The 144,179-nt window shown below is 44.2% G+C and overlaps 1 protein-coding gene and 2 gene segments (V, D, J or C); all 3 read left to right on the top strand.

The window, feature by feature from the left end:
• The first annotated feature begins 21,390 nt into the window (after nt 1-21,390).
• Nucleotides 21,391-22,160, top strand: LOC111151886. The segment is given in 2 exon segments: nt 21,391-21,722; nt 21,853-22,160. Coding segments are annotated over 2 exon segments (357 nt in total).
• Nucleotides 22,161-46,818: 24,658 nt separating this feature from the next.
• On the top strand, nt 46,819-130,541 carry LOC111151950. The segment is given in 8 exon segments: nt 46,819-46,849; nt 47,181-47,475; nt 62,187-62,206; nt 124,272-124,312; nt 128,825-129,214; nt 129,754-129,771; nt 129,921-130,027; nt 130,307-130,541. Coding segments are annotated over 8 exon segments (923 nt in total).
• On the top strand, nt 114,468-117,999 carry LOC111151952 (anionic trypsin). The gene is made up of 5 exons (XM_022510193.1): nt 114,468-114,516; nt 115,549-115,708; nt 116,756-117,009; nt 117,352-117,488; nt 117,787-117,999. The coding sequence occupies exons 1-5, from the start codon at nt 114,477-114,479 to the stop codon at nt 117,937-117,939; spliced, it is 744 nt and encodes a 247-aa protein (XP_022365901.1). The 5' UTR covers nt 114,468-114,476; the 3' UTR covers nt 117,940-117,999.
• Nucleotides 130,542-144,179: the final 13,638 nt, after the last annotated feature.

Below are 144,179 nucleotides of genomic sequence, written 5' to 3'. Positions count from 1 at the left end.
TCAATGAGAGAAAAATTTATGAGGGAAACAGGTGCTTCTGGTAATTCTCCATCTCTGGGTCTTCACTTGATAACCCTGACAGGTAAGCCCTAAGTTTTTGAGACTCAGCCCAAATATATCTGAGCACATGGGTATACTGTTCCCACCTCTCTGGTCACAGGTTTTCTCATTTTGCTCCTTCATACCAAGTAGCAGGACATTCTGCAATCCTCAAGCCCTTCCTAGCTCACCACTCAGACAAGGGAAGGAAGTGTATTTATAACTAATGTTGCTCCATTTAAAAGAAGAAGAAAGAGGAGGGGGAGGAGGAGGAGAAGAAGGAGAAGAAGAAAAACGAGGAGGAGGAGGAAAAGAAGAAGAAGGAGGAGGGGGAGGTGAAGAGGGAGAAGGATAAGGAAGAAGAAGAAAAGAAGAAGGAGAAGGAGAACAATGAGGAGGAGAAGAAGAAGAATGGGGAGGAGGAGCTGAGGAAGGAGGAGGAGGAGGAGAAGGAGAAGGAAGGAAGATGCTAACCACTGAATTCAGTTGTAAGTTAAGCTGGAAGGTCTTTTTAAGATTCCGGAAGGTCTGTTCTATTTTGTATTTATTGCTATTGTATCCACTCTGGTATTTTCAGGAATTAGAGAGTTTTCCAGCTTCCCCAGATAAAATTCAAGATACTACATTGATGAAAGAGATGTACAAGAAGTCCCATGATGAAGACCTTGGTGCATAAAGCACTGTGGAGATTGGGGCAAGCAAGGAGGAAACTAAGCTTTGACCTTTAGATGGAATAAAAGCTTCCACCTTCATCTGCACTCAGGGTACCTTCATCCCTTTACCTTTGAGTGAGTCACTCGGTTCCATGTACTTCCAGGATAATGCTGTAGCAATTTCCCTAGCCTCTGTCCTGTCTAAGCTCGTGTGACAGAAAGGATGAAGAGCCCGGTGAAAGAAAAGTATCCAGAGAGAAGAATGATTCCAGAAAATACAAAGAGATTATAATGTTATAGTTCACATGCGAGTTGTGTTTGATACATCCCAGTGGAAACATCCAGCAGAATTAGAAGGTAGTGGGAAATGTAGAGATTGGTCAATCCCATTGCTTGCCCCCTGGAACAGAGTGTGAAGACACTTGGACGGACGTGTACACAGTCTACAGATATGACAAATAACCTTCTAGATAGGGTATAGTTTATAACACTTGGTTTCTAAGTCTGTGGCCATTTGTGAAAACGGTCTTGTCACAACAGGAGCTGCTTCCTGGGGACAAAGGGATGCCACCCTCCTCTGCTCATGTTCACAAGGACCCTGACTTGACTTGGTGAACCTCCCATTCCTGTCCTGACCCTTCCCTGGGCACCAGCCTCCTGCACTGAGTTGCTTTCTGTCTTCTGAGAGGATGATTGAGTCCTTAGAACACTAAGATCTCTCTGCATTTTATCTTTCCAATGATTGTTCCATTCTTCAACTTTTTTTTTTTTCCATTTTCAAATTCTGTCTCCTCACAGACCTTGTAGAAGGTGGAGTCACTCAGTTTCTCATACATAAGATCACAGAAAAAAACAGGCTGTGGCTTTGTGGTGTGATCCTATTTCTGTCCACAGAATCCTTTACTAGTACGGACAGATCTCGGACAGGGCTTGGAGCTTCTGATTCCGTTTGAGAACGAGGCCACATTATATATTCACAGCTGCCCCAGAACCGATCTTCTGCAGAGAGGCCCAAAGGAGCAGACTCTACTCTCAAGGTCTAGCCTGCTGAGCTGGGATTCGGTTTTGTATTTCTGTGCCAGCAACTAGCCTAGTCACAATATCACAGAGGCACCTCATTTCTGCACACAAAACATTATGATTCTCCTTTCTATTCAGCTCACAGAACCTCTAAATGGAGGCCTTACCTTGTCCCTCATCATGCGAAGGCTAAAAGTGGGTTTGCAGAGATAAGCTATGATTCATATAAAGGGGAGCCAAGGGTTATATCTTGAAACATGAGGACCAAAAATGTTATTTGAAAATAATTATGACTCAGGGTTTAGAAGCACTTTTTGGTGATAATTCAAGGATCCCACACCGGCAGTGACTAGTCACACACTCAGGTCCCAGGGGCCAGCGGTGGCTGTTCCCCTGTAAAATATGCAATCACAATACATGTACAAAAATTTTTAATAATACAGACAGTGGTTCTTCAAGAGTAGCTAACAGCAGGCTCTCCCTCTGTGGTTCTTAACTCTGTCTAAATGATTCAATTGCTCTCCAGCTTCTCCTCTGCTTGTAGGAAGTTTTCTGCGTCAAAGTCTCAACACCATATGTGCTTGGGGAACATTTTTTCTGTTCTCCTGATGTTGTTAATGATGATGGTGATGATAATTTCAGCTGTTTTATTCAGCCCTTTTCTGACTTCAAAAGAATACACACCATGGATATCCTGGCATCCGGTCCCAAATCTTAGCTCAAAATGAATTCTTTCTCCAGAGCGATCTAACTCTTCAGAGTAAGGCACACAGTTCAGCACTGCACCCCAGGCTTAAGCCCGAGTTCAGAGTCTTTGAGGGCATCTCCAGCAGGCTGCCTTAGCACATCAGAATAGCTCCCCTGGGCATTAAATATTCCTCAGTAAGTACTTCCGAAACAACCAGTTGCCCCTGATCCACTTATGCCCTCCGATTAACTCTCCAATTAATACCCTTTGTGTTGAGATCTGTATCCTTCACTATAAATTCTGTCAGATTCTCTAAGATAATACTGGCCACTATTCTGAACCATTGGTTAGAACCATTTAGAAAGCAGCCTACCAAGATTTTCCTGAAAACACTGTCACTGCCCCTCAGCCTCTGTGGCTTTACTTCTTTCCTTATCCAACCAAGAGGCAAGTCATAATTTATGTCCACGTCTATTTATCTGGTGCATAGCTTCTCAACCGCTCTGCCAATATCTTCATCCAGTCTGTCTGACAACCTTAGTCATTGATGAATGCAACTACCCACCATCTCTGTGCCAGAATTTTTACTTGGTTCTTTTTCCAATCTGCTGATATATATATCTCCAGGAAACGAACATACCATGTTATATTAGTTTCCGGTGTACAATGCAGTGATTCAACAATTCTACACATTATTCAGTGCCCATCATGATACATGTACTCTTCATCCCTGTCACTTGTTTGCCCCTCCCCTACCCACCTCCCTTCTGGTGACCACCAGTTTGTTCTCTATATTCGAGACTCTGTTTTTTTTTTTTTGTCTCTTTTTCTTGGTTCATTTACTATATTTTATATTACTCTTAGCCTAATAACATTTTCCAAGATTGTCTTTTATCTCTTCATAGAGAGAAATACAGTTGTTTCAGAGTCTGTCTGAACATTTTCATATCTGACATCTTTGTGGGGCTATTTTTGTCCATCTTTTTCTGCTCCTTCTCAGTCATGATCTTCATATTTTCATGGTGTTTGTATTTTTCCTTATGAAACTGATCGTCTTCAGCTTTGTGCCAGACACTAGATTTGTAGGAATAAATTTTTGCTAGGATGGATCGATCTTCCTCCAGAGAGAATTTCATTTTGCTTCTGCCAAATATATGGGGTATAAACAAGCTTGGGCTACCTGAATCAGAATTCAAGGCTTGAGGTGGCCTGGAGCAGATTTATCTCTAGCTCATCTTTACTTTGAATCTGCTAATTCATGTACATTTGGTACATTCTGGACTTCAGTTTTGTCCCCCTGGAGGTGAGTCAGCCTCATGATCTCTGAATTAGGGTAGGCAAATGTCCCCAAAGGCAAAGATGTCCTTTCCAGGCACTCAGTTTCTCCAAGATTCCAACCTTGTGTCTCCCACTATGTTTTGGGGGCATTAATTGAGGTTTTTGATGTTGTTATTTTTACCCAACTATTTGGGGAACAACAGAAGGATTGATTTGAGTGCTCTTATTTTTAATTCCAAGGACTGAGGTCAAGGAATTTTGTTTGGAATTTTAAATCAAAATTCATTAATGGTAGATTTTTAGTCTATAATTTCTTTGTATTTAACTTAAATGGCATAGAGATGTTATGCTTAAACTTTAATTTCAACTAGAGAAATTTTTTTAAATGTAAAGGGTATTTATAATCAAATTGAGATATTTGGTTTTTGTCATTTTATTACTGCAGTATTTATTATTGGATTATTATTGGAGTACTTTTATGTTCTTTTTTACTTTTATCCCATAACCTCTGGCATGTCATTGGACCATGTGGCAGGATGAGAAATAGATTAAGAAGTGAATATTTAGGCTTGAGCAGGAAGCACAGAATGGACTTAGAATTCATTTAACTGCTGCACTGTTGTGACACATTTGAGCTGGTTTTTCATGAGTACACCCAAGGAGCAGTGCTTGGAATTGGGAGAATAACTAACAAGTGACTCCATCTTCTCCTCTTAAACCCAGTCTCCTGAGACATCATTTTATTCCACATTTCCTATTTTGGGAGACTTCCCTAAAGTCATACTGCTGTTCTTTTCTTTCTTAAGGTTTTATTTATTTATTTGTGAGAGAGAGAGAGAGTGAGAACAAGTAGAGGGGCTGGACAGAAGGAGAGGGAGAAGCAGGGCTTGATCCCAGGACCCAGGGATCATGACCTGGGCTGAAGGCAGACACTTAACAAACTGAGCCACCCAGGTGGCCCAGTAATACTCCTGTTCTAATCTTTCGATTCCTTATCAGATTTTCTCTCAGGGAAGGGAAATAAATGATCTCATTTGACTTCTTCATCTTTCTCTAGTCTCTCTTCCTCCTTGTTCCTTCCTCCTGATACCTAGAGAAGAGATCAATTCCTTGGTGTTTTCTCAACACACACTAAGATTCGTGGAGAACTTTCTTTTTCATTCAAGGTAGCCTGCAATTTGGAGGAGAGAGAAAATGGGTTAAATTTTGACTCAGTATAGTGTCAGCCAACCTATTGGGATTCCCATCTGAACCCCATTATTTACCAATATCAAAAAGGACATTATCATGTCCACCTGTCTAGCTCCAATGTCTGACTCTCTATTCCATCTTAGGCCACAACGAGATAATATTAGCTGTTGACCCTCTAATATTAACCAATCATACACCCATACACTTTGGACTCAATGAAACTAAGCACAGCTCCCCTTCTGTCTGGACAAGAGAGCACATTAGTGCTGTTTCTTCCCATTGGCCACTAAGAGGCACTGTGGCCTCACTGTCTATCTAGAGTCCAGAGGGACTGAACAAGCAACTTGGAAGGAGAGGGTTTAAGGGTTAAACCCTGGGGTTGGGTTTAGATTCAGGGAGCTGTAGCTGCCTTGAATGATGGCTGAGAATGAAGGAATTAAAGACCAAGACTTCTTCCTCTATTTTGTGGAGACGTTTTTGCTCTGAACCAGATTCTGAATGGCAGGTATGTTCGTAGTGGTTTGCTGAAGGTGTGGGAGCTCACAGAGCTGGAGCTGGTGAGGCTTGCACGTTCTGAGCTAGGGAAAGCTGAGTGTCAGAGAAATCTTATCCAGCCTGACCCAAACCAGTCCCAGCCAGCCCAGCTGCTCTGTGGTTCCACAGAGGGTAAAGCAAGGAGACCTGCAGATGTTACTTTGGACCACATCAGAGTGACTCTGGTCCCAGGCAGCTGGCAATCACAGGGACACCACCCATAAATCTACTTTCCAAGCAGGGACTGGGGTGGACCAGAACAACAGAATTTCTCCCCAAAGTCTTCTGTTCTCACCAGGAAGATGCCACAATGTACTTTTGCTTTGCCATTTGCTCCAGACTCCCATGTGCCCCCAGAAGCGAAGATGTCTGGGGACAAGAGATAAGAAGGTTTGGGGGCACCTGGGTGGCTCAGTCCGTTAAGTGTCTGCCTTTGGCTTAGGTCATGATCCCAGGGTCCTGGGATCGAGCCCACATTGGGCTCCCTGCTTAGCAGGGAAGTCTGCTTCTCCCTCTGCCTCTACCCCTCCCCACTTCTGTTCTCTCTTGCTCACTTTCTCTCTTTCAAATAAATAAATAAACACAATCTTTAAAAGAGAGAGAGAGAAAGAAGGTTTTGCTTGGACTTCCTTCGTCCTGACTTCAAGTTCTTTTTATGTGACTGTGTCTCTCTCCCACAACCTTAGCTTGTATCCAGCTACTGCCTCTTCTGCCTGAGTCCCCTGGATACTGTAATTTATTCAATGCTTATTGCTGCTCTAACAAATTACCACACGTTTTGTGACTTAGAAGAATTCAGATCTATTATCCTACAGTTTTGAAAGTCAGAAGTCCAAAATGAATCTACTTGGGTTAAAACCAAGGTGTTAGCAGGGTTCTAGAGGCTCTAGGGACACTGTGTCCCTAGTGTCTTCCAAGTCCGTGATGACTGGTCAAGTCCATTCTCAGGCTGTATCACTCTGACTCTGACTCTTCTTCCTCCTTCTTCCACATATTGGGACCCTTTTGATTACACTGTCCCCGCGTGAAAATTTCAGTATGCATTCTCTATATTAAGCTCCACTGATCAGCAGCCTTAATTCCATTTGGAACTTTCATTCCCCCTTGTTATGTAATGTAACACACCCACAATTCCAGGGATGAGACATGGACATCTTTGGGGGGCCATCATTCTGTCTCCCACACCTAAGTACAAGGAAGTAGTAAGTAACCTTACCTAAGTAACAAGGTAACCTAAGGTAAGTAACCTTACCTAGTAACAATGTTACCTAAGTAACAAGGAAGGAGCAAACAACGATATTTTTAGAAATAGAATAATGCCCAGAGATTTACACTCTGGACCCACTAGAAACCAATAGACCCCACAAGGGAAGCAGGTACCTCAGGTAGCATAATCCAGTCTGAAAAATATCTGCTCTTTAAAATTAGCATGTGGGGGCACCTGGGTGGCTCAGTCAGTTAAGTGGCTACCTTCGACTCAGGTCATGAACCTGGGGTCCTGGGATCAAGCCCCACATCGGGATCCTTGTTCTGTGGGGAGCTTGCTTCTCTCTCTCCCTCTGCCTCCTGCTGCTCTCTCTATCTCTCACTATCTCTCTCTCTCTCTGTGTCAAATAAATAAATAAATCTTAAAAAATTAAATAAAATTAAACTAGCATGTGTCGGGGTACCTGGGTGGCTCAGTCAGTTAAGTATCTGCCTTCAGCTCAGGTCATGATCCCAGGGTCTTATAATTGAGCCCCAAGTCTGGCTCCCTGCTCAGAAGGCAGTCTGTTTCTCCCTCTCCCTCTGCCCCTCCCTGCTCATGCTTGCTTGCTCTCTCTCTCTCTCTCTCGTGCTCTCTCTCTCAAATAAATAAATGAAATATTTTTAAAAAATTAAAAAATAATGAAATTAACATGTGGTCCTCAGGTTCAGAGGACTCAGCAGTGTCTCTATACTAACCACAAAATATGGACTTGAGCTGGTCCTTCTTCTTGATTAACTTAATTGACCAACCCAAAAAATAGGTTTCTCTCTGCTCTCCATAACCTCTACCATGAGTGGAAGTGCATTTCTGGCATCAGACCCCTTTTAGAGGGAAAGACTCAGTGTTACTGATTTAAAAACAACGAGCTTTTCTAAGAGTAAGAATAATATTTAAATCAGCTCGAGAATTTTATGTGCCAATCTTCAAGAATGAGAAAATCCCCCACTTACTTCATGTTGAGGATAGAGAAGTGTAGGAGATTCTGTCATATGGGCTTTGAGAATTTAATAAAGCTCAGAGATAAGTAAACTCTGAGAGGTTTGTCACTGCAAATAAGGGTTTTCTAATTTAATCAGTTCTCAGGGCGTCAGTTCAGCCCCTGGAGCCCTAACAGTTCTGTTGGTATTCTTGTTTTCCCTGGAGAGCTCAGAGCTCCTAACTAACCGATGGATGGTTTTGACCATGTGTATAGGACCAGGAGCATTTAGCCACCAGTGAGGGGAGTATGAGAGCTTGTAGAGAAGCTAGCTTGCAGGGAGACATGAAGTTATCTATAAATACTTGGGAATTTAGGTTCAAATGGGATAGTTGGCTGGCTCTGGTTGTGTAAATTTGAATCTCAGGGCAATTGTAATTGGGTTTAGTTGTGCCTGATTCATCTCTCAGAGATGCAGCCACCTCCCAGAGAGCTCCTGAGTTGAGGTTGGTGGCTTATTTAGTGATGTCACTGACAGACACATCTCCTGGAGATAGGGTGTCCCTGAACTCACAACTCTGCTCATGCTCACAAGGGCCCTGGTCTGGGCTGTTCCACATCTGCCTTCACCCTGCGATGGGCACCCCGGCCCTCTGTCTCTTAGGGGTCCTTTGTCTCCTATGGGTAGGTGAGTCCCCAGAATTTGTAGCTTTCTCATTCTGGGTTTCCCTGTTGTGACTCCAATATTTTTCTTATTGTCCCCACCTTCTGTCCCCTCCACAGAGTTTACAGATGCTGGAGTCATCCAGACACCCAGGCACAAGGTGACAAAGATGGGACAAGAAGTAACCCTGAAATGCCAGCCTATTTCTGGTCATGAAGGCCTTTACTGGTACAGTCAGACCTCAGTGCAGGGACCGAAGCTGCTGATCTACTTCAACAATCAATCTCCTATAGATGACTCGGGGATGCCCAAGGAACGGTTCTCAGCAGAGATGTCTAAAAAAATCATTATCCACCCTGAAGATCAAGCCCACAGAACCCCAGGACTCAGCCACATACCTGTGTGCCGGCAGTGTAGACACAGAGCTGCATAGTCACCCTCTCCCTGTACAGAAACCCTCAAGCTTCCCGTTCTCTCTCAAACCCCCAGTTGTCCTGAGTAAAAGTCTTTCCTGCTCCTTCACCAAGAGAAATGAGTGGGTTTGGGGGCCTGACAAGGACAGAAAATGATAAGGTATCAACATAGAAAATCAACATAGAAAATTTCCTCATAGAGGAAATAACTTCGGAAATGGATTTCAGGGTTTCCTCTCAAGCTGTGAGCTCAGAACTCATCACGGGTCAGATACACTTTAATGACCTGCCCTGTAGGTTTTCCTGCCTTCTGCATTTGCTACCGCCACCTGTATGGTAGGTGCTCCTGATAACCAATGTCTTCAGACTCCTCTGTCCTCTTCATTCTCTTCTAACACTAGGGGTTAACAGAATTTCCCCACCCACCACACATTTTCCTGATTATAACAGAAGGCTCTTCACTGTGATTGTGGGCATCCCTTTCTAATAGTAATGTAACTTGACATTTATGGGGGGCCTTTTCATTACATTGAAAGAACATCTCAGATACAGGTAAAGCAAACAGTTTAGTCCATGAGCTACAAGCTACCACTTCACTTCTGGAATCTTGCGGTTTAGCAGTCTCTGTCCTGCCTGAGGACAGACAGCAGAGGCCAGGGGCAGCCGAAGCTGTGTGACACTCAGTGCTGATGGGTCCTCTTCAGCTGCCTACTCTAGGACAATAAATACAGGCTCCACACTGAATATCTACACATGTGCAGACCTATACACACTTACTTTGCCCTCCTTCTTCCTGATCCTATGTCATGAACCTGTGTTTTTCTTCTGATTTGTTCTAGACACTTCCATTCCATTCTACAATCCATTCTGAACGGTCATAATTACTCTCTTCTATGGTCTTATTTAAGGTACTGATCCCTTCTCAGTGCTTATTGGAGCATCTCTGGCAACTGGTGCAGAGATGCCTGAATTCTGACTGCCCAAGGAGATTCAGGTTCAATGAGTTCTGCCATACCACCAAATTATTATAATTATCCCACTTTTTGCCATTCTGGGGTCCTGACTTTCAAGAGGGAAATGGCGAAAAATCAGATTCAGTTTCTGTTCTGCTTACACTGGGGCAGAACCTGATTCCATGTCTGATTTCAGTGTGTTCTTTGTCTTTCTGGCTCTTCCCTGCTGTTTCCAGACCCTTTTCCTTGCCTGATCTAAAACCTGGCTTCTTGACACATATGATGTCAGAATATGACCCTTCAGTGTTGCACTTATTTCTTCCTTTCCCTGCACTTCTCCCCACCACAAATCCTGCCATCAGTCTTGGTGATGTAATCATCACATAGACAGTTTATACATTTATTAAATATGTCACCATGGCACAATTACTTCATCTCTCATCTTTTCAATTTTCTCATCTCTAAGGAGGGAATAATCATTACAAGTGCCTCATGGTACTTTTTTAGAGATAAATTAATCCATGGAAAGTACATAAAAGCTTTTAACACATAGCCGTGCATTTTGACTCAGGTTGTGGGTAAAACCCATACACAAACAAAAGTGTAAAAGCAAAAGCAGGAGATAGATTTGCTGACCCCAAAATTATGCTCATATATCACAGAGGGAAAGAACCAAAAGGGGGTGGTAAAGAGGAGCTTAACTTTATTTTCCATAATTTGTCTCTATTTAAATAATCTAAAAGTAAGTGTCCAAATGTTGCAATGTGTTCAATGTCAGTGATCAGAGCTATATCTCATTAGGAGTTGAACAGACCATGGTCTCTGTGGTTCCTGCTTATGTATCAAATCTTATGAACTGTTGAGTATTTCTGAGTCATACCCAAGTGTGGTCATTTGATTTTACTGAGACTAATTCACCACCTATCCTTGGTTATTCATGGATACATAATTACAAATTTAACAATAGTCCTTTCTGAAAAGTGTAATGCAGAGATCTACTTGGCTTCATGTGTAGAAAGGACATGTCTTTTTAATCTTCCATGTAGATTATTTGAATTATGTATCTACAACATCCAACAGATTTATTTGTGTTTAGGAATAGACCTCTTCCCATCCCTATGCCTCAATTAAAGTGCAGAATATGTATTTTGGATGATACGACTGTAGGCGTGGGCTCTCCGTTATACAGAGAGCTATAAAATGGCAGCTACTCCTGTCTGGATATTTTTTGAAATCCTGGTTGATGACAGCCTTCCTATTTACTGTTAAGAGATTAAAAAATACAAGGTCAAATCTAATACTGAGTCTTTCAGACAGTGAGAACATACCTATTGAAAAAGTCTCATTATGTGGCTTGTCATGGGAGAATTTATATTTCTAAGACTCTTCTTGAAAGTCAGAAAGTGTGAACTATCAGTAATTGGTGAACTCCCAGACAGAAATAATTTATTGTATGTGATAGCAAGCATAAACTGGCCAGACCCTCTCTCTTGAAGAAAAAGTAATTAGGAGGACTCTCAGGGAAAAATAAGTTAGATCATGTATACACAAAGACCCAAAATCAATCAACATAATTATTACAAAAGCTGAGAGGACAAATGAAAGAGCTCTTGTGGCTGGAACAAAGTGTCACAGTGAGTTTCTTGGGCTAAAAGCATGGATGAAACATTTCATGCTGCCCTTCCTCTTTGCCATCATGATAGGAACAAAGGAAAACTATTTATAGTGGAAAGTTCTTATATGGTTTTTACTATATATTCAGCATCCTGTTAGAAGTCAAAAACATTCAATTAGTACTCCATTCTACAGACAGGGAAATTGAAGAAGAAATGTATGTAATTTTCCAAAAGTCATATAGCCAAGAAATGATGGAAATGGGATTCAAACACAAGAAATTTGGGACCAGATTCTTTTTAACCATTTACAAACTACTGCAAACAAAATTAAAAATACAGATTTACTCAATTGGAGGAAAAAGGAGATTTCCTTGGGAGAAGTGCTAAAATCTTAGGAGACTTTGTGTTCTCATGTGAAAGGAAAAAGGTAACCTGAGGTCCAGGAAAGACAGATTTAAAGGGAGGAGGAAAAGCATTGGGTTCAGTTGCTTTCAGAGGAGTTATTAGAGAAGAGAGAAGTTTCCTTGATACAAAGGCAGATCAGGTAACTGGGTCCCAAGAAGTCTAAAAAAGGAAACCATGCAGGATCTTAGAGGACTCATTCCATTGGAATGCCTCCTCAAAGGTGAGAGTGGCTTTCAGAACCATACCTATAAGCATGGCTATGTATAATCTAGACAGTTTTGACTGAGGAATTCCTAAAAAGATCCATTGAAAACACTCAAACTATTCTGAGTATCAGCTATAGTCTGTGCCTTGAAAGAGCATGCCTATTACAGATACAATATATAAATATATTTATAAAATTATGAATCTTAGTGGGTGCCTGGGTGGCTCAGTGGGTTAAGCCTCTGCCTTTGGCTCAGGTCATGATCCCAGGGTCCTGGGATCAAGCCCCACATTGGGCTCTCTTCTCAGCAGGGAGCTTGCTCCCTCCTTTCTCTCTGCCTTCCTCTCTGCCTGCTTGTGATCTGTCTGTCAAATAAATAAATAAAATCTTTAAAAAAATTGTGAATCGTAGAAACAGCTTAGGGAAAATGGGGCATATTATAGGGGAAGCAGGCAAAACAATGAGAATACCTTGTAGATGGGATTACTCAGCAGAGGAAATCAAAGATATGCAATATTTGCTTTAATAGTGCTTTTCTGAGAAGACCCAGATGTCATTAATGTCACATCTCTCACTAGGGAGGATGGTAGAGATAACATCGAGACTATATTAGAAGGATTAATGACTTGGATCAGGATGCAAACATAAAATTTAAAAATTTAGTTCCAGTGATTATTACTAACATCCCTGTGTTTGAGAAGGAACAGGATGAATTTCAACTTTTGGAAATTCAACCTAATCTTTCTTAAAGGATTAAGCAAGAGCAAAGGGAAATAAAATGATTACATTGCATCATTCTTATAGAACTAAAAAGCTATAGTAGGAACAAATATGATTCAAAACCTGCAGCATTCCATATTTGAGCAGAGAGAGTCAGTTGATGAAAAAAAGAAATGGAATTGGACTTTCTTGGGCCCTTACTAAAAATTTTATAAAGAGAGTAATACACATTTAGATTCAGGGCATCTCTGGGTGTTGGCATTTGATTATTGGTAGTTCATTATGACGTCATTTCATTGTGGCACTGGTCCTCGATTTTGTCATCGTGGGAAATATGGCAGGACAGATTGGGGAGGGAAAGGAAGATAGCTATTCTCAGTTTTTCAGCCGGTGTGGACTTGGAGTTAACTACTATACTGTTCTGAATCATTTCATATCTTCTGAGACCCTGCTTAATTGCACAGCTGTGGTTCTGGGGGTGTCCGAAGGAGCAGTAATGATTTTGGAGGTGGTGCCTCCTGGAGGGAGCAGAACTGTCCTCACAGATGGTCATCTCCTGCTGCTCACATATGAAATGCTTGCATACAGCACTATTCACCGCTCTGTCTCATGAGGGCCGGTCTCCAGAGCAGTGTCCCCAGCCACCTCCCCTCCCCTGGCAGGAGACCAGAGTGAGCTGATGGTGACTTTTGAAAGGAAGGAACCAAACAGGCTCTGATCACACCCTCGAGCTTGCATCTTTGTGTTTGTCTTCCTGTGGGGAAGACGCTTTCTGTTCTCCTGCCTTGAAACTGCAGTAAAATCAGTACGCAGAGTCCCGTCAGTAGGGAAGTCAGAGGGGTTGGCCATTCCATTCAGAGGAATGTTAGGCAGCCCCCGGAGCTGCCCCGTGAAGCCCCACCTTTACCAGCACCAAAGCTGCCATTTAGATTCCTGCTTCTCTGACTCCAATCTCTCTCTCTCTCTCAACTGTTTTCAGTCTTAGCAACAGGGGTGATCATTTGTGAACCCCTAAAACACTAACATCTGCAGCTCCCCTTTGCACCTGTACCCGTATAACACAGTATAGGGCAATTTGGGTCTTGACAAATAAAGGCTCATTTCCCTTTCTGGCTCCTGTCCCACTGGCCACCAGGAGACACTGTGGTTCCATTACCATCCAGCAGCTCTGGGGAGGAGCTGGGAGAGCCACCTGGCCATGGGCCTTAGTGAGAAGCTCTGGCGTGGTGGCTGAGTCATGATCCTGATGTGCAGACACAGGGTAAGTGCTGGAGAGAGAAGGGAAGCACCCAAGACTTCTATTCTTGTGCCAATAGGCTAAGCCCCAGAGGGAACAGGGAACTGCAGGCAAGCCTAGAATGGTTGCCAGGAAAAGGGGCCACATGTACATAACACAGTAGCACCATCAGTCTGAACTAGAATAATTTTTGTGTGTGTGTTTTTGGAAAAACAGACACGTGGAGAAGCGAACAAGCGCACATGAATCCCATCCCCTCCATCCCCCAGCCTAAGTCCCATGAACACACAGAAGCATGTGTTTAGGTGGGTCAAAGATGGACTGCAGAGATCATGGCCAGATTTCTATGGCGTGGACCCCCAGCCTGCACGGGGAGAGGAGGGCGGGGTGGGGCACGTTTCTGTGACAACGTAATAGTGGAAGCCCCTTCCCGGTAGAAATGCCTTGATAGAAAAGAGGATCTTGGTGTTCTCCAAGTTAATATAGATCATTGAGCCAACTTTCTGCTAAGTTGCTGAGAAGATTTGGGAAATGAGCCCCCAAGGCCATCTGTCTATGCTCTGCGAGCACCTCTGAGCAAGCGCAGGAGTTTGGGGACCAGGAGCTGCCTGGATCAAACTGTGTGTCCGGATAGAAGCAAAACAAACTAGCTACCGAGCCCAGAACATCAGAGAAGCTGTTGGAATTCCAACCTGGTCCCAACCTACTGCAGGAGAAGGGGTTGGGCAGGGGGATAAGGCCGAGCCCTGAGGACACCCAGACTATGTTCTAAGTCAGAGCAGCTCTGAACCTTCAGAAGTCCATAAATACATTAACATCACCAGGGCCTACAGTGACTTTAAGTCTGACTTCTGTCTCCACTAAAGATCAGGGCACCGAGGAAGGGGTTAGCCCACTTACTTTCTGAACTCGTTATGTGTTCGAAGCTTGTCTGTCTTAGGATCTTGTGTATTGTATCCTAGAGGCGATAGAGCCTGGGCAGGGTACAAAAATCCATATTGGAACACTATGCCCTGATTTCAGGGTGCTTTCCATGTATCTGTGTTAATATTGTGTCTCCTAGCTCTGTATGCCCCTCTGCCTTCTTCATCCACGGGTTGTGGGATGCTGCCTTGAAACAGATAAACACAGGACCAGGGAGTAAGCACTGCTGATTAGCTACTGTTAAGAAAGTGTTACTCTCAGGCTCCTGGGTGGCTCAGTCAGTTGAGTGGCTGCCTTCAGCTCAGGTCACGATCCTAGGGACTTGGGATGGTGTCCCACATTGGGCTCCCTGCTCAGCGGGGAGTCTTGCTTCTCCCTCTCCTCTCGGTAGTGCTCTCTGTTTCTATCTCTCTCTCAAATTAGTAAATAAAATCTTAAAAAAAAAAAGAAAATGTTACTATCATAACTTCCAAGTGGCTAATCATACCTTTCTCTCACCTTGAGAGACTCCCTGTTAGGGAAGCTGGAGGAGTATATAGGTCTATACTAACAGCAGAAACCTGGAGCTCATGTGTTCCATCTTCTCTATGGACAAAAATCTCATTACTATTCATACCCCAAGAACCAGGGGATTTTCCAGATTTCCAGCAAGAGTTTGTGGATATTAGTTACCTTAGTAGAGGGAGAAAGTTAGGTTTTAATCACTGAAGAAATTTTTAAAGGTAAGCTAGGCATGAGAAGATTAGGATTAACTGGAGAGTACTTCACTGTGGATCTTCAAGGAGAGCTAAACCTCTCATTAATCATACACAATCCGTACCAGTGCCTGAAGGATTAATGTCATATTGATTGAGCTCACCATAGAGAAGTAAAATTCCCTACGTATAGAAATGCAGCTACAGGAAGCGCGCTGTGCTGTGGGCTAGGGGGAATCACACAGCACAAGGGCGTTGGTCTCTAGCCTTCACTAGGAATAACATCATCACAATCCTGTCTCTTCCCAGGGCTTCCATTTAGGTCCCTTCCCAGCACAGTGGCCAAGTCAAAATACTTCTGAAAGGAATCTGAGGCAAAGCCCTAATTAAGCAATGAATTATTTTGATTTTGTGTCTGGGAGGTAGAGATTGCCTGTGAGAGGAATAATGAAAGTCTTGAGATTTGAAAAGTAATTTATTGATGTCAGAATTTGTGGTGCTGTTGACACACCCAAGTGGAAATGTCCAGCAGGCAGTGGACATGGGATTCATCAAGAAGGCAGAAAGCTGGAGGCTCAGGGTTGTGACAGGTACAATTGAGGAAGGTGCTTTGAATGAGGCAAACACATCCTATAGCAGTTATGATCTAATCCAGTCAATCTTCTGTGGAGAATTAATGCTCACTTTTGGAAGGAGGTCCCATGAGCAGGGACACAGGGCAATACCACTGTTGGGCCACTCTCCACCTTGTGGAACCGAGAGGAACTAGGATGCCCCGCCCCTCTGTTCATGCCCCCAAGGGCCTCATCCTAGTGAAGCCTCTTCTTGGCCACCCTGCCATGGCCACCAGGCTCCTCTGCTGTGTGGCCCTTTGTCTCCTGGGAAGAGGTGAGTGCCCAAAAATAAACAATCAGCATTTTTAGATATTTCCAGTTATAAGTCCATTAATTTTCTTCATTCTGTCCCCACATTCTGTCCCTTTCCACAGAGTTTACAGATGCTGGAGTCATCCAGACACCCAGGCACAAGGTGACAAAGATGGGACAAGAAGTAACCCTGAAATGCCAACCTATTTCTGGTCATACAGCCCTTTACTGGTACAGTCAGACCTCGGTGCAGGGACTGAAGCTGCTGATCTATTTCAACAATCAAGCTCCTATAGATGACTCGGGGATGTCCAAGGAACAGTTCTCAGCAGAGATGCCTGACCAATCATTATCCACCCTGAAGATCAAGCCCACAGAACCCCAGGACTCAGCCACATACCTGTGTGCCAGCAGTGTAGACACAGAGCTGCATAGTCACCCCCTCCCTGTACAGAAACCCTCAAGCTTCCCGTTCTCCCTCTAGCCCCCAGCTGTCCTCAGCAGTCTTTCGAAGGTTCTCCCCTGTCAGTACAAGGATATGAGTCTAGTGTTCTCCATGTCTCTGGGGAAGGCTAGAACAGATACTTCCCAAGTATCACAGTAGAAAACTTTTGGTAGGAAGACAATAGGGGGTTGGCTCTGGAGTTCTTCACAAATTCTCACAGAGGGTGACTGAGTCCAAGACTGATGGTAAAAGTCACCCACTGGGCTTTCAAGTGATTAAGTGAACCCCAAACTGTGCTGTCACAAAGCCTTACATAGCCTGGGTTCTCCTGAGTTAGTGATCAGTGCTCCCTCCCACCTTTGCTTTCATCAGAATAGTTACAGGGGCGTGATTGTCTCCCCAGACCCACCCAGCCCTTACCATTTCTTCCAAACCTCCCTGTTCCCAGTTTTCCACAACAGTCTTCCTTAATTGTAGCACAATTATTTTCCACACTCCCATTTTTTTTTTAGCTTTTCATTTAAAAATCACTATAGTTTCACAGGAAATTGCACAGCAGAACAAAGGAGCCCAGTCACCCATCATCTGGTTTCCACCCATGGTCACATCTTACATAATCATACTCAAGATATCAAGACCATGAAGTTGACATTGGCCATGAGTGCAGAAGCAGTTCTACATCATTTCTGTCACACATATAGGTTCACACAGTCACCACCACAGTCAAGATGCAGAGCTGTTGCAAGAACCCCAAATCTCCCATTATAATGTCACACACACGCGCATGCAGAATTTGTGGTGCAATCACACACATCACCCCTAACCTCTGGGAACCACTGATCTACTCTCTATATCTATAATGTTGTCATTTTGAGACTGTTTCCTATAGTAGGTGACCTCTTGAGATGGGCTTTTTTTCCTCACCATATTGCCCTTAAAATTCAGCCAAGATGCTGCATTTATCCAGAGTTCATTTCTTTTATTGCCGAGTTGTGTTTCACCGCATGGATGTACCAGAGTTTGTTTAGCCGTTCACCTCCGACAGGACATTTTTGTTGTTTCTAGTTTTTGACTATGACAAATAAAGCTTGTATATATAAGCATTTGTGCTCAGGGTTCTGGGTGGACATACGTTCCCATTTCTCTGGGATACATTTATGCCCAGGAGTGAGACTATTGGGTTACCTGGTGAGTGTGTTTTTTACCTTTGAAAGACACAACCAGGTAATTTTCCAGAGTGGCCGTACCATTTGACACTCCAAGAGATTGTTTATTTGTTTGTTTATGGGAGAGAACACACGCGCACACACACGTGAGGGGGCAGAGGGAGAGAAAGAAACAGATTCCCTGCAGAGCAGGGAGCCCGACATGATGCTGGATCCCAGGACCCCGAGATCATGACCTGAGCTGAAGGCAGAAACCCCAAGATTCATTTTTTAATACTAGTAATTTCAATTTCCATGTAACATTCCACTTTATCATTTCCATATCACCACATGCAAAGAACTAAAAGGATAGAAAAAGCGAACATGGTAGACCCAAATACTCTTTTCTTTGGATGAGTCTGTACTCTTCTCTTCAGAGATATTTGAATTCTTTCTGTCCTTATCACCTGGGGTCTGCCTCTTTAATCTACTCATCACCGTTTGCTGCTGCCTGATGCACGTCAGCCATTCAGAAAGCTATGAATCCACTGCCAGGTGCCCGGTTCATGAAAAACAGAGTTCCCAAATGATGTCTCCCCCGAGGTACTTTGTTCAACCAGTTCTAAATGTACACCCTGACTTCTCTGGGTATGTCCTTGTTGGATCCAGGACCACAAATTCTTCCCTGGATTTTGTCAGAAATTCATAGACATAACCTCGCAATTCATCCTGGTTGTGGTAATTCTCAAATTCTGCAGTTTTCTTTTTCACAGCTATTTCAACGGCAACCCACGTACATACATGTAAGATTGTAATACAGTCAGCAATGCTCCAGTGGCATTTGGCTCTAAGAGGTCTGTGTTCTAAGTTTCACTGGAAATTCAAGATCATGTGACTATTGTTCTATAACCCGAAATCTATGTCATAATCCTAGATTTGCTGTTCCCAGATCCTGACTTCCCAGTGGAAGTGGAATGGTAAGGAATTGAGTTCCTCTTACTGGCATTAATTAGTGGTATTTTTTGTTTCTGTGAGTGACCCTCATAGGCACTGGTGTCCCTTTTACTTTTCATTATTGCTTCTCAAGCATTTCTCATCTCTCCTACCTTAAAACCCCCAACATCTTGGATGGCATGCAAAATGGCCTAGATGATGACTGGGCTTCTCAGTCTGTTCATTTGCTCACTTCAATGATCATTTCCCCCAATGCATCTCAGATACATCCACTCTTTATATTCTAGACCTGTAATCACAAATAGTTTGAACCACCTCCCAAATCACTCTCTCAAACGTCATACTCTCTCCCACAACCTCCTCTCCTTCCATCCCTGGTACTACCCAGCAGCAACTCTTCAACCCCATTAGAAACTATAATACTTTATATTTGACTTTTCCTCTTCTCCTTCTACTGTATTAGTACTTTTCGTATCTGGGCATGGGGGAAAAGGATGGTGTCTACTCTCTGCCTCTTTGAGTGGCACAGAGAATCTATAATGTTTCTGACTCACATCAAGAAGCATTACAATCATAAACTATGTCTTGAGGTCCTTAAGGCCATCTCAACTAGGAGGCCTGTCAACTTTTCTTTTATTAAAAGAGTTGGTGTTTTTTATTGCTTGTTAGTTTCAACCATCAATCACATAGCTAAGGTTTTTGTTTGTTTGTTTTTTTAAGTAGGCTCCACGTTGGGTGAGTTCAGTGCAGGGCTTGAGCTCATGACTCTGAGATCAAGAACTGAGCTGGGATCAAAAGTCGGATGCTTAACCCACTGAGATACCCAGGTGCCCCCAATTGTAGTTAAATTCTTGATGACTAAAAAAAGCACCAAAAAAAAAAAAAAGAGTATGTTCCAGAATGTCTAGAATGTATGATCTGATCTCATTGATGTATAGAGTGCTTCATTTCACAGGCATGAAAAAGTTAAAAGAAAACCAAATATGTTTGTTTGTTTTGTAGAGATGATCAGGAAAAACTGTCAAGGGGAACATGATTTGTATGGTATATAAAGTGATTTAAGAAAAATTAGATTAGTAGGGGCTCCTGGGTGGCTCAGTTGGTTTAGCATCCAACTCTTGACTTTGGCTCAGCTCATGATCTCAAGATCATGAGATCGAGCCCCTGCAAGGGGCTCCCCATTTAGTGGGGAATCTACTTGGGATTATCTCTCTCCCTCTCTCTCTGTCCTTCCCCCAACTCATGCATGCTCTCGCTTTCTCTCAAATAAAAAAATTAATCTTTAAAAAAAAAAGAAAAAATTAAATCAGTAAAATTCCTTATTTAATTTTATATACACTTGCATATATTTGTACAAAGGAAAGAGGAAGTTGTAAAATGTACCTCTGATTATTTCGGATGAAGCTACAGAGGAAGAACAGGAAGAAGATAGTTACCCTTGTCTTTGTCCATTTTTCTTTCTAAATTTGAAATACCACTCACCTACTACACAAAATATAGGTAATTTACAAAGAAAAAGAAATTCACCAGTTAGAAGAAAAAAAGAGAATTTATAGGCCGAGCAAGGAAGAGCCAAAGCTATGGGAACCTACCAGGTTTCAGTCCAATCTAGGCCTCACAGTTGAGGCTGGCTTTTAGTGCCCATATGATAGAGATGACACAGGACCTATAATGACATCTCCTGCATTCATCCTGAAGCTTCCAAATGGTCACAAGCTTTATAGACCAAAAGCTATTATAACACAAAGACCCTGAAATCTGGCTAGAAAAGTGAGTGTTTGGTCAGGACTTTAAGTGCTAGATAAAACGGAAAAGTTAACAGAGAAAAACTGAAATTCTAGACTATGTCTTATAAGTTTGGAACAAACTTATTAACTTTGGAACAAAATATTACCCTTCCTGTGTGGTGGAAACCGTATGTTCAGAAACTGACAAAAAGGTCTATAACCACTGAAACTCTTGGGGACCCAACAGGAAGAAATTCATATGGTCCTGGGAGTGGACTTCTGCTTCCACCCAAGATGGATTAACATGAGTCGATTTAACCTCCTACTTGAAACAGCTAAAACAAACATAATATATGAAACAACAGTTTTCAAAACATTATGAATCGAGCAAGAAGGTATGGCGATCCCTAAGAGATGGGAAAGGACTGGGATGAGCACTATGGCCATCTACCTTGCTACCTGGAGTAGGGCCACGGTGGGTCCCAGGAGGGGAAACACAGGTGGAGCCTGGTGAGCACCCTGAGTTCAGAGTCTGAGTTGAAAATACAGGGACTGAAGGAGAGATGCTTCTAGATGCTTTTCTATTGGCCACAAGGAGGCATTATGGTGTCACTGATAGCAGAGAGTGGTAGAGAATGTCCTTGATACTCTGAAGTGTGGGTATAAATAGAGGAATTGCAGGGCTTGATTTCTGTATTAAGGTGGGAATCGTTTGCAGCCATAAGTCATCCATCTCTGATGCCAACAGCAAGACACAAAGACATTCTCTCAATAGGTTTATAAATAATAGTTTAGCAAAAGCTCTTCCTGTGTTGAGGAACATTTAACCTCCCTTACAGGGTGTAAGAAATGAGGAACGAAAGGCCAAGATGAGCATGGGGTAGATATAGGAAGAGAGGCAACATGAGGCAGCACCACCTCTGCTCCACACGTGATCTGGCCAAGCCTGGGTTCTGCTGCCAAGCCAGAAGCTGTATGTAAGATCACAACAAGGAGTGACCCTTGCCTTGGTGAAGCCAACAGCAGTCATCGCAGGCAGATCTACCTGTCAGGGACCGGAGACTCTGCACCCCCATCTCTCCACCCAGAGATCAGAGTCTGGAGCAGACAGAAGCTCCATTCCTGTTGGTCCTGCCATGGCTCCCGGGCTGCTCTACTGTGTGGCCTTTTGTCTCCTTGGAGCAGGTGAGTCCTGGTCAGAAAAGAAGTCTTTTGACTAGAGCTATCTTGTCCTCAGTTTTGTACCTTTCTTTCATAGCAGCAATAGCAATCTCCTTCTTCACTCTGTCTCTACATTTTCTTTCTCCCTCTGCAGGTCCCATGGGTGCCATGGTCATCCAGAGCTCAAGATACCAGGTTACGAGGGTGGGGAAACCAGTGAATCTGAGCTGTTCTCAGAATATGAATCATGACAGCATGTATTGGTACCAACAGAAGCTGAACCAAGGCCCAAAGCTGCTCCTCTACTTCTATGATACAGACCTTAACAAAGAAGCAGACACCTCTGATAACTTCCAGGCCAGCTGGGCCAACACTTCTTTCTGTTCTCTCAACATCCTCTCGCCAGGCTTGGGGGACTCAGGAGTGTATCTCTGTGCCAGCAGTAAAGACACAGAGCTGTAGTGTTACCTCTCCCCTGTTCATAAACCTCTCTGTTTCCCGGATCCAAGATCCTCCTCTAGATCAACCCACCTGCCCATCCTACAACAACAGTAGGAAGTGGGTTTATGGCAGTCATCCCTTCGTTTGTAGAGAAGCTGGGCAGAAACCTACGAAAACCACTGACAGTTAGGCCAAGAGTAGAAAAGTGGTTACACTCACCCGGCGTTCAGTTTGTGGTATTTCCCCAGGATCACCTTAGCCACTCATTCTGTTCTCTTTAGTACAAAATAGGAACTTTTTAAAGACTGTTTTGTGGGATGCCTGGGTGGCTCAGTAGCCTCTGCCTTGATCTCAGGGTCCTGGGATCGAGCCCCGCATTGGGCTCTCTGCTCAGGGGGAGCCTGCTTCTCTCTCTCTCTCTCTCTGCCTGCCTCTCTGCCTACTTATGATCTCTGTCTGTCAAATAAATAAATAAAGTCTTTAAAAAAAATAAAAACTGTTTTGTTTTTTAAGCATAAGAGACTCAATCTCACAAAACAAACTAAGGTTTGCCGGGGGGAGGGGGCTAGGGATAGAGTGGTGGGGTTATGGACCCCATGGGAGGGCATGTGCTATGGTGAGTGTTGTGAAGTGTATAAACCTGGTGATTCACAGACCTGCACCGTTGGGGCTAATAATACATTATATGTTTATAACAAAATAAAAAATTATAAAAAAAATAAAGATCAAGTGATATGATCAATGGAAAAAGAACGGTTTTGTTTTTTAATATAAGTTGGAGACCTGGAACTATGAAAAAGGGCAGACCTGCCCAGACAAGAGGTGGCCCCACTCTCATGAATCCTTGCCCTAAGGGGAGGAAAGTGCCCTCAGAGACCCTGCTGTAGTCTCCTGGTTTTCTGGTCAAGTAGGGAAAATTCGAACTGCTACAAATTTATGCCAGACATGAAGCTGAATGAACTGCCTGGCACATGTGTTATTCACAGTGTATTTAACTATGGTGCATGATATAAATTTGCTTATGAAGCATTTAAGTGGCAGGTATTTAAGTGGGGTGCTTTACTACTGGGTATTTACCCCAAAGATACAAATGTAGTGAAAAGAAGGGCCATCTGTACCCCAACGTTCATAGCAGCAATGGCCACAGTCACCAAACTGTGGAAAGAACCAAGATGCTCTTCAATGGATGGATGGATAAAGAAGATATGGTCCATATATACGATGGAATATTACGCAGCCATCAGAAAGGATGAATACCCAACTTTTGTATCAATATGGATGGGACTGGAGGAGATTATGCTGAGTGAAATAAGTCAAGCAGAGAAAGTCAATTATCATATGATTTCACTTACTTGTGGAGCATAGGGAATAACATGGAGGACATCAGGAGAAGGAAGGGAAAAGTGAATTGGGGGAAATCGGAGGGGGAGATGAACCATGAAATACTACGGACTCCAGGAAACAAACTGAGGGTTTTTGAGGGGAGGGAGTGGGGGGATGGGTGAGCCTGGTGGTGGGTATCAAGGAGGGCACGTATTGCATGGAGCACTGGATATGGTGCATAAAAATGAATCTTGGAACACTGAAAAAATTAAATAAAAATTTTAAAATAGATCAAAAAATAGATGCGGTGCTCTAAAAGAAATATTAAAATGACTAGATTTTGCCCTACATTTTTAATATTATTAAAAAATATCAAGTACCGCAGCTTGTTTGAAATAAAAGGGGTTTCTGGAATGTATTAGAACAGCTTTCTGAAAGCCAGTATGTGTCTTATGGCCTTTAAGAGACTGAAATACTTACTTTTTTTGACAGGCAGAGATCACAAGTAGGCAGAGAGGCAGGCAGAGAGAGAGAGAGAGAGGAGGAGGAAGAAGCAGGCTCCCTGCTGAGCAGAGACCCCCCCCCCAATGTGGGGCTCAATCCCAGGACCCTGGGATTATGATCTGAGTTGAAGGCAGAGGCTTTAACCCACTGAGCCACCCAGATGCCTTGAGACTGAAATACTTATGATGGCTGATTGAATAAATACATATATCATCATTTCAGAAAACAAAAAGCAGAGCTGTGGGATGCTTTCTTCAGAGGTTGGAACTGTGTCCTCATCTTAATTCTGAAGAACACACAGATATTCCGACTAGGCAGTGGCTCGCCACATCGCCTCGTATGGTCATCAACAGCATCATATGCTTCCAACTCTTTAATCAAGAGGCCAAGAAGTACTACCCAAGATCTGATTTGGTAACTAAGTAAAATTCAGAGAAGCTAAACGCTGTCATCTGAGCCACCCACCATCACTACAGCCATCTGTTTTCCTTTCTTTCGCTCACTGTATGTCCACACCTCTTTCCTTACAAACAGTGAAGGCTGTGTCTCTATGCTTCTGCCTATGTTTCAGAATCTTCTGTCAAAGGAGATGTTGGGGCTAATGTCTCAGGGCCCCTTCCCTCATTTGTGATTCCATGACAAGATTTAGGAAATTGATGTATCTTGAGCTAAATGGCAAAAGAATTCAACCAGGGGGCAGATTAGACATTCTTTAGGTGATGTGAACACTTGACATCCTCTTGAAGAAAGGGGGGAAAGAAGTGAAGAGCAAAGATTCAGCTCATTCCGGACCAGATAAAGCATGAGGCCCAGGGCTGCAGATGCAGATGCTCTGGGCTCCTTGTGACCAGATTGATTCTTACCGCCCAGATGAGGGAGGAGGATGTGGAAGGCGGTGGATTTGCTGTAGCCAAGCAGAGCAGTAGAGAACTGTCTCGTTCTCTAGTAGGTATGGTCCCTAAAAGTGTGAGAACACACCTAGGGAAGGAGGAAATTAAAATCTTAGGAGAGGGGATGCCTGGGTGTCTCAGTCGGTTAAGCGGCTGCCTTCGGCTCAGGTCATGATCTCAGGGTCCTGGGATCAAGTCCCACATCAGGCTCCTTGCTCTGCAGGGAGCCTGCTTCTCCCTCTGCCTCTACCTGCCACTCTGCCTGCCTGTACTCTCTCTATATCTCTGACAAATAAATAAATAAAATCTTAAAAAAAAATGAAATCTTAGGAGAATCTGAGAGAAAAAGCTACAAAACACACACAAAACCACAGTGTTGGATGTTCTGGGAGTTTGAAGAGAGTTGGGGAGCAAGAGTGAGTGATATCTGTATTGTATTGTATTGTATTGCATTGTTTTTATTTTACTTATATTTTATTGTGGCCAGAACACTTAGCATGAGATCTACCCTCTTAAAATTTTCCATCATATAGTATATACATATAATGGCATGTTATTTAGTCTTGAAAGAGAAGGAAATCCTGCAATACATGATGACATGAATGACCTTGAGGACATTCTGCTGAGTGACCTAAGCCAGTCACAAGAAGACAGGTGCTGCACGATTCCACTTACATGGTAAGGAGTGGCTTCCTTCTGGATGATGTCTCATCCCAGCTGCAGCCTCTCCTGATCTCTCCCATTTATGCTCAGGGCTTTCATTTCCCAGCAGCCAAAAGAGAACGTCTTGTAAGAATAGAACCTCCGTGAAGGTCCAGGGCCATCAGATGGATTTATAGACACCAATTATTTTCTTGGAACTGACAGTTACTTCAGTAGAACTTACTATAGACTGTGACCTCTATGGAGGACCCAAACCGACCTAAGAAAGAACCATTACTTCAGACCCTCCAAGAAGTAGATGCCAAGCCTGGGTCAATCATGCAGGGCATTTAGCTGAGAAAATGGGGAGAAAGCTGAAGGAAGCTGGGAGACCATCATGCCATGATGCAGATCTGACATCTGTGAGGAGAGAGGGAAGGAAGAGGGAGAAAAGGAAGAAAAAGGGAGGAGGGAGGCTATGTAGGAAGAAAAGTAGGTCGTGGGCTGCAGTACAATTCCAAGCGAATCTCAGCAAGAGTGGCAGGTCCTTAGGTCAAAGCAGAGCTATGCGGCTCCCTGTCCCTGAGGCCTGCCTCTCCCCACGGGCAGAACCTCTGCACCATGGCTCCAGATATGGGGGTGGGGACACTGGCCCACTTCTCTTGCAATGAGACCCCTGTTCTCTGAGGGTCCCTGGGTGGGGAGGTAAGCCCTAGGCTTTTTGACTTATGGCTCCCAGTGTGGAACCTCCATGCTATAAGCAAAGCAGAATGAGAAAGATCGGGGATTGCAGTCTTGGCCTGCTGTTTCTGGAATGGGGGTCCACCCCATGTGTGAGCACTGGTGGAGAAAGGGAGCTCAGACCCCTGGGCTGCACTTGCTAGGAGTAGAGTTTCTACATCACGGAGCTTGTGGGGTTGAAACGAGCTGGTAGTCTGTGCCAGGAGAAACTGAGGGAACCCTGTGTCCTCAGCCACACCCACAAAGACTAGAGCTTCCACCACACTGAGTTTGGGGGTAGGAGGAGTGCAGGAGGCAGGGAGACACGGCTCAAATGCCCCAAAGTCTCACTGCTGTGACTGAGAATTAGATTTTCTTAAATAAGTGGTTCCTCATTTGCTGTATATTTTGGGAATAACCTTCAAAGACTTTCAGTGGTGGCTCCTAAGTGTCCAGCAGTTTGGTTTCTATCTCTGGGAAGACGGTACCCTAATCTCCTTGTGTGGCCTTTCCAGAAGTGCCTCTCACCCCAGTAAAACTGTACACAAACAGGGGCCAGCCCTGAGCTGTCATTTATCACCTCTTGCTCTGGTGTGATGTTGTCCCACTGAGAAAGCATGGCTACTCTGGTGAATCTTTTCAGTTTCATCCTATACAGACACTGATTCCTCCTCAGACAAAAATTCACTATGGTCCCTCTGAACATAAGCAGATTCTACCTCTCCGGTAGTCTTCCTCACTGATTCCCGCCACTGTGTTCCCTCAAAATCATAACCTCTGTCTCCTCGACTAGGAAAATGTGTCCTGCTCTGTGTCTCCCCCTCACCGTGACTGGACACGGACCCATTTTTTTCTTGCTTTAGAATAATCACAGACACTAATGACTGCGTATGATTGTTTCCTATATTCTACTTGTTTGTTCTGTTTTTTACTTGTATAGAGCAACAAACACAGCAAAGACTGTTGGTTTCTGTGAAGTGATCACGTCACAGAGTAGCTGGTTCTGGGGGGGAAGGGGTGTGAAAAGCTTCAGAGAAAGCTTCCTGCCTCTTTTCTTTCCCTAACACCATCATGTGCCCAGTATTCATTTGCTCCTTGGTCCTTTGGCTCTTGAATGCAGGTAAGCCCCCGTTCTGAACTTGTCAGCCCCCAGCTCTAAGCCTTTCCTTCCTGTCACCAGACTCCATCAGGGACTAAGCCTCCAACTTCCGTCTGCTTTCTTCCCAGGTGCCCTCCATGCAAAAGTCACCCAGACTCCAGGACACCTGGTCAAAGGAAAAGGACAGAAAGCAAAAATGCATTGTGTCCCAATAAAAGGACACAGTTTTGTTTACTGGTATCAGCAGATCCCAGCAAAAGAGTTCAAGTTCTTGATTTCTTTCCAAAAAGATGCCATCTTTGATAAAACAGGAATGCCCGAGAAGAGATTTTCAGCTGCGTGTCCCCAAAACGCATCCTGTAGCCTAGAGATCGAGCCTACAGAGCTGCAAGATTTAGCCGTGTATTTCTGTGCCAGCAGTGAATCCACAGAGTGAAGTATTAGCTAATCTTAATACACAAACTTTGTGGGTCTGGCTCAGGAAGCAGCTGTCATACTAGATTGGAAGGAAATAATAGAAACTAAATAGAGCTAGCTTAAGCCAAATGGGAATTTATTGCAAGGTTATATGTATGTCCCATAGAACCCCCAAAACAAGAACACAGGAATTTCTCAGGAGCGAAGTAGAATAAAGTCCTGGAACCATGACAGGACTGATTTGATGGCTCTTACTTCTTTTTCCACCTTGTTGGTCCCATTGTTCTCCCCATTATTATAAATTGTCTTTCCCAGTTTTTAGGTCCCCCAGCAAATGGAAGTCACAGATTCCAATGTCTGTCCCCACCGCCATGTTGCAAAGGACCAACTTGACTTTCTCTCATGTAAGGTCACAAATCCAGAAAACAGAGAATAATTTGATCCTGTTTTACTCAAGAGCATGTTCTTGGAAAATTCAGCTTTAGCCAAGGGGTTTGGATTATTTCAAAGAACACAGCAGCTGGAGGCCTGTCACTTTGACCTTACGGATCACTGATTTTGAAGACAGGAATCTTCTAGATAGGGGCCAGTGCACCTAGTACCAGTATACCTAGTAGGTATCCATTACAGGGGAGGAGTACCAGATACAGAGAACATAGGGAAAAAAGAAGGAATTAGAAAGGGGATCAAGATCCCTAGTTTTTAGAATAATGTCAGATCAAGTGAAGACTCTGGTTAATTTCTTTTCAAGGAGTTAAATCCAGATAATACAAAAAGCATGTTAATTTTCAGTGTGATAACTTCACACCCTACTAAGTCAGTAATTAGTTTCTATGGAGCTAAGGAAACAGACAGATTAATGTGCCCTCGGTGGAAAAATACCTGATGTGCAGACAATTGAAAACTGATGTGCAGACAATTGAAAAATCCTCTGGTATGTGATCCAAATTATAATGACGGACAAGGCATTCGACATCAACAGAAGGGAAAGAGGTACTCCTGCATTAACTCTACCTGGGGAAGTCACTGCAATTACATAGAACAGACACAGAATTCAAACTACCTCTGTTAAGATTTAATGATCCATCCTGTTTATAAAACTGTTCATTTCAGGATGCCTGGATGGCTCAGTCAGTTGAATATCTGATTCTTGATTTCGGCTCAGGTCATGATCTCAGGGTTGTGGGATTGAGCCCCACATTGGGCACCACACTCAGCGGGGAGTCTGCTTAGGATTCTCTCTTCCTCTGTCCCTCCCCCTTGTCTCTCTCTCTATGGGATGAATAAATAAATCTTTAAAAAAATACTTAAAAAAAAAAAAACCTGTTCATTTCTACACCACCCACCACTCAGCTTTAGACAAGTTTATATATTCTCTCTAGTCACTTCTGTTCTTATCTCAATATAAGTGGAACCTGGTTGTCTTACCCCCACAAGTCCAAATTTACTTCATTTCTCGGGCAAAATTTCATTCTGACCTCTTGAAACATAAGCTCTCACTTTCCTGGTCTACCTCATGTTATGGCTATTTATTTCAGCTTCCTTTTCCAGCACTCAAAAGTGAGTCTTCTCGAGTGTCCATTTCTGTTCCTTTCCAAGTAACAATGCACAGTTAGTGACCCATACTTTCACTTTCATTTCAGAGGAATTTATTCCTCTGGGTGCCATCTTCAGCTTTTTTGTGGAATATTTCCATTCTTACAAAACTATTCTCCTGAATCTTAAAATTTTAAACTTGCTGGACCAAAGGCTGTTCCTTTCTCCTCCTACTTGACCTCTTTGAAGCATTTCATAGTACTGACTTTACCCCAAAGCCTGGAAACTTCTCTTTCCTTAGCTTCACTTACCTCATTTTCAATTAGGTTTCTTATTTCCCATCTATTCTCTTTTGCAAATGTAGCTTCCAGAACTTAAATCTATCCACCAGTTACTCTCATTCCTAGAAAAATTTTTCTTGTTCCTTAAATTTTAATTATCTAATGTAACGCATTAAGTGGTCTTCTCTTTTGTTAGTTTGGTCTATTAAAAATCTCCATTGAAACTGTTGTCTGAAATAACTTCCTTCCTCAGTATCACTTAAGGGACAAATTAAACAGATTCTAGGACAGGAACAGAATTTCAGAGTCAGAATTTCTGGAAGTGGATTATAGGAACACATCTACTTTTACCAAGCCTCTGGTGGGGCTTGCTCATGGTGAAGTTTGAGAACTACTGCCAATCTTTCTAAGATGGGTAAAACAGCCCTCCAGCACACTCTACCATCTTCTTCTTGCCCCTGTTATTCTCACTCTTTTCCTCTTTTCCACCTTCTCTTGTGTCTTCCTTAAAACTTCACTTTTCCTGAGAGTGCTCAAGTGTGTTTGGAACCTGTTTACATCATCCATGTAACAAAATAAACAGGAGGTCACACATTTGGACCAAGGCTCCCCCTTTCCTGTGGAAGGTGCCTTGAGATGGTGGGTATTCCCAGGGACTGTGGCTTCACAGCTAGATTCCACCTTGTGGAGCCAAATAAACCCAAAACATCCATTCCTCTCTGCTGCTGTGCATCAATAACCATTGCTGGAGAGCTTCGTCCTGCTAGTGATCTTGCCTTGGACACTCGGTTCCTCTGCTGGGTGACTCTCTTTCACCCTGGGGGGTAAGCGAGCTTAGGAGTGCTTGGGAATTTGTGTTGATGCTTTCCTAGGTGCATTTTCTATGGCTTCTTTCTTCTCCCACAGGACACACAGACTCTCTAGTCAGCCAGATCCAGATCCCCAGCCACAGGATCACCAATATGGGACAGAGGAGGATTCTGAGATGCGATCCAATTTCCAATCACATATTGGCTTACTGGTGCCCACAGAATCTTGAGGTAGGAAATGGAGTTTCTGATTTTCTTCCAAAATGAAAACACAGCAGCTGAGTTGGGATCCCCAAGGAACGGCTCTCAGCTGAAAGACCTAATGGAACGTCTTCCACCCTAAAACCCATCCGGCGGAGATGGGGGACTCAGCTGTGATCTCTGTGATGGTGGCTTTGGCAAGGTGCGATTGAGCCAGTTCCTTCCAGGGCAAAAACTCACTGGCTCCTCTCCTCTCCCCTGAGCTCTAGGGAGATGTTTGAAAAGGCCATTTCCCAGTCTTCTGCCTCAGAAGAAACAAAGAAGTAGGTTGATTGTGTGGTTCCAGCTGCAAGTGGGAGAGGGCAAGACTATAAATTAGCTCTTAAATTATAGGGTGGTCATGCTTTGGGACCTGGGCTTCTGAAACTCTAAAAAAATGCAGAATTAGGTAGTCAGTAGATTCCAAGTTTAGAAATAAGCCACCCCCGCAAAAAAAGGTTTTGACTACAGAGACCTGATATCTGATATTGGTATTACCTTACCAAAAATCTAAGAAATCTTACTGATTTTCCCTCAAACATGACTCCTCTGGAGACTCTTTCCCTCCACAGAGGCCAATGACTCCCTTATTTGTGGAACAATAGAATGTTGACCACTACAGGTTTATTATAATCCATTATTATAGTCCACAAGACTGACCGTCTCTCAAGGTCAGTGATTTAATGGAAATAACTTTGAGGGAACAGCAATCACAACCCTCTTGAGGGGTAAGAAGCAGAAGAAACACTGATTAGTATTCCCCACTCAGAGACTCTTTCAGGAAATTCAAGTCTCAAATCCAGGGGAGCATTGAGTTTGACTCTATGATTTCCCAAATTTTATGGTTCTCTTCTCTCTTGAGATCTTGGATCCACAGAGAGTGGAATTGGAGTCAGGATACCTGCTTCCTAATCTAAACTCTGGCTTTTTTTTTTTTTTTTTTTTTTTTTTTTTAGCTGCAGGATGTTGGAAAGAGCCCTCACCCCTCTATGACTCAGAATTCTCCTCTTTAAAATTAGAAACTTGCACAACTTGCTCTCCAAGATTTGACATGAGGATGACTCAGGATATATCTCCATGTTTCCCACACATGGGACCACTAGGGACTGCTGTGGAAGATATATTGCTACCATCTGGCAATTATTGAGCAAACTGGCAACGTTTGATAACACACAACCAGGAAAGATCCGGTTGGAAGCGGCAGTCTGGATCAGGCACAATACTGTGTGCCTCAGCATTGACACAGACTGGAAATTCGGTCATGGCAAAGAAAATGGTATCTATTTGCCGCCATCTCCCCCACTGTTATCAGATGTCAGTAAAGGAGTGCGTCAGAGAGTCGACCATGTAGAGCGGTCAGATGCTCTGGTTTACCTTGGCAGCCCTGGTTCAGAGCCGTTATCCTGGGAAAATTATTAATAGCACACTCTTTCGCATATTAAAGGTTCCCAGTTCAGACAGTAAGCTAAGAAAGCCATTGTAGATTATGACACAAACTATAGCATCTCTCTGTTAAAAGTAAATCGCTTATTAATATTGTACTGAATTTGGTTAAAGGAAATTTTATTTAGACATTTGTTAAAATGATAAGGCAGACTTCACTTGAAAGAAACGCAGCAGTGGAGTGCTGCCTTAGGGAGAGAGAGCGGGCTCAACTCCAGCTCCAAACAGGAAAAATGAGAGTTTATAGCCAAGAAGCAGGGAGGGGGAGGGGAAGTGGATGGACAGTTACCCAGAGGAGATAGCAGGGCACGGGAGGTTTCTGGGTATACTGAGCTAGAAGGACTCTCGCTGAAGGCACACCAGGATGCTCAGACATCACCTGGGGGACAGTCTCTGGAGACAAAAATTTGATCCTATATCAAGGGTACTCATATACTGAGGGTAGGAAATTCTGACTAACCACCTCAGCAAGACTCTTGCTTGAACACTTGAGGATTGCCCAAGAATGGGACCTAACTGAAAAAGAGGAGAATGGGCTCTTGAGATACAGAATGGACAAAATTTTAACACTTACTTGTTGTGAGAGGTGAGGGAGATGAAAGGCATGAAGATTAGGTTTCAAGAATAGCAAGATGGTCAACAAATCTAGGAATAAAAATGAAAAAGAACCTTTAATAAAAGGTCATTTTGAAGTTGAAGAACACTTGAGACACCCACTTGGATATTCTTATTACTAAAAGAAACTCCCTTTCTCTTCTTTCCATGGCCAATAGCCTTTCCCACTGCCACCCCACACTCCAAGGCTCACACACATGTGCTTGTGCAAACACATGCATACACCCGCTAAGATGTCCAAGGAGAGGCACACACCTGCTTTTCCTCCCCTCACTCCTCCCCAGCAGAGGGCACTACTGGATCTAAAAAGCAGTCTAATCTATTTTATTTTCACTAACAATTTTGTTTTAATACTGCCTCCACTTACCTGGATCTTGTTATATATAACAAGAATACTCTTCTAGAGAAGTAAAAACTAATCCATATTTCCACTTTTACTACTAAGGGGCAGATAATTGCCAATTAGAGTTTCTCAGGGAGACAATGCATCAAAATAATTAAATATCTAGGCATAAATTGAACAAAAGAAATGAAAAAGTTGTACACGGAAAGTGAAAAACATTGCTTGAAAGAAATTAAAGACATAAATAAATGGAAAGATATCCCATGATCATAGATTGAAAGATTTAATACTTCTGAGATGGCAAAACTCCCCAAATTGATCTACAGAATCAATTAGATCTCTGTCAAATTTCAAGATTCCAGCTATCTCTCCTCCCCTAGAAATGGACAAGTCTTCTTTTTAAAAAGAAGAAAAATGTTAGACAAGTCATATTTTCCCATCTCAAAACTTACTATGAAAGTATAGAAATCAAGACTGTGTTTGTTGTATTGGAAGAGAATACACAAATAGATCAATGGAACAGAATTAAGAGTTTTCAAATAAACCCATACTTTTTTTGGGAATTGATTTTTGACAAGAGAGCCAGACCATTAAATTGAGAAAGAATAGACTTTTTTACCAATGGTGCTGAGAAAACTGGATATTCATGTGTGGAAGAATGAATTTGCAGGACTTCCTCATACCATATACAAAAATTAACTCAACATTGATCAAAGACCTAAATATAAGAGCTAAAAATACAATATTCTTAGAAGAAAACATAGGTGTAGATCTTTAAGACCATGGAATAGACAATGATTTCTTAAATATGCCACCAAAACAGACAACCAAGATCAATTGGACTTCTTCAAACTTAAAAAATATTTGAACTTCAAAGGACACTCTCAAGAGAGGCAAAGATACCCCTCAAAATAAGATAAATATTTGCAAATCATATAACCTCTCAAGGGACTTGCATTTAGAATATATATAGAAAACCTTGAAAATTCTCTGTATATTTTGGATACAAGTCCCTTATTCGGGTATTATTCATAATCTCCAAGAAAGGGAAAGAATTCAAATGTTCCTCAACTGATTGGTGAATTAACAAGGTCTGGTATATTCATACAATGGAATATTATTCAGTCATAAAAGGAAAAGAAGTTCTGATACATGCTGTAACATAGATGAACCTTAAGAAAACATGCTAAGTGAAAGAAGCCAGGCACAAAAGGGCACATAGTATGTGATTCCATTTATATAAAAATCCAGAATAGGCAAACCTCAGGGACAAAAAGTAGAGTAACGGTTGCCAAAGGCTGCAGAGAGGAGTGGATGCAGAGTGACTTCTAATTGGTACAGAGTTTCTTTTGGGATGATTACAATGTTCTATAACTATATAGTATTGTTATTTACAGAAGTTTATAAATACTAAAACCCACTGAATTGTACACTTTGAAATGGTGAATTTTATGGTATGTGAGTTATTATCTTAACTTCAAAAAAGATCTGGAAATTTAAAAAGATTCAAATACTGTAGCTTGAATTTCAGAAAAATAGAGCCTATTTTCATATGATACCATTGTGAATAAGGAAATGGGTAGTATAATTTGTATAATGTATCAACTTTATTGATGAACTTGACAATCTTCTAAAAATATAAAACATTTTATAAACTTCTCAGTAAATGCACTCTTTAAGTGGCCTGCGTAGTTAATGATGATGATGTATGTAATAATATACAGGAGTCTCAAAATACAGTGTTGGAAATAAGACACAAGCAAATGCATACTATTCTGTTCCATTTATATGAGGATCTACAAAATGCAAGCAACTCTTTATTGACAGAAAGCAGATCGGTAGGGATGGGATAGGTGTGGGAAGTGCTGGGAGGGAAGTCTTACAACTGGACAGAAAGAAACTTTTTGGGGTGATGGATACATTCACTATCTCGACTATGGTAATGCCTCCGTGTTTGCATACATACATCAAAACTTTTTAAATGTGTGCAGTTTGTTTCTATGTCAGTTATACCTCAATAAATCTGTTTTTATATTGGGATGTAATTGACATGCAACACTTAAGCTTAAGATGTGAATTATTTTGATTTGATACATCTGTATATCACAACATGATCACCACTGTTGTATTACTTAACACTTCTATCACGTAACCATTATTTCTTTCTGTGGTATGAAAACCATTAAGATCTAGTGACTTAGCCTACTTTGAAGTTTATAATGCTAATAAATAGTGGAAAGGAAATCCAAAAGGTGTGATGAAGTGTCTAAGTGAATAACTTACTTGGTGGGAGACAGACAAGTGAAACAAAATATTTTCTATTCTGCTTATCTCCTAAATTTACTCAGTATTTCCCAAATTAATTTTTAGTATTGATCTGTTTGTAGCTTAGACAATTTTTACCCTGCTGAGAAGTGTTTCCTCAGTTGAAGGATGGGGACATGTGACAGGGGCTTTAAATTAGAAAGGATGAGGGGAATGGTGGGGCTTTGTTCTAAGGCTTCAGCACTGGGATGACTCTTTAGCCTTTGTGTGCTCAAAGTGGAGGGAAGATACCTATAGTTTTGTGAGAAGAGCCACATTTGAAGGTCTGAAAATGGAAGTTGGACCAGGTAAGTTCCAGGTAGCAAGGGCAATTATGTACATTATAGGAATCGTCCCACTGCCTTTTGAATTGCCAGCTTAGAGTGTCGGCACTAGCAGCATGGACCAGATCCTCACCGTCAATCTTCAGGACATCTGCATCTTAACTCCTGCCGTTCAAGCACACAATTCATTGCTTGCCCCTGTTGACAGTCATCACGATAGCTGATCAGTAGCTAAGACCAGAGGGAAAAGGTTTGGCTTGGAACATGGAGTAATAAGCAGGAGAGATAAAAGGAACAGTAAGGCACCAGCTCCTTGTCTAACCCCTTCTACTGGGTTTGAGGCCAGAGAGAGGGAAGACTGGTAACCTGAGCTGATGGAACCATTCACAAACTCCTTGGTGAGATTCTACACGTAAATAGAGTTTGCTTTGGGTAAAGTAACAAGGATACCTCAGCGATGAGGAGGAGACATCTCATTCCCCGCACCTGTGCAAACTCCAGCACAGCCCTAGCAGCCTGAGGATTCGTGTGTCTAACAGCATCCAGGCAGAGTCCCTGTGGGCTGGGTGTGGGGGCTCGGTGATAGGCACCTTCATCAGCAGCATTGGTGAACAGCTGGAGTATCTCCAAGAGAAATAACAGATGATTCTAAGTGGTGATGGCAGCTTCAAGTGTACATTCTGGGAGCCTGCTAAACACTTGCCAAAATAATAAAGACCCTTTCAGACAGACTTTGGGATCCTGCTATTGATAAGAAAAGGCCAGGAGCACCTGCGTGGCTCAGTGGCTTAAGCCTCTGTCTTTGGTTCAGGTCATGATCTCAGGGTGCTGGGATGGAATCCCGCATCGGGCTCTCTGCTCAGGGGGAGCCTGCTTCTCCCTCTCTCTGCCTGCCTCTCTGCCTCCTTGTGATCTCTCTCTTTCTCTCTCTCTGTCAAATAAATAAATAAAATCTTTTAAGAGAGAGAGAGAGAGAGAGAGGCCATGAGCCACTGTTATTTGGACACTAAAAATTAACGTGATCTTTTTTATTAATCAAAGGCTGGAGTATCTCGGTATTCAGATTACATCTCCCAGGGACTCTGTAAATTCTAATATGGTGAGACTGTGTCTTACTCCCCCTTGTATCTTCCTTTCACTATGCCTAGAGCAAAGGAGGCTTTCACAAAATTTTTATTCAACACTACAGGTTAGGAAAGAAAGACAGAGAATGGAAGGAAGGAAGAGCCCTCCAATACAGGTATCCCATCCATGATTAAAGAGAACAGTGCAGGGGCACCAGGGTGACTCAGTTGGTTAAGCATCTGACTCTTGATATCAACTCAGGTCATGACCTCAGGGTCATGGATGAGGCCCTGCATCAGGCTCTGCGTCGAGCATGGAACCTGCTTGGGATTCTCTCTCTCCTCCTTCCTCTCCCTCTGCCCCTTCCCCAGTCACTTGTGCAGGCATGCATGAACTGTCTCACTCTCTCTCTCTCTCTCTCAATCTCTAAAAGAAACGAAAAAATAAAATAGTGCAGACAGATAAATAAACATTGAGGGTGCAAGATAAGAAGAAGAGTTTGCAGTTTTTCTAATGGCTTTTTAAAAATTATTATTCAAAAAATAATAATAATTATTTTTCTTTGAATTACTTAGATCAAAAATTCAGGTAGAATAACAAAAGGTAAAAAAAGTGAGTTATAAGCCATAAAATAAGTTTCCCTCAAGATGCTTGAATCCATTGCTTAGCTGAGGAGGAGGAAGGAAGAAGGAAACAGAATCAAATCATTCCCTGTCTCTAATTTTTTCACTAGCAACCCTGGTTTCCACTTCCCTATTTCTCATTGTATGTACCTAGACATCACACCTGGTCACTGCCTCTATTCAGCAACAGAAAATGGGAAGATAATCTGAGCCAATGTAAGGAAAATAAAAGAACAAAAGATGAGAAGAAGTAGAGAAGGGAGTGGGAAAAATTAATATTTCAGAAAGCCAGGACACATCATGAAGGTTATTTGTTGCTCCGCAGGGCTGCACAGCACTGTCCCTGTGGTAATATATATGGGACCAGAATATGTTTACAGGAAAGAAAAAAAGATGTGCATTCGACGGATGTATGAGATGAGGCCTAGAGACAAGAGCACCCCCTGGAAATGTGACCTCACAGGAAGACCCGCCTCATAGGAGACGGCTTTGAGGTCTAGCTCCCTGAGCTACTGCCATGAGCACCCCTCCTGGGCCCTGCCTCTGGGTCCTCTTCATGCCCTCCCTGCCATGGGCACCAGAATCCTCTGCTGGGTGGTCCTCTGGCTCCTGGGAGCAGGTGAGTTCTGGGCTAACAGATCATTATCACTGGGCTTTGTCTGTGTCCTAGAGCTGACAGTCTCAGGACCGGGACCTTCAGGTTGCCCAGTGATTTTCTGAAAGGCATTGACCCTTAAATGAGAATGAATAATTACATCATGGAGTGAAAGCAAAATTCATGTAAATTTTTACATGAACATGAATTTACATGGATTTTTACATGAAAAGATATTTGAGCTCACCTTGGTGACTGCATCGTAAGGCACTCCTTCCCTCTGCCATTATGACTCTGTCTCACATAATCTCTTCTCCTCTGAGGTCCCGTGAATGCTGGCGTCACCCAGAACCCGAGACACTTGGTGATAAGGACGGGACAAGAAGCAACACTGAAATGCCGCCCTGAGAAAGGACATGATTATTTTTACTGGTATCAGCAGCCTCAGGGGGAAAGCCTGAAATTCATGGTTTACCTCCAGAATAAAAATACCATAGATGACTCAGGAATGTCAAAAGAACGCTTTTCTACTGATTTTTCCAAAGACGGACAGAGCATCTTCAAGATCCAGCCAGCAGAGTTGGGAGACTCTGCAGTGTACTTCTGTGCCAGCTCCTTATCCACATCAACACAGAGTCCCATCCTCCCAATGCACAAACGTCCTCCAGGCTCCACCTCAGAAACAGCATGGGCTGGGGGACGGGAGGGGGCATGTTTGACTAGCGAACAAATTAGCTAGAAAGCATTTGCAGGGTGAGCATGGAAATAAGGGAGGGCTGTAGAGTTTCATGGAACATCCCAGCCCACACTCAGGAGCTCAGACTGTCACCAGAAAAAGGTAAAGTGTTTTAAAACAGGACATCATTCGTCAGGTTAAATAATTATTGAGGAGAATTCTCTTTGTTTCACTTATTTCAAGTTCTCTATTACTACTTTCTCTTTTTTTTAAACTATTTTATTTTATTTTTATTTTTTAATTTTTTTTATAAACATATAAAGTATTATTAGCCACAGGGGTACAGGTCTGTGAATTGCCAGGTTTACACACTTCACAGCACTCACCATAGCACATACCCTCCCCAATGTCCACAACCCCACCACCCTCTCCCTACCCCCCTCCCCCTGGACCCTCCTCAGTTTGTTTTGTGACATTAAGAGTCTCTGATGGTTTGTCTCCCTCCTGATTCCATCTTGTTTCATTTTCTATTACTACTTTCAATGTAGAATGTCATTTAATCATTTACGATGATCAAGCAAAGAAAATATTTTCTTCATTTTTGACATGAGCAAAAGCAAATATGGTTCCAGGAGTTCACTTTCCTTTCTCAAACTCAGAGAGAGAGAGAAAGAGAATACAAACCCAGGTTTGCCTGGCTCAAATACTTGTGTTTTTTATACCAAGCTGCACTGCCTCTTATTCTTTCTGGAATAATCCTGGCTTTGTCCCTTACCCCATGCTTCTGCAGGCAAGTATGGATGCCAGGATGAAGAGCCCTGCTATAGGATCCCTGGAGGTGGTAGAAATGAGTTGGATAGATTTATCTGGAATTTAGGAGAAAGATGTGATCCCAAAATATATTTAATTAGAAACATATCACCTGGGGGCACCTGGGTGGCTCAATCAGTTAAGCATCCAACTCTTGATCTCAGCTCAGGGCTTGATCTCAGGGTCATGAGTTCAAGCCCCGCATACCACTACACTCTGTGTGTGAAGTTTACTTAGAAAGAAAGAAAAGAAACATATTGCGTGCCCAGGTGGCTCAGTGGTTTAAGCCTCTGCCTTCTGCTCAGATCATGATCTCAGGGTCCTGGGATGGAGCCCCACATCAGGCTCTCTGCTCAGCAGGGAGCCTGCTTCCTCCTCTCTCTCTGCCTGTCTCTCTGCCTACTTGTGATCTCTCTCTCTCTCTCTCTCAAAAAAATAAATAAATAAATAAATAAAATCTTTAAGAAAAAAAAAGAAACATATCACTTTAACTTTTTGTTTCTCAGTGAATTTTTTTTTTAATTCTCATCACTCAACAAACATTGGGAACCTACAGAAAAGTGTTACCCCTCACCAGGATGGAGTATAAACCATGTCATTGCACTGTGTTTCCTGTTTCTGCCTTTCAATTTTCTGAAATTATTCCACATACTCTGGTTCCTCCCTTCCCTGGTAGGATGGAGGACGATAATGGCTGGGAGCCAGCAGGGAAGTGGGGAGACACCCCTGAGCAGGACTGCAGGAAGCTTCGAGAGCACACCCCAGGTGAAGCACCAGGCACATAACGTAAAGTGTAGTCTTCCAAAAGTACAGCTTCTGAGGGAGGGAAAAAAAGCCAAAAGAAAAGAAAAAGTTTCTTTGGCAATATGGTAATGACGGGAAAAAAGAAGAAAAAGTTTCTAAGAGGACTTGGAGTTTTCCTGCAAAACAAAAAAAGAGTCACCAACTGAGGGGACTTTCCCTACCCCCACCATGAACGCCAACCAACCCATGGTACCAAACCAACCAACCCAACCCGGGCCTTGCCAGAACAGGGGGAAAGGATGCCATTAAGCTGGGCAGTGTGTGAAACACCCCAACATCATAAAAATGAACAAGAGGAAAGTAAAATCCATAGAATAGAGCAAATCCCACAGACATGCCTTTCACAGACTTCCTCCCACCAAAATGATCATGAGTCAGAAGAAAATGTAAGTCTATACTCCAAAGGGAATTAAATACACTCAAGCAAGCAGATAGCGATAGGAAAACCCATCTGTAACTATAAGTTAAGAGACAAATGAAGGGAAAAGTTGATTAAACTCTGTGAAGAAATGAAAGAAAAAGACAAAATTATCTAAGAAATGGAGAATAACTGAAAAGATACCCAAGTTAGAATAAACTCAAATGGAAAATTAGTAAGGGAGTTGAAGAAAGTCATGGGGATGTGAAAGTGAATGAAAATGACAGAGAGAAGCCAAACCAGTAGGGGAGAAGGGGTTCAGTGAAAGTCAGAGCTTGGCATGCACGCAGGATGAATGAGAGTGGGGAGCTATGTACCCCAGCGATGGGATTAAAGATGGATTCTAGGTTCTTGTATGACCTGTGTCTACAGGCGGTCCCAGAGTAATGGAACCATACAGTAACTGAGAAGGTCGAAGCAGTGGCCAATCAGAGAGAGACTCTTGCCTGAAACTGCCCATCCACTCAGCCCGGGGGAGGCAGTTTGGAAAGGGAGGCCCAAGAGTGTCCAAGTGCTTCAGCTCTCCTGTCCGTCTCCTCATCCCCAAAGTTACGGAGCCGTCTGGGATACTGCTGGGATCCTTTCCAACTATCCATTCCATCCTTTGGACAAGTTCTGCCTATTAAGCCAGGGGATCCCCAGAGCTAAGTTTCTTTTCTTATTTGTCTTCCAGAAAGTGCTTAGAGCTGCAAGGAGCCCCCTTACCATTATGGGTAATCAGGTGATTTGCTGTGTGGCTCTTTGTCTCCTCAGAGCAGGTGAGTCCTGGAGTTGGGGAGCAAATTCCTGTCCAAAGGGTGCAAAGCTCCAGATCTAAGCCTTGCCCCCATGACATAAGCAGTCAGCACCTTCCCAGGCTGTTTTTCTAGACCCTCTCTTTCTTCTATAGGCACAACAGATGGTGGAATCACTCAGACTCCAAAATACTTGTTCAGAGAAGAAGGACGAGAGGTGACTCTGAAATGTGAACAGGATTTTAATCATGACTGTATGTACTGGTACCGACAGGACCCAGGGCAAGGGCTGAGACTGATCTACTACTCACTGCTAAAAGATGATGTTCAGAGAGGAGACATACCTGAAGGCTACATTGCCTCTCGGGGGAAGAAGACAATCTTCTCTCTCGCTGTGATGTCGACACGAAAGAACCACACAGCTCTATATCTCTATGCCAGTAGTAGAGACACAGTGAAGCACAGCCACATCCCCTCCATGCAGAAATGTGTCTTGAGCCCTGCTTCCCCATGAGGTGGCAGGGTTTTGCTGTGTTCAGGGCCCCGATCTGCCTGCTTTCCTCCACCTCAACCAGACCCCCGAAGCAGCGGCTGCCATCAACGTGCTTTGTGGAATGACACAACACCTTGGCGATCCACTACGCTGGTTTTAAGAATTACATCTATATCTATAACTATCTACATCAGAGAGAGGGAGAGCCAGAGAGAGAGGAAGAAGGAGGAGGAGAAAGAAGGGTTGGAGGAGGGGGAGGGAGGGAGTGAAGGAAGAGGAGGGGGTGTAGGAGGAAAGAGAACAGACAAAGGAAAATACTAATTTTACATCCTAGCTCTTCTTACCAAATACTGGAAAACCAAAATGAACAAAAAATGGTCCTTTTCTTCAGAATAATAAAAGCCAAGGAGGAAGAAAAATGTGTAGAAGACAAATATGGTGATCGGGTTTCCTATTAATGTGTGCTTTGATGAGAGATGTTAATGGGCCATAGGAAATAACGTGGCTGGTTCTGTCTGGTGGCATCAGGAGAGGCTTCAAAGAGAAGGCAAAAGCATGAGATGAAACTCAAATAATGCATGAGATTTCACCAGGTGGACAAGCAGTGATACAGCTTAAGGAACTGGCAGGAAGGAGTGATGAGATAAAATCAGGAATGAAGACGGTCACCTCTATCCCCGGAATATGGCGACAGGAGACAATTTGGAAGAATGAGTGGAGCGAGATTATTGAATTCAATTGAGTTTCTGGTTCTAGTGGACCTTCCTTGGATATCTGCATTGAAATACCTAGTAGGGGAGTGCCTGGCTGGCTCAGTCAGAAGAGTGTGGGACTCTTGATCTTGGGTCATGAGTTCAATCCCCGTGCTGGGTGTAGAGATTACTAAAACTAAATAAATAAAAACCGAAAGAAAAGAAAAGGAACACTCAGTAGGATTGCTCGGTGCTTAAGAGGGAGAGTTGGGCTTGAGAGAAACATTTGCATGATTAATCAGCAGACAAGGGATCAGTATTATTTTACAAATGCTCATTTTCCTGTATGGTTTCTCCCTCTGTGGTCTGACACCTATCTATCAAATTAAGGCAAGTGGTGTTAATTCTTGGGATTTCATTTGTTTGAAAATATGTATTTGCAGAAATGAATGACTGTCTATATTATTCAGACTATCTCTCCCACTGCATACACATAAAAATGCTGAATTAAATATATTCTTAAATATTCTTGGAAGCATTTAAGAACCTCAGCCTATTCTCCTGTATGACCCTGTGTTTCCCAGGACAAGCAATTCTTGGGAAAATATGGGGAGTCCCCAACCATTACATATAAGCCCAGGCTTCCTGCATTTTATTTGGATTCCTTTCCAAATTGTTAGCTTTGGATTTCTTCTCCCATGTATTGCATGGAAGCTTGACTCACACAGAGACCAAAGGACTGAGTAACAGAAATGAGCAAGAGACACTAATCTACAGCCCTGAAATATGGTATGATGAGCACTAGCCCTCACTGCCACCAATGTCATCTGACAATAGTAAAGAACCCATTAGGAATGGGATGGATCTAAGATGCTTTACTTTGTCCAGACCATGTTTATTGATACCTACAGATCAAATGTTTCCTAAGCCAGCCAATAGTCATGGGCCAGTGGGAGACACAGCCCCAAGAGTTTTCTGCTCCCTGGGTACAAGCCATATTCCAGAGGTGATGGGATGGGGTGAGGCTATCTGCCCAGGGAGAGAGAGGAAATTAAGGAAGCACAGTAAGAGACAGACAATTTCATTTTTCTTTATTATCTTGGACATAAATGGAAGGGATACAGATTTCCTCCTTTCGGTTGATGAATTTAAAAACAAAGAAAATGGACTTTACATGATTTTTTAAACATCCATTATAAAAATATTGAGTCATTTACTTTTTCAGAGTGGCCTTAATATTAGGAAGGACTTTTTAGCTGTGAAATTCATAATAACCTCCACTCTCATGACCAAGTTATAAAAAGTAATTGTATGAAATGAAAGTACAAAAAGTCAAAATATCACCAAATCTTCCCTTAGCAAGCTTTGAGGAGCCATTCTAGCTATTAATGAGGAAAAGCAATTTATAGAAAAATATTGTCAAAGAGCTATAATATTTCTTGGCTACAGTAAAAATAATTTCTGAACTCAAAATTACACTGGAAGCAATCAGTAGTAAATTAGACAAGTCAGAAAACCAAGTTGCTAATCGTATGCAAGCTCAGGGAATATTCCAGGATTCTGAGGAAATAGAAAAAGATGTGTGAGAAAAATAATCTCAAAACAACTTTATTCATGATGGCCTCAAAAGGGAAAATGCCAAATGTCCATCAACAATGCAATAGACAAATAGCATTATATTTATATAATAGAATAAAATATAGCAAAAAATCAAATATTATTTGCAAAATTATGGGTGAATCCCATAGACGTGTTGTTGAATAGAGAAGCCAGACACAAGGGGACATACTGTTTGAAGTTAGAGCAGTGGCTGCATGTGCAGGCATTTTTAATTTACTTGGAGGGAGTAGGAGAGAGGTTTCTGGCGTTCTGATAATGTCCTCTGTCTTGATCTGGGTGTTGGTTACCTGCCTAAGTGCATTCATTTGTGAAAATTCGCTCAGCTGTACGCTTAAGATTTGTGTGGTCTATTATGTGTATTTTATATTTCCCTTTAAAAGCTTAGAAAAACAACTACCACCACCACCATCCCAAAATACAATGACTAAAAATAAAAATGTATTCTCTCTCATGGTTCTGTGGGTTGAATGGGCAGTTAGTAGGCATTTCCTGCTTGGGGTCTCTCATGTAATGACAGATAGGTAGTCGCCAAACCTGGAGATATCTGAAGGTTCAACTGGGCTGGACATCCAAGGTGACTTCTTTATACATGTATCTGATGCCTCACCTGGGATGACCAGCACATCTGCAGACCAGCCCCGCATGTCCTTCTCCACATAAACCTTCCATGTGGTTAGGTGGGTTTCCTCGCAGCATGGTGGCCTCAGAGTAGTTCAAATTATTACATACTGGCTGGCTTCCCCAAGAGTGAGCATTCAAGAGACCCAGCTGGAATGTGCAAGGCCACGTATGAAAATCATACAGTGCCCCTTCCATCACATTCAAGTCAGCCCCGATCCTTGTAGGACTGTGAATGCTAGGAAGTATGGTGGTTCATCCGGGTGCCATCTCTGAGGAGTAGCTACCATTATATAATAAATTGGTGCTACTGATCTCATCCCTCACCTCCTTAGACCAATGATGACTTCAGAGCAGAATGACACCTGCTTCATGTGCAAAATTTTTCTTGAGACCAATTCTAATCGAGAGCTATACCACAAAGAAAGTTCTAAGAAATGTAATTCTTCCTTAGTTAAGTTGACAATGAATATGAAACACTGTAGGTGGATATATAATATGTGTGTGTGTGTGTGTGTGTATACATAAAATGGCTGGTTGTCCACAGAAAAAGTAGAAAGATTTTCTTCTGATCCAGGAACTGCCAGACACTTCATCCCATATACGTCATCATGTTGTGGAGAAGTGATATGTTGCAGGCACATTCACCTACTCTTGGCAGAGGAAAAATAGAGTTGTGGTGGGAAGTGACCTTGTCATAACGTGGTCTTCCCCCACCATGAAAAAAATACAGTCACAGGAACATATCAGATGCCCTTGGATACACATATCTGTATTGTGCATATGGTAATATTTAGTACACAATATTATATTTGCTATGATAAAAATCTATGTCACTATAGTACAAACATAATTTGATGGATCAGGTCCAATCTCACCTTGCTCCGTTACTCACTCCAGACATAAAGAACTAAATACGAATGAAGCACAACAGGGAGGTTGTTATAAAAATGAAGTATAATGCTTTGGAGAAAACTCTTCAGCCTCTTTGAAACTGCTATACATTTCTGAGCGTGAGCCATTTAAATAAATATTCCAGCATGTTCAAAGCTAAATAATCCCCCAAATCTCCTAGAACCTATTGCCACTGGCCAGTACTTGGCTTATGACCTGTATCTTAATGAAAGAGCTCCTAGCTTCCACAGTGACTCACGCAGAGATATACAGACTATGATAAATAGCTATGCTTAGTATTAAGTCCATCAAGATGAGGGAGACTGGCATGAGATAGTCGCGAAATACATATTTCATTTAGAAGATGAGACATCGTCTTTATCAGTATGAAGACACATTGAACTTAGAGCCTAGGATTTCTTAGGTTCACATGCTCCCAACTCATAACTTGTCTCTTACTCTGATACATGTTACAGAAGTAAAGGACTGGCTATAATTCCATTGGCTACACAAATATATAACCTTTTTCTTGAATAAAGCTAAGAAACTTGTTTAAATCATTTCAATGATCTGAGTCTTAGTGCATGTTCTATAGGGTTAAGAGTAGAATTAGAGTTATCATGCTTAGCGAAATAAGTCAATCGGAGAAAGACAACTATCATATGATTTCCCTGATAAGAGGGAGAGGAGATGCAACATGGGGGGTTAAGGGGTTAGGAGAAGAGTAAATGAAACAAGATGGGATTGGGAGGGAGACAAACCATAAGTGACTCTTAATCTCACAAAACAAACTGAGGGTTGATGGGGGGAGGGGGGTTGGTGGGGGGGGTTATGGACATTGGGGAGGGTATGTGCTATGGTGAGTGCTGTGAAGTGTGTAAACCTGGCGATTCACAGACCTGTACCCCTGGGGATAAAAACATATTATATGTTTATAAAAAATAAAATTTAAAAAAATAAAAAAAAAAAGTAGAATTAGAACCTCTGAGGCCCTTTTCTGTCCTGCATCCGTGGCTCTTTGATAAACAGTGATGATTCCGCACCACTGGCCAAAAAAATCACCACCAGGGGGCGGTCGGGAGCACTGTCAGGATTACGCAAGCGGTGGTCCGTCCTCCCAGCCGCGGAGAAGGGCAGAAGGAAGAGCGGGATCCTGAGCGAGGCGCGGTAGGAGGCCAACACCTGACATGCTGCTGCTCCTGCTGCTCCTGGGGCCCAGTATGAACCGTGTTATCTGAGGAGTTGGGGCGTGTGTGTGTGCATTGGCTTGCGTGGAGTGGGGGCCGGAGACTGTGGATTTTTTTGTGCTGCCCACAATGAGGAGGGACGTGCTCGCTCCCTGGAGGTCCAAAGGGTAGGGTGAGGCGTCCCCAGTCAGGGCAGATGCGGGGTTACGGCCGGAGGGTATCTAGCAGGCAGATTTCACGGAGGAGCAGGGATCCCTGGGAGCTGGGCGGAAGGCAAGGGCGTGTGGCTGTGAGTTGGCCTCCCGGGGTGGCGTCCGAGGGTCCTCTGGCCTCGGTCACCGTCTTGACCTCTGTTTTGGCAGGCTCCGGGCTGGGTGCTCGGGTCTCCCAGGATCCAAGCACCGCGATCTGCAAGAGCGGCGCCTCCGTGCAGATCGAGTGCCGAGCCGTGGACTTGCAGGCCCAGACCGTGTTTTGGTACCGTCAGCTCCCGAAGCAGGGCCTCACGCTGATGGCGACTTCAAACCTGGGCTCCAGCACCACGCACGAGCCAGATTTCCCGAGGCCAAGTTTCCTATTAGCCATCCAAACCTCACATTTTTCTCTCTGACGGTGACGAGTGCGAGTCCTGCGGACAGCAGCCTCTACCTCTGCGGGGCCTAGTGGCACAGCGCTGGGCCCGGATCGGAGACCCAGACAAGAACCTGGAAACAGCCCCCTCGGCCCCACCTTACCCAACCCTTGGAGCCCCGTGGAGGGAGGTGTGGGGAGGGAAAAACCACAGACTGAGACATCTGTGTGTGTGTGTGAGAAAGAGAGAGAAAGAGAACACCTGAATACAGAGTGTGGAAGAGGTAGAGTGTTTGAAAACCAGCAAGATGGGAATGGAGGGGGCCCTAAGAAGTGGCAAATTGACATGAAAATATCATGATAAATGATAAATTCTAGTTTTTTTTTCCTGACTGCCCAACACACACACATAGGTCATGGGGAGAATTCCACAGGTTCCTAAGAAGTCATGTCCTTTAAGTCCCCCATATGCTTGGATATGCCCATTCTGCGTGTCATTTCTTACTTCACACGGGAGAGATCTGCAAAGGCTGTGAGTCCGCTGGAACTGTAATTCAGTGTTGCACAAACGTAATTTTCAGGACTAGCTTACAGGAGTCTCAACCCAGTTGCCATGGTACTTACCCTAACTCAGGCAGCCATGGTGAGTGTTGGCTTGGTGCCGTCACAACCTCCTACCCTGCAGAAGTTTTTCCATTCTAGAATATGGAAAGCCATCTGACTACTTCGGACTGACCAACAGTCAATTTAAAATACTCTCTAAAATCTGAGTGCCTCGACTCTCTGGTACTGTTTTTCAAAATCAATTAAGTTTCTTTTGTTTTCTCTAACAACAATGGATTCTGGCTAATTTAGGTGACTCTTGATCAAATATTCCCTTGAGAATTTGAAGCCCCTGATATTATGTATTTAATGATTATCCTCCTTTTAAGAAAAGGTATAAGAGAGGCGCCTAGGTGGCTCAGCGGGTTAAAGCGTCTGCCTTCGGCTCGGGTCATGATCCCACGAGCCCCGCATTGGGCTCTCTGCTCCGCGGGGAGCCTGCTCTACCTCTCTCTCTGCCTGCCTCTCTGCCTACTTTTGATCTCTGTCTGTCAAATAAATAAATAAAAATCTTTTTAAAAAATAATAATAATAAAAGAGAAGATATAAGAAAAAACATTGAGTATTATTCCTAAATACCTTATATCAAGATCCGTGTGTCCTTTTAACCAGAGATGTTATTTTCTCCTTATAACAAAATATAGGTCAAAAAATGTTTTACAAGATCCTTTGAAAGATCTCAATCCAAATTATTTTTTGAGGGAATGATTTGTAGTCCCATGAAAGAACAGAGTCATAAAATAAAACCACTTCAAATAACTAATGACATTATGATTAGATGCCATCTTTGTCATTTTTCCTTGCTCCAGAAATGTTCATGAAAACAATCAAAGTAACATCTACCTTTGAAGCAGATACTTGATTGTGAGTAAACCCTCTGGGTTCACTATCCTCAAAGAGGTGGAGGCAGAGATGGCTCAGGCTTTTGAAATATTCCCTCTTACAAGCAGAGGGCTGAAGCCAGGAGAAGCTCCAAGTGAACGTTACTATGTCTTCGGTAGAAGCTGAAAGGTCAGTAGAAAATCTCTTAGGCAGTTTTAAGTTTCTTAGTGGCATAAAACTTCCAATTCACTGTTTAAAAGGAAAGCAAACATTTTATTCTGATGTAGTCCCACTTGTTTATTTTCGTTTTTGTTATCAGTGCTTTATTGTTTCAGGTCTTTTTAAGTTTAAGTTTTGATTAATTCTAAGTTGAGTTTCATGAATGGCACAAGATGGCGTCCATTTTCATTCATTTGCATGTGGCTCTCCAGTTTTCCCAACACCATTTATTGGAGAGACTGGCCTTTCCCCTTGAGGCACCCTTCTGGAAGGTCAGTTAACCATGTATACCTGGGTTTATTTCTGGGTTCTCTATTCTGTTCCACTGGTCTATATGTCTGTTTTTATGCTGGTACCATACTCTTTAATTATTGTAGCTTTGTATGGAATTGGAGAAAGTATTTGCAAACCACATACCTGATAAGATGTTAATATCTAAGAATATGTAAGAAACTCGCACAACTCAATACCAAGTAGAAATAATAACCTAATTTAAAAATTACCAAAGGATTTGAATAAACATTTCATGGAAAGAAGACATGTAAATGGACAACAGTTATATGGAAATGTGCTTGAGACCACGCATCATCAGGAAATGCAAATCAAAACCAAAATAAGCTATCACTTCACAAGACTATTAGTAAAGAAACAAAAGATATATATTGGGGAGGATGCAAAGAAATCGGAACCCTTGTACCCAATGGGTGGTGTAGCTGCTATGGAAAACAATATGGAGGTTCCACAAAAAAATTTAAAAAAAAATAGAACTACCACCCAGCAATCCCACTTCTGGGTATATGTCTAAAAGAATTGAAACCGGGATCTTGAAGAGATATCTGCACTCCCCTGTTTGTTGCAGTATTATTCATAACAGCAAAAATATGGAAGCAACTCAAATGAACATCAGTAGGTAAATGAATAAAGAAAATGTGGTCTATACATATAATAGGACACTATTATAGGAAATCTTGCCATTTGCAACAACATGGATGAAGCCGGAAAACATGCTAAGTGAAATAAGCCAGTCAGAGAGACACAAATTAAACATGATCCCAGTTCCATGAAGTAGCCAAAGGAGTCAAAGTCATAGAAGCAGAAAGTAAAATGGTGAGTGCCAAGGTCTATGAGAAGAAGGAAATAGGGACTTGGACTGATATAAGGTTCAGTTATGCAAGATAAAGACTTGCTTGAGATCTGCCAAACATCAGAGTGGTAAAACGTGGTAGCCACAGTTAACAATACTGTACTGTGCACTTCAGATTTTGTTAAGAAGATAGGTCTCATGGGGCATCTGGGTGGCTTAGTGGGTTAAAGCCTCTGCCTTCGGCTCAGGTCATGATCCTGGGGTCCTGGGATCGAGTCCTGCATCGGGCTCTCTGCTCAGCAGGGAGCCTGCTTCCCTTCCTCTCTCTCTGGCTGCCTCTGCCTACCTGTGATCTCTGTCAAATAAATAAATAAAATCTTTAAAAAGAAAAAAAAAGAAGAAGATAGGTCTCATGTTAAGTGTCCCTGCCACAAAACCAAAACCAAAAACAAAAACAAAAAACAAAATGAAGGGACAGAAGAAAATTTTTGGAGGCGAGAAGTATGTCTATTAGTTTGACTGTGGTGTTGGTTTCATGGGTGTGTGCCTGTCCCCAAACTCATTAAACTCTATAACTCATTAAACTCTATACATCAAATATGTGCAGATTTCATCCATCAGTTGTATCTCAATAAAGCTGTTAAAAAATAAATAAAAAGAAAGTAAATCTGATACAGGAGGAAAAGGCCTCTAAAACATTATCTTGCATGTTAAAGGGAATTGGTTGCCTGGATGCCAGATGAGCTCAGAGGGAAGAGAAAAGAGACAACTGACCAGTTTAATGAGAACAGAAACCTTAGCCCTGTGTTCCTAAGCAACGGGAGCTCATACATCTTCTTTCTGAAAGATAGGCAAAAAAAAAAAAAAAAAAAAAAAAGCCTCAGCAACCACTACCTTTGGTCTCTAGGTCTCTGTTAAAGTTTCAAAGTCACGGGGGAAAATGGTCTCTGCCCTTGTATCCATCAGGCTACATGGATAGCCTGATGTAGTTCCACTTGTAGGGTATTGTGTGGGCCGGGTATGGTGTGGAGGCAGCTGCCTCTGTCTATGACACAGGGAGACCTAACAGAGAGCAGGTTCTTAGAGGAAGTCATGTTTAAGATGGCATCTTAAAGACGAACTGGAGTTAATTATGTGGGACTGGCAATAATGAACCAACAGGCATGGCCCAAAGATCCAGTGCAACATTTCTCAGGCAGGAAAGAAATTGGTGTGTTTAATGAAAGGGGTAGTTAATAAGGTGGCATGAGCAAAGAGGGAAGAAACTGGCGAGTACAAGGTGAGACCAGAGAGAACCGAAAAGTCAAGACATTCAGCATAACTGGAAGAATGAAAGAGCATATGATCCCTCAATGGGACATAGCAAGAGAAGAGCAGAGAATCTAGGAGAGAAATTTGAGAAGCACACTTGAACTTGAGAAGGCAAATTATACTGACACACCATCCAACAATATTAGGTTAATAACTGAGCAAATGTGTAACAAATACTAGTAGCAATTCTATGTGATGTGGAGTCACATACCACACTGAGAGCTGATTGTTTTCCCATCTGGCTCTGATACAAGGTGCCTGGCTACTCCTTCACAATGTGGGACTGGCAACCCCCACTCACCTCCAAGGCAGGGGATGGCAGTTATCAGAGGGCAGCTGGTGAATTTGCCCCTTTAACCATTAGGAGGTGATGTGGGTCTTTCTATAAAACACCTCTGGTGCAAAAGAGCAAGCGTAGACCCTCCTTGTTCTGGGAGGTGGTTACATACCCTGTGAGCTATTTAGCTGCTGGCTGGGAGAATGACTTGCAGATATCTCGGAATGCTGATAGACCCTTGAAATAGTGGGATCCAATAGTATTTACCACATACCCAGTTCCTATAGTTGTCCAAAGCACACATAATTGGTAAGTAAGCGAATAAATGCCATCATCATTTCTGTTCAATGTTGTGCTGAATCTCCAGCCAATGGAATAAGAAAAATAGAGTGAGAATGAGAAAGGAAGAGGAAAAGGTGGTTATCGACAGATGACGAGTTTAATGGAAGACTCAGAGGCAATCGATTGGGTGGCTCAGTTGGTTAAGTGTCTGACTCTCGATTTTTTTTTAATTTTCTTTTATTTTTTTATAAACATATAATGTATCATTAGCCCCAGGGGTACAGGTCTGTGAATCGCCAGGTTTACACACTTCACAGCACTCACCATGACTCTTGATTTTGACTCAGGTCATGATCTCATGGTCATAAGATCAAGTCCAGCATCAGGCTCCACACCCAGTGTGGAATCTGTTTAAGATTCTCTCTCTACCACCCCCTCACCCCACTCTCTCTCTTTGTCTCTCAAAGAAAAAAAGAAAGACCTAAAGGAATCTAAAGAATCATTGTATTAGTAATAATAAAATCTAATAAGTTTTCAGTTTTCTGAATTCAAAATAAGTATAAAAAATCAGTTTTTTCCACCTACTAGTGACAGTTAAAAGCTATATTTTTTTTAAGAGAGACCATTTATAAATAGTAATATAAGATGTAAAACAGTAGAGAACAAATCTATTAATAGCAACACCTTGGGGCACCTGGGTGGCTCAGTGGGTTAAAGCCTCTGCCTTCGGCTCAGGTAATGATCCCAGGGTCCTGGGATTGAGCCCACATCAGGCTCTCTGCTCTGCGGGGAGCCTGCTTCCCCCCCCCCCTGCCTGCCTCTCTGCCTACTTGTGATCTCTGTCTGTCAAATAAATAAATAAAATCTTTAAAAAAAATAGCAACACCTTAATACATTTTTTTTAAATTTTAAAAGTAGACAATGTAAAAATCTGAAATAAGTGGAGATACATACCATGAAAATGAATAAGTAAACCCAAAAGTAAGAGTATTCCTGTTTCTGCAATATCATCTGTGTATTCAATGCAGCACTAATTAAAATTGGCCTACAAATCATGCAATTATTTTATAACTTAAGGTAATAGAAAAGGCATAAATAAAGAGACAAATGGAAAATAATACTAACATTAAAAATAACCCCATGCATATAAGGTGCTTAATATATGACAGTGCATAAGGGAATGACGGAATATACAGTACGTTATTGCGCTCTAAGTGGTTATCCATAGAAGGAAAGGTGAATTGAAACCCTTCCTCACAGCATAAACAAAAATAAATTCTGCATGGATTAAACACTTCAAAGAAAAATTCTAAATGTTCATCGTTTTGGTAAATAACATGGGAGTGTATCTTTGTGAAATTATGCTATGGGGGCATATTTTATAAAAAATTTAAAAATGCATACCCAAGGGTGCCTGGGTGGCTCAGTGGGTTAAAGTTTCTGTCTTCGGCTCAGGTCATGATCTCAGGGTCCTGGATGGAGCCCTGCATCGGGCTCTCTGCTCAGCAGGGAGCTTGCTTCCCTGTCTCTCTCTCTGCCTGCCTCTCTGCCTACTTGTGATCTCTCTTTGTCAAATAAATAAATAAAAATATTTTTAAAAAATGCATATCCAAAATAAAAGAACAATGAACTCCACTAAATTCACAAATTCAACAACAAAAAGAAATCACAAAGAGACGAAAACACAAGCCACAGATTAAAGAGATATTAATGACACATGTTACTGACAAAAGGTTTGGTTTCTAGAATACACAAAGAACTGTTACAAATAAATAATAATTAGTCAAGCAAAAAGAAATATGGGCAAAGGACCATTTGTAGAAAACACTAGTAGACTCACAACATGAAAATTATGTTCACCCTCCTTAGCAATCAGAAAAATTCAAACCAAAACTGCAGTGAGATACATTTTAACCTGACAAAATTAAATGAATACTAACTATTCTTTGGGTCTTAGAGGTGGAGCATTTGAAAACACTCATGAAGTGCTGATGGGACAATTTATTTGGCTGAACTAATCTAGAAAGCATCTTGCCACATTATATAAAGTTGATATGGAGATCCTTAGGCTCAAACTTCTCAATCCCAGGTATAGAGGAAATCTTGCCCCTAGATATGCAGAAAATGTACAAGAAGGCAGTACCGTTTGTAGTAGCATTAAAAACCTAGGGGAAAAACACTGGCTCAAGAATGGATAAGCTTTAGTGAATAAATAGAATGAAAGGCTACATAGTAGTGAAAATGAATTATCTAAAGTCATATGCTTCAACATGAATTAATATCACAGACATAATGTTGCATGAAAAAAAAGAACGTTTCACAGAAAAAAAATGAACAAAACGATCCCCTTTAGATAAATTTCAAAGACATACAACATTAAATAACCTATGATTCATAGATTATACTTACGTACTACAACTATAATAAAAAGCTGGGGAATAAAAATAAAAACCTCAGGACAATTGATACTTGGAAAATGACATCTGAAAGAATAACACAGAGGCTTAAACTCTCCGTCATAACCCATCTCCTCAGCTGATTGCTTGGGGCAACAGTAGTCATTCTCTTGTTTCCCCAAATGCATTGTGCCTTTGTCATAAATAGTGAATTGTATAGTTCAGCAGTTTTTAAAATAAAGCAACTGCTCTGAGATTTTTTAAGTGTGGCAAAATGATGATTGATAAACACCAAGCCGTATGATTCGTGGCCTGAGATGGAAGGGAGAAGGGGAGAAGGCAGACTGATAAGTGAAAAAGCCAAGAGATGAATAAGGAAGTGTAAGTGACTTTATAAAAGACAGCAAAAGAGCAGCATCTGGGAAGAAGAAAACAAGAGCAGGTTGAAACTCCTGGTGGTTTACACCAACTCTCCCCGCCCTCCCACATTCTATGAAATGTTTTCTTCTCACACGCATAGTGACTATGAAAGCAATGTCAAGTGATCACGTCATGAGGAGGTTGCTGATGGGGACTGGGGAGCCTGACAGAAAAGGCCACTTGCCACCGCTTTTTCTCCTCCGGGCCAAGCATGTTCTTCAGACTTCTCTGCTGTATGGCCCTTTTTTCCTGGGGAGCAGGTAAGCTTTTGCTATGAACTTGCTGGATGCCAGTTTCACCACCGTCTCCTGTGACTGCATTATCAGGCTGCCTCCTGGACTTTTTCTCCAGTTTCTGTCTCTTCCCTTCACAGGCTCCCTGGACCCTAAGGTCACCCAGACTCCTGGACACCTGGTCAAAGGGAAAGGATAGAAAGCAAAGATGGATTGCGCCCCTATAAAAGGACATAGTTATGTTTTTTGGTATCATCGAAAGCTGGAAGAAGAGTTCAAGTTTTTGGTTTACTTACAGAATGATGATATTGTTGATAAAATAGAAGGGTTCGATAATCAATTTTCAGCTAAATGCCCCAAGGACTCACCCTGCACCCTGGAAATCAAGTCCACTGAACCAGGGGACTCAGCTCTGTATATGTGTGCCAGTAGCAAAGCCACAGTGCTGAATGTTAGATTTTCTTAGAACACAAACGCATCATGGATGAAGCTCAGGAAATACGTGGTGTGTTAGGGAGGTGGGAACTAACAGAATTGCAGTGCAGAGGAGCATAAACCAGAAAAGGGAGAATTTGTAGACAGCAACTTCAGGTGAGCAGAAAGGGATGTTTAAAACAGCTGATGGGGAAAGAAATCCAAGAAAGGGGAAGGAAGGTGTAAAGGAGGCTCAGGTTCCCCACTTTGCAAGATATCTAGCAAAGGAAAGAAGGAGAGATTGACCCAGGGTGTCTTTGTTCCCCATGAATCTGATGGATGTGTAACAATCTTTATGAAAATATGTAATGCTATGCTTTCACCTGGCAAAGCTGTACTTTTGGGAGTAAGGATAATGGGCAGGTCACCTGTTTTTCATGCAGACCCTGACCATCTGGGACAGCACATTTCTTTGAACCAGACCCAGAGACTTCCTAGGGTTTTGTGACTGCTTCTCATAGCTTCCCCTGCCCTAGAAACTTGGTGGGAAATTCAGCAACCCCCTCCCTCCAGAATACTACAGTCATGCAACTTTTAAAAGCAACTTTATTGGTACATAACATACAAGTTGATGGAAATAAGCCAAGAGTTAAGAATAACGAAAGGGAGTGTTTTCCCTGCAGCACATGAATTGAAATGGAGATAGGGCGTTGCAGCCTGCTGGTCTGGTGGGAGAACTCTTCTTGCTCCTCCCCTGGCCATTTCCTCTGGCTCTTGGTCCTGCAACCTAGGGTCATCCTTTGTCCTCATCCTCCTACCCGATCAGTTCAGTGTTCTTAGCTTTCAGTATCCAGATCAGCAATCTCTTTCTTTTGAATGGATTGTTTAGACTGCTTACTTTTAAGATAATTAAAATAACTAAATAATACTTAGTTATGATTAAATACATTTAATATGTAATATAGAATAATATTTAATATAATTAAATAACATAATTGAATAATATTTAGGCAAAAATGTCATGTTTGCTCTTGTTTCCTCTTTCTTCTCTTTACCATATTTCCTCTTTCCCCATCTGGGTAAATGTTTTTACTATTATCCTTTTTGTGCTTGTTTTGAAAATATATAAATCATCCCAGATGAAGAAATACCTCATTAGAGGCAGAATGGAAGAATACGGAATCTTTTGCAATATGGGAAAAGACGTTTAACAGTATAAACTTTTTCATTGTTTACTCCTTTGAGCTATCTCTGAAACAGGACACTGCTAAAAAATGCATGCACTGAGGATCTTGAATCCACTAGAATGGTCTAAATTCTGTCAACCAGAAGAGTGTATGTATATTACCATCCACTGGGATCTGAAGTGTCTCAGAATTCAAAACTCTTGCTATTGTAAGAGGTTATTTTTTAAGGTATGTGCTGTGTAGATCTTTTTGCTATTCCATTTTGGAGATGTTATTTCTGATTGCATGGTTTCTAACATTAAGTCTCACTCTTTCACACAAGAAAGTATATCTCCATCATGTTGCATCCCTGTCATTTTCTATTCCAATAATGCCCTCAAGATCACATATACACTGAGGGGCCTGGGAGGCTCAGTTGGTTAAGCATCAGACTCATGATCTTAGCTCAAGTCTTGATGTCAGGGTTGTGAGTTCAAGCTCTATGTTGGGCTCCATGCTGAGTATGGAGCCTATTTTAAAAAAAGAAGAAGAAAAAGATGTAAAAGAATCACATATACATCATGGTAATAAAGAGGAGGAGGAGGAAGGTAACTGATTTGAAGACAGCACATGGAAAGGAAGATTATAGAAATTGTATCACATTCACAGGAGTAGAATACAATATAGTACGTACCTACCTGTTATGGTCAAATTTAGGTCTGTAGATCAGTCTAAAGAAGGGGATTATGTCTTTCTTTCTTCCTTTCTCTCTTTTTTTTCTGTATTTCTTTTTTTTTTTTTTTAAATCAGAACACTTTTGACAAATCTGAGATTGCACATGTGGGCCAACTATTTCTGGGAATATATGAACTTCCTCCTACTTCCTTCCATGGATTCCAGCATAAAACATATTCTCTTTTATTTATTTATTTTTAAGATTTTTTTTTTATTTCTTTGACAAAGAGAGAGATCACAAGTAGGCAGAGAGGCAGGCGGGGTTGTGGGGGTGGTGGGAAGCAGGCTCCCCGCTGAGCAGAGAGCCCGATGTGGGGCTCAATCCCAGGACCCTGAGATCATGACCTGAGCTGAAGGCAGAGGCTTAACCCACTGAGCCACCCAGGCGCCCCGCATATTCTCTTTTAAAACAGTCGTTCTAACTTGTGACCCATGGACCTCCAAGGGGTGCATAGATAGAATTCAGGGAATCTGAATTTGAATGGGAAAAATATATCTTTATTTTCACTAATCTCTAACTAAAATATGTTCCTTAGTTCACAAGAGATACAGTGAATAAACCACAGCAGTATTAGCAGTACCTGTGACAAAGACAATTATAGGGTAGAAATCACAAATATGTGCATATATGACAGTTGATATGAAAGTCATAGGTATTTTCATGCCTCATTACATAGAATAGATATTTTCACTGTCATCACTACTCTGAATTCATGGTAGTTTTCAAAATCACTGGGATATATTTTATTTAATGAATTTTAAAGATTTCATATGTTACTATATTATACGTTAATATATCATAATATATATGATAATATATCATAAGTTTCTTTTGGAATATTTTGATAACTGCATTTCAAAATATTGTTTTCCTCTGTAATACAATGTATTCCATTTCATGGGTTTAAAACATCTTCTGAGAAAGTGTTCTTAGGGTACACTAGATCGCCGAAGGGGTCCATGTACCAAAAAGGTTAGGAGCCTTTGTGTGAGGAATATAATCCTTTGCAGATGTGATTGAGAAGCTGAAGCCTACACCCAGCCATTGGAAGCAACCTGCTGGCGAGCATTCTTCCTCTGAGTTCTGCTTATAGTTTTGTACATTGTGATGGTCCTAATTCTAAATCATTACATCATTGGCCTTCCCCTTCTCTCCCTTTCCCTCTCTCTCCTCTCCCTCCCTTTCTCTGACTCACACATGCATGCACGTGCGTGCGCGCGCACACACACACACACACACATCTTTCTCCCAAGAGGGGCAGCAATAGTTTCTAAGCCACCACATTCAAACCAAAAGTTTCATCATCAAAGTGTCTTTTATTACAGATGACCTAAGAACATAAAAATAAAGCAAACATTTATCTATCAAAATAACAGCATTTTTTAAAATCCAAAACTCAAGAAGAAACTGTGCTATGCAATGAATTTACACTCATTGGATAAATTTCAACTCAATATGGGAAAATTACATGTTAGTTAGCTAGCACAATTCTGTGTCAGTAAAGATCTGATTTTCTTTGACATATTAACTCCATAAATGCCAAGGATTAGAATACCAGGTCCAGAAAATAATAATAGCAAACAGAAATATGGTACTTACTCTGTGTGAACAACAGTTCTAAATTCCTTTTTCATATAAAGTTCACAACTTTTGAAGTAGATACTCATACCCATTTTACCAATGAGAAAGTCAAGTCAAAGAGAAGTTAAGAGACTTGCCCACATTTAGGTAGCTGCTACATGTCAGGACCAGGGCTCAAGCCCAGACTTTAATCCACCGCCACGGGGGGAGGGCGGACTTAGGACCCTTTGCTGTTGCTGAAATCACTCGAGGAGGCCCTGCTCCCTCTGTACTATATCATTTATAATAAACACGGAAGATTGAGAATTGACTCTATTTTATAACAACAAAACATATGAACATGTTCCTGTATTCGAAACAGTATTGGTAGGAACAGAGCAATTGATGGAAAGAAATAGACTCTGAAAATTGTAGGCAATTCTTTTCCTCACTCTCATCACAGCAAGTGCCCAAGCTACAGAGCATACTGAGTGTGACTCTGACCAGGAAACGGGGAATCTGGTCTTCTCACCGTGGGGAACTTGTCCAATTAGAAGGGATATAAAGAGTTGTGTACATAGGAGAGAAGACAGGTGACATGATCTCTCCGAGGCTTAGTATCCCCACCTGCAAAATGAGCTGTGACAGTCATCTTATAGCTGCGACAACGTCCACAGACTGAGGCAGGGGGAGCCCTACATCCTATTCCCTTCCCTTGGCCTGTCTCAGAGTCTGTGTCTAGACCTTCACAAAAGCTCTGTCTCTGCCATGAGCAGCTGGGCCCTCTGCTATGTGGCTCTTTGTCTCCTGGGAACAGGTGAGTCCAACACCCAGTCAGTAAATTCCTGTCCTGGGTGTGCAGACCCTCACTCTGATAACTTCTTACAACAGCATTGGGCTGCCTTCTGGATGTTATCCCCAGCCTTTTTATCCTTTCCCCCTCCGGACCCACGCACGCTGAAATCTACCAGATGCCCGCATTCCTGCTCACTAGGGCTGGTCAGGCCGTGACTCTAGAGTGTAAACAGAACTTGAAGTACAATGCCGTGTACTGGTATGGGCAGGACCCACGGCAAAGTCTGAGGCTGATTTACTACTTAACTGTTGAGAAAGACGTTCAGAGAGGAGACATAACTGAAGGCTACAATGTTTCCTGAGAGGAGAAGGGGCAGTTTCCTCTCACTATGAACTTGGCCCACACCAACCAGACAGGCGTGTACCTCTGTTCTGGTAGCGCTCCACAGTGGAGCACAGCCACTCACCACCTGCACACAAACCCACTCTAGTCCTTCGACCCCCGCCCCCACTCCTCTGTTCTCATCTTTTTTAAATGCACCTCTGGTAAGTACCCTTCCCTGCACTCTTCGGATTCTTTTTTTTTTTTAAGATTTTATTTATTTATTTGTCAGAAAGAGAGAGAGAGAAAGCACACAAGCAGGCAGAGAGGCAGGCAGAGACAGAGAGAGAGGCAGGATCCCCGCTGAGCAAGGATCCCGATGTGGGATTCGATCCCAGAACCCTGGGATCATGACCTGAGCCGAAGGCAGCAGCTTAACCCACTGAGCCACCCAGGCGTCCCCACTCTTCGGATTCTTAATAAAGCACTAGGAGAGCAGACCTAGGGAATACACTGTGCTACTTGCGTTTCCATTCTTTTAATCCTTTTATATTTATCTGTATCTTTTTTTTTAAGATGTTACTGTGTCCTGTCGCCTTTCCTAATGCAAAGTATATAAAACTGAATAGAAACATATCCTTTCTCCAAGAAGCTAACAGTCTAGTAAGAGAGTCATTAGAAGAGAGTAGGATAGAATAGGAGGGGGAGCTCCGGGGTCAGGAGATCTGGAGAAAAAAACATGAGATTTCAAAGACTCTGGAGTTATTTGTTCAAGTGCTCATTTTATTGGTGTGTTATCAAATTATTGCATATATATTTGATATCAGTGTTTTAATGTGGAGAAAACCACCTCATTGAATAATTGGATGAGGAAGGAGAAACCTATGGAGAGATACACACTAAGCTGTTGAAATGACTTCCCTGGAATGGGGGTGGGAGGAAGGAAGAAGAAAGTAAGCAAAAATAGATCACCAAAAAAGAAGCGTACTACTTAAAATAAAGGTTGATTGGAAAATCAGAAAAGAAAAGGAGAGGCTAACTAGTTAAACCATACCAGAATTGCCAAGAAGGTGAAATATTCCGTAAAGCAGTGGCTAGCCTGAGAATCATAAAAACAACCATAACAAAAAGGATCTGTATTATTTGAAAAGATAATTAGATAATCATCCAAAGCAATGCCCAGTCCTGAGTTAGAAACTGAATCCATGTTAAAGGATCTTTTTCAAACAGCTGCTAAACTTGGAATAAAAACTGGGTAGTATAAAATGAAAAATGCAATGATAGGAAAAGACATGAAAATTGTATTAAGTTAGTAAGTTATAAAACAGCATTTTACAGAATGAGATAGTTTTCATCAAAGAAGATGTGTCTATGTACACATATACACAGAGAGGGTGAAAGGAGAGGTCTGGAAAGAATGCCACCGAGGTGTTAACAGGCCTCATCTTTGGCAGTCATGCGGTATTTTATCTTTTATTGCACAACTTCCTAAAAAATAAGTATTGTTTCTGTTGGTAAAACTAGATAGAAAATGTTTTTAAAATGAATATTTCTAAATAAATAAAATACAAAGTATCTGTATTTACTGAGCTGGGATAAAAACTTTCTTTCTGATGCCAGAGGTGTTTTTGGAAAGTGAAGCAGTTACATGATGATTATGAGTCTGCAAAGTGATCACATCACAGTTGCTGATGGGGATCTGGGGAAGCCTCATCCTTTTGCTGTTTTGATGCCACCATGGGCGCAGGGCTCCTCTGCTCTGTAGTCCTTTGTCTCCTGAGAGCCAGTGAGTTCTGAGCACAAAAGTGATTAAGTTTTAGCATGTAGGTGAGGTTCAGTGGGTTTGAGTCTGGAGCCGATGGCCAAGAAAGATTTCTTGAGACATTTTTGGTGCAAAATGGTGGTTTATTAAAGCACGGGGACTGGGGCACCGGGGTGGCTCAGTGGGTTAAAGCCTCTGCCTTCGGCTCAGGTCATGATCTCAGGGTCCTGGGATAGAGCCCCGCATCTGGCTCTCTGCTCAGCAGGGAGCCTGCTTCTCTCTCTCTCTCTCTGCCTACTTGTGATCTCTGTCTGTCAAATAAATAAATAAAATCTTAAAAAAAAAAAAAAAAACACGGGGACAGGACCCCTGAGCAGTAAAGAGCTGCTGTCTGAGGTCGTGAGGGGTGGCAGGTAATGTACGATGGGGTTGGGGGAGGTAAAGAAAAAGGGAGGTTTCGATAGAACTTTCTATGATAAAGAGGTCCTACAAGATACCTGAGGCCTTGTGGCCTTGCCACTGTCAGGTTAAGGTTGTTTTTCCCCTCTTGCAAGGTATTTAACAGAAGATGGGAGATTCCTGGAAGAATGTCACACAAGTCCCATCCTGGAGTGGGGGGAGAGGGAAGGTTGCAGGATGTCCGCTTTTGCTTGTTCCTCAGCCAGCCTTCTGTTCCTTCATCAAAAGAAAAATCCTGTTTGAGGTTTGTCCACTCCCAGTCCCAAGCTCTTCTGTTATCAGGGTTCCTCCTGGGCTTTACCAACAGCTTCTGTGTCCTCTTATAGGTTCTACTGATGCCAAAGTCACGCAGACTCCAGGACATCTGGTCAAAGGCAAAGGCCGGAAGGCAAGGATGGATGGCATCCCGGAAAAGGGACATACTTTTGTTTACTGGTATCAAGACCCAGAAAAAAGAGTGGCAGTTTTTTATTTATTTTCAGAACGATCAAGTTCTTGATCAAATCAACTCACTCAAGGAGCGATTCTCAGCTAAATGGCCCCCAAACTCACCCTGCAGTCTGGAAATTCAGTCCTCTGAACCAGAAGACTTGGCGTTAACTTCTGTGCCAGTTGCTAATCCACGGCGCTGAAGAGGGGGTTCCTCTTGGTGGACCCAACGCAGACAGCAGGGGGTGTGTTCCGTTGGAACGAAGTGCAAGTTAACTGGAGGTAGCTTAAGTTACGGTGGATTGAACACCAGGCTACAGGCTGTTCAGCCCCCATGAAGGAGTGAAACACCACTTCTCCAGGGTATGGAATGACTACCTCTCCAGTTTTCATTTTATTCTTATTTTGTCCACTTTTGTGTTTTTCTCTCCCAGTGTTTTTTTTCTTCCTCTTTTCTTCCAGTCCTCATGGTGATGGCAAGACAGTAACTAAAGGTCACGGATTCAGCTGCCATAATTTCACCACACTGATAAGGACCAGCTCAGCTCTTTCTAAACCTGGGGTTAAATCCAAGAGAAATAGTAGCCTCTTCATGACCCAGCCATGAGCCTTTTCCTAGAGAATTCAACCCTTACCATGTATGTCTGCACATAGGTATTTCAAATCATATAATTTTACTTTATCATGCATGCAATTCCTTCTAGATTTTCCCACGTAGCTCAAGTGAGTGAAATGCTTCATTTTTCGGTATGTGTCTATAGTCTGTCATTTCTAAGTGACACACAGTGCTCCATGTCTGGTTCTCCAGAAATAAACCCAATTTTCCTCCAATTTCATACCAGCTCTGAGTATGCTTGTACATATCCCTTTCTGGACCTGTATAATGATTTTATAGGATTGTACGCCCAGAATCATGACTGCTGAGACATGGAGTACCATTTGTATATGTTCTTTTACGTATCTAGATACCACCAGTGGGCTCCTCAGAATTGCTGTATGAGTCTCAAATCTCACTTAAAAGTGCATAAAGCGGGGCGCCTGGGTGGCTCAGTGGGTTAAGCCACTGCCTTCGGCTCAGGTCATGATCCCAGGTCCTGGGTTCAAGCCTCTCATCGGGCTTTCTGCTCAGCAGGGAGCCTTCTTCCTCCTCTCTCTCTGCCTGCCTCTCTGCCTGCTTGTGATTTCTCTCTGTCAAATAAATAAATAAAATCTTTAAAAAAAAAAAAAGTGCATAAAGCTTCTCACGTCCCCTTAACCTCTTATGGTGTCAATCCAGTTTCCAGATTGTTGCCAGTCTAGAAGTGTAAAGAGATTCCAATCTCTACCATGCCATTTCTCCTAGATCACCATCAGTGTTTACCCTAATGATGCAGATGACAATTTAAGAAAAATAAATAAAATAAAAATAAAATAAAATAAAATAAAAATAAATAAAACCAATGATTTAATAGGAGGAGAGAGAGTTTACTTTATACTCCTATACTATCTATCTATAGATATCTATCTATCTATCTATCTATACTATACTATCAGCGGCAACAATCTAGAAAGCTGGAAAATGGTTTCTCCTTCCCTCCCTCTACCATTTGCATTTTTTTTTTTCTGATTGCTAAGGTTTAAGTATTTCTTCATTAGATGTTGGTCCTGGATTTCTGTTCTCAAAATGGTCTATTTGTATCCTTAGGCCATTTCTCTAGTAAGAGTTCTGCATTCTTCTCAATGATTTGTAAGAATTTCTAATATATACTACTAGAGATCCATCCCTTTTTTATTTTAGAATAAAATTGAAATACCACCTTCGTATATGGTGCATCCCCACCCCAAACTTCAAAGAACCAGTAGATATGGAGAGAAACAAGTGGTCTCTTCTGGACAGGTGCCTGTTACATCCATTACATGAATGACATCTCTATTTTCTCAGTCCTGGTCCCCTGGACGTCCAGAGTGCTGTCCTCTGCATTATTACTCGTATCCTTATGTATCGCAGAAACATTTCCAACCACTGCTATGCCCCCAGACTACTTATCACCCATCAACCACCTCCTTTCATCCAGAAATGCTGAGAAAATTTTTCACTCCATTCAACTGTGCTTTTGATCCCTGGAGTAAACCAAATTAATTTTCTCCCTCTTTTTTTCTTTTTGTTTTTCCTAACTGGATTCTGCTGGCTGGTTACAGGATGGAGCAGTAAAAATCCACACATTTTTCTTGAAGACTTACTGTTTGCCCTCTTATTTTCTATTTTAGGCCAAATGCCATCTAGCAAATCACCGATTTAATTCAGCTCTTGATATGACAGCTGATTCATATTAATTCTACCATTTTAATTCACTGAGACATAAAAGGATTGGAAAATTTTTCATTGCATTACATGGCATTTTAGTCTCTGGGGAAAAAGAAAAGAGTAAAAAGAGAGCCATGAAAAACATATTTCAAGGAATGTGTGTAGTTATGGCAAATAGATTTTTTTTACAAAAAAATATGAGAATGCTACATGCTATGTAGGGAGAGATTATTCATTGGACAAATTAAAACAAATTCCTGAGGAATAATTTGGGGAAACAAATTTTAAAAGATACTCAGAAAACTATCAATACTTACTATAAAGATGGAGATGCTAACTTAAGAAAAGAATCAAACCAATAATTTAACAGGGAATGAGAAGATATGAGTAGAAAAAAATTCATGTAAATTTGGAAAAAAATAATACTTGTGAAAAAGTGTTTAAGAACAGTTAAAAAATGAATTATGTTATCCAGTTTGATAAAGAGCCCTGTCAGAAGGTTACTCTTTTTTTTTTTTTTTTAAAGATTTTGTTTATTTATTTGTCAGAGAGAGAGAGAGAGCAAGCACAGGCAGACAGAGTGGCAGGCAGAGGCAGAGGGAGAAGCAGGCTCCCTGCCGAGCAAAGAGCCCGATGCGGGACTCGATCCCAGGACGCTGGGATCATGACCCGAGCCGAAGGCAGCTGCTCAACCAACTGAGCCACCCAGGCGTCCCGAGAAGGTTACTCTTATAAACTACTTATGATAGTGTCAGCTTGACAATGAGGATTAGAACCTTAAAAGTCCAATAAAGATCATCATAATTATATAATTATAATAAGCATAATAGGAATTTGGAGGCACCTGGGTGGCTCAGTCGGTTAAGCGTCTGCCTTTGTCTCAGGTCATGAACTGGGGGTCCTGAGATCAAGCCCCAAATCGGGCTCCCTGCTCAGGAAGTCTGCTGCTTCATCTACCCTTCACCCTGCTTGTGCTCTCTCCCCGCTCTCTCTCTCAAATAAATAAAATCTTTTTTAAAAAATAACAGGCATTTGGCTTCAAGTCAAATGGAAGTTGTTATCGTATTTGCCTACATGTATAAGCCATTGTTAAGTCTGATAGAAGTTTTTAAGGCAGCAGTTCTCAGGCATTAGACAGCAGGCAGTAGAGGGTTGAGGAAAGGGGCTTCACGTTTGCTCCAGGTCCCTTCCTTAGAACTGCTTCTGGACTGTAGCAAGGGAGTCTTGCACAGAGCAAGTAGCTTTGATGCGGCAGGAAGAGAGCAGAGGTCAGGGCTGTGCAAGTGGCTGCTGTTTGTAGGGGAAGTTTCTGGAGAGAAGGAAACTGTGCAGAAAATTGCTCCCAATATGGCACGGGGGTCAAACACTGAACAGCAGACACATACAGAGCCTCCTGAAGACTGACAGCAGGAATGGGCATTCTGGTGGCCACACAGTCCTGAAGAACATATGAATCCTGACCAGCCAGAGTGGAGAGAGGTTGCTGAAACCCCTGGGAAAATACACTTGGCACCCCAAGGCAGGGGTGGGGGGAGGGGGGATCACACCTCAGTCCTAGAATTAGAGCCACTCTACAAGTGCCCTACCAAAATTCCACAAGCTTCCAAGGGATCTGGCTGATCAACCAGTAAGTTAACTGTCTTTTAGAGAAAACTATCACAGCATTCTATAAATAAAAGCAGGAAGAAAGAAAGAAAGAAAGAAAGAAGAAAAGAAAGAAAAAGGAAGGAAGGGAGGGATGGATTCACAAAGGGAAATTTAAAAAAATATATTAAAAATGGAAAGATTTATCATGTTTATGGATTGGAAATTTCAAGGCATTAAGATAGCAGTTTTCTTGACAAATAATGTTGGAATAAATAGAAAATCATGTGAAAAGAAACATATTTTACTGATTACCTCATACTGTAAACAAAAGTCAATTTGAGATGGGTCATAGACCTAAGTATAAAAGCTATAATTACAACTCTTCTAGAAGAAAACAGGAAAACATCTTTGTGAGTTCTTCTTATGACACAGAAAGCACTAACCAGTACTAGAACTCTTGTGTGCCTGAGGACATGCATTACACAGATCAATGACTCACAAATGAGATGACAGCTTTGTGTTGCTGGGATCGCATCCATGAACACACAGCACACAGGCAAAACCAGGGTTTGGGGGGAGACTGGGCAGTCTGTGTTCTGCCTGTGGTGGGGGATGCATCAGAGGAATGGGTTGTAAACAAGATTTGGGAAAAATAAAATAAGACAAAATCAGAGAGGGAGACAAACCATAAGAGACTTCCCTCCAGGAAATAAACTGAGGATTGGTGGAGGGGAGGGGGGGTAGGAAGATGGGGTAACTGAGTGATGGGCATTAAGGACGACATGTGATGTAATGAGCAATGAGTTCTTATATGCAACTTACGGATCACTAAACTCTACCTCTGAAACTAATAATACACTATATGGCAATCTATTGAATTTAAGTAAAATAAAATTTAAAAAGAAGATTTGAGTGATAAGGCACAAGCCATCCCAGAGGAGGGGGAATACTGGTCCATGCCATCAAGGACCCTCTGGGTTGTCCAGAATTGGAGTGTCTCTCTCAATTCCATGCCCATCCAACTATGTGTCTCCTCCGTTGCTTCCTCGGATAATGGTCGCTCAGTCCTCCTTCGGTGTAGATTCTGCTCCCAGGATGATGTATGCTTCTCCTGCCCTTGCTGTGCACCTACAGACTTATACGGTAGGACTCCACTGGACCTCGGCAGAGGACACCCCTGATAATAGTTCATATTCACCTCCCAACTCTCTCTTCCACTCCAGTCACTGGGTATAGCAGGGGGCAGCAAAACAGCATGTTTGCGTTAAGAACTGCAAATGAAGGACAAACTCAGATGGCAATCTACCTTATAATTATCCTGTTTGTATTAATTAAGCCCCTGAATAAGCAGTTTACTGGGGGAAAAAAAAATCCCAATTTCTACTGGTGGGATTAATGAACGATTCTGTCCAAAAGAGAGAAGGGAGAGTTACACTGGAATGTCATACAGAAGGTATACACTGGCTGTGAAATGTGCCAAAATAAAGCAATGAGTGTGCAAAATAACACGAGGGGGAGAGAGAGAGAGAGAAAAAGGGAGAGAAATAGTGCGGAATGAACAAGAGAGGCCATGAGTTGGTAATTATTGGAGCCAGGTCATGTGGGGACGTGGAGGCTCATTATATTACTACATCTACTTTATATATGCTGTAAATTTTCCCAATCAAAAGAAAAACTCTTAAAAAGAAGACTTTCCCAAAGAGATCTATGGCTGGATTGATTAGTGTAGGATATTCAAGGATGAGGAAGAGGCAGGACAAGCACAGACCTGGAGAGCAAAGTGGACAGATTTATGATACCAATGTTTCATACTATCTTTGTGGTTGTCCTGTATTTGTCCTTTGTTACATTGAAATACTGAAGACTTTTCCTCCTAAAATCAACAACAATTTATGTTATACTAAAATCACCTCTTTAATGAACAAGTTCCGATTCATTCAAAATAGGAAAGAAAATATTAAGTATTTCATTAAGAGAATGTATTCTGAATGAAACTTTTTCATTACCCACATTAAGAGAATACCTTTCTACAATTAGCCTGTACTTTTGGTAAAGATCTGCACCCAGGAAACATTGACCAGAAAAGCAAAGTCCATTAAAGAACAATAGAAATTTGGAACAAAGGTAGTAGTGCTGGTCCCTTAGGAAAAGACAAAACAAAACAAAACTCTCGAACTTGAAGGTGAATAGATTGAAATTTCATGAACTGAGTTAGGAAAAAAAAGGAATCAATGAAGAAAAAAGAGAGAAATGTTCCAGTGGCACAATCTTCCATGGGGACTAGTTTCCCTGTATTTGAAAGGATTCTGAATTTACTGCCTAGTTTATTTTACTGGGGCGAGGGTGTGGCCTTGAAGGACTGTAATAGGTAAGGTGCGGGAAGAGGAAGAGAGACCGCTGTCCGGTGGGTGGCAGAGAAGAACCAGGAGAGGAGGGAGTTGAAGAGTCTGCATCTTTGGCAGGATGCACAGTAACTAAACCAAGGCACTGTCTGCCTGAGTAAAGAGGGAGTGAAGGTTAGGCTCTGGGGGAAAAGGGGTATGGGTGTATCTTTCTCGGAGCCTTGGTACACTGTAATGGACAACATCACTGACCAAGTATTTCCCATTTCCTATTTCTATGCCCTGTTTCCCCAGTGCTCAGAGTTGGAAGCTTCTACCCTGCCTTTCCCTACCATGGGCTTCTTGCTCCTCTGCTGTGTGGCCTTTTGTCTCTTGAGAACAGGTGAGTTTGGGAAACATGGGGAAGCCCTGCCTTGAAATTTTCCTGGTCCTGGCTGAAGCTTTTCCCTTGAGCCTGTGGCAAGAGGACCCGTCCTAGGCTCTGTCTACAGTTTCTGTCTTGTTTCCCAACAGGCTCCATGGAGCTGGCATTACCCAGACCCCAAGGCATGGGATTATAAAGACAGGAAAGAGCATTTTACTGAAGTGTTCTCAGACTAAGAGTCATAACTATATGTACTGGTATCGACAAGACCCAGGACTGGGGCTACGGCTGATCTACTACTCCTACGTCAGTGATATTAATGAAGGAGAGGTCTCCAGTGGGTACAAGGCCTCTGGAGAGGGGCTGGCAAAATTCTCCCTGTCCCTAGGGGCTGCCGTCCCCAACCAAACAGCTCTCTACTTCTGTGCCAGCAGTGATTAACACAGTGCTTTTTGGCCACCTGCTCTCCATACAGAAAGACAGGCACATTTGCTCAGATAGGCACAGAAGGCTTCCTCCATGTGGGACATGGGGATCCTTAGGGGTCTGAATAGTTCTACGCTGTGTGAGTCTCAGTCTGAGCTTAGGGCTATGTAGGGTCGATGCCCCCAGGCCATGTGGTGACTGAAACCACAGGCTGGACTGAACCGATCTTCTCGGTTGATTGACACTCTTTGTCTCTTCTAATGGGGCTAACCCAGTAGTGTCCTTCTAGGAGAATGAACCTGACATTTGGCAATACCACCTGGTTTTCAATAAGAACATTTCTTAGGAGCTCTGACACAATGTGGTTTTTCAGGGTTCTTTTGCCTCTGTCTGCCACCCACTTTGTAATGTACTCCACTCCATTCTGGTCCTATTAACAGTCCCTTTATCCTGCTGTCCCCTTCTCAGTCCTGGTTCCTCCAAGCATCAGGCACTGTTCAGCTCTGTATTCGGGTGCCTTTCTACCAGGAACAAACTGACTACCTTGTTTCCTAAAACCTCATCCTAAGTAAATTTTTTTTGTTTTATTTTTAAGATTTTATTTATTTATTTGAGAGAGACCATGAGAGAGAGCATGAGAGGGGAGAGGTCAGAGGGAGAAGAAGACTCCCCACGGAGCTGGGAGCCTGACACAGGACTCGATCCCGGGACTCTGGGATCATGACCTGAGCCGAAGGCAGTTGCCCAACCAACTGAGCCACCCAGGCAACCCTAAGTAAATTTTTTTAAAGATTTTATTTATTTGACAGACAGATCACAAGTAGGCAGAGAGGCAGGCAGAAGTGGGGGGGGAGCAGGCTCCCTGCTGAGCAGAGAGCCCGATGTGGGACTCAATCCCAAGAACCTGAGATCATGACCTGAGCAGAGGCAGAGGCTTAACCCACTGAGCCCCCAGGTGCCCCAGTAAATTTAATTAGTATTTAAATCTGACTCAGAAGATGAAGTTTATCCAGTACTAGAGATTATGATCTATAAAAGTTACCTTTCATCTACTGCCCCACACTCGGATCTCTGCTGAGAATAATCTTAACCTGCAGGAGCAGAGAGACTGTGTCATATCTGGAGGTACTGGATTCAAAAAAAAAAAAAAAATGCCAATTGCCTGCTCCCCAGCATGGAGCCAAAGCTCAGAGCTTGGAGATTCCTCTTTCGCTTGAGGTGTGGGAATAAGCCCCTCGTTCCCCTGCAGAGAGGACCCTCCTGGGAGGCACAAAAATACTCAATCAAGGGCTGCCATAGCCTGATGTAAAACCTGCCTAAGAGTCAAACTGAAGGCTTTCTTATGTGCTTTGTCTTTGTACCCCATGGGCCTCAATTATTTCAACAAAAGAATCCATGATGCGGTGACAGTTCACCCAAAGAATGCAACTTATTTCATTTTCTACCTGTTCTGATCTGAAAAGAATGTCACACTTTTTTTTAATCTCCTGTATGAGTTCTATCTCATCTTTCCCTTTAAAAAGTCGGTTTTCTAGACTTTTGCTCCCTGCTTTCTATGCACACTTCACCAAAGTCTCATCTGTAATAATCATTCTTCTGTCATAAGCTATTAACTGTTCTCTTTAATTATTTCTTGGACATTTCCAGTAGATTTTTCTGGACTTTCCTTCTACCTTATTTTTCCCCTTAGTATAAATATTCTTCCTTAATCTTCCCATCCATGATCACAACAATTTCTTTCATAAGTTCCAAACTGGTAGATTCACCTGTCTCCTAGACACTTCCAGCTGGATGCTCTACAGTTCAAACTCAAGTGATTTATTGCCGAATTTATTGTCCCCTAACCCTGAATGTACCCCTCTGGCCCATACACAGTATCTCTTCTCAGTGGCTGAAACCATCATTCTAGACTCCTCTTTCCGTAAGCCCTCACGTTAAGTCCATTTGCAAATCGATTACTTCTAAGGTACAAATGCAATCTGAAGGGGCACCTGTACCCCAATGTTCATAGCATCAATGTTCACAATGGCCAGACTATGGAAAGAGCTAAGATGTCCATTGACAGATGAATAGATAAAGAAGATGTGATTCATATATACAATGGAATATTACTCAGCCATCAAAAAGGATGAATACTTACCATTTACATCAACATGGATGGAACTGGAGGGTATTATGCTGAGTGAAATAAGTCAGTCAGAGAGAGACAATTATCATATGGTTTTGCTCATATGTGGAATATAAGAAACGACACAGAGGATCATAGGGGAAAGAAGGAAAAACTGAACAGGAAATAATCTGAGATGGAGACAAATCATGAGAGACTCTTAACTCTAGGAAACAAACTAAGGGCTGCTAGAGAGGTGCAGGGGGGCATGGGGTAACTGGGTGATGGGCATTAAAGAGGGCACATGATGTGATGAGCACTCAATTATATGCCACTGATGAATTATTGAATTCTGCATATAAAACCAATGATGTACTATATGTTGGCTAACTGAACTTAAATAAAAGAAAAAAAACAAATCTATTATTTCCATATACCATATTTCCATAGGTTTGGTTTTCTAGGAAGCCAACTTCTCAGGGGAGATTAGTGTTCAGTGTGTTATTAGAAAGTGTCATTTTCAGCCAATATGGGTAGAATGGAAAGAAACAAAAAGGAGAGGCTGAGAAAGAAGCTGGGCTGTCCTACAGCCTTAACAAAAGCCCTCGCTGAGCCACGGGGAGCCTTGAAGCCATGATGGCCTTTAGAACGACCCAAAGTTGAGGTAAGGAGATTAGCTTTTATATAAATTTTCCTTGCAACCATGCCAGTGTGATGGGTCGCCCTGAGAAAGGGCATACCTTAGAAGGTGGTGATGGCTAAAGAAACAGGGCAATTCACAAAGGGAGCTGTTTATCAGCAGCATTCCTAGCAGAAAGGGAAACTGTCCTTCTTGCCTGAAGGGAGATGTGGAGGACCCATCACAGTTTACAATACACGTGTTTATCTGATTCAACTGCTCCCTCCCTTCCCTTCCTCCTACTTTAAGGCAGACTCCCAACATCCATTCCCTAGAAAAAAATGCATTGCCTTTCTCATTGGTCTACTAGCCTCTTCCTTTATCTGCTTTACTTGGCCTTAGACATTGCCAGTAGCCAGATGCATCTGGCATTCTTCACTTGGCACACAAAGCCCTTCATGAACAGATCGCTGTCTAAAAATATGGCCAGATCTTCCATGCTCCCTTCAGCCCTTTTGACTGTAGTTCAGCTGAATGTTTTATGTTTATGTTTCCCTGAATAGACCAAGCCAGCCTAGTTGCACAACTACAACTTTGCAAATGATTTTTCTCATTAGAAATGGGCTACTACTTCTTTGCTACCTGGCTTGCTCTTGCACTTGCTTCAATTCTTAGCTTAGAGATTAGCTTAACTATAAAGGCTTTTGTGGGGCACCTGGGTGGCTCAGTCAGTTAAGTGTCTGCCTTCGGCTCAGGTCAGGATCTTGGGGTCCTGGGATCAATCACCTTGTCGGGTTCCCTGCTCAGCGGTAAGTCTGCTTCTCCCTCTGCCTCTCCTCCTCCCCCTTCACTCATGCTCTCTCTCTCTTTCCAATAAGTAGTCTAAAAACAAAAAATAAAAATAAATAAAGGCGTTCGTGACTCCCACAGACGGAAGACTCAATTCTTATTCATTCCAAATACTATAGTTATCGTATCCTTTACGAGGTTTTCTGGAGACTATATATTCTTTAGTTTAAGAGTGATATACCTCCAATTTTATATCCCTAGAACTGAGTATAATGTCTGACTTAGTAAAGGAAAGATGGAAGAAAGGAATGAAGGGAAGGAGGAAAGGAAAAAATGCTTTTCAAGTAGTTCCTCAGGATTTTCTTCCAAGTAACATGTTTTCTGAGTTCTGGTGCATGTTTACTTAAGTCCTCCTCACCCCCCACCTACAAGTCCTTTTAAAAGAAAGAAAATATGTGGTTAGGCATAATTCTATAAGAAGACTAAGAACATTAGAAAATAAGAAAGGGTGTTTCACTGGACCAAACGTGTGGAGACATATGTAACGATTATTTTTGATAATTGCTGTGTCCTTAATTGTTGACATTGAGAAATTCTCAGCAGCTGCTCCAAACACTTTCCAACTATATCAGAAGGTGGCCATGTGTAAGTCATTCCTGCCCTGGCAACAAGGGCTGGAGAGTCATTCCTGCCTTCAAGCACCCCTTCATCCGAGTGGGACCCGAGCCTCTCATATCTCCTCCCCATCCAACATCCACTCCTTGGGTTCTTCCCTCTTCTTTAACCCCTTCTACCATGAGAATCAGATTTTGCATCCAATTACTGCTGGGAACTGCTATCAGCTCATCATTCATCCTTTAATCCTCTCATACCTGGACCTATTTGGGGCTTCTCCCCTTCCTATTTCTTTAAAATTCATCAGAAAGACCCTTCTCAAATCTCTAAGTGTCTGTTCATCCTTTCCACATTTTTTTCAGCAGGGGGGCAGTAAAATTTCATTATTATTTTTTCTTCTTGGATGCCACCTATTAAGGTAAGGCCAGCTTTCAAAGGAAGAGCAAGGAACAAATGTCATTCCATTTTCATGATTAGCCTTGTCTTAAAGAAGTCTTAAATGAGACAAGAATATCTCAAAGTATGGCAAGACAAAATTGTTATATTCTTTTGGGACATAGGAGAGAGCAAGAGTGAGCAGGACCCTGCAGTTCTCATATATAAAATATATAAAAGTGATCTTCAAAGAGTGGAGCCAAACAGTCAAATCCAAACCCCCAGGTCAGCAGCAGCTCAGCAAGAATTGGACTGAACGTCAACTGTGGATCCCAATGAACCAGGGCAAAGGGAGCAGAGGAAGGGGGAAGGGATCCAGGGATTCATCTTTGTGATTCATGACTAAAGGAAGCTAAAGACTTCTGTTGAAAAGCAATAGAGGAGAGAGGGTAGGTTTTGGCTTGGAGGTTGTTTACTGTAGCAGTACCCAAAATATTTTAGGCAGCGTTACGGAAGCATGTATTGGAAAGAACCACAGGTTTTAATTTTCTATTCTGTCATGATTGATGGTGCAGTTAACAGAAAGATGAACTGAATGTAAAGGAGCCTAAGTTGATAAAGCTGGTGAAATCTGAACCCTGAGTTGATGAGAAACAAGACAGAAAAGGTGGCCTAATTATCATACAATAAGAACAATAACTTTTCTGAGAACTCAGCAAATGTCAGTTCCTGCCCTAAGCCCTTCACACACGTTATCTAAATGGGTTCCCCCATGTGATCCTCTCAACGTGGATTCTCACGCCTGTCTGATGGAGCCACCCTGGTCACCGTGTCCTCCTTTTGAGCTCTTCTCTCACAGCTTTGCGGAGGAGTTTGTTCCAACTCAACCTTCAGGACCCACCTCAAACATCACTTCCTTTCCTAACCTTCCAGATTCGGTCAGATCTTCCTGTTACAGCCTTTTGAAGCTCTGCAGTCCTCATTTTCACAGCTTATAAAACAGCTGCAATTTAACGTGTGGCAAAAAGAGTAGAAGTTGAGTTAAAACAAATAAGCAAAGATCTAGCCTACTTTGGATGAGAGAAATAAACAAAAATATTAGTCCTTTAATGGGTAAAGGGATAAAGATGACCCTGTATCAACAGGATGGCTGTGGGGCCCACATAGTTTGCAGGGACTATGTTGTCACACAATGACTTCATCAAGAGCCCATCCCACTTCCCCAGAACTGGGAGACACCTTTCTGGCCCTAACTGTGCTATGGCTGTCAGGCTCCTCTGCTATGTGGCCCTTTACCTTCTGGAGGCAGGTAAGTCTTGGACATAGATTTCTCTAAAATTAGAAAGGAACACTTTCCCTTGTTCTGGTTCTGCACCTGGTTCCAACATCAAGGCCTCTGTTTTTAATTTTTGCCTCCTTTTCTCAGGCCTCGTGGATGCTGGTATCACCCAGACCCCGAAACACTGTGTTTCAGGGATAGGAAAGAAGATTGTTCTGGAATGCTCTCAAACTATGGGCTATGAGAACATGTACTGGTATCGCCAAGACCCAGGAAAGGCACTACAGTTGATCCATTATTCGTATGGTGTTAATACCACAGAGAACGAAGAGCTCTCCTCTGGATCAACTGTCTCCAGATTAAAGAAGGAGCACTTTCCCCTGACCCTAGAGTCTGCCAGCCCCTCACAGACATCTCTGTACATCTGTGCCAGCAGTGAATACACAGTGCCACACAGGCATCTACAGCCTGCATAAAAAGCATAGTCACAAAGGTGAGGAAGCCCCACCTAACCTCATCAGAAACTACAAAAGCCACTGTGAATCTCCCCAGACTCATCATCTGAGAAGGCATTGTGCTCTGAACAACAGTCTGGGTGCAAAACTGATCCTGGGTCTGTCTCTACCACACTGGGGAATGGCCCAGTCCATGGTTGGGTACTGATTTCTACCCAGCATCTTTGTTCAGTCTAACTAGAGTTCATTAGTTCTGCAGATGGTTTCAAGAAACCAACCTTAAGCTCCACCATGGATTTCTATTTGATTGATTCCAAATTTGATCTTTATTATTCCTTCCTTATTCTTATTTTTTCTTCACTTTTTGCTTCTCTTTACAGTTTCTGAAGGTGGAAATTTAGATTATAATGCAGACCTTTTTTTTTTTCCTCTCCTGTAGTCTTTTAAGGCTATAAATAGCCCCTTAGTCCCTACTGCATTCCATGTGATTTGATATATTTCTGCCTTCATTTGGTTAAAAATATAATTTTCCTTGAGATTTCTTCTGTAATTCATAATTCATTTAAGAATATGTTGTCAAGGGACGCCTGGGTGGCTCAGTTGGTTAAGCAGCTGCCTTTGGTTCAGATCATGATCCCAGTGTCCTGGGATCGAGTCCCGCATCGGGCTCCTTGCTCAGCAGGGAGCCTGCTTCTCCCTCTGCCTCTGCCTGCCATTCTGTCTGCCTGTGCTCGCTCTCTCTCCCTCTCTTTCTGACAAATAAATAAAATCTTAAAAAAAAAAAAAAAAGAATATGTTGTCAAATTTGCAAGTATTGGGGCATTCCCCAAATTTCTTTCTGTTGTGTATTTTTAAATCATTTGATCAGAGAAGATACTTTGCATTTTCTCAGTCTTTTTATATATGCTGAAATTGTTTTATGGCACAATAGGTGGTCTATTTGGAAAACATTCTATGTTCCTGAAAACAATGCGTTCTGTTGTAGTAGAGTAGAGTGTTCAAAAATCATCAGTTAGGTCAACTTAGTTAATAGTGTTTTTCAAGTCTATTTACCCTGACTTGTTCTCTATCTAGTTGGTATGATCAGTTTTTGAAGGTGGACTATTGAAACCACTAAGTATATTTTGATATGTTCATTTCTTCTGTCATTCCTGTCTGTTTCTACTTTATGTATTTTGGAACTCTATTGGTTTGTGTCAGGAGATCCCCCCAGAGTGCTCTTCAGGCAAATGCTTTCTACACAAAAATGAACTAAAGTTAGAGATTTGTGGAATGCCACCAAGTTTACCAATTACGCAAAATGGGAGTAAATGACTCATCGTGTGTGGGGGAGCGGCAACATGGCTGACTCCGGACTTTTCACCAGAAATGATGGAGGTAAGAAGATAGTGTGGAATGCAGCAAGAAACAAACAAAAGTCACCAAGAATTCTATACCCAACAAAGCTATTCTTTAAAAATAGAGATGAAAGAAAGACATTCCCAGATAAGCAAAACCTAAGAGATTTCGTAGTTAGCAAACTTGCCTTACAGAAAAATGCTAGAGTGGTCAGCTCAAAAGAAAATGACACTGATAGTTCCTCGAGTCCACAGGGAGAAATGAAAGCATCTGAAAGAGTAAATGTAAAAGGAATAATAGATAAACATAAAAGCAAAAGTTAATGAGATAGCGAATGTTGAAACAGTGAAACTAAGAAATAAATAAGCTAATTTCTTGGGAAAAACAGAAAATTGAGTGCCAACTAAAAGACAGAACAAATACACGAAGTAAGACATGACAAGAGGAAATAGAGTACATTTTTTAAAACAGTATTTTGTACAATTTTCTACAAGAACTTCCAAGCCTAAGTGGATCACATTTTTGGAAAATACAGTTTCACAAAACTGACTCTAATGCAGATAGAAAGTCTCAGCAGAACAATGTCTAATGGCTATAAGAGAAATACAGGCACTGCCACCATTCCAGCAATCATCCCAGCAGCAATGAAACCGAAAGGTGGGAAGAGAGTTTATGGTGCATTTGACAGAATGTACATTCCCAGAATCACATTCCCTAAAACCATCTCCTTTACTGGAAGCAAACTGGTAGTCAAAGGAACAGAAAAAGCTAAAACAAAAATATGCTCACTTGGATGAAATAACTTGCTATAAACAGAAATGTTTACATGAAGACCAAATTCTTCAGAATTCTCTCCTAATTCTCATAATAAGAGACCAACCTTGTTACAAGGTTGATTCCAAGTGTTTAAGTAAAAGGAATCACTTAAGACTTGCTGAATGCTAAAGGACATTTGTTCAGAGATAAGAAATAGGACAACTAAAGGACAGAACCTGGACATGGATAGCAAAGACCTATAGAAAAGAAATCCACCAAGAATTTAGAATTTAGAATTCAGAAAAAAGGGGGGGGGGCTTGAGTCAGCTACCTGCTAAAAGTATGTTCATGGTTTTTGACAAGAATAGAGAGATCTAGCCTAGGACACCTGAGAGTAAAGGATATTTTGCATTTCAGGCAGATGGGGGATGACATGCCAAGTGTGGTTTTAGATTTAGAAGTTAGAGTAAATTGAAAAATAATTCCTGCAAGAATAAGGCTCCCATCAAACTCTTAAAGGAGAGAGAGAAAGAATCTTCAAGAAATTCATTATTCGTTGTTGAAAATACAGGTTTTGGAATTAGACTTACGTGGTCACTTTCTAGTTTTGCCAAGTTACTAAACCTCTCTAAAGATAACTTCCTTGCCTATAAAATGGAATCAGTAATATATGGTTCCCAGAGGTTTCTTTAGTCGAGAAAATGTATGTAGATTGCCTAACAAAATCCCCAGCATAGAAATTAGACTCAGTAATAGATAATGGCATCAGTAACAGTAGTATTAGTGCAGTGCTACTAGTTAACCATTTTCAGAGCAACATATTAAGGAGTGGTTACTATATACTAGGCATTGTTACAGCCACTTATCATTTTAACTCATTTGATCATCACCACTGCATCAGGTGCACACTTGGATTGGTACAAATCGGTGATAGTAAAACTGAAGCACTAAACAGTTCATTTACTTGCCTAAGATGAGAGTAAGCGGCAGAACCAGTGTTCAAATCCAGGCAGTTTCCTTCTAGAGGCTCCATGTTGACTGCTAACCTAGTGGCAATAGTGGTTGTTAAAGGATGTTGTAGATGAAAAACTAAGTCTGACTCAGAAAGAATGCAAAGGGAGAGCATGTATAAACCCAAAAGGATTGTTTCTGAATTGCCCAGGGAAGTCAAGCCTAGCCGAGTAATGCTCTGTGAAGGGGAGGAGGGACTCCATTTCTGCAGGATCCGGGACTGTGGGCGTGCGCGGACCCCGTGACATCACAGGCAAACCTCCTACTGGCTGACAAGAGCTGGAAGAAGACCTGCTCCTTCTCCGGTCCTGCCTTGGGTATCAGGCCCCTCTGAAGACAGTGTTTTGTCTTCTGGCAGCAGGTGAGAACATAGAGCACACGGAACAGTCATATACTGGGATTTCTAGGCTCTAGCACAAGCCTTTTTATCCCCCCACTATCTACAACTTCTACACCCTTCTCCCACAGGTCACTTGGGTATTAGAGTAATCCAGAATCTAGATATAAAACAGAACAGACAGGGGACAAGCTTTTGCTTGAATGTCTTTAGGGCTTTGTTCGTAGCAGAATGTTCTGGTGTGACAAAGTCCCAGCGTTGGGGCGACCGCTGACCCACTGCGCGTTTATTGCCGGCAGGACTGAAAAAGTGTCCCTGATGTGAGGAGGCTTTCTTCAGGCCCTGGAGACACCTTCCCACTTGTACTAGCAGCTTATCTAGGGCGATCTACAGCCACATCCTCAGGTGGCCTAGAATTTGAGGAAAAAAGATCTTCCTAGAAATAATGTTACCTGGCAAAAAGCCACATCTATGACGTTTGAACTTCAGTTTGTCCGTGGCCACTCACATCTCACAATTTCCCAAAAATGCTTTTTCCCCCTCAAGCAAGCAGTTTTGAGAGCAATTACTAAATCACTCAAAGGCATCAGTAGCTACAAGTTCCTGCATAGTTATTTGCCCACACCCAGTTCTATCTGGTGGAACCTCCGGTAAGAGGAGTTCCTACACCAGACCCAAATCACCTGCAAGCATGTTCTAGGCACCTCCCAGATTTTCCTGGGTTTGTGTATATTTAATGGCTTCATTCTCTTCACCACACCTGTTCACTCCCTTACGAGGCAACCCACAGAAAGAGAAGGGACACAAGCGTTACATGGAAAGCATGCTGAAACTGTACAGCAGAAATTCATGAACATGAATAACATTAAGCCGGCTAAAGATTAGAGTGCTTTTAGAGAAAAACTTCAAGTTGGGTAGAGGGATAAAATGGGAGAGAATTTCCAGAGAAATGTTTGGAGAAAACCCTCGAGGGTCCATGCAACAGGACTCAACTTACCGTAAGAGTCTACTAAGAATTCAAGACACAAACCCACCATATCGCAAAGGATATATCACACAAGAGAAATTAAAATTCATAGAGGTAAAAAGCTGTCATGCAAATTCTATAAGAGAACATCACGAACAATTACGTGACCTGGAAAAATGAAACTGGCCACATTCTGTTACCTCTCTGAGGCTTTTGGTTCTTTTTTGAAGCAGTGAGGGAGGAGGGTGTGGTCTCTGGCCAGGAAGTAGGTGGAAAGCCTTGGCCTCAGACTAAATGCATCACAACACTGGCCAGCATTCTTCATCAGATGCTGCCATGAACAACAGGGTCCTTTGCTGTGTTGTCATTTATCTCATCAGAGTAGGTCAGTTCCGGACACCCGTCAAGGGCTTCCCAGACTCCAACTACAGGATGTTTCTTCAGGATAGTAGGATCAGTCTCCCCTTCCCAGGTTCTGTCTTTATTTGACCACTTTTGGGGGGGGGGCACAGGCCTCAAGGGTGCTTTGGTCACACAGTTCCCAAGACATAGGATCGTGGGGACAGAAAAGGAATTAACCCTACAGTGTTTGCAGGATATGAAATATGTCTTGATGTACTGGTATCGCCAAGACCCAGGATTTGGACTGCGGCTGATCTACTACTCAACTGGTGCCAGAAACTTTGAAAAAGGAGATGTCCCTCGGGGGTATCGTGTCTCTCGAAAAGACTTGCAATCTTTTTCCCTGACCCTGGAATCTGCCAGCACCAACCAGACGTCTGTGTACCTCTGCACCAGCAGTGAGCCACAGCGTTGCAAAGACGTATCTTCTCTGCACAAGAAAGGGGCAAGCCTAGGAGGAAGGGGACCTCGCCTTCAAGAGTCCTGACCCAAATTAGGACAAATTTTAAAGCCATGCCTTGACTGTAATATTCCTTACTTTTTCCCCATTCTTGTCCCTCCAAGACATCTCTCGTGTCTTAATCCAAGGGTTCACCCCTGGCTAACATTGCACTAAGACTAGAAGGCATTAACCCAAAGTGACTATTTCCTAAGACAAACTTCATTTCTGAGATGCAGATGTGGGGGAATTTTGTGATAAAACTGAATTCTGAACAAGTAAAGACAAAATCAAAAGACAAAAAGGTTTACAAATATCCTTCAAAGATTCCACGATGGTATCTCTCAATGACTAATGGACTCGTATGGGAAAATCAGCAGGGTAGTGGGGCTTCCTCAGGTGAGTAACAGAGGGTGTGGTAGGTCAAGACCAGTTTTCAGACAACTCGTGGACTCAGGATGACCGAGAAGGAGGAAAACTTAGTGGAGGGGAGAGGGGTTGGTAATAAGAGACATGAAATATGTTTGTTCTCAGGGATTGTTAGGGAGCAGAACTTCACCTGGGTAGATGCAGGTGTAATTTTTTTTAAATCAAAACTTGTGGTGCTGAACAGACAGATCAGAGATGCAACAGGATCACGGCGTAGTTTCCCAAAGGGAAATGTTGCAGATAACGAACTGTATTCATTTTCTGTTGCTGCATAACAAATAGTGCAAATGAGAGGCAGGTTACAGGTTCCTGTTTCCTTGGTGGTCACTGGGGTCTGCCCGCAGTTCCTTGCAGTCTCGCTCTGGTCGCCTCCATCTTCAAGGACAGAAATGCACATCAAATCCTTTAGAATGCTTTAGGAAGCTCTGTGACCTCCCATTCTGCTTACCAGCTGGAGAAAACTGTGCCTTGAAGGGCTCATGTGATTGCATCAGGACAGGTTCAGCTGGATAATATCCCTTTTGCCAAATAATGTAACACAGTCACAGGAGCAAGATTTCATTATATTTATAGGTACCTCCTACACTCAAAGGGGAAGGGACCATACACAGGAGAGGGTCACTGCTGGTTGTTCTTAGAATTCTGTCTACCACACCAAAGGAGACCAAATGCCAAGAATATCGGGACAGGAAATTCAGAGAACATGCAATCAAATACACTGAATTAGAATTCAGAACTACTTGAGAGATGTTTCTGAGTCCTGGCCACACAATAGATCAAGTTTTCTTCCAACTGTTTTATCAAGGACACAGTATAAAAGTAGAGTGGCATGGCCTTTGGTAAAGGGAGCAAAAGGAAGCTATATGAAGGAAGGCTAAGGAGGAAAGATCTAGCTTCTACTGGAAGGACACCAAGGCCTCAGGATAAGGAACCAAATTGTTTTGGTCTCTGGACTGAGAAAACAGATGAGAGATGAGACCAGGGAAAGGGATGGAGTGAAGGTTGAGAGAATTTTTTTGAAGAGAATAAAACTGGTTGGCAGAGGGAACGCAATCTATAATGAGCTTCATTCCTGTGAATTTTGAGATAAGCTACCATAGAAATACCTTATCAGTTGATTGATTATTTGAGGAGGTAGCATAATTCTTCAAAATTCCAATGAATTGAGAAATGAAAAACCTCAAGGCAGAGCCTCCAGAAAACAACAAATTTCAGGATCCAGTGAACAGGATGATATCTAGTATGATTTTAGTTTTGTTACCAACCAATTTGTGAAAGTTTCCTAGAGAAACTGGGGGGCCATCTGGATACAGATCAGTGTCTCAGGTGGCAAACTGTCCATCTAGTGAATTGGCTTACCCTTCCAAGATTAAACAACAGAGCCCTCATCGGGGTAGCCTAAGCTAATTAGTTAAGTTAATGAGTTAAGTAGGACTGAATTACCACCTGCTGCCATAGTTGGAGAAAGTGATAACTAGAAGAGAGAAAAGGTACTTTCTTGGAGAGAAAAGGTACTCTCTGAGATGGCATCAGTCTTGTCTTTCTCTACAAGCTGGCTGCTGTCCACTATCCCAAGATGGGGAACACAAGAATCCCACTTCGTGATTAATGAGTCCTAGATCTGTCCTCTCCACCCTGATTCTTAATTTGAACTTAAGTCCATCCAGGACTTCTCCCACTGGAGATGAAACACAACATGTCATCTTTGCCCTAAAAACTACCCTCTTGTTTCCTGATTTGATGAATTCAAGTTTGAGTCATTTACTTGCATGAGATTGAAGTTGTGCTACGTTTCTTTTCCTCCTTGACCCTGGACGTTCGACCTGTATTTAAGAGCTTTGATTGCTAACGCCTACAGAACTTTTTTCTTCACCCATTCTCTCAGTGCAACCACTGTCATGTTTATGCTCTTATCAGCTCTGCAGGTAAGTTTAGTAGCCTCTTTATCCACATCTTGGGCTCCAGCCTCCCCCATCGAATGCAGGTTAGCATTCCAGTACCAAGTGCAATCTTGCTTATTACAAAACTCTGGCCCGGTCACTCTCTTCCCCTGCATCGATCCTTGGCCCTTTGTGGTCTAACAAACATAAAATCTAAACTTACTATCATGGAAAGAAACGCATGATGATTCCTTTAATATTTTGAAAGGAAGGAAATTAAATCCCTTACCCAAAAGACATCTTTGTATTAGAATGTCAAATTCTTATTAGAGTCTAGGATAATGATAAAGAACTGTTTATTTTTCCTTCTTGAGTTATGGATCTCTTTCTCCATTAAGTCCATCACAATTGGGCATGGGGAAAACATACCCATGTGCTGTGAGTAGCTAGAGTGGGCCAGTGCTTCAGAAATTTCAGGCCTTCTCATAGGAGGAGGAAAAACGAATGACTTGAACAGATCCAGCCTGATTGACACACAAGATAATTATCCCTCTGTCTCCCTATGTTTACCAGTTCTTAAAGCATGTGTATACTATGCTGACAGGTTCTCTTTTTCCTTCAGTCTACCAAATCCCAAGCTTTACACAGACCAGCAGAGCCCTGCGTATGGTGGTGGGTTTGGGACGAGACATAAATAAATGACCTGGGACGGAGGCGTGTGGCAGTGGACAATATTTCCTGCATATTTAAGGTACAATGACAACCCTACCAAAAAATCCAGCCACACCTTCTAGCACTCACGTTCTCACACGCTCTACTCCAGCAACACTGAACTCGAGCCATTTCCAAACACGGAGCACATATTTCCCTCGAATGGCCCATCTGACAAACTCATTTTGCTCTTCAAAATATTACTTAAAATAGCAACATCTGAAATGTGTTCTGTTTTCCCAAGATCGTGGGCTCCTTCCTCAGTACTCCCACCACACCTTACACAATTCTTCCTTTCTGCAGATGCCAAATTAAAATGATTACTGGGACGGCTAACTTCCCTTTGGACTACTTTAAGAAGATATGTGTTTCCATCATTCCTTCCCCAGAATCTTGCCCCGTGCATGGCACACAGGCTCAGTGAATGATCCGTGTTCAAGATTATCAGCATGGAGACAAGAATGTTGTCTTTTTTGTTCATGTCTGTGTTCCCATAGTCTAAAGCAGCACCTGCCACATAATTGATACTCATTTTATGTCTATTAAAGAAAAGGATAGAATGGTTCAGCAATGTCTACAATGACTAGACCCTAAGCTTGCCTGCTCACCTCCCCCTAAAAATTGTATGTCTTAAGTTTAATCAGTTCCCAGACTTACCTTCCTTTTCTGGCAAAGGGTTCCTGGCAGGCCAAGTAATGCACCCCCCAAAATATTCGTTTGCTAATCCTCAGAATCTATGAATATATTGCCTTACAACATGGCAAAAGAGAATTTTGTTTGTAGGTAGAGTAAAAATTGGGAATCAGTTGACCTTGAGATAGATGGTGAGATTATTCTGGATTACCCAGGTGGGCCCAATTAAAAACATGGGTCCTTACAGAGTGATGTGGGAGGGATCCCACCCACTGGGGCTCTATTTGAAGATGGAGAAAGCAAAGAAAGGGATTGTCCCCAGGGCCTCCAGAAGAGCACATAGCCCCACTGCACCTTGATCTCTACCCAGTGAGACTCATGTCAAACCTCTAACCTACAGTAAGATAATAAATTTCTGTGGTCCTAAGCCACTGAGTTTGTGGTAATGTGTTATAGCAGTGGTAGAAAATTAACACAGAGCCCTGTTTCTGAGCCCTTGAAAGACGGCTGCTGCTGAAGAAAGCCACTCTGGGAGAAGCCGAAGAAGAGGCAAAGGGATAATAAGGACAAGCGTTTGAATCAGATGATGCTGTTTTGGAAGGAGGATGCTGCCAATTTCTGCTGTTGGCATGCTCCATTTCTGCAAATACCTCCTCTGCACAGGCTTAGGATCAGAATGTTCCGGCAGGTGTCACTGCCAGCCTCAGAGGGCCTGTTCTCCTGGGAAAAATCCTGCCTTTGGTCTGACCGTCAGGGGCCAGCACCGTGGACATGGCCTCTGCTAAGCAGCACAGAGCCAGCGAGTTTCTGCTGCTGGCGCAGGGGGCAGCTTGTGACCCAGGATACAGGAAGTCACTTTCCAAATAGCAGGGAATTAGAATTTGTGTTTATTGTGAGTATCAACAGAAGCCCACTCCCTTTGCTGCTTCCATCCCCTTGCAAGAGGACCACACAGGTGGCTCAAGCACGCAGAGGGAGAAAGAGGGAGGGAGAGGGAGACAGAGAGAGGAGAGAGAAAGAAGAATGATCTCCCCTTGACCCTTAAGTGTTCCAGCAGTAAGCAGATGCCCCAGTCCCGCAGTTTATCAATGCAGCTGCATCCTCCGGACAAAAATGTCAAAGCCAAGGCAGTCAGTGCTCTGCCCTCATGAGCCCAAGCCCCACCCACAGACACCGTGCCCCACCCAGTTAGTAGCTTTTCCTTTGCTCTTTCCTATCGTAACGGCTTTCATACTGCATCTTGCCATGGATTTTTTTAGTCTCGGTGGTTGGATGTTTTCTGCAATAGCAAGTTACCACACACTCAAGTGGATTAAAACAACACAAATCTTTGATTTTCCAGTTCTGGAGGTGAGAAGTCCAATAGCGGTCTCATTCCGCCAAAACCAGTGCACTGGCAGCACTACATTCCTTTCTGAAGCCTCTAGGAGAGACGCAAATACCCTTGCCTCATGATCGCCTTCCTCTGTCTTCACAACCAGGAACATTCCATCTCCCCAGCCCTTCTTCCACACTTACGCCTCCCTCCAAACACAGCTGGGGTAAGTTCCCTGCTTTTAAAGAATTTATTTATTGATTTATTTATTTGACAGAGAGAGATCACAAGTAGGCAGAGAGGCAGGCAGAGAGAGAGAGGGAGAAGCAGACTCCCTGCCGAGCAGAGAGCCCGATGCGGGACTCGATCCCAGGACCCTGAGATCATGACCTGAGCCGAAGGCAGAGGCTTAACCCACTGAGCCACCCAGGCACCCAGTTCCCTGCTTTTAAAGACCCAGGTAATTAGGGCCCTCTGGGGGTGCTCAGTGGGTTAAGCCTCTGCCTTCAGCTCAGGTCATGATCCCAAAGTCCTGGGATGGAGCCCTACATCAAGCTCCCTGCTCACTGGGGAGCCTGCATCTCCCTCTCCCTCTGCCCGTCAAATAAATAAAATCTAAAAAAAAAAAAAAAAAAAAAAAAGACCCGTGTGATTAGACTGGGCTTCCCTAGCTCAAGGTCAGCTGATTAGTACCCTTAATTGTATCCATCACCTTAATTCCCTTTTTAATGGAATCTAAACATTCACAATTGATGGGGATTAAAATGAGAGCAGCTTTATGGCTCTTTTTCTGCCTGTTGCAGCAAAATGCCACTAGAGAGCACTAACAGTCCTTATTATAAAGGTTCCGTTTCTGATCATGATAAACGAGAAAATTTGATAACATTGAACACTCTAGCACCAATTAAAAGATAACTCAGTATACAACTATCTCTTATGAGGTCTTTCAAAGGTTGATCATATAACAGGAAAATACAGAGGGTAGAGCAACTTCCTCAGGACCAGCATAAGTAAACTAGGGTATGAAGTACGGTGAACGTTCTATAGGGATTCCGCCATAGGAAAAATATTGCTGTGCATTTAAAAGGATAAACATGTTCTTCTACAGTGGTTTTTAAGAAAGGGCTCCTCAGTGGAGAAGAGGCAGGTGTGAATATTGGTGCCCAGAGACCATTATCCAAGAAGGTTGGGTGGGCGAGGCAGCAGATTTACTGAGTGGTACCTCTGAGGAGGGGGCTGAGAGCAAACACCGAAGGTGGCCTGGGAGAGACAGGGACAGATGGACAGCACAGAACGAAGCACATTACATTAAAGGACAAAGACGGAGGGAGATGTTTTGGGGCTCCTGGCCATCTACAGGATTCTCTTTTCTTCTAGTCCCACTGTTAGTGACACAGAAGCCTGCCCCTCATTGAGGAAACGTTGCCAAACTCTGGAATGTGGTGGTAGACTTGGGAGGACAGATCAGAAGGAAGGTTCTGGGAGGGAAGGGTGGGAAGGTTCAGCAACTGGCTTGTGATCTGAGGATATCAGGGACATTGCTTTAGTGTCCTGGTTGATGGAGAGAAAGAGAGAAGAGACCAGAGCAGCCTCACTGTCCATGGGATGGGGAGGAGGTGAGTACCCTGTGTCTGAGGAGAGCAAAGTAGCTCCTGGGCGGCAGGGCCACTGACTCAGATGCCTCCTGAATCTTGGATTAATCTAATATGGAGAATGTCTGAGATAAACTATGTGTCTTTGAGTTGTAACTATCCACTTCCATGGTATTGGAAGCACCGTAGAACCTGGGAAAATCCACTGGACAGGGGTGTAAATAGATAGTGGGTTCAGCTTTGCGGAGGCAGGTAAACTGTGAAAGATGTCTAGAGATGAAATTCAGGATGACAAGCTTTACTAAGCAGTAAGGAAATTGTTGGCTTGAGGAAGGTTCTTGAGAATGAAAACTGCTTTCTCTTCCCCAGAGAACACCTGTCCCACAGCTAGAATATGGAGAACTCCCAGGACAACAGGAAAACACCAAGGGCCAGAGTGGAGGAAAGAGGAGTTAAGCCGGCTCCCCCTCCCCCCATGCTTTTCCTGAAAGGAACCACAGGGGTAGTGACGTATGAAGAGAGAACATGCCTCCTTAGAGCAGAGTTTCTGTCCTGAGAGCAAGCATGTCTCTCTCACTGGCCTGGAATGAGGGTGGTTGGAGCTGCATTTCCAGCATGAAAGAGACTGGAAGCAAGAAAGCCATCTCTGAGGTTTGAGCGCTGCTCCAAGACTGGGATGAGGGCCCCCTTCTTGCCTGGAGATGACAATGATTTGAAAAAATAGAGAAGGACTCGGTGAAGCCCTAGCTGTGGTTGGACACTCCCCTATCCTTCCCGTCTCCCCTTCACAAGAATACTCTGGCTCCACAAAACTCACAGAACAAACTCAAAGCTGTCCAAGATGGGAGATACTCTGGGCAACCCCAGGAAAGTCACCTCAGCGCGGGAAGAACACAGTTCCCCAGAAAAGGGAACAGTATGGCAGCTAGAACTCAGAAGAGACACCCTGATGCCCCAAGCCCCATACAGAATTCCCCGAGATGGGATCCACAGCCCAGCTGCCCGTCAGCATCAGGGGACGTAGCCATGCTGCCGTGGGGCGCAGCCCGTGGAGGCTGCAAGAAAGAGCAGACAGAGAGACCATGTTGGCTGGTTTAAAAAAAAAAAAAAAAAAGAGGTGGTTGAAGTAAGCAGTGTCATCCCTGCCTGTAGACCGAGAGGGAAGAGGAGAAGGAAGAAAGATACGCCCAACACCAACCTGGAGGAAAGCAGCTACTAACTAGCTCCCACGACTACGTAGAACCTGCAAACGAGGAAAGAGCCTGCACCTAATATTTTAAACTGGCTACAGACCAATAAAATAATCCACACCGTGGACCTGGCTGAATTTGTACTCATTAGCTCATGGCTGGAAAACATATCAGGGATGAACAAGGAGAGATATACTTGTAATTTCTTCTGCAGAGTGGACGGGAGGACTTTGAAAGTATAAACGTGCACTTGTGATCGAGTGTAAGTTTCATGTTCTCGCATTTCTAAGTGATTATAACATTATACCAGGTTTCATCATGAGGATTCAAAATACACAAATATTTGCCAAATTTGACAGGAGTGTACTGGTGAGACCTTGTCCAGGGTACAGAAAGGAGCAACCTTGAAGGAGAGCAAGGGAAAGGCTGGGGAATCACCGCGCTTGCCAGCCCACTGCGGCCGCTACTGAGTGTCTGTGTCTCTCCTCAGCACTGTGAGGAAAGGGGAGGGGCTTCCCTCCTGAAAAGGAGAGCCAAGTAGCTGCAGAGATGGAGATATTAACGGAAACTACTAGAGCACAGCCCCAGGGCCAGTGGACCCCCATGTCCCACTGCCATGTCTTTCAGGCTCTTGGGCTGTGTGGTGCTGTGTCTCCTGGGAGCAGGTGAGTTTCAGGATACGTGAGCAACTTGGCCACAGCTCGCAGGTCTCAGCTCAAGTCCTTTTCTAGAGGCTGTGCCCTTCTTGGCTGTCTCTAGCTCTGTTTCCATCCCTTACAGGCCCAGTGGAAGCTGGAGTGACCCAGACCCCGAGACATTTCATCACAAGGACAGGAAGGCAGTTGACACTGTATTGTTCTCAAGATATGGACCATGATGTTATGTACTGGTATCGACAAGACCCAGGAGTGGGTCTGAAGCTGATCTACTTTTCAAGGAACGTTGACTTTCTTGAAGATGGAGATGTCCCGGATGGGTACAGTGTCTTGCGGAAAGAGAAGAAGGACTTCCCCTTGACCCTAAAGTCCACAGGCATGAACCAGACCTCTTTGTACCTCTGTGCCAGTAGTGTATCCACAGCGCTGCTCAGCCAGCTGCTCTCTGCACAAAAAGAGCACCACAAGAGCAAGGAGACTCCTTGCCAAGCAGGAGGAAAACTCCCTCCACCATGAGTGTCCTAGAAGTCCTTCCCTGATACCCCAACTCCAGGGACTCTGAGCAAGGGAGCTCCCCTGCAGTGTGCTGCTCTCATGGGACCTCTCCTGACTGAGGTGCTTATCAAAGTCAAGGCAGGACAAGCCTACTGTTATGTCTAGTGCCAGGGGTAAGTGAAGCTTCTCCTAGAAAAGCAACTTTAAGCACACTGCAATCCTTTCTCCTTACTGGGCTTCATTGTTGCCCAAACCAAAAACCCTACTTTCGGTCCAATCCCTCAACAAAATTTTGACCCATATCTCATGTCCTATTCCTGGAGGTTTGCACCCTGGGGAAAGAGCACGCTCTGAGTTGTTTACAAAATCTGACATCCCTCATCTCCTCATCTCGGCAAATGGTCCTGCCATCTGGCCAAATGCCCACGCCAGGAACGGAGGGGTCATCTCTGCCATCTCTCAGATACTATCTTTCCTCACCTAATCTATTATTCCCCCCACCCTGCATATTTCTAGATGTTACATCCTTTGCAAATTTTACTCATGTTTCTAACGTCACTGACAACACCGTCGCCCAGCAAACGTCTCTCACCTAGATTCCTTCACCACCTTCCAAGTAGTTACCCCCTCTTCCTAGTTTGCTGTCTGCCTCCATCCACAAAATACTCTCTTGGGCTCGAAAGCCATCAGTGTCTTTCCTGAACCTTACTAAAGTCTCAAGTATAAACTTGAGACTTTGTAAGGTTCTCCATGATGTGGTCTTTGAGCACTTACCTACCTTCTTAACACGAACATCCTCATTGCTTCAGCTACAACTACCAGACATATCCCACCTCTCACAGGTCCTCACGGGTGTCCTCTACTGACTCACTGCCGGGTAGTCACCAATAATGCTCACTCACCCTAGAGCAACCTTCTTTTCCCTACCTACCTGGTCACCGGACCGATCATTCCTCTGGATACTAACTCAGAAGTCATTTCCTCCAGAAAGATTTCCTTTAGTCCCTGGCTGGATTAGTTCCTCTGCCATGTGATCTTATGACAGCGTGAAATTCTATCCTTACAGTCATCAACACACTTAATTGTTCACTGTTTAACATTTAGGCTATTAAATATTAAGGTTAAAGAGAATAAGGATCATGCATTTCTATTTTACTTTTTTATCTCCATACTTACCAGCATGCCTGAAGGTGGTAGTGTTAAATGAATGCGTGACTCAGTCTTCTCTCAGATCCTCTTTCCAGCACCCCTCTGACAAGTCCAGTCAAAGGGTCCCCTGTAAGGTCTTTTCCTACACATAGTTTGGGGAGATTCTAGGGTTTTCCATATGTGTAGAGAAGCTAGACAGATCATGTGGTCTAATAGAGATTTATTCTTCTACTCTAGCCCCTTGTCTATGTACTCTAGGTCAGCCTGAGGAGGATGTTGCCTCTCTGGGTACCACTGTTTCCATGGAATACTTTTCTCTTTCTACTTGGTCCTAAACTACCTGCTAGCCACTGCTGATGGTTCTGCTCTGTACCATGTCATTCACTTAGCACTATAGTACCCCAGACTCTGTTGTACCTGCCAGCAGGCCCCAACGTCCCTCCCAGGTAGAGTTCCCAACAGAGTGACACCTCTATTAATGAAGCAAAGAGGAAAACTTTTGCCCAAGGTTTTCCTTTCCCTTCTTTGTATGGAAAGAGCAAAACTACAGTTTTGTATCTTGATTTCCAATCGCTTACACAGACTTGAGCACAAAGGCTCTTTCAGTTACATACATTTCTCATCAACCATTAAAATAGTAGTTATATCCTAGAATAAGAGAATGGAGAAGACCTCATCCAAGATGCAAAAACCCAGCTAAGCTCAGAATCCACTCATTCCTCCAAGAACTATGGCTGTATTACTGGGTCAGTCCACTTGCCCAGCTCCTTGCCCTTATTTCAGGATGAGCTCCCTCTAGGTGGCACTTTACGCTGTTACACAGGGGCTCCCAGTGTACCAATCTCTCCTTTTTGAAAGACTTACCCAGACATTTCTGGACTACAAAAAATGGTGTTTCTTGGGTCTAAGCTGAGTTTCCGTTACACCTTATAACACATCCTCAGTATACACAGAATTACACTAATTAAATCGTGTAAGATGGAAGTAGAGATTATAAGACCAAAAACTGTTCCCTGTGAAATGGATCTATATTCTAATGACTTATTCATATTTCCTGGAAGTCATCTCAAGTGACCTCCTATTGCATGGGAGCCCATGGGATAATGATATAGGCAGACACCATCCTACTTCTGTATAATCCCACACACCTAGCCCTCTGTCATAGGATATAGAGATCAGAGGTAGGATGCCCTGATTCTTGACTTGGACCTGCCTCAGGCACAGCTTACCCTACTTGTTACCCTTGTTTCCTAGGACCAGCAAAGCTCTGGCTCTGCACCTTTCCTTAGAGTCATGCATCCTCACTCTGCTTTATAGAATCTACTTCCTCACACCTCAACCAATCTCTGTCATGCTAAAGAAATATCTACAAGATTTGAGAAGTACCTGGGTGCCTCTCTGCACAGAAGGGGTTGTCACAAGGGGAGAGGTGGTGCCCCCAGGAGACAGTGGTGGGGGACAGCCCCTGTGAATGGGCTACCACAGTCCTCTGTCCTGCACTTCCCTTCGGGACTGGCACAGGGCTCCTGCAGCCTAGGCCACCTTAGAGAATTCACCTGGTACCAATCAGCTCCCTGGTGCCACTTGCTGGAGGGAGTGGGTCTTCAGGGACTGTGACCAGGACTGTGGGCCATCCAGCCCCACGCATTGCCCTGCTCCCCATCACCCACGTTCAAGGCAACTCTCCCACTCCACCTCTAGACAAATTGCCTTTCTAATTTCAGGTCTTGGCCTCTAGATTTCATTGCCCCAGGGCTCAATATCCTATTTGGCATTATTTTATAACCGCATGTCAGCTGTCCCTGCCACCTATGTACCACAGTAACTTCTGACTGCATCTGTCCATCACACTCCCAGGCCCACTTAGCAACCTCATTCTTACTCTCCCAACCTCGTGATTGCTTCCCGTGTTCCCCAGAATGTCTCCGGCCATTTCCTGAATACAAGCACCTTCTACGCCTCTCAGTTCTACAATGGTCTTATTGTGGTGTTGTTGCTTGCTCTAAGTCTCTTTTTGGGACCATATGTTCTCTGATTTAGGTAATGTATCTTCCCATGTTTGTATCACCGAATCACCACTGTGCCTGATACAGCAGATGGTGTATGGAATAGAAGCTCCGTGAGGCATGGAGAGTGTCTCTGTGGTCCGTGACTGTGTTCCCAGTACCTGGCACGTAGCAAGTGTTCAAGAAATATCAATGCAAGAATTCTAAGAGGCCTTCAAGAATTTAAATTAGGATTTGTCTTCCTTTTCTCTCTTTCCCAGCTAAGAGCCCTTTTAATAAGCCACTGAGATAAAAAGCTTACGAATAAATTCTCTAAGAGACAAGATTTGTACTTGTATGATGCTATTATGAAACATAGATGTTGCCAGTTTCTGCTCTAGACATGCCCCATTTCTGCGATACCCTCGCCATCATGGGTGCAGGGGCAGACTTTTCTAGTCACAGACTCCACAATCAGCTCCAGCCCCAGAGAGAAGCTATGGTGACCTGGGGTGAGGGAGGCACATTCTCCTGGGGAGAGGCCACTCATGTGAACTGCCGGAGTCACTGAGCTCAGAGCAGGTGGGCAGGGGACCCTCAGCCACCAAACTGCTCCTGTGAGGACAGGAAGAAGATTGTGACAAAGGGATGCTGTAGAAGTGACCTTTACCTGAGTACCCCTCAGTTTGGAATTTTACATCTCCATAGCAAGTAACAGAAAGGGCCATAATCCTCTGCCTCCTGCCAATGGTGTATCATCTATCTGGCTGCCAGAGCAAATAATGTTTTAGCATCCCCTCCTCTATGCCTCAATACTACTTTTATTAACAGTCATGTATGTAGTAATGAATCTCAGTCTGCATCAAAATCACCCATTTGTTTTGTTTTGTTGTGGTTGTTTTTTAAAATTGTGTGTATGTGTGATAAGAACACTTAACATGAGGTCCCTTTTAACAAATGTTTAAACATACAGTCCAGTCTCCTTAACTCCAGGCACAATGCTGTAGGACAGATGTGATCACCTTGCAAGCCTGGAGCTTTGTATGTGTTCAACAGCGACTTCCATTTCCCCTCCCCCAGCCCCTGGCAACTGCCATTCTTCTCTCTGCTTCTAGATATTTAATCCCGTGCTAAGTGAATTAAGGCAGTCACCAAAGGACGGATATTACACAGAAGGTATCTTTCATCACCGAACTTGTTTAGAATTTCTGGCACAAGATAACACAAGAAGAACAACTTTTCCTAACAATGTCCTTTATAACAAGAAGGGAAACAGATTCTGGTCTATAATCCAATTCAGAATTACATTTTGCATTTAGTTGTCATTTCTCTTTACTATGGAAAGCTCCTTAGTCTGTCCTTTGTAATTCAATACCTTTGAAGAGTATAAACCAGTTACTTTATAGAAGATGGTACTTAATTTAATATTGTGGTAAAGCATGTTGAAGGTGAAGTATTAGATGAAAATAACTTATAACTTCCATGTTTCTCTTGGTATAACATTTTCCAGCTTTTTATTAAGAAAAATGTCAATCACAGAAGCAGAAAGAATAATACAATGAGCCCTATCGCCCAGATCCAATAATGAACACTTGCCACCTTTCTGTCTTCCATTCCCCCAGCATTTTTGGTTGGTATTTTCTGAAGCAATTTCCCAGACATCATAATATTTTATTTCAGATTTTAGTAAGCTCTACAAAATAATATTTTGTTATATAATCATATTACAGTATCTAACAAAATTATTTGTAATTCCTTAATATTATACACTGTCAGAATTTCATTTAAATTTATCCTATTACCTTGAAAATGCTCTTTTAAATGTTTGATTTTGCATTTGATTGTCATGTTTCCTAAATTCTTCTACTGTCTCTTCCCCCTCCCCCTCCCCTTCCTCTTCTTCCTTTTCTCCTTCTTCTCTTCCTCCTTCTTCTTCTTTTCCTCTTCTTCCAATTCTCTGTAGACATTGCACCTCTAGTGATTGTACCCCACCATTGGTCCCACACTCTCTCCACTACATCACCAGGTGGACAAGCACATGTGGGCAACATTGTGTCTCTATTGTGTCTCTACCACCAGCACAACAGACAGAAAAGGCAAGTGTTTTATAAACACAATTAGCCTACTGCTCATGGGAAAAATCACATCTCTCTATGCATCTACATCTATGGAGGCAAATCAGTAACAATTAGAACATAAATAGCTACATCTACATACTTTCAGCACACTAAATGTGTACTTAAGGACAGACAGGTAAGAAATGAGAACTGAGGGATTGGTAATCCTTTGCAATACGAGATGCCACCTGGATACAAGGATGTGCTCAGGCTAGCAGGGGTTACAACAATCTTATAAAATCCCCTAAATGATAAAGCTAATCATTTCAAAAGCAGAGAACAGCACAACAGGAAGACAGACTTTGAGCCGGAACATAAAGTCAGGAATATTTTTTCTGACTGCTTGTGGTTATGAGCTCCACCAGAAATTCAGAGGAAAGAGATCAATGATCTCTTCAGAATCAAAATTACACTGGACTTTGCATCTTTTCCTTCCAAGTGGGTGAGTAGGATCTGATGCTGTCTGGGTGAGGTCCCTATTACAGAAGTATCAGGAAGCTCAAAGAAGGGACAACAGGAATGGTATAGGACACTTGGTAATAAACCATAGTTTACTGTCCATGCTGCTGAAGAGGGCGTATCTAGGGTGCTTTCAGTTTTGCTGATTTGAATTCATTGAAAAACAACAGAAACACCCTTATGCTCTCTCCCTGTCTTGAGGACGCACGCCTTCCCCATCAAGGAAAATGCAGAGCCTGAGTGCCATGGCCCTGTTCAGGGAGCCTGTTACAGACTCAGCATCCCAGCCATTTCTGGCAGCTAGTATGATGGGTTGAATTGTGCCCCCTCAAAATTCATATGTTGAAGTCCTACCTCTCAGTACCTCAGGATGTGTCTGTATTGGCAGGTGAGTTCTTTAAAGAGATAATTCATATTGAATGATGTCATGGGGGTGGCCCTTTCCCAATACGACTGGTGTCCTTATGAGAAGAAGGGATTAGGACATAGACACACACAGAGGCAAGACTGTGAAGACAGAGGGAGAAGAAGGCTGCCTACAAGCAACACCTTGATTTTGGACTTTTAGCTTGGATTTCTGTTGGATTAGCCACACAGTCTGTAGTATATTATGGCAGCCCCGGGAAAGCCACAGAGCTGATCCCACAGGCACTCTCTGCTTAACATATACCCGAATTCCAGACTTGAAGAAGTAAAGGATTGTTTAGCATCCAATACATTGTGCTAGGAGTCTAGACAAAATGAACTGCACTTACCAGTTACTCAATGGTGGGAACACTCCCCAAATCCAAATTCCCAGATGCCAGCCAAGAGCCTACATTGCCAGAGCCAGTCCCTGAGGACAGTCACTTCAGGTCTACTGTGTTAGCTGTTTTCTATACATGCGCACACACATGTGCACACATACACACATGCACACACACGCGTGTGCAAACACACGCACACACTGACATGTGGGATAGCGATGGCTTTCACTCTGGCAACCCTAAACTCTCTAGACTCTAGAGGATGACTAAGGGGTTATGAGCGTGGGCAGGGACAGTGACATCACAGACAAGCAGCTTCTAGCCAAGCCTGAGAGAAGAACCACTCCTGCCCCAGCCCACCATGGGGATCAGAGTCCTCTGCAGTGTGGCTGCTTGCTTCCTGGGAGCAGGTGAGTCAGGGAGTTAGCAGCAAACCCCAGTGCTGTTATCTCTAGGCCCCGCTATGGGGCTTTTCCCTCCTCAGGCTTCCTGGCCTCTGGTTTCAGCTCAGCTGTCTTTCTCTCATAGTCCTTATGAATGTACCAGTAACCCAAACCCTGAGACATCTCATCAAACAAGTGGAGCAAAAGTTTTGATGGAATGTTCCCAGAATAAGGACCACGAAAGAATGTTCTGGTATCGACAAGACCCAGGTCTGGGGCTGCAGCTGCTCCACTGGTCATATGGTGTTGACAATATTCAGCAAGGAGTCATCCCTTTTGGGTACAAGGTCTCTAGGAAGAAGAAGAAGGCCTTCCCCCTGACCCTGGATCCTGCCAGCACCAACCAGGCATCTGTGTACTTCTGCGCCAGCAGTTAGCCACAGCTGTGCACAGCCACATCCTCTCTGCACAAAAAGGGCAGGTATAAGGGGGGAGTGACCCTAACTCAGGGCTGAGCTGTGCCGGCTCCTATGGCACATTTGTGACAGTTAGAAGGCCGCCTCCAAGGAGGAAACAAGGCCCCAGGCACACATCTCGGCCAAGAGAGCATGGATATTTTTGAGGCCCCACTCCCCTCTCCAAGTCAGAGGCCCTTCTGAACTGAACCCACCCAAACTTCCGTGTCATCCCCAGCCTAAGTTCATGAGACCTCACCCCAACGAGGAGATGTCTCTCATGTATTCACATTGGGCACTCCCTGCTCTACGACTGTTTATCCATCTTTCCTCTCCAATTCTATCCTCGTCCTTCTGTTCGCTACTTTGCCCCCGTCTTTGCTCTTGACTGACATTTTGCTAGAGGGTACTTGCACATTCTAAACTCTTCCTTTAGATCAGTTTTATCATCCACGTGCTGATTCAAGAGAAAGTTTGTGGAGTTTGAATTCTGTTTATTCCATTGAAAAAGAGAAAAACACCCATAAAAACAAATCTTTTTGAGGTCCTCAAAATGGTCAATAATGTTTTATTGGAACATTCCGATAAGGAAAGGAGTACACTGTGACGCAGAAGGTGGTAAGAATGAGTCAGGCTATACCTGTAATCACAATCATCTGGAGAAAGTATCCGTTTGTTTATTTTAGGAATGAGACAGACATACACTATCCTGTCAGTAAATATTAATTGAGCCTATTCTGCCTTGGGAATACAAAAGAAATGTAAAGGACATTGGGAAATCCCAAATGTTGGGGGATTTGCAAAAGTAGTAATGAGACAAAACAGTTATATAAGATGCTTTGATTCAGTGCTAATTTTTATGTTGTAGAATTCAGAGAAAAGAGTAAATCACTGTGTATTACAATAGTCAGGATTAAATTCACATGAGACATAGGACTTGAGCTGATTTTAGATCAAAATAAAGGCAAGAGGAAGTGTCAAAAGAAAGAAATATCCTGCAATGTTTTTGTGAGAGATCCCACTGGAATGAAAAAGTGAATTCTTTCTCTGAGAAAAAGCAGGGATCATAGGTCTCCCAGCTGAGGCCAACGTCTAGAACAGAGAAAATGCACCTTCCCAGAATAATGTTAAATGACAGAACACATCTACAAACATCTATTTTCAGTGGGCTCTCAGGGTGTCTAGGAGTCCTGTGATTTCCAATAAGGTTTTTATTTCCCACCACAAGCATTTTACCACCACAGAAGATGAACCTCAAGAGAGGAGAACAGTTACAAGCACTGTGGCTTCACTCCTGGTGCTTCCTGGGACCAGTTCCCACCTCAGTGGAGACCCCTATAGACCGAGAACCAACCCCAGACCCAGTTTTTGTCCTAACACAGTGGCACTACTACGGAGCTGTTGCCTAAGCAGAGAGGTGGAACACGTGAACTAAGTGGAAAATATGCAGAGACTGAATATCATAGATCTAATGAATTATACAAGACATCTAAAGAGGCTGAAAGGATTATAGATTGGGGTAGGAGGCTTGAGTTTAGAAATAAATTGGATGAAGTGTTCTAAGGAGAGTTCACAGAATATGCTCTCGAAAGCACATAAAATATTAACTAATGTTTACCATAAGAGCACAAGGCAACATTCAGAAAATGTAAACCATTATTTTGGATAAAGAGACATCACATTAGGATACTGAAAAATTCATAGAAGGAAAAAATGCTATCCTAAATCTTCAAGAAAGCAAGGCTTAAAATTCTGTGACTACAGTAAATATAACAAATTCTTCTGTGTTAAATGAAAATATAGACAGGCTTTAATTGGACATGATGGGGAAGAGGAGATGGCTTCTTAAGAAGCAGGGACAGTGAAAGGGAAGGAAAGAATATTTCCTTTTTTTTAGAAGAGAATTGAAATAATAAACAAGGTCAATGCTAAGAAGAGAAACATCTCTCCCTTTTTTAGACAAGAGTGAGATCTCCCTGAGTAATTTATCTTAACATACACTTGTGACATACAAGGATTATTATCTACCAATTATAAATGAAGAACTTAAATTTATTTATTTATTTTGTTTTGCTTTATTTATTTATTTATCTGTTTATTTTTTTAAATTTTATATTATTTTTTCAGTGTTCCAAAATTCATTGTTTATGTATCACATCCAGTGCTCCATGCAATATGTGCCCTCCTTAATACCCACCAACCCACTGAATGGGAGAAGATATTTGCAAATGACACTACAGAGAAAGGGCCGATATCCAAGATCTATAAAAAACTCCTCAAATTCAACACTCAAAAAACAGATAATCACATCAAAAAATGGACAGAAGACATAAACAGACACTTCTCCAAAGAAGACATACAAATGGCTAACAGACACATGAAAAATGTTCATCATCGTTAACCATCAGGGAGGTTCAAATCAAAACCATATTGAGATACCACCTTACATCAGTTAGAATGGCAAAATTAACAAGAAAGGAAACAACAAGTGTTGGAGAGGATGTGGAGAAAGGGGAACCCTCTTACACTGTTGGTGGGAATGCAAGTTGGTGCAGCCACTTTGGAAAACAGTGTGGAGATTCCTTAAGATATTAAAAATAGAGCTACCCTTTGATCCTACAATTGCACTACTGGGTATTTACCCCAAAGATACAGATGTAGTGAAAAGAAGGGCCATCTGTACCCCAATGTTCATATGGGCGATGGCCACAGTTGCCAAACTGTGGAAAGAACCAAGATGCCCTTCAACAGATAAATGGATAAAGAAGATGTGGTCCATATATACTATGGAGTATTATGCCTCCATCAGAAAGGATGAATCCCCAACTTTTGCATCAACATGGACAGGACAGGAGGAGATTATGTTGAGTGAAATAACCCTGGTGGGGCACCTGGGTGGCTCGGTGGGTTAGGCCTCTGCCTTTGGCTCGCATCGTGGTCTTGGGGTCCTGGAATCAAGTCCCGCATCAGGCTCTCTGCTCGGCGGGAAGCCTGCTTCCCCTTCTCTCTCTGCCGGCCTCTCTGCCTACTTGTGATCTCTCTCTCTCTGTCAGATAAATAAATAAAATCTTTAAAAAAAAAAAAAAAAGAACCCTGGTGCAGGAACCTAAATTTAAATAGCTTGCCCAAAGCCCTATAGTTGGTAAGTTAATGGCAGAAGTCATTGTTCCTATACAGTTTCTGCAATGATCAGATAATCGAGTTCAAGATGGGTAAATTTCCATGCTCAGCTGAGTGGGTCTCAAAACCAACCATTAGGGGGCGCCTGGGTGGCTCAGTGGGTTGAAGCCTCTGTCTTCAGCTCGGGTCGTGGTCCTGGGGTACTGGAATCGAGTCCCGCATCCGGCTCTCTGCTCGGTGGGGAGCCTGCTTCCTCCTCTCTCTCTCTGCCTGCCTCTCTGCCTGCTTGTGATCTCTCTCTGTCAAATAAATAAACAAAATCTTTAAAAAAAAAAAAAAACAACCATTAGTATAAAGATACAATTTATACAACCAGAGATTTGGGTCTGTTATCTCTGTACCAGCAGCATATCCAGAACCAAAGACATTTTTTCCTGATGTAGCATAAACTTTCAATATTTCCCTCTTGATGTAGAACGAAGAAGTGTTAAGGGAAGAAATGGTATCATCCTATCCATGGACAAGTAGAGACAGCCATAAAAAAGGCCAGTTGTGTTTTTAAGAACAAAAATCAACTGAAACTAAGGCATATTTTCATTCAATTTCAGAACAGTGTGGATAAAATGATCTTAAAGTGATGCAAGGCAAAGAAAAATGTTAAATTCAAAAACAAGCTATAAATAAAGAAATGAGAAACAGAATGGCTCTCATTTCTCAGTAGCAACACTGAATGCCAGAAAACAATGGTATAAAAAATAAGTATGAAATCCTGATAGAAAATAATTTTCAGCCTGCATTTCTCAACTAACCCAAGCTATCAAAAAAAAAAATGCAATTTTCATTTTTGTGAGGATCTGAAACCTAAATAAATTTCCATTTATTTAGGAAGTGCCTGGAATATGTGTCTCAACAAACTGCAGGAATACACCAAAAAGAGAAGAAATCATAGGATTCAGGAAATAGGGAATCCAATTCAGAATAACAACAAAGAAAAGCCCCAAGATAAGAACTGAGCAGAACTGGTTAGCAATCAGTCCAGATGAAAGCCGGGAGATTCCAGGGCATATACTGTCAAATATCGTCACAAACATAGACTGTGATATGCTAAATGAGAAACTCCTTGGCTCAGGTCATGATTTCTAGGTCCTGGATAGAGCCCCATGTCAGGTTCCCTGCTCAAGGAGAAGTCTGCTTTTCCGCTCCCTCTACCTTTCCTCTGTACATGCTGTCTCTCTCTCTTTCTCTCTCTCTCGCAAATAAATGAGATCTTAAAAAAAAAAAAGAAGAAGAAGAAGAAACTTGGATTTTGAGGGGTGCCTGGGTGGCTCAGTTGGTTAAGCATCCAACTCTTGGTTTCGGCTTAGGTCATGATCTCAGGGTGGTGAGATGGAGCTCCATGATAGAAGCCCCATGTGAAGCCTACTTAAGATTCTCTCTCTCCTCTCCTTCCGTCCCTCCCCTTACTCACATTCGTGCGTTCTCTCTCTCTCTCAAATAAATAAATAAATCTTAAAAAAAAAAAGAAACTTGGGTTTTGAGGTGGAAATGAAGAGCACAAAAATGGTGAAATGTGGATAGATATTAGATTTTTTTCTTAAATTCTTTGTAATATGTAGGATTAGTGAAAGAAAAATTTCAGCACTGTCTTGTAAGTCATGTAGCAGAAATGCACAATAAAGATGACAATAATAATGTTAAGGATAAGGATGGAGAAAACAGACACATTTAGTTGCAAAGTTCTATATTTTAAATGATTCTTTTCCATATGAGTTATAAGTAAACTGTAAAAAGGCTTAAGTGAATATGAATATGAATAATTTTTAGAGAAATCACTAAAAAAATTAAAGAGGTCTATCTAAAGTGTCAAGAGTTAACAAGAAACTAGAAACAAAAATTTTTTTTCAAACAATTATACAGCATCTATCCCAGGAATAAGTTTGGTCTGACATTCAAAAATCAGTCCTTATAATTTACCTTACTAACACATGTGTAAAAACTATACACTTAATATTAGAGATAGAAAAAACATTTGACAAAATTCCATACCCATTGACGCTAAAAACACTCAGAGAATTGGGAACAGAACAGAACTTCGTCAGTCTAGTGAAAGACATCTGCAAGAAGCCAACTGCTAACATCATACTTAATGGCAGAAATATTAAATATTTTAGCTCTAAGATGATAAACAAGTCATAACGTTCTCTCACACCACTTCTATTCCACATTATTGGAGGTGCTACATAGCACATTAAGACAAGTAAAGATGAAAAGTCTGAAAAGTAAATGATAAAGTGAAACCTTTTACAAGATGAAATCACTGTTTACAATTATATATCAAAAGAAACCTATAAAATTATAAAATTAATAACTGAATTTCTTAAGAGTATGGGTTATAATATTAACATGCAAAAATCAATTATATATCTTATATACTTTGGCAAACAATGGGATAATTAAATTTTAAAACTTGCGTTTAAAAGTATGTAAGAAACCCAAAATATTTGAACAAATTTAACAAAAGTCATGTGAGAGCTGTAAGTTGAAGACTAAAAAGTGATACTAAGAAATGGAAGATAAATTTACCAAGTGGAGATATGGGTCATGTTCATGAATTGGAAGAGTGAATATTGTTAAAATGAGTATTCTACCCAAATTGATCTATAGATTTAATAAAATCCCAATTTTTGTCTCAATTGGATTATTATTTTTTTTTTTTTTTTTAGAAACTAGAAAGTGTATTCTAAAATGCATATGAAATGCAAAGGTTCAATGAAGAGGCGGGATCTGGTTGAAGCCTATGCATGATCTTTCAGGCCTCCTCATTGACAATTGACCCAAAGCGTAGCACACGTAGCACACGCAGAGGGTGCTCAATGATAGATGGGGAGATGACAGATAAATGGCGGACACAAGGAAGTTGCTAGCTTGTGATGCCTTGTGAATGAAGATCCGTCCTAAGGGAAGGGCCACACAGCTCCACTAGGGGGCAGGTGACTTTTTCTCCACATTCTGCAGAAGCTCATCTTCCTGCTAAGGGAGGAGAACAGAAGTGCAGTAGGGAAGGAAGTACAGGGAGGAAAGAGGAACTTGGGTTTGCCTTCTTCGTGCTTTTTTCTCAAGGAAGGTGAGGGGCTATCACCTAACGATGCTGCCTTGCCTGCTACTTCTCCTGGGACAAGGTACGAGGCTAATCCCATGGGGAAGTTTGGGGTTAATGTTGATGTGGAGTGGAGGAGTGGAGGGTCTGAGGCCATCCATCAGAGGATGAGGGAAATGGATTAGTAGATTCTCACCCAATACCAGTTGGAAAAACTAAATGGAAGCCGTGCCAGAAGTTCTTTGGGATCCGAGGTGACACCGAAGCAAAGAGTGAAGAGACCTTCCTGCATGGGGGACGAGCTTATCAGCTATTATCAGCTAGCGCTCATTCTCTCTCTTTCTCTCTGAAACCAGGCTCTGTGTTCGGCACTCTCCTCTCTCAACAGCCACGCAGGGATATCTGTCAGCGCGGGACCTCCATGACAATCCAGTGTGAGGCTGAAACCCAACTCCCCTTAATGTACTGGTACCGTCAGCTCCCAGGACAGAGCCTGATACTGATTGCAACTGCAAACCAGGGCATGGAGGCTACTTATGAAAGTGGATTTACCAAAGAGAAATTTCCCATCAGCCGCCCAACCTTAACGTTCTCCAGTCTGACCGTGAACAACATGAGCTCCGAAGATAGCAGCTTTTACCTCTGCAGTGCTGGAGACACAGTGCCCGGCACAGATCAAAGATCTGAGCAAGAACCTCAGCTAGCTCCCTCCTCCCCAGCTCCCACCCAGATGAGCCCAAGGCCCCAGACAAGGCAGGATGGTGGGGGAAACCACAGCTCCAGCTGTTCGTGTGCTTGTCCATGGCCTGGGTGTGAATGGGTCCACTAGCCATGGGGAGAGAAATTGCAGGACAGACTGCAGGACAGACTGCAGGATGAACTACAGGAAGCATGGCCACCAGGAAGCTGACGATAAAATTTCTTCCACCAGAGTGTTGAGAAGTACTTGGTAAAGACCATTGGATATAGTTTGCCTTTAAGTGGCAGGGTCAGAAATGACCTTTAACTATTTTATCTCAAGGATCTATTTAGCTTGCTTTCCATCAGTATAGTTCAGAAGGCTCTTGGTCACTTTGATATCATACTGGTTCATTACACCGATAGCATTATGCTGGATGTTCTCAGGGAGCAGAAAATAGCAGTTGTGATGCCTCAGTGTGATGTATGCATGCCAGACCAGTGTAAAGTCTGCAAAAGTTCAGGGAGCTGCCACATCGATGAGCTTTTGAGTAGCCTAAGATCTGGACATATTGGATTAAACCCCCTAAAGTGAGAGATGAGCTGCTGAACCTCACACGTCTGCCAAGGAGAAAGAGCTGCGATGCTTAGTGAGCTTTCTGGACTTTGGAGTTACCACACACTACGCTGTGGTCCATTTTATGTGTCATCTCTAAGGCTAGGGCACTGTGAGAGGGGGTTCTGTAGCAGAACAAGGTGTGATTAAAGCTGCCCTGGGCCATGCACCAAGCATGTCCAGGGTTTCTCCAAGTGCCTGTGGCTAATGAGGATCTCTAAGGAGCCCCTGACATTCCCTAATAAGAGAATCACTAAGCATATGCAAAGAGTTTTAGTGCAAAGCCACACTCCTCTGTCAACTTTATTTCCTTTGAAGAGCGGCCCCTAGGTCTTGATTTAAAGCCTCATCGTGGCATTCAGGACTGTGTGTTAGCTGACCCTCAGATCTATAAAGCTGGTCGTGCACAGAGAATTCTGTTATTAATTGGTAAATATGTAAGCCCAGACTCAAGCACAGTGGGAAGAAGGCAGTATTCCATTTCAAGAGCTAGTGAGAGTCTCATGGTACATGCTTGGACCCACACAGCTTCACTGTCGATCCATACCCAATCCCCATGCATGGGGATTTCCTATTTCCAGGTGAAAAAGCACCAGCCCGTTTTCTGGATCGGGTTGCATGTTATTCTGGAATCATCCATAGAGTCTAACACAAGTGTGGTTTTGAAAGGGAATGGTGAAGGAAATCATCTCACAGGCTACGACTTCAGGCTGTGACTCTGGATGTTCACATTTTATAGGAGAGAAGATGGCTTGGGGTCCTCTAGACATCTGTCACACAGTCATCGAGACCGTTCACTCACATTTTCCCTCTCTTTGCTTCTGTGCTGCATTCTGGGTCCTTTCTTTGGAACCGTAGGCCAGTTGCCGAATTCACCTCAGTTCCAATAAGCCATTCAATGCTTTAATCAACTTTGTTCATTTAAATTATATTTTCATTTCTGGTAAATCTATTTGGCTCTTTTACAAATATGGGCAGTCATTTTAGAAAGCATCTTGCTCCTTGTGTATTTTTAAATTATTTTCTTTAAGGATATTAAGAATCTGCTTGGAATTTTTATCTGTTAATGCCAACATTTGATGATGTTTTGTGTCTTTGTTTGTAGTTTCTGCTGGCTGTCACTCAGAGTGGTTTATTTTTTTATGTATTATATAATTTGATATTGTGCATTATATAATTCATCTTTGGGAATTCCTTAAAACCTGGGCAAAAGGGATGTTTTCCAGGAAATATTTACTTTTGTTTCTGTCAAGCAATTGGGTTGCAACAGACCCAATATGGGTTTTTTTTAAGGTTTTATTTATTTATTTGACAGAGAGAGAGAGAGAGAGAGAGAGAGCATAAGTGAACAGAGCAGCAGGCAAAGAGAGAGGGAGAAATAGACTCCCCTCTGAGAGGGAGCCTGGTGACTCGGGGCTCAATCCCAGGGCCCTGGGATCATGACCTTAGACGAAGGCAGTTGCTTAACCAACTGAGCCACCAGGTGCCCTCCCCCCAGAGGGTTTTATTTTCTAATTCTCATTATATATCTTATCAATACAGTGTCTGTCCCAAACACCAAATACAGCGTCTGTCCCAAACACCAAATACAGCGTCTGTCCCAAATTTGGAAAACGGGCCAAAGAAATGACTTATTCAGTGCCCATAAATATTCAGAGAAAAGTTTTTGTTTTTTTGATCCTCCTCCCAAAGCTAAGACCTAGATAAATAAGACTCCTTGTTAACTGACTGTGGGATTTTTTTTTTTTTTTTTTTTTTTTTTTTTGCCCATTCATTAGGTATATAACTCTTCCTGTGTTCTGGCTTCTTATGCCCATCTCACTCCTGGTCCTCTACAAGGTCGGGTGGCTACTGCCCAGATTCTCTGATTCCCTGATTCTCTTGGCCACAGGGATCCAGTAATCCACGGGGCCTGGGCTAGCTTACGTGCCCTGCCTAACGTTCCCATTTCCCTGAGAAGCCTGCAGATTCACCTACAGATAAGCCTCAGCTTGCCAGCATCTGATATTGCAGAAAAATGGTCTCTTAAGAACCAGTAAAGTATTGTGGGAGGAACTTGGTCTCTGTCATCTGGCGGACCTGAGTTTAAAACTCGGCTCTGCTGGGGCGCTTGGGTGGCTCAGTTGGTTAAGTGGCCAGCTCTTGGTTTCGGCTCAGGTCATGATCCCAAGGTCCTGGGATTGAGCCTCAAGTCCAGCTCTGAGTTCAGCAAGAAGTCTGCTTAAGGATGTTCTCTCTTCCTCTCCCTCCCCCCATTCTCTCTCTCTCTCTTTCTCAAATAAATAAATAAATCTTTAAAAACAACAACATCAACGAAAAACAAACCTTTGCTCTAGTGCTTTACCACTGGGTGTCACCTTGAACAAGCTGAACAGATTCATTACATTTATTCTCATATATAAAATGAGGATGGGACGCCTGGGTGGCTCAGTTGGTTAAGCGGCTGCCTTCGGCTCAGGTCATGATCCCAGCGTCCTGGGATCGAGTCCCACATCGGGCTCCTTGCTTGGCAGGGAGCCTGCTTCTCCCTCTGCCTCTACCTGCCACTCTGTCTGCCTGTGCTCGCTCTTGCTTCTCTCTATGTCAATAAATAAATAAAATATTTAAAAAAAAAAAAAATAAAAAAAAAAATAAAATGAGGATAATTGTGAAATAAAAAATGAGGAAAGAGAAATTGTTTTAAGGATGAGATGAAATCATCCACATAAGACACATAAGTCTGTACTGCAGGCAGAACACACAATTAGTTTAGTACTGCCTAAATTTCTTTCTCACTGTAATATATGAAATTTTATCACTAGCAATTTCTTCCTCAAGGCGAGGTATTGCCCTCTCTGGGAAAATTTCATTTATTATTGCCATTGTTTCTCTTTCTTTCAGCTATTTTAATTACAAAATCAATACGTATTATTGTAAAAGTTGAGATCATTCATTTAAATAGTTAGATCATATGATACATACTGTTTTATCATTTATTCTCTCAACCCAAGAATATTTCATAAATACCATTTCATGTCAAAAATGTACTTTACGGGGCCTGAGTGCCTCTGTCTGTTAAATGTCTGCCTTCAGCTCAGGTCATGATCCCAGGGTCCTGGGATCAAGCCCGGTGTTGCGCTCCAGCCCCGTGTTGGGCTTCCTGCTCAGCGGGGCGTCTGCTTCTCCCTCTCCCTCTTCTCCTCCCCCTGCTCTCGCACTCTCTCTCTCTCTCAAATAAATTACATCTTTAACAAAAAATATTTTAAATATATACTTTAACTTTTATGACTATTTCAATATATTGATGACTATCCTTTTTATGAATTTTACTATCAAAACTAAAGGCAAGGTAAATATTATATGTTAGATGACAGGATTGTTTAATTTAAAAGCAATGGCGTATATGTTGATTTATTTCTGTTACAGACTCAGCAGGGAATATGAAAGCCCTCCCTTTACACGATTGGCCCCTTCTTAGCTAGGTCTCAGCTTGGAAACCATCTCCCCAAAGAGATCTTTCCTTATATCTTAGCTAATAGAGCACTTGTCAACCCGGCAGTCACTCACACCTATTACCATTGTATCCTATTTTAATAATACCTAACCACCACTTTCTGATACAAATATATATACTATATATACATAATATATATATTCTTATTTATTGTCTGCTTCCTATCACTATGCCTCCTCACATGCGTGTAGATACACACAAAGATACATATAAATGCCATGAAAGCAAGGACATTTCCCATCTTCTTCATTGCTGTTTCCTTAAAGCCTAGAAAAACTGTAGAGACATTACAGGAATTCAGCCAGTATTTACCGACGATTACAGACTGCATTGCACTCCACCAAAATTCATACAATTACAGTCATAAGCCCTACTATTTTAAGATGTGACTGTATTTGGAGATTTGGGCTTTAAAGATCTAATTAACTTAAAAACAAGGCCATTAGAGTGGCCCTAATCCAAACTGGCCAGTATTCTTTTCAGAAGAGAGGAGGACATCCTAGGAAAGCCACCAGGGCTGTGCCCACAGAGGAAAGGCCACATGAAGACAGCGTGAGAAGGCCATTGCAAGCCAAGGAGAGAGTCCTCAGAGAAACCAACCCTGGTGACACCTTGATCTTAGAGCTCTAGCTCTCAGAGCCAGAGAAAGTCGATTTCTATTGTTTAAGACACCTGGCCTGTGTTACTTTGTTATGGTAACACCAGCAAACTAGTACATTGAGTAAATAAATATGATTCAAAAGAAAAGAGGAAAATTTGCCAAGCAGTACAGATTTCTTTGGAGAAAAAGTCTATAAAATATTTACTTTAAACAAAGTAAGCCCCTAACCAAATGAACTGAATTGTCCTAACAGGGACAGAACAGGTGCTTTGACTTATGTTTGAACAGAAAGGTGGCCCAACAATGTGCCAGCTCCCTCTGCTACATTCCCATGGCTGGGGAAGAGAACAGATGTTATGGGTTCTAGAGACCTAAGCCCAGAACCTGCTCAAACACAGTGGCCCTGCCATGGAGGGTCCTCAAATTGGAATGGTATTGGTGCTTGTGTAGACTGAGCATTCAATACTGAGCCTTGGAAGCCATCTGGAGATCCTCCGGGACAGGTTGGCCAATAGGAATTGGACTAATCCGTGGCCACCTTCCATATGGACAACACATTCTAGAGTTTTTAGAAGCCAAATGAGTGGAGAGAGGCCAGTGGACTAATTGGACTTATTACTGAACTTGGCTTATGGAGCTCAATCTGGATCTAATATGATTTAGAAATATAAATACACATGTCATTTATTTATTTATTTATTTATTTATTTTTAAAGATTTTTATTTATTTATTTGACAGAGAGAGATCACAAGTAGGCAGGCAGAGAGAGAGAGAGAGGGAAGCAGGCTCCCTGCTTTGCAGAGAGCCCGATGCGGGACTCGATCCCAGGACCCTGAGACCACGACCTGAGCTGAAGGCAGCAGCCTAACCCACTGAGCCACCCAGGCGCCCCACATGTCATTTATTAAACTCTGAGTATCATGGAATAAATCAGGTCTACTACAATAATTACAGCCCACATGGATATTGCTCTTGGACTCTCTTCTGTCTTTCTTCCACTAACTACCTTCCAGAAGATCCTGGGGCCACTTAAGCAGATCTAATAGGCCCAGGGAATGGGACAAGGAGTGATGGAGATGTGAACAGAAAGACTGTTACATTACGAGAACCAGTCTTTCGTCAGAGAGTGTTAAAGCCTCTATTGCCAGACACTTCCCACTCACTCCTCAAGTCTGAGGCATAGATAAAATGTGCAAATGGAACTTTGCACTGGGTACAAAATTGCCTGTCTTCTTTGACTTCAAGCTGGGGAACAGGACGACGGGGAGAGGAAGGGCAGATGCCCCCATTTAGTCAATCAGCTGTGGCCCAGCTACATGCCCACACCTCTGTCTCAGTGTTTGTGGGTTTTGGACCACACAAATCCAACCTTCACTATTCAGAGTCAGTGACTCCCAGGCTCAGATAGACAAGAAAGCAGTTCCTACTGGACAAGAAGAAATTGTACTATGGGGAAAACATGTAGTTTAGGGGAAAAAAATAATGGAGGAAAGAAGCTGGAAGTTTGGAGAAAAGACAGCTTGGAATTTGACAATGTGGTTGAAGAGCAGTGAAAAACACTGGGGCCCAAAGTGGAGTTGCCTGTGAGTGAAGGAGAAATAGAGCTGGGGGTGGGGTGGGGTGGAGTGGTGGTTTGGGGAAAAATTGTTTAAAAAAAAAAAAAAGATAAGTAATTTGGAATCTGACCAAAATATACTTTTTAGACCACTGAGAGGTCCCAAAGCCCCCAGTGTGGAGCAACACGGTGGGGAATGAACTTAGCTTGAGTACGGAAAGGGTCTCGTGTCAACTCCACGTTCATCAGCCAGGTGACCCGGGAGAAGTCACTTAACCTCTGAGCTTCAGAATCTTTCTTTGCTTGCTTCAAGTTTTTATTTACATTCTAGTTAGTTAACATAGTAGGATAATATTGGTTTCAGGAGTAGAATTTAGTGATTCCTCACTTATGTGCAACACACCAGGCTCATCAGAAGTGCCTGAGATAGCGCGGTCTGCTGCCTCCCTCATGGGGCTGCCTGGGGGATCAAACAGAAGAAGGGAATCCGAGTGTTCTCTGAGAGAAAGCAGGCAGGCTCTAGAGTCAACGATCATGCTGAAATCCCATCTCTACTACTTACTAGTTGTGACCTTGAGCAAGTTACTCCACCTCTCCAAGGCTCATTTTGTCATCTGTGGAACGGACAACCTCATGGGTGATTGTTAAAATATAAGTGAAAAAAGATCCATGAAAGACTTGGCAATTTTCGGTATAGTAAGCATGAAGAAACCGTTCACTATTATCATAATTAAAAACTAGTGGTGGGGGGCGCCTGGGTGGCTCAGTGGGTTAAAGCCTCTGCCTTCAGCTTAGGTCTTGATTCCCAAATCGAACTCTCTGCTCAGCAGGGAACCTGCTTCCCTTCCTCTCTCTCTACCTGCCTCTCTGCCTACTTGTGATCTCTGTCTGTCAAATAAATAAATCTTTAAAAAAAAAAAAAACAAAAAAAAACCAAAACTAGTGGTGGGGCACCTGGGTGGCTCAGTCCATTAAGCAGCCAACTCTTGATTTCAGCTCATGATCTCAGCTGGGATTGAGCCCCGAGTCTGGCTCTGCTCTCAGTGAAAGTGTCTGCTCCCTCTTCTTCAGCCCCTCCTCTCTCTCTCTCTCTTTCTCTCTCTCTCACTCACTTTCAAATAAATAAATAAGTAAGTAAATAAATAAATATTTTTTAAAAGCCCAGTGGTTTGATAGGCTAATTTTTAATGAACTACGAGAATGTCTTGAGAAATGGTTCAGAGCGACGATCATAAGAGCTGCAGAGACTTACCCCGTTGAACTTGGGAAAAGGCAGAACTGAATCCACCCTACATGTCTGAGCCTAAAACATGACGTCATCATCTCACTTAGAGCTATTTTCTCTGCCTCTAAAGTGATTCCTGCTGCATTCAAGAAAACTGACTTCACACTATGTTGTGGGTATAATAGTTTGTTCTGAGGAGGAGCACAAAATATCGGGCCAAAGCTAGTCTTCAGGCTTTGGACACAGAAAACCCTCAAGCTCTTGGGTGTTCCCTTTTAGACAGAGTCAAAGCCACAAACACCTATCCAAAAATTTCCTCCCTATTCCCCAATTTCCTATCTTCTACCAAGGATCACCTCCTCATATGCTCCCAGGGTAACTGCCCAGGGAACTCTGCTATGTGTTCCTCTCATCTGCTACCACAGGACTTCCTAGGACTACCCCATGACAATGGGGCAAATCTAAGTACCATATCTAGTGACATTACAGGGAAAGCTTCTATTACGAAGACTCTACAACCTGAGTCAGCTACCCCTGAGTACAGAGAGACATGTCATCTGTTCCTTGGTTGTAACCTAGAGTAGAACAGGGCCATGGCAAACTCAAGTTCTGAGACCAGGTACCAAGTGGAAGATTCATTCCATCTTCTATTCTGTCAGGGGGCCAAGCATCAGGAGGGACCAGGAGATACATTTTGTTCTCTGGGAACCTCTGGCTTGATCCCAAATAAACCTTCTCTTATATGGCACCTGTACCAATTCCCAAACTTCCAATGCTGTGCATGTCTTCTGGTAGCCTTGAAGCCACCTCTGCCATTTTTAGATCTGTATTCATGACCAAGACAGAACCTTGCTGGTTCTCAGTCTCTTCCTCTATAAATGGAAATAATTTCGTTCTGCATGTCTCACAATTAAAACACTTGTGAACAGTCAAATTTGAAACTCAATGCCAATGAAGATCAGCATACCACTGTTTGTGTGTATGAAGGCTCGTTAAAAGCTGTCAGGCACGGTACAAATATAGCACCTTCCCCCGGAGGTGTGAGCCCATCAGGATGAGAGGAGGTGCCATTGGAGAGGCCAGAGCTCTGAGCAGTATCTGTTCTGTTGTGAGGACACCAGCCTCCAGCCATGCCAGGCACTGGAAGAAGACATCCTATGGGCCCCTCCCAACCCCATGAGCCCCACAGTGGCATTTTCCCCAGCTTCTGCTAGTTTCCATTTACTTCATTCACCCAGCTTACTTCCTGTCTCATAGCCAGACTTCTTAGCCTTTTTCACTTTGTTCATCACCTCCAGAACATGTACTCATTTCTACCTTTCAGAGAATTCAAAGGTAGACTGTGCCTCCTCTGGCCCTTCACCACCCTGGAACTCAGAGGAGCTGGGAAGGAGAAGCAAGATATAGACACTCGCTCCACCTCTGTTTCCCTCTGGCCCAGTCGTCCCTCAATAAATTACAGGGTTGTGTCTTGGTGGGTCCCAAATTAAGGTCATTTCTGGGAAGATTAACTCTGTACTGAGCCCAGCACAATAGTCTTACTGCACCTAAAATAGAAAATTCCAGAATTCCCCCCTTTCATTGTTCTGAACGATCACCAAATACTCCACGCTTTCACTATGTGCTAATCTCTCTACTTACGGCTGGTTCTCTGATCAGAACCTAAATTTTCCATTTTCCAGACCCTTTCTAATATGTTGTCTGAGCATACAATAAAGAGCTCGGGCTGTCAGCGCTTAGCAGGTGGGGGCAATTGAATCACCACTGGTGCAGACTCCCAGGGCAACAAGGAAGCTGCTCAAAAAGAACCCAGAACATGGCTCAGTGGGTTAAGCCTCTGCCTTTGGCTCGGGTCATGATCTCAGGGTCCTGGGATCGAGCCCCACTTTGGGCTCTCTGCTCAGCGGGGAGCCTGCTTCCCCCTCTCTCTCTGCCTGTCTCGCTGCCTACTTGTGATCTCTCTGTCATATGAGTAAAAAAAATCTTTAAAAAAAAAAAAAAAAAAAAAAAGAATCCAGAACAGTGCAAGTGACGAGAAAGATGAATATCCTAAGAGAGGAAGGATATAGTTTGGGGGCTTCCAACCTCCAAATGTATCAGGTAAATGTCCACTTAACTTCTCTTTCCAAGGGCTCCTGTCCGCAAGAGTTGGTGGGAAGGAAAGCCAGCTGAAAGGCCAGACTCCCATGAAACTCTGCTTCTCCCTTCTTGTCACCTCTTGACAGTGGGGTCCTGGTTCCCCCAAAGCCTTAGATGTGACCTTCTTGCCCAGTGGTTTCTACTTGAGAGAAGGGTCTTCATGCTTACAGATACAAGACTTCTCTCCCTTCGTGGGAGAGCAGCCAAGTTCTAAGCCCTTACTTAGAGGGAGTTAAATAAATCATGTCAGAGGGCCCAGGCTGTTCCTCCTCTTCTCGTCCCAGGCTAAGAAGGTCCAGCTGTGACATACGGGGACTTGGCTTTTCCCCCGCACCCCAGAGTCCTCCCAGGAGTCAGCTGGTCTTCCTCTCTGCTCTCACAAGGTACGTTTTCTTATCATCTGTCGGTCATGAATCCATAGACAACCAAACACGGCAGAGCTGATACAAGGCTGAGGGAAGGGAAAGCTACAGGTGTATTTGTCTGGGAGGAGCAGTGACCCTCCACCCTCACGTTCACCCTCTCCCTCACCTTGAGAGCTATAAAGGCTCTCCACCAGCCACTCAACTTACATGCTTCTGCCATCATGAATCCACTCCTGATTCTTGCTTTTGTGGGAGCTGCTGGTAAGTTCATGCATGACTTTGGACCGCACTTGACCCCCACTCCCCCCGACCGAGATCCCTGCTCCACTCTTGCTGCTCTTCTGTGTTTACCTGGCCTCTGAGAGTCTGTCTCTCCTGTCCAGCAGCCCTCCTTCTCATTCTTGGGCTCTCTGTAAGCCTCACTCCTCCCACTTTGTGCTGACCCCAATCCCGACCCTGACATTCATCCATTTATTTTGAGACGTTGTTGGGAGAGGCTATAAAGGGAGAGCAGGTGCAGGCGGTCCATGAAATGAACCAGGGGTCTTGAGGCTCAGTTCCAGCAGTGCTGGGATAGCTTCCCTACAGGTGTTCTCAACCCCAGGTACACCTAGGGAAGATGAAGGAACACTCATGCCGGAGTCCTAGCCCTAGAAATTCTGATTTCATCGGCCTGGGGTGTGACCAGTGCATTGAATTTTTAAGTTCCCCAAATGATTTTAGGGTCCCCACGTGGGCAGCCAAGGTTGCGAATCACCATTCCTTTGGCCCATGAGTTGGCCTACCTTTGTCCTGCCTAATGGGTCTGGGGGCTCCTGTCCCCAGGCTCACCCTGCAGATTTTTAGTGATTGGAAAAACTGGGTACAGCCAGGGCTACTTAGCCAGATTTTCCTAGCTAGGCCAATCCATCCTGACAATCTGGGGTTCAAATAGCCACGAGGAGTACACCAGTGGAAAAAGAGAAGCACTGAGTGAATGACAAAACCACATTCGGACCCATGTCACTCTGAGTGCACTGTGAGGGCATTGTCTGTGTCCTCACCCTAGAGCCACCAGTAGAGGTCTGTGACTGAGCCTCAGGAGGCACGTGGCCACGTGCCCTGCAGACATACCAAGAGACCCAGGAGAGCTCCGTGCTGTGACACCTACTGGGGATGGAATGCTCCCTGCCAATAATCTGCCACCTCTGTGCTTATTGAAGACTTCTAACCCATATGCTCCAGCCAGGGGACTCAGGGCTCCACCCGCCCATACCTGCTGAACTGGCTTTTTCCTTCCTGTCTCCATTCAAGTTGCTTTCCCCACTGACGATGATGACAAGATCGTCGGTGGCTACACCTGCGAGGAGAATTCCATCCCCTACCAGGTGTCCCTGAACGCGGGCTACCACTTCTGCGGCGGCTCCCTCATCAGTGACCAGTGGGTGGTGTCTGCAGCTCACTGCTACAAGTCGTAAGTGCCGTGTCCTCTGGAGCCCTCTCTGAGAGCTGGGGTCAGCCCGGGGGTGCAGAGGTTGGGGAAAATGGCTGGGTGGGGACAAGAATTTGTCTCCGGCCACCCAGCTTACAGGAATGAAGGCGCAAAGAGGAGCATTCGACAGAAAGCCACTCGCATCCAAAAATCAATAGATAAAACAGCAAAGGCTGTTTCAGAAAAGGGTCAGAAAAGCAAGTAGGGACTCTTTTGGGGTGGTGAGGTCCAAAAAGGAAAGCAGCAAGGACCTCACATGAGTAACCTTGCCAGTTGGATACACACCAAAACTATGTAAGATATGTTAAAAAGAAATACTGTTGCCTGGCTTCTATCCCAGGGCACTTAGAATTTTCAGGAAGAGGGGTCTGACTATTGGTGAGTTTTTAATGCTTTCCATCTCTGGTGACTGGACTCTGTAGCAGAGCTGAGACTCACTGCCTAGACCAAGGTTCTCAAACCTGAGTGGGCATCAGAATCACCTGCAAGGCTTGCTAAACTGCAGACCACTGGGTCCCACGCCAGAATCTCTGATTCAGCAGGTCTGGGGTGAGAACTAAGACTTCGTACATCTAACAAGTTCCTGGGGGGTGCTAAGGCTGCAGGTCCCAGGGCAAGACCTTGAGAACCACTGGAGTAGATCATACAGGATAATGGCACTCACCAGACCCAGACGGGAAGGAGTAGAAGTCTCTGTATGTTGCTAGGCAAGCTACAGAGGATGAGGAATATATGGGGAACTTCAAGGTGGTCATTTATGCCTGTGGCACTAGGTGCAGGGGTTGGGGGAGGGCTTGTGGGGAAGGCAAATGGAAAAACAGGTTGAGGAGCAAGCCCCATGTCATCTCCCTCCATGACCACCTACCTCTGAAGGAGAAAGTTCTTGGTCTCATCCCTGTACTGACCCACTACCCCTCTCCTGCCAGGTGATTCTGCCACACTCCCACTCATGAGTAGGGTGCTCGAGAACCCTAGAGAAAAGCGGGCATATAGAAAAAAAGGGTTTCCCCATGCTTGTCTTCCCAACAGCCGCATCCAGGTGAGGCTCGGAGAGTACAACATCGAAGTCAAGGAGGGGACTGAGCAGTTCATCAACTCGGCCAAGGTCATCCGCCACCCCAAATATAGCAGCTGGTCCCTGGACAATGACATCATGCTCATCAAGCTGTCCTCGCCTGCTGTCCTCAATACGCGGGTGTCCACCATATCTCTGCCCTCCGCCTGTGCAGCTGCTGGCACCCAGTGCCTCATCTCTGGCTGGGGCAACACCCTGAGCTCTGGCAGTGAGTGGAACCCTCCATAACCCATCCTCCAACTTCCCCACCTATCCCAGAACCAGGCTTGCCCCTGAACTTGAACCCCACTACATGCAGGCCTGGGTCCTCGAAGGAGGCAAAGCTTTAAGGAGTTAACCCCCTAGAATCCAAATAGGGGACAAATATAGCACTTGTTATTGTCCCATCTAGGGAGGGGTTCAGAAGGAATCAGTCTGGAAACAAAACCCATAGTTCCTTGCTGAAGCTTTTACGTTCTTGGTGTCCTCGGTGTTCAGCCCTGGATTGCTGTCCCCCACCCTGGCCTGACTCCCATTTCTCCTTTCCTCCATCTCTCCCTGCTCCTCAAAGTCAACTACCCTGAGCTGCTGCAGTGCCTGGACGCCCCACTCCTGAGTCAGGCCCAGTGCAAAGCCTCCTACCCCGGCCAGATCACGGAGAACATGTTTTGCGCTGGCTTCCTCGAGGGAGGCAAGGACTCCTGCCAGGTGACTTGACTCCTCCCATCTGAGACCCCTGCCCATACACATGGCCTCCTGGGGAGCAGGATTTGAACACCCAGGGCTGTGGGCTGGTGCAGGAGGGCTTCAGGCCGTGGACTTCTACAGAAGCGAGGAAGGCTAGGCTGCGTGGCAGTTACCCCCTTCATGAGAATGGGCCACCATGGGAGACCTTCAGAGCCACAGAGCTGAGCGCAATGCAATCTTTAAAGGTTCAGATGATATAGGGTTCTGTTTGCCCTTTTTGCCTTCTTTATAAAACTTGTCCCACCTTCTTCTTTCCCAGGGTGACTCTGGTGGCCCTGTGGTCTGCAATGGAGAGCTCCAGGGAATTGTCTCCTGGGGCTATGGCTGCGCCCAGAAGAACAAGCCTGGAGTTTACACCAAGGTGTGCAACTTTGTAGACTGGATTAAGACGACCATAGCTGCCAACAGCTAAAGCACTCCCAGTCCTTCTGCCATCACTATGCTAATTAAATGCATCTGTTCCAACTGTCTGCGTCTGTGCCTGCTCCCTCCCGCCACTACCCCCTGGGAACATCCTCCCAGCTGAGGTCAGACAGGGCTCTATCCCTTAAAGATGAATAGAGTGCCCCAGCTCCCAAAAGGTGTCCCATGGAATACTAGATTAGCAGTGTGTGAAGAGACGTAATCCAAAAAAATAATAAGCAGGGGTTCATGGGGACTATTTTCAGGGAAAAGAAAAGACATTTTAGAAGGCTGCATTAAAAAGGTTCCTTGGCCTTGGAACTTCCCTGGGGTCTAGAGTGCAGGGCCCATATGCGCCCACCCAAGGCACAGCCTGCATGACCTCATCACCTCCTGTGGCTGCCACCCTGAGCTTAATCATTTTGGAGACACTCATGCTGATCCTTTTGGCCTCTGCTGAGCCCCCCTGTACACGTACTCTTTCTAGCCCAGTGTGTACTCCCTCCCAGCAGCCCGCCCTGTGCCCTCTTTCCCACAACCTGTCTGAGGGAGACAACCCAGCAACCTGGGTCTCTATCCGTTATACTCCTTTGAAATCTGCCTCTTATTCATCCCATATAATGATATTAATGTGTGTCTATCACACTGAGCACTTTCCAGACATTTTCACATTTAGTTCCTTCGCCCTCTGAAATGGTTACTATTCCAGCAGTACAGGCAAGAAAGCAGAGGCTCAGAGAAGGCAGTTAGCTTACCAGATCCCTCATCCAGCGGATAGTAAACCTGAGGTCTGGCTCTTCACTAGCCTGACCCCAAAGCAGGCAACCTCTTTGCCCACCCCCCATTCCTCTTGCTGCAGCAGTGGTTGGAGATGCTGCCCAGCCTTCAGCTCTGCTCCTCTATGGCTCTCCAGGCCATTCTCTGCCTCCCTGCAGTTCATATGGGCTCTGCTCCCTGGCCATCTTCCAGCTCTGTCCTCAGAGAGATGCTACACGTTTCATCAATTCCTGATTAATACTTTGCCTGACCTCCCACCACTCCCAAAACAGAACCTGAGCTCCTTATCCTGCAGATGAAAGGCTCTTCCTTCTCTGTCCCTCCTTCTCTGCAGTCCTCCCCTCTCTGTCTCTGCTCCAGTGCTTGGAAATCCCAGGGGCTCCTCCAACCAGCCATGAACCCCACACCTTTAGCCCTGGGCATTACTGGTCCATCTGGCTTGACCCCCTTCCCACCTGCTCCTTCAGCCTCTTCAGAAGAGTCATTTCTGATTCCTTCGGCCCTGGGCTCCTCCTCCCCACCCCCACGCTGGCCCTGTTGGCCCCGTGGTCCGAGTGAGGAGCCCTCCTCTTGAGGGTGCTCACCGCTGCCACAGTCCTGCTCCTGCTGCCCAGTAACTATGGATGCATCTACCTGGCATGCAATGCTGAGATCCTTAGGCAAGAAATCTTGTCTTGCTCATCCTGGCATAGCTAGTGATTAAACAATGCCTACAATATAATGGGCAGTAGTGCAATGATTGAATTATTAAAGTATGAGCTAGGACCGGAGGGAAATGTATGGAAGACAGAAAGTACCTTCCGGAACACCGGTTCTCCAAGTGTGGACCCTGGCCCGGGGGACACCAGAATCACCCAGATGAAAGGAAGAGCCTTTCATCTGCAGGATAAGGAGCTCAGGTTCTGTTTTGGGAGTGGTGGGAGGTCAGGCAAAGTATTAATCAGGAATTGATATAGGAATTTAGGAGCAGTGCCAATTCCGGCGCCCCTCCCAGACTTACTGAATCGGAAATTCTGAAATGGAGCCCGGCCACTTGCATTTTCCAAGAATTCCACACCATTCTGATGCATACGGAAGCTTGAGAGCCATTGCAGTGGGCATGTCCCTCCGCAGCGCTCTCTGTGGAAGCAGCAGCCACTCACATTTTCACTGATTTCAGGCACCACAATGAAGCTTCATGTGTACTCTCTGATTTAGATCTCTCAATAATTCCCTAAGGTAGGCGGTTTTGTTATTAAAGGGGCATAGCAGCTTGCCCTGGGCCTCACTGACCGGACTGGAGGACCGGGCAATCTGGCTCTGGGAAGTGGGCCTCCCTGAAGGGCGGGGCCTCGGTGACCCCAGTAGAGCCCCGGATTTAAACACCAAGGGCCAGGTGCTGGTTCCAGCTCTGTCACCTCATCACTCATGACTGAGACAACCAGCTTCTTCAGGTTGCGGTTTCATCAGAGGAAACTAGGAGACAAATTTGGGGTTTAAATGAATCTATGAATGTGCTCCAGAAGTTTCAAGAAGGGGCACCTGGGGGTCTTGGTTAAGTCTCCGACTGATGGTTTCACTCAGGTCATGATCTCAGGATCCAGAGATCGAGCCGGGGTGGGGCTCCACGCTCAGTGGAGAGTCGGCTTCCCCTTTGCCCCTCCCTGCCACGTACACATTCTCTCTCTCTCAAATAAATTTTAACATCTTAAAAAAAAATAGTTGCAAGAGTTACAGACATGTGAGATGCAATTTGTGTATGTCCTTCCCACGTCTCAGCCTCCGGAAAGGCAGGCAGGTAACACACTTACCCCTGCGGAGTGAGGCGGGGCGGGGGTGGGGGTGTGTGGGGGTGGATGGGGGGTGGGAGAGGTTCCCTCCAGCACCAACCACATTCTTCTCACGCCTTCAAGTGGCAACCCCGAGATGGCAACAATTTAGGTCTAAAATAAGTTAGGAAAGGCTGCCTCCTGCTGCCCAAGATGATGAAGATATTGAATGAAGATGATGAATGATTCCCACCCACATCTGCCTAACTCCTACAGGGGAAAAGAGAAAAGCTGTGTGTGCTCCTGGGCACACGGACGATGTGATAGCAAAGATAGGACAAACTCCAAAACTCCATCAGGATTGAAAGTAGCCGTGACACCAAGGGGCGCCTCGGTGGTTCAGTGGGTTAAGCCTCTGCCTTCAGCTCAGGTCATGATCTCAGGGTCCTGGGATGGAGCCCTGCATTGGGCTCTCTGCTCAGCGGGGAGCCTGCTCCCCCCCCCCTTTCTCTGCCTGTCTCTCTGCCTACTTGTGATCTCTCTCTCTCTGTCAAATAAATAAATAAATAAAATCTTTAAAAAGAAAGAAAGAAAAGAAAAGAAAAGAAAAAGAAAGAAGCTGTGACACCAAAACAGAGTCGTATTCTTTTAAGGCCAGCTGGGTTGAGGGTCCCCAGCCAGACGATCAAAAGGAAACTTACTTAGAGAGCAAATTACTGATAAACAAAGGGGTAAATGCCACAGGAAAATATATGCAAACAGATAAAAATAAATCATTACATTGAAGAAAGTGTTCTTCAAGGTGGGAATGGACAAAAGAGCAAGCTTGTCACTTTCCAGCTGGTGAAAGCAATTGGAGTAAAGTGCACAGACTTTTTCTTTTTTCCCTAAATTCTAAGAGCCACATTGTTGCACCTAACTCATGACACCACCAGAGAGCGCTCTGACGTTCCCCACAGCTGACACCTGTTGCGGGGTTAGGGGATGGCAAGCAGTGGGTCCTATGTGGAAATGGAAATACCCAGGGTAATTTTGTGCTTGATTATTTATTTAAATGCATATCAATAAACCCACTACTAGAGATTTTTAACACAAAAGATCTTGAGGACTACTCAGAAGTATGCATTTTTCACAAGCTTCCTGAGGACTGGAGACCAGATAAGCAAAGTCAGGACCATAACACATCTTGCATGAACTGATCTTTTTTTGGAAAAATAATGACTTTGTGAATTAAACAAGTAGATTTTTAAAATAACACATTTCAAAGTATTACTTCAAACAACACTTTGTTGGTATTTTCTTGAAAATTTTTATTAACTTAAGTTTAATTTTACATAGATAATATATGGTTTAAAAATTGAAACAATATAATAGAGACTAAAACTATTTTTACTTCCACCTTCTTTCTACCTCCTCCACTCAGTCTTAGTAAGCAATCATTTTGATTAAGTTCTTTTGTACCCTTCTAGTGTGTCTTTGTACAGAACCAAGCAAACAAATGCGTAATTCTTATGTTCCCCTTTTACTGGACAAAAGATGGTATATGGAAATGCTGACAGGCAACTTGCTTTTTTTTTTTTCCCCCAGTTAATAGTATATATCTTAGCTTTCTAGAGCAGGAAAACATTTGTATTCTTTTTTAGCATTGAATAATATTCCATTTTGTGGATGTATCTCAGGTTATTTATCCAGACCCTTCCTGATGGGCATTTGAGTTTTCCTGATCTTCTTGCTACCCTAGGTAATGCAAGTATTTTACAAACATTTGTTATTTGTATGCAAGAATGATTATAATTATATAATAATATAATATAATATAATATAATATAATATAATATAATATAATATATAATAATTATAGGATAAACACCCAGATGAGGGATTTCCGGGTGAAAAGATAAATGCATGTGTAATTTTCATAGATATTTCCAAGTTAGTCTCCACTTAGGTTGTTATCATTTTTTGTGAAGTGTATATTCCACTACACACTAGCTAATGGTCTTCTTTAATTCGATGTCAGTCAGGTTGGTGAACAGAGGTATTTCGATGCAGTTTTCATTCGCAAGATTTTTTCCCTATGGTGAAACACCATTTGCATTTCTTTTTCACTGAACCATCTGTTCTTTGCCACTTTCATTGTGCTGCTGGATTATTTTCTTCCTGATTTCTAGGAGTTCATCATATACCGGGGAGATCAGCCCTCATGATGAGGATTACAGATGTTCTTTCCATATTGTCGTTTCTCTTTTGATTCTGTGTATATTTTTCCATGAAAGTGTGTCATCATTATGTAATGAAGTTTATCTTTTTTTTTTTTTTCCCTCCTAGATTTTAAGTCATAATTTGAAAGGCAATAAAACGAAGCACTATCAAGTAAATGAGATCTAGGCCATTCAACTGGAGGTTACATTTCAGGGTCATCTTGTGCAGGAAAATAAAACACTGACAGCAACTTAAATGTACCTGCCCCTCAGGGAAAAGAGGGGAAGGCAGTGACTACCATCACATTTCAACCTGCCTGTGACTTTATGTATGCATCTCTCCACGTCCACTTCCCCAGCTCCCTTTTCCTAACCTTGATGTCTGAAGTCCACAAGCAGAGAGACAGGCTGACAACACACCAGTGCTCCCACACCAGCACCCGCTTGGAAATACTCTGAGCTCTCAGCTGTCGTTTTGTCTCGCGTAAGGAGCCCTACCCCTGGATAGCTCATGTCAGTTCCCCTCCAGACCACCCTAGAGGTTCAGAGTTGGCCAGAGGGACGGTCTGAGTATTGAAGGATCCCATTCCCAGATGAAAGATGTGGTCTCTGGGTGACAGTCTCAGGGGCAGGCCCTGGGTAGAAAGGGGGCCGGTGCTTCTTGGGAAGGTGTCTCCCCACAATGAGTGACGAGTTTACAGAAGGGCGGGTCCTGGGGAAACCAGCCTCTGTGGCAGCAGCCTCACAAAGACACACAGCTCTGGGGAGCCAAGAGCGTCCTGAAGAAAGGGCATGGGGGTGAGGAGGGGGCCCCCCTCCCAGCTTTGTCTGTACCCTGCCACCACCTTGCAACATGGGGAGTGATGTCACCAACCTGCCCTCCAATGCCCTGGAAGGAGCACCTGCTCGGGTGGTTTCTTCCAGGCTCTGATGGGCAGAACCGTGGGAGGGGGCGTTTTTTGTACAAAGATGTAACATTGTGGGGACAGGGGGCCACGGTGATTCAACTCTATGGGAAAGCTTTACAAAAACCTTTCTGCCTGTCCCCAACCCCAATTTCTCCACTTTTCTCCTGGGTCATGGGCCTGAGGGTGGTGTGAGTCAGAATGCTCCACCCCACCCCTGTTCACCGGTCAAGCCGACACCATGAACAAGGACGGGCTTGGATCAGGACTGATGCTTACAGGCAGAGAGCCCAGATGGAAGAAGAAAGCCTACTGGCACCGCCGGTGAAGGACTCCGGGAGAATCCTTCATCCCAAACCCCACAGAACTCAGGGCAAGGTCAGTGGGAAGGTCCATGGGAGGTGACCCATCCTATAGAGGAAGAAGCCAGAAATATCCTGGCCCTTCATGGATCTGGCCACTGGCTCCAGGACCCTGCCCTCATTTCCAGACACACATCCTTTGGGTGGACCCTCAGAAGGAGTTGAGAAGGTAGTGTGGGGCCTGCTGGATAGGCGCTGGCCATATTCTGTGGCCCCAAGAGTCAGCTGGAAATGTTCTGTGCAGTAGGAGGGGCTTTCTTATACCAGAGTCCTCCAGACACCAACACCCCATCTTCTTTCCATGCCTCAGATTTGTTTGTTTCCCTGCCCCACATCACTGTGTGAACACTGAACTTTTCTTTGGAGAAGGCACCAGGCTCACAGTTATAGGTAAGACATGCTCTGGGTCTTTCCAGGTCCCTTGTAGGGGAAAGCAGGTCCCAAGTGTCCATTTTAGAGTGGCCATATGCTGATGTGCTATGATTTTACCTTCGGCCCAGGGACAAAGCTGACAGTTGTCGGTAAGGTTGGGGGGCTCTCCAGACAGGGTGTGATGGGGACGATTCTATCCCGGGAAATGGGCGAGGGAAGGGATCACCCAGGTCTTGGGTCCCGGTCCCAAGATGTCATCCCAAGATGTCTGGAGATGTCGTCTCCACCTTTGGGAACCAGTAACCAGGAGGGTCCTGGTCTGGGCACATCCACCCAGCCACCGGGGATGGAGGGTCTTCTGTAAATTCAAAACTGAGCCTCAGTGGTTAAGGCAGAGGAGAGAAAGGAGATGGTACTGCTCCTCTGAGTAGTTATCTAACAGAGGGAAGCCTAGAGAAAGCCCAGAAGGAAATGAATGAGTGTTGACTTTGGTCTGTCTCCTTCACTGACTTGTGCTCTCTGTAGCGGCTTCATATCTTTCCTTGCTCTGAACTTCGTAGGAGGCCACACTGTGGCTCTTGTTTCTGACTGTCCAGGGACCTGGGCAAGCTCTGGAAGGGAGTAGGGGAAAATATGAAGCAGGGCCGGTGGCTCTGGGAGGGAAGAGGTCCACGAACGCACCAATCTGTCCCCGAATCCCGCTGAACTCGGCAGACGGGGGAGGTTCTGAAGTGGATCTGGGAGGCTGTGCTTTTGAAACACCCTACATTTTGGGGAGGGGACCCGGCTCACTGTTGTAGGTAAGTGCATCAGGGCAGAGGGCTGGGAACCCACAAGGAGGGACTGGGGTCCAGGTGGAGCATCCCTCTTGGAGGTTTAGGTTAAAGCACATTTTATCAGCAAGCTCTGAATTCTTGTCTTGATGCGGGCAGGCAGGGACAGCCTCCATCTCCAGTAATTTCATGGACAGGCTATGCTAGGTTTGTGTTCCCCTACTGGGAGGCAGGTAGTCTCCTCTTGGGGTCCCCTTGTCCAACTCCTGTCTCCTTGGAGGATGCCCCATCATGGCCTTGTAAATGGGAAGCCTCTCGCCTCAGAGCTGCCTTACTCTTGCTGTTTCCCTCCCTGGCTCAGAAAGGAGAGGGACCGGGAGAAAGGGCTGGGGGTCACACACCTGAATCGGTCCTCTGACTTGGCACTGCACACTACGCATTAGTCCCCCCTCCACACCTCCTGGAGCAAAATTCTGCTAAGGAAAGGGAGAGGAGAGCAGGCAGGTGTACTTGGGAGGGCAGGAACTGGACGCAGCCAAGGGAAGTTTCCCTACCAGGCCGCAGTGTTGTGTAACAATGAAAAACTGTATTTTGCAAGTGGAACCAAGCTGTCTGTCCTGGGTAAGTAAGAGGCTTCCTGGGGGGCAGTGTGTTGCAAGAGTGAAGTCCCAGGAGGACTCCCGGGACACAGCAGGGAAAAGGCTCAGGGAGTGTGGACGAGCAGAGGAGGTGCTGGAAGTTCTGGCGGACACTAGCTTCTGGAAGGAAAGGCCCCCGAGAGCAATTCCGGGGTTTGTCACTCCCTCGCTGTGCTGTGGAGCAACCAGGCCCAGCACTTTGGAGATGGTACTCAACTCTTGATCCTCGGTAAGGAGCAGGGCAGGGGTATAGGGCCGTTGTCCCTTGGACGTAGGGTCCCCGTCTCTCCTCCCAGCCCTGGTTGCTGGGGGTCAAGTCAACTCTCTTGTCCCTGGGGGAGCTTCCAAAGAGCTGTGGCGGCCACTCCTCTTGGTGCAGCTTGGCGGGTCCCTCTATTTCTCTTCCCTGAGTCTCCAGTCCTTAATATTTGCTCCTTACTCTTTCCTTGGTTCATCCTTCCTTCTCGTGTGTGCGCGCGCATGTGTGTGCCCATTCTAAGCCTGCTCCTCTTTCCCCATAGTATGCTTGGACCTTTCTCCTAACGGACCCCTCAGGTCCAGAGCCATGGTGGAGCCTGGTCCTTGGGAGCGAGGACTTGCCCTCTGGCAGGAGCCCTCCATGGGTTTTACCACGGCTGCCTGCAGCTGTGTTCCTATAACTCGCCGCTCTACTTTGGGATGGGCACCAGGCTCACCGTGACAGGTATGGGGCCGCACTCCTGGCTGGGGTTGTCTGTGTGTGATTGGTCAGTCCAGGAGTGCGGGTGGCAGGGAACAGGGGTGTAAAGGCAGGGCTCAGAGCCACCCCTTCCCTCCTGGAGCTTCGCAGACCCTCGGGTATAGGGCTCCAGATTAGCTCTTTGGGCTTTTTGTGTTCTCACTCTGCTTCTCTTTATTCTCTGGGACTCCTCTCATCTCTCCTGTTTTAAGGGTGTGTTGTTTGACTTTTCTCTCATTCTCTCTCTCTCTCTCTCTCTCTCTCTCTTTTTTTTTTTTTTTTTTTTTTGATTTGGATCTTCTCCATTTTCCCTCCTATTCTATCTCCAAGTCTTCACCGTTGACTCCATTTTGGTGAGTTGTTCTGTCTTCTATGTTAAAGTCCTTCTAATATCTACCACCCGCCCAGAACTCTGTGCTAGCCTTTGTCGTCCTCCTTCTCCATCTCGACTAGCCTCCAAAGATCCATATATGTCTTCCTGAAGTGATCTAGGGCTCAGGAGGCAGCGGAGGGCCAGATTGGTGAGACTGGGCTGATTTGAGGGGTGTTTCTGAGCCCTGAGGGTAGAAGTCCGTGTCACAGTATACTGAGGGCTGCAATGGGTGTCTGGGGGACAAGTGCTAGGCAAGATCAGAGGAGATACAATTGGAAACTTTTGCCATCTTAGTAACAGATAATAAATAAGGTTTAAAGAAGAGAAAATAGGGAGGAGGCCCCATTTTCTCAAACCTCAGGATCCATGCTGGACTGGTAGAGTAAGGGACCCATCACAAAACACTAACACACCGTTAGTGTACTTGGGGAGGAAGCGGACAGGTGGAGGACGGGGAATGGTGGGATGGATCTGTGCTGGGCATAGAGACAAGGCCAGAGGAATGGGGTACCTGGTCCTACCAGACTGGCTGGCTGGAGCAGAGTTTGTCCTGCAGCTGGAGGCTCATGCCAGCAAGTGTGATAACAATTAGAAAATACAAATTACTGGGGTCTGTAGTACCCAGAATCTTGGGGCTCATGGGACAGGCTGCGGGATGCTCGAGCAATTGGAAAGTGGAAATCTCAGAATCTCTGAGATGTAGAAAATGGGGATAATAGCACCAGCCCCTTAGGGTGTTAAATTGTTAGGGGCTAACTTTTACAGAAGTCTTTGTAAAAGGCTCGGCTTATTGGGGCCATCCTTTCCATTCGTGTGTTTATCAGCACTGTCCCAGCCTTTGGCCTTTTTCCAAAAGTGCATCTCAATCTTCTCATTCGAAACACGTCCCAAAATGTGGTTAAAGTGAAGACATCTGGGTTTCCCATACTTCTGCTCCAAAAAGCCATTCCTCTGGTCAATATGGAGCCAAATAGAGGGCACAGTCCATTCTGGCAAAAAGACGGGAACATGGGAAAGGGATGTGCTTTCTCTCATCCCTCTGTGTCTTCCCAGGGGCCCTGCCTTCCAACAATTCCAGAAATTCTCCCCTGTATCACGCATGAAAAGGGCCCAGGGCTTTGCAACATGAGCTCTCTGACGACACGGCCCTTAGACCGAAATTCGTTCATATCCAGCAAATATGACCTGAACTAGGATTTCCAAAGCTGGCAGGGAGGCTTGCTGGGCACTGGAAGGAAAAAAGAATTGGACCCATGGACAGTATCTTTTATGGGATTACAGCCATCCTGGGCAAGCTACCGCACACCCTGCGTGCCCCAGTGTAAATGGAATAAAGGTGAAACATCGGAAACATTATACCCAGAGGATTCTAGTTTCCTCAAAGCAGGTTACATGTTTAACTTACACATACACACACACATGGGAAAGAAAAGGAAAAGAAAAGTGAGTCAGGAAAAGCATTTAGAAAAAACTATAGTCAGATACAACGGGACAGTGTCTCCTCCAGGCAGCAAAAGCTAGTTCTCCTATGTGCTATCACAAGAACAGACACGCAGACACTTTGTACAAAAGGAAAGTGATAATTAGAAAAAGTTGATTTGGTTCCTGGGATCGTGCTGCTGGAGAGAATCATCAGCCTCAAATCCCAAGCTCATTCAGCTGTACCATAGGAAGAACCGATAGTCACCCACTGAAGAGGGCTTTGAACGAGGAAGAGAAACAGATAGACTCTCATGATAGAAATGGAACAAGGCCTTGAGAAAGAGACTCTGTCAAGAAAGCCAAGGAAATCAGGACACACTGCTACCTTAGGGGATGGAAGAGACAGTCGGTGGTGTGCACCCATGGGGTACCGGGAGGAGTGGCAAAGCTGAGTGAGAACAGAACGAAGACAGGACCTACTACTATATAATTTTGCTTTAGGATGACTCCATTTCCAGCTCTCTCTGTCTTTCTTTATTTCTGTCACTGTCCCAACCCCAGTCAGCTGTCAGACCAGTCCTGGTCCCAAATCCTTTTCCCTTGCAGAGAATCTGGAAAAGGTCAAACCTCCCACGGTCACAGTGTTTGAACCATCGGAAGCAGAGACCTCCCGAACCCAGAAGGCCACGCTCGTGTGCCTGGCCACCGGCTTCTACCCCGACCACGTGGAGCTGAGCTGGTGGGTGAATGGGAAGGAGGTCCAGAATGGGGTCAGCACGGACCCTCAGCCCTACAAGGAGCGGGTGGATGGGAATGACTCCAGCTACTGTCTGAGCAGCCGGCTGAGGGTGTCCTCTGCCTTCTGGCACAACCCTCGTAACCACTTTCGCTGCCAAGTCCAGTTCCACGGGCTCGGGGACGATGACAAGTGGCCCAACAGCAAACGGACCAAACCCGTCACCCAGATCGTCAGTGCCGAGGCCTGGGGCAGAGCAGGTGAGCGGGTCTGGGGGCTGGGCAGAGAGTGAGCTGAGCACAGAAAGGCGGTGCCCAGGCAGACACAGGACAGGGCGGGAAGACCAAAGCCCAGCATGAGGGTGAATGGGCACCCCGGGGCCAATTCCTCCCCCAGATCCTCAGCCCAGCAGAGCCCTGCAGCTGGGCCCCCCCTTCCCTGTGTGAGCCTGTGTGGCTCAGCACCGACGGGGGTGCCCCCAGCCCCTCTGTGCCACCACGTTCCACAGAGTTCCAGGATGGCATGGCTCCACGGGCACAGCACCAGAAAGACAGTCTAGGTGTCTAGTCTAGTCTCTTCTGTGTCTAGTCTCTTCTGTGAGAAGCCCAGTCCGAGCCTGGGGTCCGTGCTGACCAGAAGGCTGACTTGCTGCGTTAGCATTTGTGTTTGGCTCGTTCTTAATGGAAGCACAGCTTCCAAATAATTTTACATTAGCTTCAGGTGCGCCCAACTTGGCAACTTTCCGTCTGCTTTAGAAGATGGGGCCTCTCACCCATTCCCTCCCCCTTCTCTCTTTCAGACTGTGGCTTCACTTCGGGTAAGTGACCGTCTCCTCTGCTTGCTCTGCGTCTCCCATGGTTTTGTCCCAGAAGCCGAGCATGGAGAACCATGGACCCTAGGGTGGGGGTGGAGAGGCCAGAGTCACGTGCTCACAGGTCCCTGTGTGCTCTCCTTTCCTACCCGCAGTGTCCTATCAGCAGGGCATCCTGTCTGCCACCATCCTCTATGAGATCCTGCTGGGGAAGGCCACCCTGTATGCTGTGCTGGTCAGTGCCCTGGTGCTGATGGCCAAGGTAAGGAGGCGGGCAGGATGGGGCAGGCAGGTTGAACATCACACATGGAACATGAGGGGATCTCAGAGGTGACTCAGCCCTGATGTATCCTGTATCTCAAGGAAATTATAATAGGACGACCAGACTGGAGAGAAAGTATGGGGATCATTATGGGATGCTGCACCAGACGATGGGGAGAGTCAACCAGCTGTACCAAAATCAGCTCGCGAGTCAGGCTCCCTGAGCCCCATCCTGCTGTTCATGGCCCTTGGGAATTTAATCATGCCCTTTCTTCCTCAGGTCAAGAGAAAGGGTTCCTGAGACCAGCTCAGAAAATGCACCCTGAATTGCTCATCATCCTCCCTGAGATTCTCCCTAACATGCTCCCGTCTGCGTTTCTAGAAGTTAATCTCTCTCCACCTCTTATCTCCTTCCTGCTGGGATATCTGTCCCTTCTCTCTGCTTTCCTGCAGACTGAGCTCCTCAACCCTGAAACGGAAATAGACTAAAACAATAAAAGTGTCCTGCCAGGCCATGCTGTGTCTCCGGGGTATCTATGAAGTTCTGTCCTTTAAAGATTTAAGGAAGGCCCCACCCCTGCCACATACAGAGGGACTGACTCTTCTTTCTAAGCAAGGCTTCTGGCTCCTGTTCATCCTGATTGAGAATGGGTTCCACCGTCCATACCCAGGCATTCTGGGCTCCTAGAGTGTAGGGTTGGTCCAAAGGGCAAGGAGCAGGGGACACCCGTGTAAGGATGGGCAGAGGCGAGCCCTAACCCCACCTCAGGACAGGGCCCAGGATAGGGCAGCCTATGGGGTTGAATGCTTGGTCATTTTTCAATTCCAGACTCAAATTTCATTTGTCATGTGTTTGGGTTTTATCTGTGTCTGTTCTGAATGCCCCCATCTCATCTTGTTTTGAGATTTCAGCAGAAGATACAGCTCTATTCTGCATCCCTAGGTTAGAATCCTAAAGAAGGCACAGAGTTGGAGCTACCGATAAGTGAAGCCCAGTGAAGGGAGCATCCCTTCAGGCCCTGAGGGAGGCATGGGGAAGGGGCTGAGGTGTTGTACCTGAGCAGCCCTTCCCTTGATGGGGTAGACAGCAGGCCACCCCAAATGCAGCATGTCAGGCACACCCGCCAGGGGCAGTGACAGTTACCTTACTGGGGTAAACTCTCCAATCCAGTCGCATTCACTGCAGCAGAACCCTGCACTGGGGGGAGATGGCGTGAAGAAGGGATGTAATCAGGGGAAAGAAGACACAGACCCACAGACCGGTGAGAGAGGCCAAAGATAGGTTCGTTTAGGCAGGAAGTTAGGGGTGAGAAAGAAGTTTGACAACCAAGAAGGGAGGGGTAAGGTGGAGTGCCTTATCGGTGGCCTGCTTTGTTCCCAGTTTGGGGCTGGGCATTGGCACCAGTGTTGTCCCCATTCATCCCCAGCATGTCCCTGGAAGCAGGTGTCCTCCCTCCTCCGCAGGTGAAGAAGCCACAGTTCATAGATCGAATGACTGGTAAGCAGTGACACGTGGCACATTCTCTTGAAGATGGAAATCCAGGAAGTTTGTTCCAAGTAATAGCCAGAATGGTGTGACTGTCACCGGGTGACCATGGAGTAGCCTCACCCCATTTCCAGCGTAGGACCCCAGGAACAGACCAAAGGGCGTGTTTGTTTCTTAGCAGTGTAGTAACAAAGGATCACAAACTTGATGGTTTAAAGCAGTAGGAATTTATTCTCTCCTAGTTCTGGAAGCCACAAGTGCAAATTCAAGGTGTCCATAGGAACGCACTCCCTTCAACAGGTCTAGGGGAGAATCTTCTCTGTTTCTCCCCACCTCTGGCATCTTGGTAGTCCTTGGCTGTGGTGGCATCTCTCCGACCTTATGCCTGCTTCCACATCACCTTCCCATGTCCCTGTGCCTGGATTTCTCCCTTATTTTTTTTTTTGTATCAAGATGGGAGTCATTGGATTTAGGACACACCCTGAATTCAGAAGGATTTCATCCTGGGATCCTTGACACATGCACCTACAAAGACCTTGTTTCTGAGGTTCCGGGTGGGCATGAAGTCTCAGGGGACACTATTCATCTGAAAGCACCGAGTGTCCAGGAACTAGAGGGGAGGGATTCTCCAGACCCAACTCCCACAGGCCAGGAAAGGACACAGCCCAGGGCGAAGGTGGCCTGGGGAACCCTTCACATGCCTGTAACTTCCCATCAGTCATAATTATTTCTACATGTCTCAAACTGCAGCTCAGTTTTTTTTTTTCTTGTTGCTTATTTGTTTTTATAATGACTTAAAAGCCCCAAAACAGGGGACAGAGTTTAGGTGCTAGATCAGCACCTGCAAGAGCCGTGCCTCCTATGCTTTAGACACACGTGGTGCCTCCTCACAAGGCTGGGACTGGGAGAGGAGCAGCTGAAGGGACAAGTAAGCTTCTCAGAGAAAAGAGGGCATTGTATGGACCAGAGGGGGTGGCGTGGGACAGGTGTTTGTGGGTGCAGAGCAGTGAGGAGGGTGAGCAGGAGCAGGACATAGATGGAGGAGAAGAAAACCCCACACAGAAGGAAAACGGGCTCTACAGGCTTGGTGATCCTCACTGGGGTGTACTGAGCAGGGGCATTAGCAGCTGGGTGGATGTGAGCAGAGATGCCTGTGGGCACCTGGGGTTTGCCAACGTGAGGGACATGAAGAATGAAGGAATGTCCTCAGGCGGATGAATGACCCCCCCCACCCTCCTGCTCCATGAGACATAACGGAGCTGGAGAAAGTTACAAACATCATCTGGTCCCCACTGCACACCCTGTTTGACCCAAGGAGAGCCCCCTTCCCCATATCCTTACATCTGTTTTCTTGTCTCCCTCAGACGGCAACCCCCAGCCTCCCCAATATTCAACTCACAGCATTAGGATGTTAACCTCTTCTGCCTCTGCCCCTCTCTCTGGAATCCAAGTAGGTCCTTCTGGACCAATTCTGGGCATCTGTCCATCCTTCCCCAGGTGAAAGTGAGCAATGACAGGTTAGATGAGAGGTGATCATATCATTTAGTGCACAAATAGGGACACTACTGAGGGTGAGAGATAGGATTCTGGGACAAAAGAAATGAATTAGCAGGTACCTGGGTGGCTCAATAGGTTAAGCAGCTGCCTTTAGCTCAGGTCATGATCTCAGGGTCCTGGAATTGAGCCCCGTGTAGGGCTCCCTTCTCAGTGGGGAGTCTGCCTCTCCCTCTGCCCCTCCCCCTCGCTCATGCATGTACCCTGTCTCTCAAATAAATTAATAAAATCTTAAAAAAAAAAAAAGTGAATCAGGATTATCCCAGCAAACTGGGACACACTCCCATTCCAATTAAAGATTCCAAATTCCAAATTCCAAAGAATTTCTGGGTCCAGAGAATGGGAAGCACTGAAGCAATCCCTCATGGGCCTAGGCCTGTCTGCCTGTTCTAGTCTCAAGGCTCATCTAAACTTCATACCATCCAAGAAACCTGTGGGCAGAAGGTAGCCCAGGGGCAGGCTCCACAAGTGAGACCAGTACAGGGCAAGGCATGCTTCTTGAGTGATGAGACTTAGAAGCCAGCTTTCTCTAGGATGCCTGGGGTCCCCAAGTTCTCACCATTTCCCACCTTGGGGACTCACCCTGGGCAGACTCTAGGAGAGGAACCTCAACCCTGTGACCCTTAGAGATTTACTTAGAAACTAAGAGGCAAAGGGGAGCCTCCAACTGGTCACATCGTCAGGAGACCATCCTGGTAGGGAGGGAGGTTCCTGTGGGGAAGGTCTGCTCAAGCCATAGTCGCTTGCCCAGAAAAATTTTCCTATCAACACTAAGTATCTGTGAAAGACTCACATGCCTTCCTCCTGCTCATGGCCAGGCTACACACGCTGGGCAGTGGGGATGGGGGCGGAAGGTGCTGGGACCATCCAAGAGACAAAGACTTTTTTTCTCTTAAGTGATTAGGGAAGAAGGAGGGAAAGAAAACAGAAAAAAAAAAAAAAGGATTTTAGAACAAGAAACGGTGGAAAATGAGCAGCAGATCCTGGTAAATATTAATATCTCCCTTTCCTGCCCTGAGGCATTTCCCTATTTTTCCTCTTCCACAGGGACCCAGGGAAGGGCAGCCTGACTGATCTCAGCCTTTACCAATCAGTGTGACACACAGCCCTAAATGTCCTGTGTAGGAGGAAATCATGAGGTCACTACTTAGGGGTGGATGTGGGAACAGAGGATTGGAACTTGAAACCAAAAACACACTCAAGCCGACGTATTTTCATGTAGGGGTGCTAGGAGATGCTAATGGGGATCAGGAATGGCTAAAACCCCCAGGTCAATTCTTAGCACCACTACCGACCTACAGATGAATTGCTCTCCGGCTCACCCATTGACTTCTTCTCAACCTTCATGACCAAGTTTACTTTTACCCTGTCCATGAAACCACCCTATGCCCATATAAGAAGACTCACGGTATGGAAGGCCACCAAGCCCAGGCAACAATTTTAATTACAATTCATTCCCATTGTTTGTGGCAGTCTCCTGAAGTTACTGGAATGGTGATTTCTGGGTCTTAACCCCATAATCTGAAACGTTATCCACTCCATCTGGGCCCCAAACACAAAGAATTTCCTGCCTTAGTGTAGGGCTGGATATCCTCCCCTCTAAGTTGGAGACTTTCTGTTCTCGAGCTGTGTTTATGGACCTGAGGTCCCCAGGTTCCTTAGCACACCACTCCTCTCTGCCTTTCCTGAGGATTTGTGGTGACGGCACCTGGCCATACCCTGAATCATCTCCCTCCAACAGAGGACTTAGTTTCTGCTCACCACACACCCACATGGGGACTCTCCTCCATTTCTGTCCACTGTCCTTACTTTCATTGTACCTGAAGTCCTAATAAGGTTCCCTCCATGGGGAGGATGGGGTCACAGTGACAAGTGAGTGGGTCCGTGTGTCAACAAGAGCCCACAGACATGACTACCGCCCCAGGAGCGTCCTCAGCCAGTTCTAAGTATCTCAGCCTGTCCTCTGTGAGTCTGAGGGGTGGTCTTCACAGGAGACTGCCCTCTGGGGCTTTCGGTGGGCCTAGCGCCTACACTCTTCCTGAACAGACTCGCTGAGGGAAGGAAGTGGTCTTTTAAAATAGTGGCTTGAGGGGCGCCTGGGTGGCTCAGTGGGTTAAGCCTCTGCCTTTGGTTCAGGTCATGATCTCAGGGTCCTTGGATCAGGCCCCGCATCAGGCTCTCTGCTCAGCGGGGAGCCTGCTTCCCCCCACCCCGCCGCCACCTGTCTTTCTGCCTACTTGTGATCTCTGTCTGTCAAATAAATAAATAAAATCTTAAAAATAAAATAAAATAATAAAATAGTGGCTCGAGGGTGGTCCTGGGCTTGACCCTTTCTGCCCAAGTCCTGGGCCATTCCAGAAATTGCAGCTGGGTCCTCTGCACCCTCATTCCCACGGCGAGACTTCCTCTTGACGGGGTTTGGGAATTACACACACTCTTGCTGGTAAGGGTTCTTGTATCCCCCCAGTTATGTCTGAACTGTCCTGGGAACAGAGAGCTCTCTATCTGCCTGAGTCACCGTTTCATCACTGGATGGCTCTCACGAAGAATTCTGTCCTGTTTCCGTATCCATCGGTCTCACTGTCCTATCTGTCACACCCCACATTAGCGATCACCATACTCCCAGGAGAGCACGTCCTGTGACAGCTAGCAAGCTCACCCAGCTGAGTCTACACATCTATGAGAGACAGAAAAAACACCTTTAAAACCTGGAGTCTGCAGAGGAGGAAAAGCCTAGAGCAGAGACAGCACATTATGGTAACAAAGAATATGCACTTGTAAGCCAGAGAGAACCTGGTTGAAGCCTCAGATCCGCACTTATCAGCTTTGTGACCCCCTCTGAGCCTCAGCTTCCCTTCCTATGAAATGGGCTGAATCACAAGGCCAACTTCATTAGGTGGTTTCACCTTATGAAGGCACACGACATGCAAGGCCGCTCTTACAGCCTCGATAAATATTAGCTACTATTATAAAAATTATTATCAGCCCAAAGTTTATTTTCTGGCTAAATAGTTCAGTTCTCTCTCAATGTTTTTCTCATAGGGCCCAGTTTTGAGCGCTTCCAACACTCCACAGCTCAACCACTCTCTTCTGGAAACATTTATGTTTGTTCTCACCCTTCTGCTTTTCTAAGAGCGTGCTGTTCAGACGGAATACAGGGCCAGGTGGCTTCTGACCCACAGAGAGGAGAGAAAGAGCTTACCTCCTTAGTCTTGGTATTGTCTACACTGAGTCCCTTTGGGCAATTTTCAACATCCTGTACCCACTCACACCACTCACTTTGACTCAGACCCTGGGTCTTTTTCACAGGTCCTGCTGTGAGCCATACGCTTGCTACCCTTCCTGGGTGCAAACAGTTGTTTTTCTCTTTTGGGGGGCTTGGAGATGAGGGGAGACAGGGAGTACTTGTTTAACCTTATCACATTTCTTCAGCTCATCTCTTCAACCTGTCTGGTTTCTGAAGAGTCTAATTCTGCGTGTCATCGTATCGACCCCTCCATCCTCATGCCACTCAGGTCTGAGGGTTGCACCTGGAGGACTCCTCCACAAGCGGCTCATAAAATTCACAGTAAGACCACAGCTCAATATGGAGCCCATGTTCCTCTAAGCTTGGTCTGAGATCCAGGAGCTGCTCAAACACAGAGAATTAGCTTCTGGTCCTGCTCTGTCCCCAGCTGCATGGCCCTTTTTCTCCTTTTGCTTCCTGGGGCTTCTATCACCTTGTCTGTGAAGGGAGGAGATGGGTAAAAGGAGGTCTAAAAAGTCTGCAAACTCTGTACTTTAGATTCAGTGATTCAAAGTCTGCAGGTCCCAGATCACCATGAGGAAGAAAACTCTGGGAATCCAAGTTCTCGCCAGATGCACATTATTCACACAGTGACATAGCCTCAGGGGCTGTCTCTGGGGGGAGGAGGCTGGTGTGGACCGTGGAACCCCACCGTTAAGGCTCCTGGAACCCTGAAACCTGTTCCCTGGCCCTCCTATAGGAAGGAGGCAGGGCAAATGGGGAGAGGAAAATAGTGTTTGAAGGACAGTGGCCTTGAATCAAAGGCAGGAAGTAAAAAGGTGCAGGTTGGGGTCTTTTAGGAGACAACTGGGACAGGTTTGGGGATGTTCGAGCCCAGGGCTGGCAGCTGAGCTCTTTATCTCTGAGCAACATCACAACAGCCTCCCAGCTGCCCCTAGCTCATCTCAAGGGCTCACAACAGGATGCGGTTTGACATTTAGCAGGTCCTGCATCTGGGGGCCTGTGAAAGCCCTCCCCCCCACCCCCCCTTCTGAGCATAATGAAAACCACACTCACCACATCCTGCCCTAACCCCTTCCCTGCCACTCTTTCTGCTGAGCCTCCGGTGAGCACTGTGGCAGTGGAAATAGAAACACAGAGGGAGAGGAAAGGCCCTTTAGAGGGGGATCCAGGCACCTCAGCTCCCCGTGCAGACCACCCCACCCCCAACACAACATCTGCACCTGCTGGAGGTGACCCCGAGATCAGAGGCTGCAGCAGGCACCATGGAGATAGTGAAGAATGAAAACAGCTGCAAACCGCTCTGACCCACTTGGGGTCCCTCTTGGCCCCACATCACTTGAGCAACTCCTTCCTCCCACCTGCTCCCAAAACGTACACCTCCACCGCCTCCCCCCTCCCCTATTGTGCCCTCCTACTTCCTTCCAGTCATCTAATGAGAGGTGCTAATGAGTCACAGGAAATGCAGCCCCAGATAATCAACATGGGCAGTCCCTGGGTATCTGAGCTGGCGTCTATGTGCTGGACTCCCAGAGAGTCCTGCTGAGGCCTGTGAGAACTGTGTGATGGATATTTTCTATCCCAGCTGGCCAAGAGGAGAAGGGAGAACATAATGCAGAGAGAACAGAGAACCAGACAGAGAGAATCCCTTGAAGGAGGAAGTGGGAGATGATAGGCTATGTCACAGGCTAAGTAAGGGTGCTTGGGCTACACTATACTCAACACAAAGCATATCATCCTGGACAAAAATACGAAGCAGCCCATTTTCAGCACCACCAGCTCTCCAACGCTGGGCCCTTCCTGTCTTCCTCAGCTGTGGAGAGCTCCTGGCTCATTCCCTATCAATCCCATGAGTGCCTGAGATCTAGGCAAAACAACTTGAGAGGAGCTCCTTTGGCCCCCAGCACGTGGCTTCTGAATCTTCCACGTGGCAGTGGCCAAGGAATGACGTGCATGGGAACTGTGATCCTGGCATGCCTCCAAAGTCAGCCAAGAATGGGGTCCTGGAAGCTCTCCTATAAAGGAGCCAGATTCATCTGCCCCAGGCACACGTGAGTGTGATGAATTCCTAGCAGCATCTGCCATCCTGAGCTGGTTTCCTTTGTCCCCTGCAATTAAGGTGGTGGCAGATTTCTGGGTCCTGAGACATAGGGAAACCGTTAGGGATTGAGGACTCTTATTCATGAATAAGGGAAGATAACATGGAGGATGTTAACTTGTTTTGAGGAACTTGGATGGCTTTCAAGCCTCCCCTTGACAAGTCTCCCCTTACCTAGTAATGCCCTCCTGTCTCTCTGTCACTCCACTCTGTGCAACGATCAGGGTTGTCCACTCACTGCTTTTCTAGAACTCACAATATTCACTGGGCACTCCATGTTTCTCTTCAAACAGATTCTCCAGCTGAGAATGTCATTTTGCTTGTCTAAATGCTAGCCTCCCGAAAAGCTCACCATCACTAAAACCTCTCCTTTGTGAAGTTTTCCAGAACTTCTGAATATCTTATGGGAATGAAAACCTGTCTTACCTCTCCTACCCCTTGACGAGTAGGGATTACCAGGAACAGCTCTCTGTTCTGGATTCTGAAGCTGCATCAAACCCCACCAGAAGCCACCAGCATGTGTATGCGCTCCACACAGGGTAAAATTTCACCAGCTTGCCATCCAAGAATATTCAGCATTTTTAAATATTTGGTACATAGCCTAAAACTTAATGTTGGTTTTTTTTTTTAATAAGTCTTTCTTTTGGGTGACTTGGGACCGAAATATCTTTGCAAGCTAAAAGAGGAATACAGTATCTGTTGAAAATTGGACCCTGTAACAGGGCTTTCGAACACCAATATCTCATTTAATACACTGAATCCAGTGAGGGAAGTTTGACAGGTGAGGAAAAAGAGAGATGAGATAATTAGCCCAAGGTTAAAACCAACTGGTAAATTTAGATTAAAAAACCAAGGTGCCTTAAAAATACAGACAGAAAAGGTCAGGGAATGAGGAGAGAAGTGAATAAGGAAAGCACAGGACATGTGGGCAGGTAGAATTGTTCACAGGACACTGGTATCTTTGTCAAAAACCACTGACAGGTACAGCCTAAGAAGTAACAAATGTGCCACACCAGTGTCAGAGGTTAATAAGGGGAAACCGGAGGAGCAGAGGGACAAATGGGAGAACTTGCTCCGTTATCCATCCGCTCAATGTTGAGGTGACTCTACGCCTGTTGTAAATCCTGAAGTCCACTAACTGAAAGTAGTCCGGCAGCACTCTTTCAGGGAGAGCTCCGACTCTGCTAATGTTCAACGATCTGCTAACAAACATCAGCCTGAAACGTTTTAAGTGTGAACCAAACTTGAGTTGCAAATGCATCTTTACTTTTGTGGTGGTAGCACTACGGCTTGCCTTCGTAAATTAGTATTTTCACACATAGGGGAGAAAAAAGCCAACCAAGTGCCTTGATGAAGCCACGCTGGGACCACTACGCCCAGCACCATCTTGAGTGCCCTTTGTTTTTCTTTCTGGTCCCTGTGATGGCCCAGAGTGCCCAGCGAGTGCGAGCTGCGTGATACCGAACCAGATCCTCAAGGTACAGCAGGAGCCCTTGGGCGTTTGTAAACACTGTCTTGATCACCATGCATCTGTGTCTCAGATTTCCCTGTGCAGATCGTAAGGAACTGAAAATAAACAAATGTCTGAACTGTCCTAGACGAAGTGATGCCAGAACAGAGTATTTTAAGATTCTTGTGCCCCCTCGTGGAGCACAGAGGACATGAGAAAAGAAAGCTTGTTAAGAATAAGGAGGACGAGGGAGGGATGTGGAAGGAAACTCGGTTGCCAAGGGAACCGAAGCATCTCTTCCCAACCACCCCCAGAAGCCTTTTCCTCTCCTTCATTCTCATCCAAGTAATTTCTCTTTTTTAGGGTTTTACTGTGATACATGTGTGCCCTCATCTTGTTCTCTCTTTTGTATGTCTTTGGTCACCATCTGCTTCTCTGCTCCCTTTTGCTACATGGGAAGGGATGAGACACAGTAGAATACGAATTAAAAAGCCTAAAATCCAAAACAAGAATCACAATCCCTACGTATGGTTTCTGATACTAACAGGAGCTCACTTTCAGTCCGCAAGAGCCTACTTGAACACCTTACCCCTTCCCCGACACAAAGCCTCATCCAAGCTTCCCCAAGACATCTATCTCTGCAGGAAGATCAACAGAAGGAGACTCTCCAGGTGAGGAAAATTAGCCATTGAAATCACCCAAGTGGGCATCCTCGTCCTTGCCCACCTGTCACTACACCACATCCTGCTATTGGCCTTTCCCACCTCTGTCACTCTCCAGTGTGGACAGATAGGAATTTGGGAGAAGAGAGTGTGAGGCAAGGTCCAGCTCACTTTGAGGGTTTAAGTGTAACAGCCCAGGACAGTGCGTTGGGAATTTGACGACGTGTACTCAATTCACAGGTCCGGCACTGAAATATCTTTTTGTTCTCCCTGAGAACTTAGTAAAGTTCTTTCGGAAGAGTCTGGCTTGATTCTGTTGTTCTCACTGTGGCTGATAATCAGGCACCAAAGTATCCTCCACCCAGCCCCAGAGTCAGGGCTGCAGGAGAGGGTGGGGTTTTTGTACAGATGTCTGCCCCACCCACCTCCGTGTGACACTCCAGGCGCAGAGATAGAAGCCAGAGTCACTGAGCAGGAGCTTCTCAGAATTCAGGATGAACTGGCCATCCATGGGCCTGAGTGCTGTGAAGTTCTGCGGTGTCTCACGAACTATCTGGTCAACATTTACGGAGGAGAAGAGCAACTCTGGGGTCCCTCCTGGGAACTGCCGGTACCAATACAGATAAGGGACTGATGTCCCCTTCACGGTGCGTTCCAGGGCAAGCAGGACGCCCACAGGCTGCACGCTGACAGGCGGCTATTGGTGGATGGTCGGAGCTCTGACACCTGAGGGAAGGGTAAAAGGCCATTTAGAGTGAAGAATCCCAGTTAAGCTTGCCTTCCTTCCTGACCCAGGGGTGGCTCAAGTCCTTCCACGGCTCAGGCATATGGGATCCATTGCAGGAAGTAGACTGGGAAGGCAAAGGGTACAGAAGGGCACTGAGCAAGGGGAGACCAAGAGAACAAACTCTTTCCCAGAAGATAAGAGAAAACCAAGACTCAGCATGCCAGCCACTAGGATTAAAGTCCCATATTATACCAGAAAATGGAAGGACTGTACTAAAGGGAGTCATTCCAACAGCTGAGGCTCTCGATAGGTAGGGTTGGCGTGAGGGTGAGGACTTGAGGGGAGGCTTGCCAGAGAGAAGAGCACCCACCTACGAAAATGTCCAGGAGAAGCGCAAGGAGACAGCAGGACATAGTTCAAGCCAACCTCAGCTCAGTCAGTGGGGTTGACACCTTCTCATCTGGGCCAGTGGCTGCAGGCCTCCTGCCTCTTCACATCTGCAGCCACAGAGCAGAGGGATCATCTCCCCTCAAGCTGGGGAGGAAATGAGGCTGGTCCTTTCTTAAGTGTATGATGAATCACTCCATCCTCCCTGGGAACAAGCTTTACCCGGCTGCCTTATCTTCCCTGAAATCCTGCTGAAGTCTTAGTATGTAAATATATCCAATGACGCATTATTTACCGGTAAACAAAAGACGACTCTCTGGCTCCCCCTGGAGACCACTGAGAGTCATCGAAACCAACAGAGAAAGTGACACAGGCTGGATGATGAAAAGGGATTATTTCGGTCTCTGAAGCTAGAAACCAGCTATAGGACATGTCACTTGGGTAGCTGGAAAGGAGATAAAAGTGGATCAGAGCTCAAGAGATTTAGGTCTTCGGGGTATTCAAAGCAAAAAAAGGCTCAGCTCTGTGGGAAGGAAGCCGTTCTGACAGCCAACCAAGGCATCTATATCCTCTTCATCCCTGGCACACAGGATCTGAGACCTGGACAGGCAGAGTCAACTACTGAACTGATCAAAGTTGGACTCTGGGTTCCATGTGCCTCTAATGACCTTCCCACATCTCATTTATGCTCCAAATGCAACATGGGTTAGAGGAAACATCATGGGGACTTAAAATCAAATAGACCTGGGTTCAAATCACAGCTCTACTCCTTGCTGGTTTAGGAAACCCTGATCTTCAGTTTTCTCATCTGTAAGATTAAGAGAAGGATTAGAATACCTCCAAACGGTTGAAAGATGCATGTCGCCTGGTGCAGGCAACACTTACAAGTGTTGGCTGGTTTTTGAACTCGAGGGAGAGCCTGCGCCTGCCACAGCCTGGGAGATTTACAGTGGGATGGGATGGAGGGTGGGGGCTGAAGGAATGACACATGAGAAGCATTGCCAAGCCATCAATTCATAATAACTGAGGATGAGGATTGGCTAAGCAGCTGGTAGAACCTCATTTCTGTTGAAATGAGCCATAAGACCCCACGATGCCTGGAGGACAGCCAATGTGGCCCAGCCAACCTCCTCTTTCCTCTTCCTTTGCCATGCCATGTCCTCTGAAGGATTCATTTTCAAAACAATTATTCTCTTTGGGTTGGCTGTGATGGAGTGCTTTAAGGTGAGTACCTAGGAAAGGAAGTAGTAGAAGTGACCTAACAGGGAGAAGGAACTGGAGGCAAATCAGGCATCTGTGACCCATCACCATTTCATTGGTGTCTAATGACATAATATCTTTGTTATTATTGCCAATGCCTCAGTAACACAATTCAAAGTTAGGGTTGGGGTTCTAGTTTCTAACAGAGTATCAGGTGCAACGCTGTATTTGTGAGAGACTATTGTGGTTTTTTATCCTTCCCATGTTTAATGAATACTTTTATAATATTTAAATAATGGTAAATCAAGTTCTAAGCATAGCGTGCATTCTGTGAACATTTAGAACATATGAAAAATTGCTATCGCCAACTAGTTGTTCACTCTCAGTTTTCAAAAGTCCTTTGAGGGAGCCCAATATAAAAGGTATGCATGTCAGGATTGGAGGGAGTGAGTCCAAGGTGGACACACGCCCACAGGCACACACACAGCCTCTTTTCTCCTTTCCTTTCCCTTTCTGTCCTCCTTCATGCCTGCCCCTGGAATTTTTATTGAGCGAGTGAAGGGAGGGAGACAGGGGGTGGCCACAGATAGATACAGGGTGAAGGAGCGTTCTCGTTGATGAGATCACGTCATCTCTCCATTTGGCTGGCAGGCTTTCCCACCAGCTAAAGATGTGTGGGTCCTGCACAGCCCATGAGAGCTGACGCAACTCATCGCCTGCCTCGGCTCAGTGTCATCACCACGCATGGAGAGCAACGTGGTCTTCCTCCCTAGAGACGGCACAACAGACTGGAGGGCGAACAGACATGTCATCCGGATCTGGGAAGCCAGCTGGCTCCTGACTCTCTCATGATTGTCACAATTCAGTAGCTTGGAGCAACTTCCATATGGCTCATGCCTTAGAAAAATAGCTCCTCACTCTCCGTCCCCATCTGTAATATCGCTTATTCATTCAATTCATTCAAGTCATTCATATACTGAAATGTGGATGAGAATATGATTCCTCTACTCTGTTACAGCTGAGAGAGGAAGCAGACATATCTCTGGCCGGGATGAGGAGGTGCCAGCCAGACCAGCTGAACTGAAGGCTGGCTCGAACCGCGCTCTGCTGTCTCCTTGCCCTTCTGGGCAGTTTTCTTAGGTGGGTGCCCACCTCTCTGGCAAGCCTCCCCTCAAATCCTTTTGTTACCATTTTGGGTTTCTCTCTCCACACTAGATTCTTAATGAATCACTACTGACAGAATAAAGCTTTATACATGAAAAGACTGACAATAAATTTAACTCTTCTCTTTTTAGTTTTAATACTGAAATCTGTGCCTAAATGATGGATTTGGAAAAAGACA

This window comes from Enhydra lutris, unplaced genomic scaffold, assembly GCF_002288905.1.
Source record: "Enhydra lutris kenyoni isolate GAN:26980312 unplaced genomic scaffold, ASM228890v2 scaffoldscaffold27, whole genome shotgun sequence".
NCBI classification, from domain to species: Eukaryota; Metazoa; Chordata; class Mammalia; order Carnivora; family Mustelidae; genus Enhydra; species Enhydra lutris.
The sequence above is the reverse complement of the archived record's forward strand: the minus strand, read 5'-3'. Positions and strand labels throughout refer to the sequence as shown.

What these genes read in the sequence shown, in the direction of transcription:
- LOC111151952 (XM_022510193.1), top strand. Translation starts at nt 114,477, where the DNA reads ATGAATCCACTCCTGATTCTTGCTTTTGTGGGAGCTGCTG. An exon ending in TGCTTTTGTGGGAGCTGCTG is followed by an intron (nt 114,517 to 115,548) that starts GTAAGTTCATGC and finishes TCTCCATTCAAG; the next exon opens with TTGCTTTCCCCACTGACGAT. An exon ending in GCAGCTCACTGCTACAAGTC is followed by an intron (nt 115,709 to 116,755) that starts GTAAGTGCCGTG and finishes TCTTCCCAACAG; the next exon opens with CCGCATCCAGGTGAGGCTCG.